The sequence below is a fragment of the Natrix helvetica genome, assembly GCF_964273705.1.
Source record: "Natrix helvetica genome assembly, chromosome: 6".
NCBI classification, from domain to species: Eukaryota; Metazoa; Chordata; class Lepidosauria; order Squamata; family Natricidae; genus Natrix; species Natrix helvetica.
This window is the reverse complement of record NC_138553.1, coordinates 19300245-19444423: the sequence shown is the minus strand read 5'-3', so window position 1 is coordinate 19444423 and position 144179 is coordinate 19300245. Positions and strand designations below refer to the sequence as shown.

The 144179-nt window shown below is 41.5% G+C and overlaps 1 protein-coding gene across 1 annotated transcript; it reads left to right on the top strand.

Moving 5' to 3' along the window:
* Positions 1-24496: 24496 nt before the first annotated feature.
* On the top strand, positions 24497-138331 carry PTN (pleiotrophin). The gene is made up of 5 exons (XM_081958294.1): positions 24497-24796; positions 93553-93662; positions 99712-99885; positions 110113-110274; positions 137482-138331. Exons 2-5 carry the CDS (start codon positions 93554-93556, stop codon positions 137532-137534), a joined length of 498 nt encoding a protein of 165 aa, XP_081814420.1. The 5' UTR covers positions 24497-24796; position 93553; the 3' UTR covers positions 137535-138331.
* The last annotated feature ends 5848 nt before the right edge of the window (positions 138332-144179 follow it).

Here is a 144179-nt window from a genome sequence, read left to right as displayed (position 1 = left end):
GATTCAGAGCCCATCGGTATGGTTAGGAGGGGGGAAGCCTTTTGAGCCTGCCTTATGTACATTTCCTGGCAAAATACATGGGAAAATCACATTGGGGAAAATTCCACTTAGGGTTTGGGTTAGGTCCCCACGAATTCAAAGAGCAAAACCGACACTGCCATTGGATTCAGAGCCGATCGGTATGGTTAGGAGGGGGGATGCCTTTTGAGGCGTCCTTATCTACATTACCTGGCAAAATACATGGGAAAATCACATTGGGGAAAATACCACTTAGGGTTAGTGTTAGCTCCCCATGAATTCATAGAGCAAAACCGACACTGCCATTGGATTCAGAGCCCATCGGTATGGTTAGGAGGGGGGAAGCCTTTTGCGCCGGCCTTATGTACATTTCCTGGCAAAATATATGGGAAAATCCCATTGGGGAAAATTCCGGTGAGGGTTAGCTCCCCATGAATTCACAGAGCAAAACCGACATTGCCATTAGATTCAGAGCCCATCGGTATGGTTAGGAGGGGGGACGCCTTTTGAGCCGTCCTTATGTACATTTCCTGGCAAAATACATGGAAAATCCCATTGGGGAAAATTCCACTTAGGGTTTGGCTTAGGTCCCCACGAATTCAAAGAGCAAAACCGACACTGCCATTGGATTCAGAGCCGATCGGTATGGTTAGGAAGGGGGACGCCTTTTGAGGCGGCCTTATGTAAATTTCCTGGCAAAATACATGGGAAAATCCCATTGGGGAAAATTCCACTTACGGTTAGGGTTAGCTCCCCATGAATTCGCAGAGCAAAACCGACACTGCCATTGGATTCAGAGCCCATCGGTATGGTTAGGAGGGGGGAGGCCTTTTGAGCCGGCCTTATGTACATTTCCTGGCAAAATACATGGAAAATCCCTTTGGGGAAAATTCCACTTAGGGTTAGGGTTAGCTCCCCATGAATTCGCAGAGCAAAACCGACACTGCCATTGGATTCAGAGCCCATCGGTATGGTTAGGAGGGGGGAGGCCTTTTGAGCCGGCCTTATGTACATTTCCTGGCAAAATACATGGAAAATCCCATTGGGGAAAATTCCGGTGAGGGTTAGCTCCCCATGAATTCACAGAGCAAAACCGACATTGCCATTGGATTCAGAGCCCATCGGTATGGTTAGGAGGGGGGACGCCCTTTGAGCCGGCCTTATGTACATTTCCTGGCAAAATACATGGAAAATCCCATTGGGGAAAATTCCACTTAGGGTTTGGGTTAGGTCCCCACGAATTCAAAGAGCAAAACCGACACTGCCATTGGATTCAGAGCCCATCGGTATGGTTAGGAGGGGGGACGTCTTTTGAGCCGGCCTTATGTACATTTCCTGGCAAAATACATGGGAAAATCCCATTGGGGAAAATTCCACTTAGGGTTAGGGTTAGCTCCCCATGAATTCGCAGAGCAAAACCGACACTGCCATTGGATTCAGAGCCCATCGGTATGGTTAGGAGGGGGGACGCCTTTTGAGGCGGCCTTATGTAAATTTCCTGGCAAAATTCATGGGAAAATCCTATTGGGGAAAATTCCACTTACGGTTAGGGTTAGCTCCCCATGAGTTCGCAGAGCAAAACCGACACTGCCATTGGATTCAGAGCCCATCGGTATGGTTAGGAGGGGTAGGCCTTTTGAGCCGGCCTTATGTACATTTCCTGGCAAAATACATGGAAAATCCCATTGGGGAAAATTCCACTTAGGGTTAGGGTTAGCTCCCCATGAGTTCGCAGAGCAAAACCGACACTGCCATTGGATTCAGAGCCCATCGGTATGGTTAGGAGGGGGGACGCCTTTTGAGCCTGCCTTATGTACATTTCCTGGCAAAATACATGGGAAAATCCCATTGGGGAAAATTCCACTTAGGGTTAGGGTTAGCTCCCCACGAATTCGTAGATGAAAACCGACACTGCCATTGGATTCAGAGCCCATCGGTATGGTTAGGAGGGGGGACGCCTTTTGAGGCGTCCTTATGTAAATTTCCTGGCAAAATACATGGGAAAATCCCATTGGGAAAATTCCACTTAGGGTTAGGTTTAGCTCCACATGAATTCGTAGAGCAAAACCGACACTGCCATTGGATTCAGAGCCCATCGGTATGGTTAGGAGGGGGGAAGCCTTTTGAGCCTGCCTTATGTACATTTCCTGGCAAAATACATGGGAAAATCACATTGGGGAAAATTCCACTTAGGGTTAGGGTTAGCTCCCCATGAATTCGTAGAGCAAAACCGACACTGCCATTGGATTCAGAGCCCATCGGTATGGTTAGGAGGGGGGAAGCCTTTTGAGTCGGCCTTATGTACATTTCCTGGCAAAATACATGGGAAAATCCCTTTGGGGAAAATTCCGGTGAGGGTTAGCTCCCCATGAATTCACAGAGCAAAACCGACATTGCCATTGGATTTAGAGCCCATCGGTATGGTTAGGAGGAGGGACGCCTTTTGAACCGGCCTTATGTACATTTCCTGGCAAAATACATGGAAAATCCCATTGGGGAAAATTCCACTTAGGGTTTGGGTTAGGTCCCCACGAATTCAAAGAGCAAAACATACACTGCCATTGGATTCAGAGCCGATCGGTATGGTTAGGAGGGGGGACGCCTTTTGAGGCGTCCTTATGTACATTTCCTGGCAAAATACATGGGAAAATCCCATTGGGGAAAATTCCACTTAGGGTTAGGGGTTAGCTCCCCATGAATTCAAAGAGCAAAACCGACACTGCCATTGGATTTAGAGCCCATCGGTATGGTTAGGAGGGGGGACGCCTTTTGAGCCTGCCTTATGTACATTTCCTGGCAAAATACATGGGAAAATCCCATTGGGGAAAATTCCACTTAGGGTTAGGGTTAGCTCCCCATGAATTCGTAGATGAAAACCGACACTGCCATTGGATTCAGAGCCCATCGGTATGGTTAGGAGGGGGAAGCCTTTTGAGCCGGCCTTATGTACATTTCATGGCAAAATATATGGGAAAATCCCATTGGGGAAAATTCCGGTGAGGGTTAGCTCCCCATGAATTCACAGAGCAAAACCGACATTGCCATTGGATTCAGAGCCCATCGGTATGGTTAGGAGGGGGGACGCCCTTTGAGCCGGCCTTATGTACATTTCCTGGCAAAATACATGGAAAATCCCATTGGGGAAAATTCCACTTAGGGTTTGGGTTAGGTCCCCACGAATTCAAAGAGCAAAACCGACACTGCCATTGGATTCAGAGCCCATCGGTATGGTTAGGAGGGGGGACGTCTTTTGAGCCGGCCTTATGTACATTTCCTGGCAAAATACATGGGAAAATCCCATTGGGGAAAATTCCACTTAGGGTTAGGGTTAGCTCCCCATGAATTCGCAGAGCAAAACCGACACTGCCATTGGATTCAGAGCCCATCGGTATGGTTAGGAGGGGGGACGCCTTTTGAGGCGGCCTTATGTAAATTTCCTGGCAAAATACATGGGAAAATCCTATTGGGGAAAATTCCACTTACGGTTAGGGTTAGCTCCCCATGAGTTCGCAGAGCAAAACCGACACTGCCATTGGATTCAGAGCCCATCGGTATGGTTAGGAGGGGTAGGCCTTTTGAGCCGGCCTTATGTACATTTCCTGGCAAAATACATGGGAAAATCGCATTGGGGAAAATTCCACTTAGGGTTAGGGTTAGCTCCCCATGAATTCATAGAGCAAAACTGACACTGACATTGGATTCAGAGCCCATCGGTATATTTAGGAGGGGGGACGCCTTTTGAGGCGTCCTTATCTACATTACCTGGCAAAATACATGGGAAAATCGCATTGGGGAAAATTCCACTTAGGTTTAGGGTTAGCTCCCCACGAATTCAAAGAGCAAAACCGACACTGCCTTTGGATTCAGAGCCCATCGGTATGGTTAGGAGGGGGGACGCCTTTTGAGCCTGCCTTATGTACATTTCCTGGCAAAATACATGGGAAAATCCCATTGGGGAAAATTCCACTTAGGGTTAGGGTTAGCTCCCCACGAATTCGTAGATGAAAACCGACACTGCCATTGGATTCAGAGCCCATCGGTATGGTTAGGAGGGGGGACGCCTTTTGAGGCGTCCTTATGTAAATTTCCTGGCAAAATACATGGGAAAATCCCATTGGGAAAATTCCACTTAGGGTTAGGTTTAGCTCCACATGAATTCGTAGAGCAAAACCGACACTGCCATTGGATTCAGAGCCCATCGGTATGGTTAGGAGGGGGGAAGCCTTTTGAGCCTGCCTTATGTACATTTCCTGGCAAAATACATGGGAAAATCACATTGGGGAAAATTCCACTTAGGGTTAGGGTTAGCTCCCCATGAATTCGTAGAGCAAAACCGACATTGCCATTGGATTCAGAGCCCATCGGTATGGTTAGGAGGGGGGAAGCCTTTTGAGTCGGCCTTATGTACATTTCCTGGCAAAATACATGTGAAAATCCCATTGGGGAAAATTCCGGTGAGGGTTAGCTCCCCATGAATTCACAGAGCAAAACTGACATTGCCATTGGATTTAGAGCCCATCGGTATGGTTAGGAGGAGGGACGCCTTTTGAACCGGCCTTATGTACATTTCCTGGCAAAATACATGGAAAATCCCATTGGGGAAAATTCCACTTAGGGTTAGGGTTAGCTCCCCATGAATTCATAGAGCAAAACTGACACTGACATTGGATTCAGAGCCCATCGGTATATTTAGGAGGGGGGACGCCTTTTGAGGCGTCCTTATCTACATTACCTGGCAAAATACATGGGAAAATCGCATTGGGGAAAATTCCACTTAGGTTTAGGGTTAGCTCCCCACGAATTCAAAGAGCAAAACCGACACTGCCATTGGATTCAGAGCCCATCGGTATGGTTAGGAGGGGGGACGTCTTTTGAGCCGGCCTTATGTACATTTCCTGGCAAAATACATGGGAAAATCCCATTGGGGAAAATTCCACTTAGGGTTAGGGTTAGCTCCCCATGAATTCAAAGAGCAAAACCGACACTGCCATTGGATTCAGAGCCCATCGGTATGGTTAGGAGGGGGGACGCCTTTTGAGCCTGCCTTATGTACATTTCCTGGCAAAATACATGGGAAAATCCCATTGGGGAAAATTCAACTTAGGGTTAGGGTTAGCTCCCCACGAATTCGTAGAGCAAAACCGACACTGCCATTGGATTCAGAGCCCATCGGTATGGTTAGGAGGGGGGACGCCTTTTGAGGCGTCCTTATGTAAATTTCCTGGCAAAATACATGGGAAAATCCCATTGGGAAAATTCCACTTAGGGTTAGGTTTAGCTCCACATGAATTCGTAGAGCAAAACCGACACTGCCATTGGATTCAGAGCCCATCGGTATGGTTAGGAGGGGGGAAGCCTTTTGAGCCTGCCTTATGTACATTTCCTGGCAAAATACATGGGAAAATCACATTGGGGAAAATTCCACTTAGGGTTAGGGTTAGCTCCCCATGAATTCGTAGAGCAAAACCGACATTGCCATTGGATTCAGAGCCCATCGGTATGGTTAGGAGGGGGGAAGCCTTTTGAGTCGGCCTTATGTACATTTCCTGGCAAAATACATGGGAAAATCCCATTGGGGAAAATTCCGGTGAGGGTTAGCTCCCCATGAATTCACAGAGCAAAACCGACATTGCCATTGGATTTAGAGCCCATCGGTATGGTTAGGAGGAGGGACGCCTTTTGAACCGGCCTTATGTACATTTCCTGGCAAAATACATGGAAAATCCCATTGGGGAAAATTCCACTTAGGGTTTGGGTTAGGTCCCCACGAATTCAAAGAGCAAAACCGACACTGCCATTGGATTCAGAGCCGATCGGTATGGTTAGGAGGGGGGACGCCTTTTGAGCCTGCCTTATGTACATTTCCTGGCAAAATACATGGGAAAATCCCATTGGGGAAAATTCCACTTAGGGTTAGGGTTAGCTCCCCATGAATTCGTAGATGAAAACCGACACTGCCATTGGATTCAGAGCCCATCGGTATGGTTAGGAGGGGGGACGCCTTTTGAGGCGTCCTTATGTAAATTTCCTGGCAAAATACATGGGAAAATCCCATTGGGGAAAATTCCACTTACGGTTAGGGTTAGCTCCCCATGAATTCGCAGAGCAAAACCGACACTGCCATTGGATTCAGAGCCCATCGGTATGGTTAGGAGGGGGGAGGCCTTTTGAGCCGGCGTTATGTACATTTCCTGGCAAAATACATGGAAAATCCCATTGGGGAAAATTCCACTTAGGGTTAGGGTTAGCTCCCCATGAATTCGCAGAGCAAAACCGACACTGCCATTGGATTCAGAGCCCATCGGTATGGTTAGGAGGGGGGAGGCCTTTTGAGCCGGCCTTATGTACATTTCCTGGCAAAATACATGGAAAATCCCTTTGGGGAAAATTCCACTTAGGGTTAGGGTTAGCTCCCCATGAATTCACAGAGCAAAACCGACATTGCCATTGGATTTAGAGCCCATCGGTATGGTTAGGAGGAGGGACGCCTTTTGAGCCGGCCTTATGTACATTTCCTGGCAAAATACATGGAAAATCCCATTGGGGAAAATTCCACTTAGGGTTTGGGTTAGGTCCCCACGAATTCAAAGAGCAAAACCGACACTGCCATTGGATTCATAGCCCATCGGTATGGTTAGGAGGGGGGACGCCTTTTGAGGCGTCCTTATCTACATCACCTGGCAAAATACATGGGAAAATCACATTGGGGAAAATACCACTTAGGGTTAAGGTTAGCTCCCCATGAATTCGTAGAGCAAAACCGACACTGCCATTGGATTCAGAGCCCATCGGTATGGTTAGGAGGGGGAAGCCTTTTGAGCCGGCCTTATGTACATTTCATGGCAAAATATATGGGAAAATCCCATTGGGGAAAATTCCGGTGAGGGTTAGCTCCCCATGAATTCACAGAGCAAAACCGACATTGCCATTGGATTCAGAGCCCATCGGTATGGTTAGGAGGGGGGACGCCCTTTGAGCCGGCCTTATGTACATTTCCTGGCAAAATACATGGAAAATCCCATTGGGGAAAATTCCACTTAGGGTTTGGGTTAGGTCCCCACGAATGCAAAGAGCAAAACCGACACTGCCATTGGATTCAGAGCCCATCGGTATGGTTAGGAGGGGGGACGTCTTTTGAGCCGGCCTTATGTACATTTCCTGGCAAAATACATGGGAAAATCCCATTGGGGAAAATTCCACTTAGGGTTAGGGTTAGCTCCCCATGAATTCGCAGAGCAAAACCGACACTGCCATTGGATTCAGAGCCCATCGGTATGGTTAGGAGGGTGGACGCCTTTTGAGGCGGCCTTATGTAAATTTCCTGGCAAAATACATGGGAAAATCCTATTGGGGAAAATTCCACTTACGGTTAGGGTTAGCTCCCCATGAGTTCGCAGAGCAAAACCGACACTGCCATTGGATTCATAGCCCATCGGTATGGTTAGGAGGGGTAGGCCTTTTGAGCCGGCCTTATGTACATTTCCTGGCAAAATACATGGAAAATCCCATTGGGGAAAATTCCACTTAGGGTTAGGGTTAGCTCCCCATGAATTCACAGAGCAAAACCGACACTGCCATTGGATTCAGAGCCCATCGGTATGGTTAGGAGGGGGGACGTCTTTTGAGCCGGCCTTATGTACATTTCCTGGGAAAATACATGGGAAAATCGCATTGGGGAAAATTCCACTTAGGGTTAGGGTTAGCTCCCCATTAATTCACAGAGCAAAGCAGACACTGCCATTGGATTCAGAGCCCATCGGTATGGTTAGGAGGGGGGACGCCTTTTGAGCCAGCCTTATGTACATTTCCTGGCAAAATACATGGGAAAATCCCATTGGGGAAAATTCCACTTAGGGTTAGGGTTAGCTCCCAATGAATTCACAGAGCAAAACCGACACTGCCATTGGATTCAGAGCCCATCGGTATGGTTAGGAGGGGGGACGCCTTTTGAGGCGGCCTTATGTAAATTTCCTGGCAAAATACATGGGAAAATCCCATTGGGGAAAATTCCACTTAGGGTTAGGGTTAGCTCCCCACGAATTCAAAGAGCAAAACCGACACTGCCATTGGATTCAGAGCCCATCGGTATGGTTAGGAGGGGGGACGTCTTTTGAGCCGGCCTTATGTACATTTCCTGGCAAAATACATAGGAAAATCCCATTGGGGAAAATTCCACTTACGGTTAGGGTTAGCTCCCCACGAATTCGTAGAGCAAAACCGACACTGCCATTGGATTCAGAGCCCATCGGTATGGTTAGGAGGGGGGACGCCTTTTGAGCCTGCCTTATGTACATTTCCTGGCAAAATACATGGGAAAATCCCATTGGGGAAAATTCCACTTAGGGTTCGGGTTAGCTCCCCATGAATTCACAGAGCAAAACCGACACTGCCATTGGATTCAGAGCCCATTGGTATGGTTAGGAGGGGGGACGCCTTTTGAGGCGGCCTTATGTAAATTTCCTTGCAAAATACATGGGAAAATCCCATTGGGGAAAATTCCACTTACGGTTAGGGTTAGCTCCCCATGAATTCGTAGAGAAAAACCGACACTGCCATTGGATTCAGAGCCCATCGGTGTGGTTAGGAGGGGGGACGCCTTTTGAGGCGGCCTTATGTAAATTTCCTTGCAAAATACATGGGAAAATCCCATTGGGGAAAATTCCACTTACGGTTAGGGTTAGCTCCCCATGAATTCGTAGAGAAAAACCGACACTGCCATTGGATTCAGAGCCCATCGGTGTGGTTAGGAGGGGGGACGCCTTTTGAACCGGCCTTATGTACATTTCCTGGCAAAATACATGGGAAAATCCCATTGGGGAAAATTCCACTTAGGGTTTGGGTTAGCTCCCCACGAATTCAAAGAGCAAAATCGACACTGCCATTGGATTCAGAGCCCATCGGTATGGTTAGGAGGGGAGACGCCTTTTGAGCCTGCCTTATGTACTTTTCCTGGCAAAATACATGGGAAAATCCCATTGGGAAAAATTCCACTTAGGGTTAGGGTTAGCTCCCCAAGAATTCGTAGAGGAAAACCGACACTGCCATTGGATTCAGAGCCCATCGGTATGGTTAGGAGGGGGGACGCCTTTTGAGGCGTCCTTATGTAAATTTCCTGGCAAAATACATGGGAAAATCCCATTGGGGAAAATGCCACTTAGGGTTAGGTTTAGCTCCACCTGAATTCGTAGAGCAAAAGCGACACTGCCATTGGATTCAGAGCCCATCGGTATGGTTAGGAGGGGGGAAGTCTTTTGAGCCTGCCTTATGTACATTTCCTGGCAAAATACATGGGAAAATCGCTTTGGGGAAAATTCCACTTAGGGTTAGGGTTAGCTCCCCATGAATTCGTAGAGCAAAACCGACACTGCCATTGGATTCAGAGCCCATCGGTATGGTTAGGAGGGGGGACGCCTTTTGAGGCGTCCTTATCTACATTTCCTAGCAAAATACATGGGATAATCCCATTGGGGAAAATTCCACTTAGGGTTAGGGTTAGCTCCCCATGAATTCACAGAGCAAAACCGACACTGCCATTGGATTCAGAGCCCATCGGTGTGGTTAGGAGGGGGGACGCCTTTTGAACCGGCCTTATGTACATTTCCTGGCAAAATACATGGGAAAATCCCATTGGGGAAAATTCCACTTAGGGTTTGGGTTAGCTCCCCACGAATTCAAAGAGCAAAATCGACACTGCCATTGGATTCAGAGCCCATCGGTATGGTTAGGAGGGGAGACGCCTTTTGAGCCTGCCTTATGTACTTTTCCTGGCAAAATACATGGGAAAATCCCATTGGGAAAAATTCCACTTAGGGTTAGGGTTAGCTCCCCACGAATTCGTAGAGGAAAACCGACACTGCCATTGGATTCAGAGCCCATCGGTATGGTTAGGAGGGGGGACGCCTTTTGAGGCGTCCTTATGTAAATTTCCTGGCAAAATACATGGGAAAATCCCATTGGGGAAAATTCCACTTAGGGTTAGGTTTAGCTCCACATGAATTCGTAGAGCAAAACTGACACTGCCATTGGATTCAGAGCCCATTGGTATGGTTAGGAGGGGTGAAGCCTTTTGAGCCGGCCTTATGTACATTTCCTGGCAAAATACATGGGAAAATCCTATTGGGGAAAATTCCACTTAGGGTTAGGTTTAGCTCCACCTGAATTCGTAGAGCAAAAGCGACACTGCCATTGGATTCAGAGCCCATCGGTATGGTTAGGAGGGGGGAAGTCTTTTGAGCCTGCCTTATGTACATTTCCTTGCAAAATACATGGGAAAATCCCTTTGGGGAAAATTCCACTTAGGGTTAGGGTTAGCTCCCCATGAATTCGTAGAGCAAAACCGACACTGCCATTGGATTCAGAGCCCATCGGTATGGTTAGGAGGGGGGACGCCTTTTGAGGCGTCCTTATCTACATTTCCTGGCAAAATACATGGGATAATCCCATTGGGTAAAATTCCACTTAGGGTTAGGGTTAGCTGCCCACGAATTCGTAGAGGAAAACCGACACTGCCATTGGATTCAGCGCCCATCGGTATGGTTAGGAGGGGGGACGCCTTTTGAGGCGTCCTTATGTAAATTTCCTGGCAAAATACATGGGAAAATCCCATTGGGGAAAATTCCACTTAGGGTTAGGTTTAGCTCCACATGAATTCGTAGAGCAAAACCGACACTGCCATTGGATTCAGAGCCCATCGGTATGGTTAGGAGGGAGGAAGCCTTTTGAGCCGGCCTTATGTACATTTCCTGGCAAAATACATGGGAAAATCCTATTGGGGAAAATTCCACTTAGGGTTAGGGTTAGCTCCCCATGAATTCGCAGAGCAAAACCGACACTGCCATTGGATTCAGAGCCCATCGGTATGGTTAGGAGGGGGGAGGCCTTTTGAGCCGGCCTTATGTACATTTCCTGGCAAAATACATGGGAAAATCCCATTGGGGAAAATTCCACTTAGGGTTAGGGTTAGCTCCCCATGAATTCACAGAGCAAAACCGACACTGCCATTGGATTCAGAGCCCATCGGTGTGGTTAGGAGGGGGGACGCCTTTTGAACCGGCCTTATGTACATTTCCTGGCAAAATACATGGGAAAATCCCATTGGGGAAAATTCCACTTAGGGTTAGGGTTAGCTCCCCATGAATTCACAGAGCAAAACCGACACTGCCATTGGATTCAGAGCCCATCGGTGTGGTTAGGAGGGGGGACGCCTTTTGAACCGGCCTTATGTACATTTCCTGGCAAAATACATGGGAAAATCCCATTGGGGAAAATCCCACTTAGGGTTTGGGTTAGCTCCCCACGAATTCAAAGAGCAAAACCGACACTGCCATTGGATTCAGAGCCCATGGGTATGGTTAGGAGGGGGGACGCCTTTTGAGCCTGCCTTATCTACATTTCCTGGCAAAATACATGGGAAAATCCCATTGGGGAAAATTCCACTTAGGGTTAGGGTTAGCTCCCCACGAATTCGTAGAGGAAAACCGACACTGCCATTGGATTCAGAGCCCATCGGTATGGTTAGGAGGGGGGACGCCTTTTGAGGCGTCCTTATGTAAATTTCCTGGCAAAATACATGGGAAAATCCCATTGGGGAAAATTCCACTTAGGGTTAGGTTTAGCTCCACATGAATTCGTAGAGCAAAACTGACACTGCCATTGGATTCAGAGCCCATTGGTATGGTTAGGAGGGGTGAAGCCTTTTGAGCCGGCCTTATGTACATTTCCTGGCAAAATACATGGGAAAATCCTATTGGGGAAAATTCCACTTAGGGTTAGGGTTAGCTCCCCATTAATTCGCAGAGCAAAACCGACACTGCCATTGGATTCAGAGCCCATCGGTATGGTTAGGAGGGTGGAGGCCTTTTGAGCCGGCCTTATGTACATTTCCTGGCAAAATAAATGGAAAATCCCATTGGGGAAAATTCCACTTAGGGTTAGGGTTAGCTCCCCATGAATTTGTACACGAAAACCGACACTGCCATTGGATTCAGACCCCATCGGTATGGTTAGGAGGGGGGACGCCTTTTGAGCCTGCCTTATGTACATTTCCTGGCAAAATACATGGGAAAATCCCATTGGGGAAAATTCCACTTAGGGTTCGGGTTAGCTCCCCATGAATTCGTAGAGCAAAACTGACACTGCCATTGGATATAGAGCCCATCGGTATGGTTACGAGGGGGGACGCCTTTTGAGCCTGCCTTATGTACATTTCCTGGCAAAATACATGGGAAAATCCCATTGGGGAAAATTCCACTTAGGGTTAGGGTTAGCTCCCTATCAATTCGTAGAGCAAAACCGACACTGCCATTGGATTCAGAGCCCATCGGTATGGTTAGGTGGGGGGACGCCTTTTGAGCCTGCCTTATGTACATTTCCTGGCAAAATACATGGGAAAATCCCATTGGGGAAAATTCCACTTAGGGTTAGCGTTAGCTCCCTATGAATTCGTAGAGCAAAACCGACACTGCCATTGGATTCAGAGCCCATCGGTATGGTTAGGAGGGGGGAGGCCTTTTGAGCCGGCCTTATGTACATTTCCTGGCAAAATACATGGGAAAATCCCATTGGGGAAAATTCCACTTAGGGTTAGGGTTAGCTCCCCATGAATTCACAGAGCAAAACCGACACTGCCATTGGATTCAGAGCCCATCGGTGTGGTTAGGAGGGGGGACGCCTTTTGAACCGGCCTTATGTACATTTCCTGGCAAAATACATGGGAAAATCCCATTGGGGAAAATTCCACTTAGGGTTAGGGTTAGCTCCCCATGAATTCACAGAGCAAAACCGACACTGCCATTGGATTCAGAGCCCATCGGTGTGGTTAGGAGGGGGCCGCCTTTTGAACCGGCCTTATGTACATTTCCTGGCAAAATACATGGGAAAATCCCATTGGGGAAAATCCCACTTAGGGTTTGGGTTAGCTCCCCACGAATTCAAAGAGCAAAACCGACACTGCCATTGGATTCAGAGCCCATGGGTATGGTTAGGAGGGGGGACGCCTTTTGAGCCTGCCTTATCTACATTTCCTGGCAAAATACATGGGAAAATCCCATTGGGGAAAATTCCACTTAGGGTTAGGGTTAGCTCCCCACGAATTCGTAGAGGAAAACCGACACTGCCATTGGATTCAGAGCCCATCGGTATGGTTAGGAGGGGGGACGCCTTTTGAGGCGTCCTTATGTAAATTTCCTGGCAAAATACATGGGAAAATCCCATTGGGGAAAATTCCACTTAGGGTTAGGTTTAGCTCCACATGAATTCGTAGAGGAAAACCGACACTGCCATTGGATTCAGAGCCCATCGGTATGGTTAGGAGGGGGGACGCCTTTTGAGCCGGCCTTATGTACATTTCCTGGCAAAATACATGGGAAAATCCCATTGGGGAAAATTCCACGTAGGGTTAGGGTTAGCTCCACATGAATTCGCAGAGCAAAACCGACACTGCCATTGGATTCAGTGCCCATTGGTATGGTTAGGAGGGGCTTTTGTGTTTTGTTTTTGAGTTTTGTCTTGGTGGTTTACTGCCACGGAACCTTCTGTTTGTTTGTTCAATAAACCTTGTTCCCTTGTACTGTTCCGGAGTGTGTTCTGTGTGGGCAAAGGTGGAAGGGGGGTCAGAACAGGTTACTAACTGATTTGACTTCAGTTTTTTAAAAATCCCCCTTTTAATTCCTTTGTTCCTTTGTTCCTTTGTTCCTTCCTTTGTTTGTTTGTTCGTTCCTTCCTTCCTTCTTTCCTTCCTCCCTTCCTGTCAGGATTCATTGCTTTGGTCTCTGGAGGGATAAAATACACATAGCAACGCCTTTCTCTCTGCTGGTTCTTTTCACATGATATGAGTGGAATCTGACAGCACACACACATTCCTCCGTGAGATGAAAGCAAGAGAAGAATTTGAAGGGTTGGGAGAAAAGACAACATTTTCCCACCCAGTTTAAAAAAATAGAGATAATTTTTCCAAGGTTTATGTTAGAATTTATTTGTCGCAAGCGTAGATGTAAATGTCTCACTATCGATATTTTCTGATGCAGAAGAGCTGTGTATTAGAATTCTTTAAAATTTGGCAGTGGTGGGAAATTTAATAATACATACGTTGGATTAAATTCAGAGTTTGGAAGTTCTGCAATTTCTGTAAATTGCCTTTTGCTGATAAAGCTACTGTTAATTGCAGAAGGCAAAAACATGCTTTTCCACTTCTAACCATTTGTCCTACTAATTTGAATGTCCTCTTTTAAAATATGCAAAAAGAAGAAACAAATGAACTGATTTTTTCCTCTTATGTATTCATCCTCATATTATTCTCTCCTTCATGAAAGGCATGAAATAAGAAAAACAAAAGAAAACAGCTGAATCTAGTTTATACAAACACCATTCTCTGTACCTCCTCAAACCATTTTGTTCTTAAAAACTATCCTTGCTCTTCTTCAACTTTATATTGCTTCTTACCATGTTGCTGTTGTTGTTTTAAATCTTCCTAGCACTGTTGATGTGTATCAGTTCACTACCTTCTGTACTACATTGGCTGGCAAAGTAATTTTTAATAGCATAATATAACATATGCACACTTGTAGTAAAACTGGGTGAGATTGCATTTAAGCATCTTGCCCCAAATATGGTCAAACTGACTGGTGATAGCCAGGAAGGCTGCATGTGGTTTGTGTTATGGGACAGGATTATGCTATATTTTTGTATTCGGGGACAATTCTGCAGTATTTTCAGAGAAATTGATGACACTGACATGATGAAAACAGTGCCCCCAACAGAAGTGAAAATGAGCACACAAGTGATTCACTATCATACACTGCAGGAAACATTACTCTGCTTTCTACTGTAGAAAGTCAGCACTTACCCCCCAGAAGAATGAAATATTTTGGGAAATATTGAAAAGGCAGAATATTATATTTCCCTAATGGAGAAACATGTTATATTTTAAAGACAGAAAGCAGACACAATCTTTCTTAATAGCCTCCAGCAGATATTTTATGCCCAGTAAGAAAGATTGGGTCAGCCTATTCAGAAAACAGCCCCAGTTTCCCTGCTCCAAGCAGAAACTAAGGAGGCCAGCTTTTAGAAATGCAGATTTGGTAATCCATTCAGAAAGAATGGATCAAGACCGAAACTCAGATAAGCAACAAACAAAAGGTTGGCAAAATTAGCTCAGACAAGCATCTAGGATTTGCATTTCTTATTTTGCCTATAGAGCAGTGATGGTGAACCTATGGCACGCGTGCCACAGGTGGCACGTGGAGCCATTTGTCAGGGCATGCGAGGCGCTGCCCTGTCAGCTGAGTTCACCCTTTTTAAAAGCGATTTTCACCCTCCCCAGGCTCAAGAGGCTTTTCCCCTTGGGGAGGGCGAAAAGAGCCTCCCCCACCCCCCCCGGAGGCCCTCCGGAGGCTTCAGGGACCATCCAGAGGCTTCGCTGAAGCCTTTGGAGCGCTCAAAACGACCCTCCGAGCAAACCAGAAGTGACTTCCGGTTTGCTCGGAAGGTCGTTTTGAGTGCTCCAAAGGCTTCAGGGACCGTCCGGAGGCTTCCCTGAAGCCTTCGGAGCGCTCAAAACTTCCGGTTTGCTCGGAGGGTCGTTTTGAGCACTCCGAAGGCTTCAGGGACCGTCCGGAGGCTTCCCTGAAGCCTTCGCAACGCTTAAAATGACCTTCCGAGCAAACCGGAAGTCACTTCCACCACTCTCAAGTCACTTCCGGTTTGCTCAGAGAGTCGTTTTAAGTGCTCCAAAAGCATCAGGGAAGCCTCCGGATGGTCCCTGAAGCCTTCGGAGTGGCGGGGAGGCTCTTTTTGCCCTCCTCAGGCTCCTATAAAGCCTCTGGAGCCTGGGGAGGGCAAAAAAAGCATGTAAAAATGGGCGGTCGCACCTGTAGTGCATGCATGCGCACTGGGGGGTCGCGCATTCCATTATGGGTGCGGCACGCCCGCACACACACACCTGCACTCCCCCCACTTGTGGCACGTGAGCCAAAAAAGGTTCGCCATTGCTGCTATACAGCCGGCTATGACCCCTACATAACCCCTACCTGACACCACAGGAATCTGACGACAGCCAATAGAATACATGTTCTTGCACAGGAACAGGAAGCTGAAGTGAAAAGTCCAAAATAATGTAAAAACCCACCACTCTCAACTTCATTTTGTCAGCTGCACCAGAACCAGAAATGCTGGTGGTCCTGTTAATCAATAAACCATCTTTCCAATCAGCCTCCATGTTTCCAGTGTCTTTCTCCCAGCTTGAAACTGAACCAGATGAATATTTCTTCCCACACTATCATTGTACAGACTTTATTTGCCTATGTTCTATTTTCACAAATTTACACTAGTGCTTCTTTTAAAAGTTACAAATATGTAGCAGGCCTGGAACCCATTTACAAGGGAGATGAAACCACAGTTAAGCATTCACCTGGCAGTCCTGGGAATCAGGACTATTAATTCTGCTAATACCATTTCACAAATGTCTTCCAATGACAAACTTTGCCTAGCAATTAGAAACAGGATATGACTGAACCACCTCAGGATCTTTCCTTGAAGCCTCCAGGAACAGTTCTGTCAGGTGCAGCTGAAGATTTATCCAACTAAAAGAACTGCAAAGCATCAAAGTGAACTTGAATTTTGCTAAAAACTTCTTTGTTGTTTTAAAAAAAGGCAACAAACCAGATAAATAGTTAGCTTATCGACTCTGAAAGAGATGAAACGGAAGACATGTTACTTATATTTCAGATGATAGTCGACGTTTTAACAACAGAAGAGGTAACACATTTTAGAAATCTTCCAGATTGTATGGTAAAAAGACACAAAACTCAGACTAGATGGAAAAACATTTAAATAGAATTCAGCATACAAAATTCACAGAACAACAAAAGAATTTTTTTTCAATATGCCTAATACTGAAGAGGAAGAAAATGAAGAAATACAAAACCTGAAAGTGAAAGGGCAGATTCTTTGCAATATTGGCAGAGTTTTTAGGAAAAAAAGAAATAACTTGTTTACATAGTCTATAGAAGCAATAGGACCGTGATGGCAAACCCATGGCAAGCGTGCCACAGGTGGCACATGAGGCCCTCTCTGTGGGCGTGCAAGCCATCACCCAGCTTAGCTCAGCACATGCGCATGCACCACCCACCAGCCAGCTGATTTTCAGGTCTCTACTGTGCATGCAAGAGATGCGTATGCATGCATGGAGGAGGTGGGGAGAATCATGTGCACATGCGTGGGGCGTAGCACAGGGGGTGCAAGGTGACTCCCCACGGCCTGTTTTTGGTTTCAGGAGGCTTCAGGGAGGCTTGCTAGGCTCAAAATGGGACATGGGGGGGAGGTTGCACGCATGCCTGGGGGGTGGGGGGAACACGCCCGCATGTGCAGGGGGTGGGGTACACTGCTTTATGAGTGTGGGCATGTGCATGCACGCCACTAAGCGGCACTAGGAGCAAGAGGACAAAAAGGATAACCATCACTGGAATAGGAATTCCAGAGAGGTTGTGCCAATATTTATTACAATCTATAAGGGTTCTATAAGGGTTCATTCAATAAAATATGAGATAATAAACATAGAAAAAGTATCAGTCCAGATCTCTTGCCTTGCTATTAAATATTTATTTTCATGAAAGGGAAATTTGATCAGTGGAAGGATAATTTGTATAGAGTGCAAGAGTGAATTATTAATAAGGCAAGAAGGAAATCCTTCTGTAAGGCCATAATCACTTCACTTGATTCAGTATCTGCAGATAATAATGTAGTCCAAAAGAAATTAGAAAAGCAAGGTAGAATACTAACAAACCTGGCTGAATTTGAAAAACTTCTTACACCAAAGTTAGATCACTGCTTGGAGCTTAATCTATAAATTGCTTGGTGAAGTGTAATTCAGAAATGGAACAAGTCAAAGACAATGTGATTGATTTCATGCAGAATTTAAGTAGAATAATCTGTATGAAACAATGAAAATGTCAATGAAAGAAAAATTATCAAATTTTCCCACTTAATATTACTTTCTGAGAAAATTGATCTATTTTACTGATCGGAAACTTCCATGTTGACTGCCAAAATGGGCAATTTTTTTAATTTACTTTTTTGAAATGTAATAATTAATTGGATTCTTTTTGTTTTATTGTTTTTATTTTTGCTGGCACTGTTGCAAAGCATACTAATTCTGGAAAAGAATTTATAATAAAATGAAATTAATTTTAAAGGTGTATTTTTTTTCTTCCAGTCCATTTATACTTATGCATTACAAAATCTTATATTCCCATAAAGTACACTGGATTGGTTTTTTATAAGTATTAGAATTCGCTAAGTTCTTACTGGATATTACAAACAAGAAGAATGACAAAGTAAGTTATAGGAGTACATTTTCACGTCAAAATTAACTTTATATCAATCAATCAATTTACCGATCTCTTCCCACTTATGACTATAACCATGTTGCTTGTATCTTTAAAATTTATATTGTTCTAGTTGTTTCCTAGTATAATTTGATTGCTTATTAGTAACCTATGATTTTCACTAAGTGTTGTATCTCATGATTCTTGATGAATGTATTCTATTTTATTTTTCTTTATGTAAATTGAGGGTATATGTACCAAAGACAAATTCCTTGTGTGTCCAATCACATTTGGCCAATAAAGAATTCTATTCTATTCCATTCTATACATGGTCTGACTATTGCAATTTAAACTACAGTTGCAATCTATAAACTGTGTGGCCTGTTGTAGGTTCAACGCTAAAAGGAAAAAGACAAAGCAGTGCAAAGGGTTTGCCACAATTGTTATATAACATCACTATGGTGGAACTTTATATCAAAAAGGAAACCTGATACAAAATGTAATGCAATGGGAAATCTTATTTTTGGATTATAATCTTGTAAATGGGTTTGTACCTCACCTGGGATTTGATTTCTTCTTAAGATAAGATTGTAATTTTGTTATCATTTGCTAAGTTTGCCAAGCTTTTTTGACAGAAATCAATGCAATTTCTTTGCTTACATTTATAATTTATAATTTCAACTATATGGCTGAAGTTGTTAATTACTGCATAGCAACCCAATATCAATATTTAATTAATTTTGAAAGGGACTAAGACACTGAGCTTGTCAATCAGAAAGCTTGGCAATTTGGCGGTTCGAATCCCTAGCGCCGTGTAATGGAGTGAACTCCCATTATGTGTCCCAGCTTTTGCCAACCTAGCAGTTCGAAAGCATGTAAAAATGCAAGTAGAAAAAATAGGTACCACCTTTGCTGGGAAAGTAACAGTGTTCTGTGCACCTTTGGCATTTAGTCATGCCGGCCACATGACACAGAAATGTTTTCAGACAGTGCTGGCTCTTCGGCTTTGAAATAGAGATGAGCACCTCCCCCTAGAGTCGGGAATGAGTAGAACATATGAGCGAGGGAAACCTTTACCTTAATAGTGACCTAAATTTTCAAGTTGATATATGAGGTTGGCCAGATCAGGAAACAGAATCTACAAAAATGAGTAGAACTCTATTGATATAAACTATAGTAACCCATTCTTGAAAGCTTGGCAGGGTTTTTCCTCTCTCCCTGTTACACCCAAAAGTTTGAGTTTCTTTCTAATGTTTTCTTCTTTTCCTGGACTTAAATCATGTTTTTTTCTAACTGCTATGATATAGTTTCTTCCAAGGTCAACTCTTTGGTTTTCTATAGATAAGATATGCTGCTTTTATATTTATGTGTTTTTTTAAAAAAAATTAACTGTTTATAAAACTCTCCATTTAATATTTTTTCTGGGCTTTCTTTATTCTGTTCTTTTTTTTTCATTATTCCTATTCCTATTATTTTTGTATTATTCTTTTCCCATTCTTATCTCGTTCCATGTAACTGTGTACCCAAGTACAAAATGTTGCTTTTGCAAAGGATGAATCCTTGCAAAATGTTGCTTTTGCAAAGGATGAATCCTTGCAGGAGAAGATGAATCCTTGTTAAAGAACAATGTAGGTCATGATAGGTATTGATTGAGAATAGATGTGGTCCATTATAGCAAGAAAGCTTGAATCATAATCAGAAACCTGAACAATGACGAGGAAAGCGCTACTAGATGGAGCAACAGCATTGCACTATGGCAGTTAGCTAAGTAATGCAGCAATTGATCCCAAACGGCAGTCCTCCAAACAAATGACACAAAAAGAAAATGGAATTACAGGGATATCAAGAGAATGAGTGCTTTGAAGACCCCCTTTATAATTGTGGCGCTCGAAAATGCCACTGAACAAATAAAAACCTGGCAAAGCTGTTTCAGCGAACACTTGAAGGAACAATGAAAATAGGGCATCGGGAAATGGCTTTTGAAACTATTCAACCAATGTATAAAGATGGTCAAACTTATAAGACATGGAGAGAAGAGATAGAGCATTGCTGACTTGGAGCAAAAATCTTAAGATCCAAAGAATCCTAGGCCAACCTCCCTCCAATGATTTTTGAGCATATTTTATAATGCATGAGCTGAATTTTAACCCTCCCAAAAGTCACATACTATATGAGTCAGATGTTGAACTCCAGCCCTGAATTTGATTAGAGAAGTAACCAAAACAAGGCACAGTGTTTGCTGAATTCTCAACAGCGCATGATATTGATTGGAAGGTATAATATCTATAATAGATTTCAAAATAATATAAATAATCAAGTCACTCAAAATGATGTCTAGCTTTAGCTTAGAGGCAAACATGGGTAAAGGTAAAGATTCCCCTCGCACATATGTGGTAGTCGTTCCCGACTCTAGGGGGCAGTGCTCATCTCTGTTTCAAAGCCGAAGAGCCAGCGCTGTCCAAAGAGGTCTCCATGGTCATGGGGCTGGCATGACTAAACACTGAAGGCACATAGAATGCTGTTACCTTCCCACCAGAAGTGGTTCCTATTTTTCTACTTGCATTTTTACATGCTTTTGAACTGCTAGGTTGGCAGGAACTGGGACAAGTAATGGAAGCTCACTCTGTTACATGGCGCTAGGGATTCGAACCGCCGAACTACCGACCATTCTGATTGACAAGCTCAGCATCTTAGCCACTGAGCCACCTCATCCCTGCAGAGGCAAACATAACTGATGGCATATTTAACTGAATATGTACAAGGAAATGTAGTGGCACCATTTATCTTTAACATTTAGGTATGCATGATTGGTCCACTCACACAAACAAAAGAAGCTTCATATGTTGATCATCTAGTACAAGGGTATCAAAGTGAAGGCCCGCAGGCTGGATCCAGGCCATGGGGTGTTTAGATCTCAATGAAATTAAGTTTGACACACCTGATCTAGTAGTAGAAAGATTACAAAGAAACCTAACTGCAGATTTTTTTTTAAAAAAAGCACACAGTCACATATCATGCTTTTACAAACCTTGATTAATACATGCAAAATTAAGGTCAATCTCTTTCACTGAACAATCAAGACATAAATGAAACTGGCAAGGGACATTGTTGAAACACAGTAAAATCCTAGGGGAATGACCCTGGATCATACGCCATACTTTAAAACAGGAAAATTAAGAAAAAGGATCAATGCTTCAAAAAGCATAATCCAAAAAACTAGGGACATCTATCAACCAGTGAGACACTATGCCTTGGTCTTCTATATATGCAATATCACAGGCCGTGTGGAACAATCCAGGGGAGAAATATTGACCCATTGTTGAACAACAGCTGCCAAAGCATGTTAGGGTTGTTTCTCAGTCCACTGTAACAAATAAATTACAGGTTATCTTTGACCACAATTGGAATGGGAACTTCTGCCATTAAATGATGCAGTTATTAAGTGAGTTATCATGTGATCACACCTGATATTACCTTTTTGGCTATTAAGCAAAAATGGTCATTTGCAAATTTCCCAACCAGCATCCAACAAGCAAAGTCAACGGGAAGCTATGGCTTCCCGTTAACTTTGCTTGTTGGATGCTGGTTGGGAAATTTGCAGATGAAAATCACATGACCTCATTGTAAATCATTTTTTTCAATTCTGTCATAACTTTTGAATGGTCACTAAATGAATGATAATAAGGTACAGTAGTTAAAGTGCAGTATTAGCAATAGCACTTAGACTTACATACCACTTCATACCACTTCAGAGTGCTTTACAGCCCTCTCTAAGCAGTTTACAGAGTCAGCATATTGTCCCAACAATCTGGGTCCTCATTTTCCCATGCTCGGAACGCTGGAAGGCTGAGTCAACCTTGTGCCAATCAGCATCAAATTCCTGGCTGTGTGCAGAGTTCATCTGCACTACTGCATTCTAACCATTACACCTCCATGACCTGGAGTTTGATACTGACGGGGACTCAAGATTGACTCAGCCTTTCATCTTTCCAAAGTCGGTAAAATGAGGACACAGATTATTGGGAGCAATATGTAAATAATGCTTCTACATTTTAAACAACCCAGAGTGTCCTGTACAGTGTTATGGGCCAGTATTAGCCAAAATGCCATTGCTATTGTTCTCTGTATATGTGCATATCTATATGTTGTCATAGTTTCTTGAGACCTCCAATCTGTAGTCAATAAAACGGAAGGAAAACTATAATTGAAAGGATGTTATATGTATCCATGGATGGGATCCAGCTGGTTCAGACTGGTTCGAGCGAATCAGATGTTAATTTTAATCTGGCTCACCGAACTGGTAATTAGAAGGACTGGCTGACCCCTCCCACCCCTCCCCTCCCCTCTTAGGAGTCTCCACGCAGCCTGTTCATTATGCCAGATAACAGCAGGGCCCATGTGGAGGCTCTGGGAGGGCAAAAAACAGACCTACTGGAAGTACCAGAAGTCTGGAAACAGGCCCATTTCTGGCCTCCAGGGGGCCTCAGGAGCCCAGGGGAGCCCATTTTTGCCCTCCCAGAGGCTCGGAGAAAGCCTCCGTAGCCTGGGGAGGGTGAAACTCCCCCCCCCCGGTGCAGGAAGCCATGCCCCCATGGCCACACCCATCCAGCAACTGGGCAGAGAACCGGTTGCCATTTTTTTTCAATCCCACCCCCAGATGGCTCACCAGGAACCAGACAAGCGAGTGAAGCCCCGTGCATGTGTGGGATCCATGCAGCATGAAAAACCATGCCCTTCCTGGTCCGCAGAGAAACCACCCTCCTTAGAACCAGTCAAAATGTTGGAGGCTGCTACTCTGTACTATGTTAGGAACAGGTGTGGAAGTCAAGGGGAAGGGTAATATTGAAAGATAAACATAGAAGGCATTCATCTAGCTTCTTTTTAGCAAACAATGCAGAAGTGACCAGCAGTGGGATTCACTTACCTTCCCTACCGGTTCGCAAATGTGAGTACACCTGTCACATCTGTGTACTGTCATACTCAGAAGGTCATGTATTATGTCTGGGGGGTGGGCAGAGCCTCCCGGAGCTGCCACTACCGGTTTGCCCGAGAGAGAACCGTCTGAATACCACCTCTGGAACTGACCAGGACTGTGCCAAAATCTGTCTTCAGAAAAACCACAATTTTCCTCTTCTTTTGTTTTTCTTTGTTCTCCTGTTCTATTTTTCTCAAAGTGCCCAATAGGGTCTTTCCACCTTCTGTTTTCAAGTTTCTTTATTTTTGGACTTGCCAGAAGTGATATTAGTTTTGATTACATGTACATATCCCCATCACTCTGAAATTGTCCGATTTCCTACATTTCCCAATCTAGGATAGGTGGAGGGTACCATGGGAAGAGTTTCCTACTGATGTCTCTCTTTGAGAGTTATGGGGAGCTGTTGGACGATTGTAGAAAGAATGTCCTTTGTGTTGCTTGGAAATAAAGACCAATAATCCACAAAGACAACATTTCCAAATCTTTCTTGTCGTTGACATGCTATTTCAGCCAAGATCATTTTTCTGAGCAATAGACTAAACAGATCTTTTTTTGTTAACAATTTGGGTTTACAGCTGACTTTGAGGGAGCTCACCCCTTCCTTAGTTTGTTAATACCGTACTCTAGTCAGCCTCTTGTAAAAATCAATCGTCCAATTGTAGGCTCCACTACAGTACTGTAGTATTTTTGTGAATGGACTCCTCCCGTCACTGTTACAGTGATCACATGAGTTGACCATTTGCTTAGGCACAATAGGACAAAAATATCTTAACGAGCTGTTTAAAGAAGATGGAGTAAGCTCCCTCCGCTTCTTGCTTCGTCTCCTGAGCTTGGGCTGAGATTCCCTGGTGGAGAAAAGCTTAGAAATTGATTGGATGCTGCTTATAGCCTCTGAAGTTTTTAAACCCTGAGGTGTTAACTCTTACATTTCCCTGCCTTAAACTCTAGGAAAACCAACTTAACCCCCCCCCCTCTCCAAAAGGGTGATACTCCTGACTAGGAAAGTTTTTGCCATTTCTCTCTTCTCATTTTTTGTCAGATTGTGATGGGAGAGTGAGTCTAACCCTTGAGTGACCTGCTTTTAATGAGCTTCTCAATCAGTACCCGTGAGTGAATTGTGCTTTCCCCCTCCCTTTCTCTCCTCCTTCCCTCCCTTCCTCCCTCCCTCCCTCTCTCTCACACACACTACACTTGTTCATTCACAGCCTGCTTTATCCATAGTCAAAGGAAAGATCAGTTTCTCTGCCTTGAGTAGCAGAGTCGTGGTGAGAACATTCAAAGAGAAGAAAGTGAACTGCGAGGAAGTGGGACAGAGGAACGGTCCAGAAACGCATGGAGTGCAGAGGAGTCTATAGTTTTTAGAGAGGGGAAAGGAGATTCACAAGACCCCTTGCTTTTCCTGAGCAAAGGTGAAGCCAGCTCTGACAACTCATCACTTGATCTGAAGACCGTGTAACAGAGGCAGGAGATTTTGCAACTCAAAGTAAGTTTTTTTTGGCTTAACTTGTTTCTGACTGTAGTGTGTAGTACAGTAAACCAGCCACCCACATATAATTTCACATAAAAATGCAACTTGGGAGAAAGGCAATGAGTCAAAGGAAGCTAAGTACTCCTAAGGTCGTATCTCCGTTCATCTGTTTCCAAAGCTGAAGAAAGTTGATGAAGCAGAGAAGACCTGAGGGACTTCAGAATGCACGTTTGTGTGTGTGTGTGGGGGGGGGGAGGATGAAAGGTCTTCTTTTGTGAGGATGGGTCCACTATCCCCTTCATAATTTCGAAGTGTTGAGTGCTTTATTTCAAATAATATGGGTAGAATTCATCACCTCAGGAGGCATCTTCCTGGTGACCCCTTCTTTCTGTTGTCCTAACTGAGGGAGTCATAAGGTGTAAAATATACGGACTTGTATCATTGTTTATCTCCTTCTTAAAGGATTCAAGGGACAATTTAAAAGTAGAAAAGAGGACTCAAACCCTCTCAGGATTGCCTCTTGGACCCCACTGGGAAAGGAAAGGGGAGTTGGGGATGATATGGAAGAGCCTGGTTTAAACCATCACTTCTTTCAAGAGTGAATGTCCTTGTGTCAGCATTAAACAGAGCTGTGCACACTTCCCCCACTCCCCCAAGTACCAGCTCGTGTTAGTCACCTTTGCTTCAGCTTCACTGGATATACTGACATTTATAAGATGACAGAGACATGGCTGCAGATTACTAGGGCCAAAATGGGTTTTTCTAGCATGAAAAGTCTGCAAATGCACATTGTTCTGCTTCTTTGACTTTACTTTTGTGAATTTAATTAAATCTAGTTTTTTTTTTCCTTACAAGGAGGTTTATTTGGTGTCATACTTTTACTTACGTGATAGTGGCCAACAATTTAATGTAACAGAAAATTATGCTTTCTAAACATTTTTCAAAAAAAAAGGAAAGGTGCCAAGTTTACTTGGAAGGACTTGGAAGTAGCCTGCATGATGCTTATATTGTGTTTAGATGGATGATCCTCTTCCCACAATCTTGCTTTTATTTTTGTTTTACTTTTTAACAGCTGTGATATTGCTGATTGTACGCTGTCCATAGTCATCATGTTCAGTGAGGCAGGTGACCATATTCATTTGTTAAACGAATAATATATGTGTATATATGTTTGCCATTTTTCTTTGGAACTGCTAATGGTGTAGAGGAACAATGGCAGACTATACAGAGTTTCAATATGGTTGCTGCATCATGTGCCTTCAGAAAATATCCTGGGATTTTGGGATATGGACAAGTCTTTAAAGTTCCATCTTTAATGGTTAACAAGACAGTAGGAAACTATATGTCACTCTATCTCTGGCCATCCTTTTCCTGTTTTGGGAAATGGAACTTTTGGGTTCCATAATTTCAGTACAAAACAGGATGAAAAGAGAGACTAGGGGACAGAAGTACAACACGGCCAACCAGTCAGTTTCCATTGTTTGCATCAAAGGCAAAGTTAAGTTCCATGGATTCCAATTTGTCAGTTCCAATTTGTGTGATGGAACTATCTCATGTCTTTTGAGAAAGTTGATGTCAGAAATGATGACTGATGAAGGCTAGGTCATGAGTTGAATGCTTAAATATAAAACCTGTGTTAAAATTAAAAATTAATTTCATGGAATTGATGATACAACTAAAATGAATTATTGCTCAAAATGATCAGACACCTGTGGGTTGAATAACAGATATGGGTTCAACATCCTGGCTGGAAATCCAGGCGCCTTAGGTAAAATAATCAAACTTCAGATCAGTTTGGAATCCATTTAAAATTGTATTTGTGGGACAGTTTGTTTACCATTCTTCATTCCTGGCCTGCAACCGCTTTAGAATTATACAGTTAGATTCCTTCCTTCCTTCCTTCCTTCCTTCCTTCCTTCCTTCCTTCCTTCCTTCCTTCCTTCCTTCCTTCCTTCCTTCCTTCCTTCCTTCCTCCCTCCCTCCCTCCCTCCCTCCCTCCCTCCCTCTCTTCCACAGCAAATTCATGAAGAAAATATAAATTAAGACTCTGATCTGTCTTTCAATCACAATTAGAGTTGATCTATCTTATAAATGTATGGCATTGGTATCTCTTCATTATTTTACTTAAAGATGCACCTCCATGTACCAGTATCTGCATTTAATATCCTTTTACAAGATATGGCCCCCTGGAAGTATGGGTGAAGGCTCATCACTACAAGGCTGGTGAACAGGGCCAGGGGCAGTGGTGGGTTGCTCCCAGTTTGGGCAAACTGGTAGTGGAGGTGGCAGGAGGCTCTGCTCACCTCCCTGGATGCTTCTGCGCATGCGCAGAAGCTTTCAGCGCGCTGATGAGCGTGAGTGCACAAGCGAACCGGTAGTAAACAAAGTTGAAACCACCACTGACCAGGCGACATATCTTTACGTTCTCTCCCCTGCTTTCTCTTATCCTGCCTTTTTGAGCTCAGTTCGTAAACAATAAAATAACATGCAATAAAAATTGTACCTTCTCATTTGCATGCTTCTATGAGTCTCATGGGATATAGTACTAAAAATCCAGAGATGTCATCTTGTGGCTTTTAATTAAATTTTAATCAAAGTTCCAGGGAATAAACATGGTTTCTCAGCTAGTTTATGGTTATAAAAGATGTAAATCAGGATTTCACTCCTTTGTCCTGTGCTAGGATAGCCTCAAATAGACATTTCCTTTTCTCCCCTTTCATCAAAAAGTGAAGCATGCTTAATAATAAAGACAGAGCCATCATCTGGCATGGTGTTTTTCAATGCAGTGAAAGTGTTTGAAAGTTTATGTACCACAAGTTCATTGTTTTTATTTAGATTGATTCAGTCAGCATCCAGGCCTGCGTATGGAATAGAAACAACACTTTAGATAATCTGATGTAGGAGTGGGATGATCTAACCTTGTTGGGTTTTTTTTTTTTGATCTCTCATCAGCTTTTGATACCCTTTACCATGGAATCATAGGAATGTGGTGGCTCAGTGGCTAAGACACTGAGCTTGTCGATCAGAAGGTCGGCAGTTTGAATCCCTAGAACCATGTAATGGAGTGAGCTCCCGTTACTTGTCCCAGCTTCTGCCAACTACTTACAAAAAATGCAAGTAGAAAAATAGGGACCACCTGTGGTGGGAAGGTAACAGCACTCCGTGCACCTTTGACATTTAGTCATGCCAGCCACATCACCATGGAGAAGTCTTTGGACAGCTCTGGCTCTTTGGCTTTGAAATGGAAATGAGCACCCCTCCCTAGAGTCAGAAACAACTGGCACACATGTGCGGGGGAAGCTTTACCTTACCATGGAATCCTTTTGGTCCAACTTAGAGAGCGGAGAATGGGAGTCACAGTTTTATGCTGGTTCATCTCCTTTGTCTGAGGCTGATTGGTGTTGATAGGAGTGAGAGGTCCAGCCCACAACCTCTTGGTCCCATAGAACTCAATGCTTGCTCCATTCTTTTTTAACATCTACAAGAAACCACTGGGTGAGATCATCCATCACTATGAGTTGAGGTATGATCAGTATGTCAACGATACACAGTTATACACTATGTCCTGGGTGAACTAAGTGATATTTTGAATCAGTGATAGGATTCAAATAATTTAACAACCAGTTCTCTGCTCTAATGACCAGCTGGGTAGGCATGGCTCAGTGGTCATGTGACTGGGAGGCATGGCCAACTCAACATCACTCACGTCGATGGGCGCTTTGCCTTAGCTTTTACAATGTAATATGGGTTAATTGGAGAGGCAGTTTCTGTAAGCATGGCAATAAAGATTAGGCTAGAAACAACACCAGAATGTTTCCTTCCTGCCTTCCTGACAGGATTAGCCTTGTAAAATGGAAAAAAACAAAAAACAAAAGGAGATTTCGTCCAACAACCGGTTCTCCTGAATAGGTGCATACTGGCTGAATCCCACCACTGCTTTGAATGTTATTTCATGGTGTCAGGAGGCTTTAGGAGTTTGGATGAAGAACAGCAACTGGCTTCAGCTGATCCTGGGTAAGACAGAATGGTTGTGAATGGGGGTGGGGGACTCATCTGTATCTGGATTTTTATCACCTTTGATGGAGTCGCACAGCCCCAGACAGAACTGATGAATCATCTGGAGGTCCTTCTGGGGTGACAGATGAGGTGGCAATCATGCCTAAGAGGGTCTTTGGTCAACTGTGTTGTATGTCAGTATAGCCCTCCCCAATTAGTTCTTCTCTTAGACACTCACATGCAATACAGCTGCTACTTGAACTATTGCAACATGTTTTATAGGGTAGTTAGCCAACTGTACCCATAGCTGCTCTGAGACTGAGATGGGCAGTCTCTAAAATCTGGAAGCTTCAGCTGGCACAGAAGGTGGCCACATGAGCAATTTTGGGCACCCCAAAGTTTGTGCATGTAAAACAAGGCCTGCTTATGAGTCAATTCAAGATGTTGATTATTACCTTTAAAGACTTACACGGCAAGAGCTCCAGGTAAGCTGTAGAATTGTCTTCTCCCCATTACATTGGCAAATCCCACCCAATCAGATAGAAATCGTGGACCCTGTCAGTTAAATAATTTTAACTGGTGGGGTGTAGGAAGAGAGCGTTCTCTGCCATTGCTCCTGCTGTTTGGAAAATCCTTCCTCCAAAGGTGAGCTGGGACTCACCTTTCTGGCCTTTCATAAGAATTTGAAGATCTGGCTCTACTGACTTGCTCGGGGCTACCAGAGCAGTGGTGGATTGCAGGCGGTAAGCCCCAGTACAGGAGTACCGGTGCCCGCCAGGAGCACTGGGTACCATTCTGGTACGGTGCCCCGGGGGGCCCACCCGCCCACCTGTCATCCTTACCTGTATTTGAGGTCTTTGGCACTTCCGTGCACGGCATGTACAGCACCTGCGTGCCGCTCCTCCAAGCAGCTAAAGCGTCACAGAGGCTCGCAGAGGCATCGTAGGAGGTAAGGATGCATGCGTGTGCTGCGCACATTCATGTGGTGGACGCCGGGCCCCATTGCACCATACCAGTTGCACCGGGATCCGGAACCCACCACTGTCCCAGAGGGGCATGCAACCTTGTTGCTGGTAACCCTGAAGACCCCATTCTCTGCTTTTAACTTATTCCATCCCTATTTTATCGGCCTCCTTTTGCTGACATATAGTAAATATAGGTATAGATTTTAACCTGGTTTTGATGTTTTAAACTGTTCGCTGCCAATAGCTGCTCTGCGAGTGAGATGGGCAGTCTTTAAATTGGACAAATAAATTAAAAAGATATGTTCGCACATGTAAACTAGGAAGACCATAGCAATGGAGATAAAGTCAGATGTCCTGAGGCTTTGTTTCAGTTAAGAATATCAGATAAAAGATTAAAACAGAATCTACGGTCTAAAAAGAAGTTTTGGGGGATGGAATATAACAAAAATTCAAGTCAACACAATGGAAATGTTTATAACAATGTTCCCCCACCCCCATTCCCATCAAATAATGTTCTGAATATTAGTGGGGAGATCAAAATCTAACTAGCATTTACAATTTCCCTAAGACATATCTGACTTATAGGTAGTCCTCGACATACAAATGTGTATTTAACAATGGTTCAAATTTACAATGGCTTTGGAAAAAGAGCTTTATGAGCTGTACTCAAATTTATGACCCCTGCATACTGCCGCTGTGATGTGATTGCAATTTGGGCACTTGGCAATTGTCTCAAATTTAACATTAGTTGCAGCATCCTATGGTCATGTGATTGTGATCTGCAACTTTTTTTTGCTATTTTCTGGCACACACACCCCAACAACACTGAGGAAGCTGGATTTGCTTAATGACCACATGATTCACTTTAAAAAACCATGCAATTCACTGACTCACAGTGATCCACTTCACAATGACTGGAAAAAACGGTAATGAAATCAGGTCCAATGACATGATGACTCCATTTACCATGGCGCTGAACTTAAAACCACAATTCTGATCCCAATTGAGGTATTAAGTCAAGATCTACTTATATTTTTGAAAATGAATGAAGTGGTTGGAACATTTCAAATCAGAATTTACGATTTTAAGAATAGTAGACGTCAGATCAGAGGTAGTATTCATTAGGTTCTGACCAGTTCTGGAGAACCGGTAGTGGAAATTTTGAGTAGTTTGGAGAACCAATAAACTCCACCTCTGGCTGGCCCCGCCCTATCTATTCTCTGCCTCCTGAGTCCCAGCTGATCAGGAGGAAATTGGAATTTTGCAGTATCCTTCCCCTAGAGTAGGGTGGGAATGGAGATTTTACAGTATCCTTCCCTTGCCACCCCCACCAAGCCATTCCCATAGCACTGGTAGTAAAAAAAATTGAATCCCACCACTGCGTCAGATAGACAATTGGATGATGGGGAAGACTCTTTGTACAGGTTATTCTTGATCTGCAGCACTTTATGGAATGACCTTGAGATCATGCATCTCACCCTCCATCTCCACAAATGTTACACACACACACACACACAATTTAAAATGTGGACATACATCTGCTAGAGTAGAATTCTTCCCTTCAAAGTGAGAAAGAAGAAGTGACCTGGAATTTAAGGAGAAATTTCCTGACAGTTAGGACAATTAATCAGTTGAACGACTTGCCCTCAGAAGTTGTGGATGCTTCTTCACTGGAGGTTTTAAATCAGACATTGGATAACCATTCATCTCTAAAGATATAGGGCTTCCTGCCTGAGCAGGGGGCTGGACTAGGAGACCTCCAAGGTCCCTTCCAACTCTGTTATTCTGTTATTTATTCAATAAAAATGTCTCCCCCTAAATTTACACATATATTTTATAAAGGAAAAATGGCACCAGTATTCTCAGGAATATCTGCCTATTGTGCCTTTCCCTCCCCAACATAGTCATGTAGTCTACATTTTTATAGTTCAAATGTCTGTGAGAAAATGCCTTTTGTTCCTGCTTTCATTTCTAGCTGGATCTGTGCAGTTTTCTTCCCTTTGCCAGTCATCGAAGGAGTGAAAAGCAGGCAGCGAATCTCACCCAGGAGATTACTTCTGAAAGGCTAATAGGATAATGGATCAGGTTCCATGATCTCAGCTGAGTGTGGATTTGATGAAACAGCAGAAGTACTCCATTTAGTTATTGGCTAATAGCATTACTTGGAAATTATGACAAATCAATATGGATAAATATTACAAAAGTTTAAGGAAGCCGGGTGAAATGGAAAGGAAGTATTGAGTTTCTGCCTGGATTGTTGTGTGGACGGAGGAGAGAAGGAAGGGCAAAAGAAGGCCAATCAGTTGCATTTCAAAGGCGCAGACTCCAGAAACAATGGCAGAGTTAAGAAATGCCCCAATCACCAGGACAAGTGATTAGCATCAAAATCCCCCATCTGCTAAGAATGTTAACCTTGAAATATCCTTTGCTTGAGCCAAGTAGAATTCTTTTTTTCTTCCTTCTATAAACTCAGTTATCAAGTAGTTAAGTAATTGTTTATAAATCAACTGCTTCAGAGCATTTTTTTAAAAAAATAAAATTAAATTAAAGAGGATTTTTATGTGTAGGGGTAAGAATACCGTAAGTAAGAAGTGTACTTTTGATATATTCATAGAAAACACAGGATACCGTTTTTATTACGGGTTTTCTGAATCACATACTTCTCCACAAATATTATTTCTGATCCTTAGCAAATCAGCCATGGGTTATTAATGTTGAGTGTATGAATTAAATACATTTTCCATGCATTAACAACCATCGCCTTTGCCGACGGTGCTAAAAGATGCAGAACGATGACAGGAGGTGCTGAATTCCTTATGGATCTGACCACAGATTTATTCTGTGTTATCCACACTATTTTACACTTTCTGTGTAGTGTTTTCCGAATCTTGGCTCAGAAAGATATCAAAATCCATCTTTGTGTGCAGTGAGCAAATGTAAAAATGAGGAATACCAGACATACAAATTCTGCTGGAAACTTAAGGAAGATGGTGTCTCAAAATTAGTTTGATTTCATGAATTTATTTGAGTTATGAGAGATGTGTTTGGCTAATGAAATTGTAATCTGTTTGGACTGGACTGTAAATCATAATTGCAAATATCATAGCTGTTCACAAATATTTGACCTGTTTTTGATGGAGCACTGTGGGGGAAGGCAAGGTTTGCACTGACAGCCCACAAATGCACAATTTCAGAATGTGCAAGGCTATCACGAGGTCATGAGTGAATGCGCCACAGCATCAAACATTTTTCACCAATGGCAATATAGGTTCCCTATAAATTAGCTTTATTCATGACATCGTTTTCTGTTCTTCTTAAAGAAAACAGTTGAGATCTCTGTTCTATTCTAAATGATTTGATACATAGGAGCAGAGGTGGTATTGAGCCAGTTCTTACCGGTTCGGGCGAACCAGTAGCGGTGGCTGCTGGAGGTTCCGCCCACCCACCCTGACGTAATGCGTGACCTTCTGCGCATGTGCAGAAGGCGGTGCGCATGCGCAGAAGATGGCACATACGAACTGGTAGCAAAGGTAAGTGAATCCCACCACAGCATAGGAGGCTATATTATTTGTCACAATCATTGTTGTCATTCTTAATAACTTTAGATGCATTCTTGTTTTGCTGTTCTACTGATTTGCAATTTAATTATTTTGATCTAGAGTTTAAATACTTTGTAAGAAAAAAAAGGAACATTTCTTACCAGTAATGTCAGATTTTTGCTCATGTTATCTATAAGGCTGAAATGAGCTCAGCAACTGGTGTTTTCACAGAGACAACAATGTCATTTTTCTTGGCAACACATTGTTTACTGTTTACCCTGGAATGTTGTTTTGATTTCCCACTCTAGCTTATAGCCCATTCATTCATTCATTCATTCATTCATTCATTCATTCATTCATTCATTCATTCATTCATTCATTTTTATTTATTAAATTTATAGGTCACCCATCTTCCCGATAAGGTGACTCTCAAATGTTACCCTTTCCTTGAATGTTATCCCATACAAGTCTTAACTCCATCCGACTCTGCTTAGCTTCTTTTGAGATTAGCGATGGATCAGCCAAGATTGTCTAGTTGTTGTTGTTTTATTTATAGGCAGGTGATTATCCAGGCTGGAATCTAATGTAACTTGTGAGTACTGTGTATCATTAGTTAATATTACAAAAGGCCGTGTACAATTGTCCTCCGCAAAAGTGCATAGTGAAATTGTGGAGATAATGTCACTAAATTTCCAAATTTCTCCTCCAGAGAGAAAAGAAAAGAAAAGTTCTCCGATTTCTAGTATAATGGCCACAGTATTTAACCTAGCATAGATTCTGTTTCATTGCAAGTGACTCTAGCAAGAATTGCTTGGCATCCCAGCTTTTGGTTTGATTTTGCTTTCTTCATAATGTTTGGAAATCAGCCCATTTTGAAGTTTTTGTGTATGTCAGTGTGTGTGTGTGTGTGTGTGTGTGTGTGTATGTGTATGTGTGTGTTTGTGTGTGTGTGTGTGTGAAAGAGAGAGAGAGAGAGACAGAGAGCGAGAGAAAGAGAAAGAGAGACAGAAAGAGAAACAGAGAGAGAGAGAAAGAAAAAAAGAAAGAAACACATACACACAGAGAGAGACACAGAGAGAGAGAGAGATAGAGAGAGACAGGGAGAGAAAGAGAGAAAGAAAGAGAGAGAGAAAGAAAAAAAGAAAGAAAGAAAGAAAGAAAGAGAGACAGAGAGAGAGAGACAGAGAAAGAAAGAGACAGAGAGACAGAGAGAGAAAAAGAGAGACAGAGAGAGAGAGAAAGAAAGAAAGAAAGAAAGAGAGACAGAGAAAGAGAGAGAGAGACAGAGGGAGAGAAAGAGAGAGAGAAAGAGAGAGAGAAAGAGAGAGAGAGAGAGAGAGAAAGAGAGAGAGAGAAAGAAAGAGAGCGAGAGAGAGAGAGAGGGAGAGAAAGAGAGAGAGAAAGAGAAAGAGAGAGAGGGAGAGAAAGAGAGAGAGAAAGAGAGAGAGAGAGAAAAAAGAGAGAGACAGAGACAGAGAGGCAGAAGCAGAGGCAGAGAAAGAGAAGGGGAGGTGGTTTAAGCAATACAGTAATATGGAAAGAAAATTCTACAAAGTGGACTTTTTTTTTAGAGGGCAGTGAAAAAGAAACCTATATTTTTTCCAGAAAAATATATTCTAAGAAATGTATATTCAGCTGTCAAAATAAGTTTCTTGGATGAGATTCAGTTTAAGCCTTTTTCTTACCTTTCAAGAAAAGTACACAGCCGTCAGTGTGGAGCTGAATATGAAACCAGGTCACACACTTTCTCTGGGGACTTCCCAGCCTCGCTTTGCTCGACCCAGATCTTTTGTGTAATTGCCTTTGATCATATCGTCCTTGCTCACAGGGAACAGAGGATTTAAAAGCAACCTCACAGCCATTCACCTTTCCAGCTTCCTCCGAGTCACCCTCCTATTAAAGCAGGGCATATTTCCCATTATTTTATCTCCTGTTCTGTAGGTGAATATTTCCTGTATTTAAAAAACAATATATTTTTTTGGTCAAGGGTTCATTTTACTTTTGGGGAGGATCATTAGTAGGCCACATATGCATTCAATACTTTCACACGGTCCTTTATCATTAGCATTTTCGGGACTCTTCGGTTCAGTACACAGAAAAGGACCCAGTTTAAATTAATGGAATTAAAAGGGCATGAGATAAAGGGATAACAGCTTAAACTAAAAATTTGGAAGCAGTTGAAGAGCAGCACTAAAACAACTAGTTTGAGAGTAAATGGTCCTTGGTTGTCCTTGTATGATATAAAATGTAGTCATCAAAGCTTCTGTGGCAGTGTTTTTTAAAAAACTTTTTAACGAATCTTAAATATGTGGACTCTTGACTCTCAAATGGGTGACCGAGTAATTCTGGGAATTGGGAGTCCACCCGTCTTAAAGTTGCTGAGGGTTGATGGACCACCCCAGAATTATTCACTACTCATTTCAGGTGGGTTCCAGATCCCATTCCAACCAGTACAGTTGGAAAGGGCCTGGTGGCGTCCACATGGATGCGTGCAGCGTACTTGCACATGCGCACAGCATACACATGCGTCTTAGCGCCTCCATGAGCTTCCACGATGCTCCAGCTGCTCCACGGAGCTTTGCGCAGGCACTGTACGCACCATGAGCGGAAGCGCAGAAGCCTTAAAAGACAGGTTAGGAGCTCGGGCAGGCGGGTGGGCCCTCTGGAGCACCGTATCGGAACGGTATCCAGTGCTCCGGGCTGGCTCCGGTACGCCCGTACCGGGGCGTACCACCTGCAAACCACAACTGGTTCCAACACTTGTACTCCCTCTGTGGGCACATGGTCAATTTTGGGTGCTTGTCAACCAGCTCCTACATATGGCCCTTTGCAGCATCCCACAGTCATGTGACTGTCATTGTCACCATTTTTATTTTGCTATTGGCCTGTATTTATTTCCAGTTTCCAGCAATCAACACCCATTGGGGAACAAACATTTATCAATTGCAGCGTTAGCATAATGATAGCCACGAAAGGGGTCATAACATTGGGCGCAGTCATGTGGTGATCTGCATAACAGCCACCATGATGTATAACTATAATTCTTGGGTTAGGTAAAGGTAAAGTTTCCCCTTGCAGATATGTGCTAGTCGTTCCTGACGCTAGGGGGCGATGTTCATTTCCGTTTCAAAGCCGAAGAGTCAGCATTGTCCAAAAACGTCTCTGTGGTCATGTGGCCGGCATAACTAAATGCCGAAGGCACACAGAACACTGTTACCTTCTCACCAAAGGTGGTTTCTATTTTTCTATTTGCATTTTTACAGGCTTTTGAACTGCTAGGTTGGCAGAAGCTGGGAAAAGTAATGGGAGCACACTCCGTTATGCACTGCTAGGGATTCGAACCGCCAAACTGCAACCTTTCTGATAGACAAGCTCAGCATCTTAGCCACTGAGCCACTGTAACCATAATTCCTGGGTTAATGGTGGCCATAAATTAAGGACTACTTGTATATACTACATTAGGATTACTGCCTTACATTCAAAGGCCAAGGGTGTGCAACTGGGATCCAGGGGTGAAATTCAACTGATTCTGGAGAACTGGTAGCGGAAATTTTGAGTAATTTGGAGAACCAGCAAATACCATCTCTGGCTGGCTCCAGAGTGGGATGGGAATGGAGATTTTGCAGTATCCTTCCCCTGCCACGCCCAAGCCACACCCACGGAATCGGTTGTAAAAAAAATTTGAATTTCACCACTGCTGGGATCGCTTGCCTGTCCTCTGTTACTGTGCTGAAGACATATGGAGAACCCAGCTAATTGCTGCTTTCTCAAGTGACCAATGAATGCCTGCAAAATATGTGGTTTGGTCTGCTATTACTGGCCCAACAAAAATGTCCTTCATTTTCATTGCCAATAAAATGCAATACAGGCAACTTCTCATTTAGTGGGCACAATTGGGAATGGCAACTTGGTTGTTATGCAAAGTGGTTGCTAAATGAGACCACAATTGTGCTTACGATCTTATGTTAATTTCCCTTTGCTTTACTGATCTGCAAAGATCATCAATGCCAGGAACGTTCAAGGAGTTACTTTTTCACCACTGTTGTAACTGCAAAGGGTCACTAAATGAGGACGGCTTGCAAATCCGGCCATCACTTTTCTCCATATTTTCAGCAGGTGCAGTATGGTTGTGAAAAAAAAAAAAGGAAAATCTGGATATTGGTAATGGATTGAAGCTGCTCTGCTGTCAAGCGCTCCTCCTTCCTCCTGTATTAAGAATCTCATTGGGAGTTCCACAAGTAGAATGACATCACAACATCCGTTTACAACCAGCTGCTTGCCTGATACTTTAATCGACATAGGCTGAAGCAGGGATGTGCGGTCAGGGGAGGCAGGGGAGGCAGAGCCTCACCTCTCATCATGAAATAATAATATATAATAATAATATCCACAAGGGAGTTTCATATATATAAGAGGAAGAGGAAGGAGGAGGAGGAGCGCGCGAGGGGCAGTGCCAGCTGGGCAACAGGCGGAGGCAGGAGGGTTCTTGGACGTGACTGCAATAGACGTCCAGAAGTGGCAGGCGCTTGATGACGTTGCTGCAGCTGCCATGCGCGGACGGACGGAGGTAGCCAGAGTGGCGCCGAGGCAGTCTGGCGGACGAGCGACCGAGGATCAGGCTGCCTGATCCTCCATCGCTCGCTCGCTCGCTCTTTCGTCCGCCCGGACCCCTCGGTGCCACTCTGGTTACCTCCGTCCGGCCATGCCCAGCAGCGACGTCGGCGACGTCATCAAGACGAAGTGGCTTGGAGGCGAAGTGCTTTTCAGTGCTTTTCTGTGCTTCTGGCGTTTAGGTAGATAGCCGGATATCCTAAACACCAGATGCACAGAAAAGCACTGAAAAGCAGCTGCTGTTGGGGATCGCGGAGCGCGAGCCGGCGGAGCGCGCTCAGGAAGGTGGGGAATGGGATCACATGTGCTGAAGGATGAGGCAGCCTCAGCCTCCAGCACACGTGGTCCCATTCCCCGCCTTCCTGATGGCGTCACCAGCCTCACCAGACATAAACCTCACCGCACGTCACTGGGCTGAAGTAGTCCTAAATAACTAAATAAAAATAGGTTTTAGGTTGCAGAAATTACAACTCACTGTGGTAGCTGTTCTGCAGTGACCCACTACTGAAAGAATTAAAATATTATTACTGGACCTTGCACAAATGGAGGAAAAAAAAAAACCAGAACCTTATAAATAGCTCGCCATTTTGCATACCTCTTTCTCCCTTGAACAAGAGAAGGGGAAATGGACAGAATTCTGATGACTTTCAGTCCCACAATTCAGCCTAAAGAACCTGGAAAATTCCCAAAGGTGCTTTTCAAAGGCAACTGGGCTTTGTTTTTGTTTTTTTTCCTTTAAAAGCATTTCACTTCTCACCCCTGAAGCTTCTTCAGTTCCTCTGGAATTGTGGGAGGTTTGGGAGAAGTGCTCCATTTAGTGCAGATATAGATTGAGCGAGTGGTGGGATTCAATTTTTTTTTACTACCGGTTCTGTAGGCGTGGCTTTGTGGGCATGGTGTAGTTTTGTGGGCCTGGCAGGGGAAGGTTACTGCAAAATCCTCATTCGCTCCCCACCCCACTAACCTGCTTTCCAGCTCCGTTTTCCTTTTCAAGGCAACAAAAGAAGATCAGCTGGGAGGCAGCAAGGGCAGCTTATTTGCCGGTACTCCGAACTACTCAAAATTTCTGCTACTGGTTCTCCAGAACCTGTCAGTACTGGCTGAATACCATCTCTGGATTTAGCACTCTGTCTGCAGAACTTCACTGTTGCAGTGCCTTCAGAAATTGTGGGCGCTCCATTACTGGAGCATTTTAAGAAGAAATTAAACAGTCACTTATCTGAAATAGTATAGGTTCTCCTGCTTGAGAAGGGGGCTGGACTAGAAGACCTCCAAGATTCCTTCCAACTCTATTCTAATTCTAACTGAATCAGCTCCGTGGCTGATCTCACCAATAACAGGACACATAGATCCAGAACCGCTTTTGAACTGACACAAAATCACCAAGTGCCCCAGAGAAAACAAAACAAAACTTTCCCACTCAATAGTACTTAGTTGTTAGTGATAAAACCTTAGGACATCCTATAAATGGAGGTGAGGAATTAGGAGCTACTTTTAAACCTGGTTTTATTGGGGCACCACTTGATAGTGGTGGGTGAGGGGTGGTATCCTTTAGTTTGGTAGATGGGACGGCTCTAAGCATCACTACAATTTTCAAAGTTCCCATTCACTTTCCAAACAAGGAAAACCAGTTGCAACTTTTAATGTTTGCCTGAATGATGGATGGAGAAGAGATTTACCATGGATTTCTACTGGAGTGGATTTACAGATTTTACTAATGAGGGGCCCTTCCTGGCACTGAATAGACTGCAAACATTCCTTTTGCCAAAATAGTGCACAAAATCCCATTTATTTGCTCAGATCCAGTTGAAAAGGAATGGGAAGGAAGGGTGGTTACATCTGGGGAAAAAAGAAAGAAAGCTTATGTTGAGAAAATTATTCATCTTCTCTATGACACTATGTGTGTTCTGTCTTCCTTCCACTATACAATACACAGTCTATTTCCCCAGGTTCTTCCCCCATGTCTTAGTGGGAAATTGCAAAGAAAATAGACCCAAATATTTTTAAAACATAGTTTTAAAGAAGTGATTAACTAACCTGCAAATGATTACAATAAAATGGAAATCTTATTATAAAATTTATTCATCTGTGAATCCCTAATCTGAACCAGAGCATTAAAAATGCCAATACTGTTGCCACAGCTAAGAATGAAAAATTCCATGACTTCATCCAACTAATGTTGAAAATGCACAGAAAATGGCATCATTTTAAACACATTCATTTCTCAGACTTTGCTCTGCTGTACACATTTAACCTAAGGGGCAAAGTTGTACGTGTCACAAAATGACTGTGCAATTGTTGAAATATCACAATATTCAGATAAGTGGAAAATGAGATTATTAAAGTTTCATGAAAATTTGAGAAAAAAATAGATAAGCCACGGTGTGGTAGATTCACTTGCCTCCATTTTGGATTGTGTCTGGAGATTGACTACACGTGGGATGCAGAGTTGCCATTTGTAATTGTGCAAAAGTGGCTTTGAGTTATTCTTTGTCAGACCAAACAAACAAGAATGAAAATTCTCCAGAACTGTGTATGCTGGTCATGTACACCATCTAATCATTGTCCTGTTATGATATTTGTTTCTATCTGGTGCTGCCAGACATTTCAACTGTCTTTGCTGCTTGTTGCAATCAGCATTTTAAATCTGCAATGGTGCTTTTGCAAAATAAAGAAATATGTACACGTCCTGAATGGGTTTTTTAAAAAATTTATTATGCAGCTTTATTTGTTCTGACTTGGTATTTATTTCAACAGTTGTCAAACTTTGTAGTACTAGGATTCCCTAAAATGATGAATAAATTTATGGACCCCCCTCCTCTCCCAAATAGGCTAATTATTTCACTGAGGTTAGGGCTGGATTAGAAATTAATGTATTCCCTTCAGGAATACATTTGAATGAAATGTTTACATTTCAATCAATATTATTGCAGAGAGTCTGTTAGGGATGTAACCCTAGGCTTGGCTTGGCAATGTATATAAGCTATGATTACTTTACTGTTACTTTAAATGCTTAAGAGATGTAATTGGTTTGTTACCTCAAGCAGCCATAAGAGGGAGCCAGAATGGCTGTTAGCTCTCTGTTTTGTTAGACGTTGATCGGTGTATTTTGAGGTATTGTGGTTTGCTACTTTTTAGCTATATTTTGTGTGTTAGACTGACTATTTTGATAACTGAATTACTGAACCGTGTATGACTTGGACTGTTAACCGGACTCTGAATACCTCTATATTTCTACATAGTAAACTACTATATTTTTATACTATTCAGTGTCTCTGTATGCTGGTTTGTGCGTGTTATTCCATATCACTCTCATTACGCTTCTCTGCATACTCGCTCTTCTAACGGGGAGCTTAATTACTTAACAGAGTCCACCAAAATTGTGGCACCAGCTGGTACAGGAAACGCAAAGAGAAAGTCCTGAACAGCTTTTTTTTTTTAAAAAAAGAATTGTGCCGCCCCCCCCCCCCCCCAAACATTATGACTTTCTGGTTGGTCTTGATCCAATTTGGGAACTCATTCATTACATTCATTACTTAACCTGGCAATGGAATTTTCTAGATCTGCACAATCTACAGTATTTAATCCATAGACATAAAATTAATCCAGTTTAGAATTTACCAAACTCAGCATACGATATAAAGGCAGCTGCTAGGTTGGTAACTACCGTGTATGCTATGTGAGTAAAACTAGCAAGTAATTCTTTAAGGAAGTGTGCGGCTTATATACATACAAGCAATACATTTGGCTGTAGACTCTATAGTCATGCTGGAATCCAGTTGCAGACACTGGATATATGGATGGGTCCAAGACCATGAAACGTCTTGAAAGTGAAATTCTTATGTGTGTTTCCTTTATAAACGTGAGACAGATGTTGTTGTATGCTGAAAAGTTCTTGAGATCCATCAGTGTACAATACATTAAAATTTAGGGATTTGATTCTATGGCCATAAATACTACAATAAATAAATACTGGCACTGATCGTATTCTTGGAGAAAAAGGAAAAATATGGGTTAGGATTAGATAAAGGCATTGCCATTTTCTGAATTAGAAACTACCTAGAACCACAATGGTGAACCTATGGCACACATGCCACAGGTGGCACACAGAGCCCTCTCTGCAGGTATGCAAGCTGACACCCAGCTCAGATCTCCCATGCATGCACATGCACCTCCCACCGGCCAGCTGATTTTTGGGTCTCTGGTGCGCTTAGGGAGGGGGCAGGGGGTATGTGGGAGATGTACGCTCATGCATGGGAGCGGGGATGGTGCGTGCATGCATGGGATGAATGTGAGGGGGTGCGACATGTCCCCCGTGGTTCATTTTTGCTCCCAGGAGGCTGCATGGAGACCTACTAGGGCACAGGGGTTGTGTGCGTGAATGTGCAAGGGGAGGGGAATGTGGCAAGGTCGTGCGTGAATACTCAGGGGGTGGAGCACGTGGGAGGGTCACACACACTTTGCATTATGGGTACGGGCGCACTTTCAGCACACAATGACAAAAAGGTTAGCCATCACTGCCCTAGAGTGTCCTAAGTACTTGGGGATAAAAAATGCATTTCTCTCTTATTTCATTTTATTTCTTTTTTATTGAAGCCAACATTACTGTACCTATTCTGTAATTTGGAGCCATAGAATGTAAGGGTTGAACAGAATCTCAGAATAATGATCTAAACTTTCTACTTCTACAGCATTCCCAACAGATGGTCATCATCCAGCTTCCTTTAAGCACCTTCAGAGAGCATCTCCTAAGGCAGTGATGTTCTATTGCTGAAAAATTGTTCTTTTGATGCCATCTTTCCTTTGTTGGGGAACAATGGCATATTTTGAAATATGAAAGACAAACCCTTGTACAAAACATTTCTATTTATCTGGCAACGTGATGGTAGAATGAGTAAGTTTCCCATCTGCTCAGCTCATAATCAATATTATCTTTTCCAATCTCTCAGCTTTCAAAAAAATCATCACGTTTCCAATATTCTCCTAAAATATTAGGGAAACTTTTGGCTTTCCTGTAAGTCTCTTTCAGTACAGAGAGAGCACTATAGAGAGTGATCAATTCGGCACAAGAAACCATTGGTTGCCCTCTGATACCACTGGATGACATCACCAGGTCTTGTTGCTTTAGCAGAGTAAGGAAGACACTCAGAGATGATTCACACCCTGGTCAGTGTCTCTTCGCACTTCTACCATCGGGCAGAAGACCATGGAAGCATAGCCAGGTGAACAAATAGGTGTAAAAATAGTTTCTATCCTTGGGCTGTTAGACTCTTAAGCACAACTACAATCACTCCATGTACACATGGAAATGTATGACTAGTTTTTCTTCTTTCTTTTCCTTTTCCTTTTCCTAATTACTTGCATGGGGATTATTCTTTATACTATTTGTGTTGTTTGTATTTTTTTTCCTGGATTGCACCATTGAGGTTAAAACCAATTTTGTTGTATACTTGATGTGCAATGACAATAAAGGCCATGCTATGCTATGCTATGCTATGCTATGCTATGCTATGCTATGCTATGCTATGCTATGCTATGCTATGCTATACAGAAAGAGAGCTGATGAGAGATGAAGGATGATAGGAGAACTTTAGATGACTACATTAATGAAGTTAGGTAGGGCCTATTGAAAATAGTTCCTATAATTCTCAGCAGTAAAGGAAGATATTTTCTTATTTTTTGAAAGTGTATGTTTGCTTGGGAAGGACAAAACTGAAAAAAAGACTAGACATGAACATTTCAGATTATATATTTATTTTTGATTTAATTTGCTTATCCTGTAATGAAGCTGTAATTTTTCAAATTACAGCACATTTATGAGCAAAAGAAGCCATAGCTCAGGGAGTAAATGTTTTGCATACTAAAAGCCCCAGGTTCAGTCCCTTTCTCTCCATAAAGAGGTAGAGAAATAATTGCCTGCATTCTAGAAAGAGCATTGGAGCAATGGTTAGTTGAGCCAAACAACTGATTCAGAATTTCAATGTTTCCTGTTTGTCCATATCAATGCATATAAACATGACAAGGAAAGAATCTTCTGGAAAGTGTTTTGGAAAAATAAGTTACAATGATTATATTTCTCACTTTCTATAATTACACACACATGAACAGGGGGAGAGAGGGGAGGGAGGGAGAGAGGGAGGGAGGGAGAAAGCAACCAGCATTTTCCTTCTTCTCTTATTGAGTGTTTCATGCCTCTCACTGTTTTCCCCTCTCTGGATGACTTTGGTAGACCAAAGAATCTTCCCATTCAGACAAACAAGCTAACATTTAACAGCAATCTAATCAAGGAACCACCAAGAACAATCCCACCAACTGCTTAAAAAAACGACCAAATTCCAGCACTGAGAATATTACCTAGCTGGGTAATGAAATGTCTGTAAAACAGCAACAACAACTAAGCTTCTCCTTATTTCACTGGGGTATAAGAGGGAGGGAGGTAAACTACAATTAGGCTATTACGATTCTGTTATTTAGCCTCTCTCAATGTACTGTAGTTCTAATCTTCCTATGGAGTCTTTTTCCTGATTTGCTCTATTTTTAAGTGCTGAAGCACAGGGCTATCAAGTTATTATTATGAAACTTTAGGTTTCACCTTGTATCAAAATTATTATTTTAGTTATATAGTATAGTGTATGTGTGTGTGTGTATTTGTGTATATATATTCTATTACTGATCTTTTGAAAACACACACACACACACGTCTATCTACCCCCCCTCTCTCCCTCCCTCCCTCCCTCTCTACTTACCTATCTATATATCTATCTCTAATCTACATCTATAGATTGACAACAATGCTGACTCAGCCTTTCATCCTTCTGAGGTGGGTAAAATGAGGGCCCAGATTGTTGGGGGCAATAGGCTGACTCTGTAAACCGCTTAGAAAGGGCTGTAAAGTTCTATGAAGCGGTATATAAGTCTAAGTGCTATTGCTATATCTATATATCATGCGTCTGTCTGTCTGTCTGTCTGTCTGTCTGTCTGTCTCTCATCACCAGTAATTAGAGGGTTGGTGGCTTTTTAAAACCGAAGAGATGTGTCAGCTGTTGAACAGAAAAATGCTATTACTGATCTTTTGAAAGCAGGAACCAAAATTGACTGGTAATTGGTAAAGGAATATGCAAGTGTTTAAAATTTCTGCTAGATTGGAATCATCATCTTCCTTGTGTGCACCTTTTTACACCTTGGGTTCAAAGTTCTACAACCACCACCACAATCTGCATTCCTTTCAGAGTAATAATTTCAATTTCAGAGTAATAATCCTGCCAAGCCCTGAAAGGGGCCCAGCGAGTATCAGTCTTCACCCAATTAAATTCTCTATTCATTAAACTCTATTCATTGCTGTTGTTGTTATTTGTGAAATTGTGTACGACCCATGGCAGCCCCATAGATAACATTCCTCCAGGCCTTCCTGCTTACCATCCCCCGGAGTCCATTTAAGATTACGCCTACTGCTTCGGTGACTTCATCCAGCCATCTCATTCTCTTTCGTCCCCTTCTTCTTTTGCCCTCAGTCTTTCCCAGCATGAGGCTCTTCTCCAGTGAGTCCTTCCTTCTCATTAGGTGGCCAAAGTATTTGAGTTTCCTTTTCAGGATCTGGCCTTCTAAAGAGCAGTCAGGGTTGAGCTCCTCTAGGACTGACCAGTTTGATCACCTTGCAGTCCAAAGGGACTTGCAGGAGTCTTCTTCAGCACCATAGTTCAAAGGCCTCCATTCTTTGGTGCTCAGCCTTTCAACTCTATTCATATTGTGTTTTAAACTTTGCCGTTTGTACATTAGGCCTCACAACCTGCCCTCATTTTTTTTTAAAGCTGTCAGGATGGGGGGGGGGGGGAAACCTTGGTGCAGTCATCTATTTTAGCATGAAGAACCCTTGCACTTACCATCGGAAAGCTTCAGAGGTGTCCTGATTCGCTCCCAATAGCCTGGGTTACCTGACTGAGTTGTTTGTTTTGGATAGCTGTTTTCCCAGAGGTCACAACCGTATTTTTATCTGGTGTCTGAGCTCTCTCATTGTCATTAACAGCTTGGCTGCGTGCATCTGAGTCTGCAGTGGGAATTGCATCAAGGTGAGCAAAGCGAAGCAGCCACAAAACAACAGCAACAAAAACATGGTTTATTTAGTCTTTCATCTCCAGAACACTAAATGTACATTAATCATTGTTCATGGGTTTTTTAAAAATTTAGTTCCCCTTTAGTTCTTCCTTGCTACTTTTCTTCCTTTGTCTCTAAGGGTAATTATGTTCTGACCTAGGCTTCCCCAAAAAGCATGAGGCAGAGTCCTGGTCCCCACAAAGCCTGTTTTTTAAAATGAATGTGAGTTCCTCTCATTCACATTCGGCAAGTCCTGGCAAACAGTCTTTCAAAGGAATATTTATGACTACAGACCTTATCTATCTTGGAAAGCTGCCATGTAAATATTTTCCAAATGAGATTCTGTGGAAGGAAAGACTGGCACAGAGTCTCTGAGATTCATAGACAGATCTTCACACTCCTGAAATGAATCTAATGACCGAATGAACGAATTGTTTCCTACAAAAGCCCACTCCCCTTCCTCTTTGATGGCCTATGGGGGGAGCCAATCACCTTCCACCTGTGACTCTACTCCCAAGTCTACCCTGATTTCTGAGTTGTTCTTTTCTTATGGCAGCTCTGCGCATGCGCACACTGGGAACAGGCTCCAGCTGTTCCTCTGCCTCACTGCTGTCTAGCTCCGTAGGCACCTTGTAACTGCCAGATGGCCTCAGCCCCCTCTCTGCCTCCGATGTAGAGCCCTTGTCCAAGCCTTCTCCAGCCTGTAGGAAGGCCTGGAGGAACGCTGTCCATGGCGTCCTGAGGGGTCAGACACGACTTCGCAACTAACAACAACAACAACATAGAACAGTGAGCTAAGTACTCGGTTCTATAGCATTTTACTTTCTCCATTGTCTATTACTTTTCCCCAAGGGAAGACTTCAGAATTCTTGACATAATTCCTTTCAGAGTTGATAGGCCTGTTTATGGGAATCACAATTCTATGTGGGCTAATCAGGACAGGAGTCAAATCCTGATAGCAAGGTTTCTTCTCTACTACTGATCTTTAGCTTATACAGATTGGCTCAATTTCCTTCTGATAAACTAGCTATACAGCTGAAGCTTTTCTGTTGCGGAGTTTATTTTGCCTACTAGCCTGACAAGTAGGAGTATTTTTCCAATGAGTGATGTGCCTGGAAACCATTGGCTTTAGAGCAAGCCTGCCCTTTGGCTGTCCCTGTGTGAGATCAATCGGAAATTAGAAATCAAGTATAAATAAGCATGTCATAGGGGCAGGAGTCAGGTTCAGCTCTGGCCATTGCCATGCACTCCGTCAGTTGGCTGGCAGCTGTGGGAGGATAAGGACAGTGACTGCAGAATGCTCACCCGTCACCTGGAGCAGCCCGAGGAGTTGATGTGATGGAGTTTGAGGGCATCAGATCAATAAAGGAAAATATTTGTAGTTCAGGGTTGAAATGAGAAGTCCTTGGCTCTCTCTGCCCTTGGTTGTTTTTTTCCAGATGTTTCATTACCCAAACTAGGTAACATTAACATCATCACTCCTAGGTAACATTAACATCATCACTCCTAGTAAGGAGTGAGGTATGTTCTCTGTTTATTTCATGGGTGGGCTTCAAAAATTTTAGCGAGGGGTTCTCTACACGGTTGCTGTTGGGTGTGGTCATGGTAGGCATGGCCTAGTTGGCCTCCTGCACCATGGCATGGGGGGAATTTTTGCCCTCCCTGGGCTCCTCGAGCCTCCAGGAGGGTGAAAGCAGTCTCCCCAGGCTCCAGAGGCCCTCTGGAGGCTGGAAATTGGCCCATTTCTGGTCTTCCTGAACTTCTGGTAGGCCACTTTTTCACCCTCCCTGAGCCTCCGCACATGCCCTGCACTTACCTGTATCCAAAATGGGCCGTGTGGGGACTCCTGGGAGGGGAGGGGCAGGGTAGGTGGGGCTATCCAGAAGTGGGATTGGGGGGTTCTCCAAACTGCACAGAATCTTAGCTAGAGGTTCTCCCAAACCCCTGCGAACCCCCAGCTGTCCACCCCTGGTTTATTTTCTAGAAGCTTGTCCTGTCAGTGTGGGTTCACTTCATCTTTGTTCTTGATGAAGTCAACAAAATCCCATCAAGGAATTGCCAAACGAGCTAATAGTAAAGGACACAAACGAAGAGCCTCCAAGACCGCTCCCAACAACTCTTTGTCACTTTTTCCAAGGTTGTTGTAACTTTAAACAATTGCTGAATGAACAATCATAAATCAAGATACCTGTATATGTATATGCGTGTGTGGTTTTTACACTTAAGCAGTGGTGGGATTCAGCCAGTTCGCCCCTATTCGGGAGAACTGATGGTTAACTTTCTCGGCAGGTCAGAGAACCGGTTGTTGGAAGAAATCTCCTTTTGTTTTTTTTCCACTTTACAGGGCAAATCCTATAAGGAAGGCAGGAAGGAAACATTCTGGTGTTGTTTCTAGGCTAATCTTTATTGCCCTGCTTACAGAAACTGCCTCTCCGGTTAACCCTTATGACATTGTAACAGTTAAAGCGAAGCGCCCATTTACGGGAGTGATACACAACCACCAAGCCACATGACCACTGAGCCACACCTACCCAGCTGGTCATTAGGGCAGAGAACCGGTTGTTAAATTATTTGAATCCCACCACTGCACTTAAGCAGTGTATAAGCAGTGTTTACAGGACAGTATCAAATGGTTTTATATTTTGTCACATGTCTCATCTTCAGGTTAAGCTTTTCCTCCTTTGCAAAAACAGTTGTAGCAAACAGATTTTTTTCTGTTTCTGGACAGTCTTTTCGTGCTCTGATTGTACCCTGTTAGTATAGCAGGTCTACCAATCCTGTCCTGAAAGTCCTTTTTTGGGGGGATGCTGTTAAATAATTCCTTATGGCTTGTCAGCTTTCATTTATATCTTTAGTCTTCACATTTGCTCTTAGGCCTCTTTTAAATCTCCAATTTACATTCTTCTTGCCAAAGTTGCTCCTTTTCATTAACATCACTTGAGTTGGCTATCCAATTTCATTTCATGAGGGGACTTTTTTTTCCCCTGCCTGCATAAGTTTTGATACTTCTTTATACCAAAGATTTGATTTCAGGAGGCTTTCTGGTTACAAGGAATGTGCCGGTTTCATGACTGAGTTGGGCAGCTGTTTGAAAATCTCCATGGAAAGTTTAATCAAGGGGTTCTTTATTGCGCTTTTAGACATAAAGCTAGGATTTGCTTCTTGAGAGTCTTCAGAAGGGCTGCAAGGAGGATTCCCAAACTATTCAAATCAAAGTAGATTTTAAACATAGAACATCTTAGAAAATCTTCATGACTGACAATATATAATAATAGATAATGCTAACTGCTGTAGTGGCTATGCACCAAAGTCAAGTTTCAGTCCTGTTTCTGACAGACAGATTCACAGAGTTGGAAGGGACCTTATAGGTCATCTCTTCCAATCCCCCCTGCTCAAGCAGGAGACCCTACCCCATTTCTGACAAATGGCAGTCCAATCCCTTCTTGAAAGTCTCAAGTGATGGAGCCCCCACAACTTCCGAAGGCAACTTCTGTTCCATTGGTTGATTGTTCTCACAGTCTGAAAGTTCCTCCTTATTTCTAGGTTGAATCTCTCCTTGGTCAGTTTCCATCCATTATTTCTTGTCTGGCCTTCAGGTGCTTTGGAGAATAGCTTTACCTTCTCCTCTCTGTGGCAGCCCCTCAAATATTGGAGACTGCTATCTTGTCTCCCCTGGGCCTTCTCTTCACTAGACTAGCCATGCCCAGTTCCTTTAACCGTTCTTCATATGTTTTAGCCTCCAGTCCCCTGATCATCTTGGTTGCTCTCCTCTGCACTTTTTCTAGAGTCTCAACATATTTTTTATAGTGTGGTGACCAAAACTGGATGCAGTACTCTAGGTGTGGTCTTACTAAGGCTTTATAGAGTGGTATTAGTACCTCACTTGATCTTGATTGTATCCCTGTTAATGCAATGTAGGATTGCATTGGCTTTTTTTGATTTTTTTTCTTTGCAAAGTGTAAACCACTTGCATGGAGGTGTTACTTTTAATGATCCATTTGTTTACAGCAGGGGTGTCAAACTCATGTCATCATGGCAGCGTCACATGTCATAACTTCCCCCCCCTCGCTAAATCAGGCATGGGCATGGGCATGGGCAGCGTGTGACACATTTGGTCCGTGGGCCAGGAGTTTGACAGCCCTGGTTTACAGCCTTGAAGTAGAAATCTACCTCTTTTCAAATATTGTTCATGATCTTGGTTGGTATAAGTTACGCATTTTTATGATAGTGGAAATTTCACCTGCACATCTTCACTTGGGTGAGTATATTGTGAATTAAATATTCAAAATTTACAGGCCAAATTAAAGAGAAAGAAGGATAATAGGAAAAAGAAATGAATATCATCTGAACAGAAAATACCGTCATTGGACAGCTGGTAATCCTAGATCAATAAATATGAAAAACAGGCACTAGAATATAAATAGTAGTGATCTAAATCCATTATGTGAATTTAAACAGATCTTTAGGAAGTGACAGTTGGATATAAATGAACAAAATGGCATATGTTCCAGAAGTTGAGAGTATCACATTACTGGTGTAACTCTGTTTCAGGAACTAATATGATGTGTGGCATATGCAATAACATACAAGAGATTTTTGATTGATTGATTGACTAAATGCCATCAAGTTGTTGACTCTTAACCACATAGATAGATTTGCTCCATAATGGTCAGTCCTTAACTTGGTCTTTTGAGTCTTTTAATGGCGCCCTGATTTAGTCTGATTTTTTTTACTGCTTATAGCACTATCAATGTCCAAGGTGAATAATCATTCTGTGGTGTTTATATGACATTCCACCCCCTACCCGTCTGACAATTAGGCCATGTAAAAGAAGCAGGAGATATTGGGGAGAGCTGTCAATCAGTGTGTTAACTATTTTAAGGGACAGAAAAGAACATTATCTTTGTCTACTTTGTCATGACATGTATTATTATCCAACACTGGAAGTTTTTAAGAAGACGTTGGATAACCATTTGTCTGAAGTAGTGTAGGGTTTCATGCCTAAGCAGGGGGTTGGACTAGAAGACCTCCAAGGTCCCTTCCAACACTCTTATTCCATTCCACTCCACTCCACTCCACTCTGTTCCGTTCCGTTCTGTTCTGTTCTGTTCTGTGTTTTTATGTACTTCCTTCATCTCCTTCAGTCACCTTTTCCCCTTCTAAAGAATCCTAAACATTTTAGCCTTGCTTTGTAAGGGAGGTGTATGAGACACATATTCTTTGGTACTTTTCCCTCCTAGATTTTATTTCATAGATAAAACCATAGGTAGAATTCTAGATATGTATATAGGATATATTGACAAATACTGTGGTCAGGGCTTTTTCGCCCCTTTCTTACTGATCCCTAGCAAAACTTTCCCTTTTCACAGCTGCTGTGTACTGAGTTGAAATCTTCACTGGACTATCCAGTCTGACCCAACCTCATCAGTATATATGGAGGTTGGGAATGTGTGCGGAAGAAATTTGGAAAGAGGCCAAATCTTCATTTCTGTTCAGTCTGTCCTGAAAAGTTTTGAGTGCTGCAAATGCTCATTTGGGTTTATTATAAAATAACCCCCTTATGCAAACATTCTGAGATATTGGAAAGCAAACTAAAACATCAGAGAAATTAAAGGAATGCTGTTGGCGTTCTTGGGGGGGAGAAAAGCTCTCAATTTCGACTGTGGACTATATTTTATCGTATTTCCTCATTACTGTGTTTTCTTCTCAGATCATATAACTTCCTGCATGAAGTAATCTTTTCAACCTTCCCTCTGTTTCTTTCTCCTTTCCTTTCTCTTATGGCTTGCTCTTCCAGCAGAATTTTTAAACTGGGTCTCTTACTCTGTGATGAATGAGTTTCATTCATCTTTCTCTCTGGGGTTTTGTGAAAAGCTTTAGACTTCATTTGCTCCCATTTTTTAAAAGCCCGCTATTCATTTCCATGGCAACAAGAAAAAAGGAGGGGGCGGCAGAGTGGGTGGCAATGTGGCCAGAGGTCAAGAGTGGCCACTTTATGAATTAAACTTTGAATTCCATTAGAGATGGCACAATGTAACCTAGAGTAACTCTCTTTTTAAAAAGTGGCTGTCCAAAGAATCAAACTAAGATGGAGTGAGGAGAGGAAGAGTGGAAGCAGATCAATGAGAAGGAACGCAAGTCCTCAACTCCCTTTGTCAAGATTACGTTTAGTGACTTAATAGAAGAGTGATTCATTGGTAGAATCATGTGCCATGTTTCAGCGATCTTCTCTCAAGTCTGTTCATACCAGCAATGAACAGTTCTTGTGACATTCCACAAACTAATCTTATCTCTGTGGTTGATGATCAGTAAAAAGCCTGGTGAATTGACTTAAGACCACAATTGAGCCCCACACATCTCTTGTTAAGCAAGGCAACTCTTGTGAGTTTTGTCCCATTTTGTGACTTTTTTTTGCTGTCGTTGTTGGATGAATCGCTTTGGTTGTGGTCAATCAATGAGTCTGGCTTCCCCCCCATTGACTTTCCTTGTTGGAAGGAGGCAAAGAGTGATCACATGACCCCAGGACTGTCATAAAATCACTTAAATATGAGCCAGCCGTTGTGCAGTGGCAGCCGAAAATGCTAATGCAATCCTTGGTTCAGAGGTAGGTTGCTCCTGGTTTGGCCCGGATAGGGCGAACCAGTAGTAGCAGTGGCAGGAGGCTCCACCCACCCACCCGGATGCTTCTGGGCATGCACAGAAGTGTCGTGGGCATGAACACGCGTATGCACACAAGCAAACCGATATTTTTTTTAAAAAATGGAAACCCCCCACTGCCTTGGTGGCAGAAACAGAGGCACAGAATCAAAATCAGGTGAAGTATTAGTACCGTTTTATACAAACCTAGTCAGGCCTAGTTACTTGCGGGATCACATCCTACCCCATACATCCCTGCGGCCAATTCGCTCTCATAGAGAGGGACTCCTCCGGGTGCCGTCCACTAAGCAATGCCAGCGGGCGGCGCCCAGGAGTAGCGCCTTCTCTGTGGTGGGCCCAGCCCTCTGGAATGACCTCCCCTCAGATATTAGGACCACCACCGACCTCCGCTCTTTCCGTACGAAACTCAAGACCCACCTGTTCCAACTAGCCGGCCTGGCTTAACTATAGTATTACCTTCTAATCCCCCTGGCAGTTATTTTAAACTATAGGGTAGTTTTTAATGTTGTATTATATTTTACCATTACTGGACTAATTTTATCATTATTGGATTAGTTTTAAAAGAATTGGTTTTATGAGTCCTAATGCCTCCTCTATATAAATGTAATTGTATATACTTTATGCAATGTCTATGTAATTATATATGCTTTTAACTTCCGATTGTACACCGCCCCGAGTCCCTTTGGGGAGAGGGAGCAGTTTAGAAATGCAATAAATCTAATCTAAATCTAAATCTAATCTAATCAGGCCACACCTGGAATACTGCATCCAGTTTCAGTCCCCACATTACAAACAAAGGTGGTGAGACTTTGGGGAAAAGTGCAGAGAAGAGCAACTAGGATGATTAAAGGCCTGGAGACAACAACATATGAAGGAATGGTTGCAGGATTTGGGTTTGGCCAGTCTAGAGAAAAGAAGGACTACGGGGGACCTGATAGCATCTTTCAGTGTTTGAGAGGTTGCATAAAGAAAAGGGAGTCAAATTAGTCCCCAAAGCATCTGAAGGCAGGACAAGAAGCAACGGGTGGAAACTAATCAAGGAGAGAAGCAACCTGGAATTAAGGAGAAACTTCCTAACAGTGATGGCCATTTACCAGTGGAACAGCTTACCACTGGAAGTTGTGGATGCTTCATCACTGCAGAAGAAACGGGACAGCCACTTGTCTGAAATAGTATAGGTTTTCCTGCTGAAGCAGGGGGCTGGACTAGAAGACCTCCAAGGTCCCTTTCAGCTCTTTTCTGATTGATTGATTGATTGATTGAATTTTGGAAGTTGTCTGTCTGTGCATCTGTAGTAGTCCTTGTCTATTTTTTCTTTCCTAAACTGACGTTGAGGAATGATGAGTAACCTAACAAAACCAAACTGGATAAATTTGTCTATCCTTGAATAGAAAAACTTGCTTTTCAGTTGTAGATTTAAAAAAGAAAAAAAAACCTGTGTCTTTCTCAAACACCAGCCCTTTTCACTGGCACAGTGACCTATTTTCCTCACTGCAAAAGAACTGTTCTCTCATTCACCAGCATCTGTCCCTCTCAGGGATAAAGAGGAAACTTCTTTAACTTAACGGTTCTCTTTCTTAATTTAAAAAGTGTCATAGTTGTTCAAGAGAGAGGCAGTGGCTCAGTGGCTAAGACGCTGAGCTTGTTGATCAGAAAGCTCGGCAGTTCGGTGGCTTGAATCCCTAGTGCCACGTAACGGAGTGAGCTCCCATTAATTTTCCCAGCTTCTGCCAACTTAGCAGTTCAAAAGCATGTAAAAATGCAAGTGGAAAAATAGGAACCACCTTTAGTGGGAAGGTAACAGTGTTCCATGCGCCTTCGGCATTTAGTCATGCCGGCCACATGACCAGGGAGACATCTTCGGATAGCGCTGGCTCTTCGGCTTTGAAACGGAGGTGAGCACCGTCTCCTAGAGTCGAGAACAACTAGCACATATGTGCGAGGGGAACCTTTACCTTTACTTTTATCTTTAATAGTTGTTCATGTGTCTCAGACTGCTTCTTGGCTTTATTTTAAAAAATTCGCTCATTCTAATGGAGAAAAGATAGCCTTCTAATTTACATTCCATCCCCATTTCAGGGCATGGTAGAATCGTATTTATAGAAGAGAATATGTGCAGTTCAGGGTTGAACGATTGTGTCCTCGGTGCTCTGTGACCTTGGTGGTTTTCTTGTAGATGTCTCCTTACCAACCTAGGTAACATCAGCAGATACTAGAAGGGAGTGGGAGTTTGCTTCTAATGAAATAGCTATCGTGCCATTCTTTCACTATGAGGTCCTTTGGAACAATATTCACCTTGATAAGCACTTGAAGCAGAAGTGGAAGATAGACAGCTGTATCCCTTCTTTAGAAAGAAGATTTTTTGCATTATGGCAACACAAAACAAATCTCTTTTTAAAAAAATATTTCTGGAATGTGGAATTATTCTCTCCAGCTTTTAGAAGATGATTACAAGTTTTTAATATTCCAAATTATGGTTTTATTCATGGGTGCTTTGATTAGCTGGCTCATCAATTATAATTCATATAGGTAATCAACTCATACTTTGTTTCATGCGTGCTTAGAATGATTCATTATGGAAAGACTGAGAATGGGGGATGATGCAAAGCCCCTAGCCCTTCATGCAATGGCTAAACTGAGCCTGTATAATGTCAGTATTTCTGTGTGGTTTTTATGAGCATAGAGCCGTACACGTTTGAAGTGAGGATTTTAAAAGGATCCAGAGTTCTTTAACTCTCCCATTTTTAGCCATGTGTTTTGACAGCACCTACCTCTTTTGCTTCGCACGACTGTTGACTACGTTTTTCCTTAATCCCATTATATAGTTAGAAGTCATGGCATCTTCTGGGTGGAGATAGTTCTTTATGATGAAATTCAAAGTACCCATTTGAATTTCAAAAGCAGAACATTGGATTGGAAAAAGAAACAAGGGGGAATGATGCATTGTGATGTGGATGTAACAAAAAATATTGATGTATGGTGCACGGTTCAAGTTTACAGAGCAAGCTGCAAAATATGGTTGCTTGTTGGATATATTTCATAGCTGAGAATTTCTCAGAAGCTCTTCTATATCAAACAACAACAATCAAATAAAATATTATTTTTTTCAGATAATCTTTCAAAGAATCTATAACTATTTTAAATGGTTTTAGAGAGAATATATAAAAGTGAATGGCTTGGGTTATGGAAATTATCCAATGAATATGAAGTTGGGAGTCTGTCTATTTGAATATGATAAGAACAATGTATGGTGGAAATAAAGCGCTGTGAAGATAAATGCCATATTTAACAAAAGGGAGTAAGACAAATTATTTAATGTATAGATGGATAAATGTATAAGGAACTTACAGTCACAATTGAAATGTATCATTTGTACATACATATTGAAGATATATGTGTTTAACCTTATTGGTAAATATATACATACTTCTTTATTGGTAAATATATACATACTTCTTTAGGCATATTGCTGGCCGAGAACTTGAATAATTTTCAGTGAATGTTATATTTAATGATGCCACAGGAAGAGTGCACATGAGGATTAATGTATCAAAGTCCAAGGTAATTGTGTTTGACAAGGCAAATGGAGTGAATGATTGCAAGTTATAAATAAATGGAGAAAAAAATGGAGCAGGTAGATGAATTTGTATATCTTGGTAGAATGTTTATTGAAATGGGAGAATGGATGGAGAAACCTTAAGATCTGCAAATGCTGATAGTAAAATAGTTGACGGCATGAGGTCTGTTGGAGAAATGAATGAATTTCAAAAGCTACGAAGAGCCTGCTTCTGCCCAATATGCTTTGCGAAACTCAGGGCTGGGTTGAGAAAACATAAAAGTAAATGAAAATGCATTGAGATTGGGTACTTAAGAAATGCATGTGGTTAAGAAAAAGGCCAAGGCCAAGAATGAATGGCTTTTAAGAAACAGGAATGAAATACAAATGTGAGTTTTTGAACAGGTATAATGTGGTAGTCAGGTATATGTAGAAAAAGGATATAAACTCAATTTCCTTAAGGGCTGTGGTTGATCTTGTGGCTGGGGCAGACGGACGTGGCTGACTGGGTGGGTGTGGTTGACTGGGTGGGCGTGGCCAGCTTGACACCACTTCCCAAACTGCTGGCATGTTTCCTCTTCGTGCTGGGTAGACAAGGCCGAAGCCATGCTGGCCTGATATTTCCTCTTCGCACTGGGTAGACAGGGCCGAAGTGACGTGGGCTGGCCCCTTACATTTTCCATGGCAGCCCTGGGAGCCAGATCCAACCACATCGTGGGCTTCCTTTAATATGTTATTAAGCCTAGCCATATAGACTATTACTCTTTCTTCTCAGTTTTAATTCAGCGTATTTCAGTACACTAATATTTATATAATAAACCTAAATTCTTAATATTCTGTTATTTCGAGGCTTTAGAATAATGACTATAGATAAGTGGATATTCTATCAATATTAATTACAATTTCAGATATTAATGTTACAAGCATTATGAATATTTAACCTTTCTTTAAAATTAAATATAACAGAGCAGGACCATTCTCCTCCCATGTTCCCACCTGCAATCATACAGCAAATGTTCCTTGGCTATAATTTTTGTGCCCATAATGTTGTTTCCAATTCATCCTGAAAGGAGGTCATCCTTAACTATTATTCATTTATGAACACCCACACAAAGACATATTATACATAATATACACAGTGGTATACATACACATAGTGTATATACGCAGATATATTACAAACATGTTCTGACCCCCCTCTTCGTACACCAAAGCACTCCAAGACAAGAATTACTGCTAGATGATTTATTCACAGTAAATTAACACACTGACTAGACCTTGGCAGCAATCCAGATTTCCAAGATAAGAAACAGGCGAGAGCTTCTCCAGAGTTGATAATTAAGTTGAATCCTGCAACCAGCCTCCAGGAAGTCTCTCCTTTTATACAATCTTGAGAGGAGCCTAATTACAACCACCTGGGTCCAATTATCTTCTGTATTTGCCTAGTTGTTCTCTACATCTATCAGCCCTTCGTTGCCGAGCATCCAGGACCAACTCCCTTGTCTCCTCCCCACTGCTCCAAGGCATGACATCAGCAGCACACTCCCTTTGGCTTTCACCACTGCTCCATGCCTCAGGCACCTCCTGGGGGCCAACCAACCTCTCTGATCCCTGCTCGGAGTCGGAACCCTGTCCAGGGTCCTCCACATCTTCCAGAGCCGACTCATCAGGGCCCTTGCTGTCGGAGTCTGGTTGCAGCTCCAACGGCTCCTGCTGGGTCACAACACAAACATAATCTAAAATTTGGCATTACATAAAGCAATATAACAAATAAAATAAATAGTTAAACAGTAAAACATTTTAACACTCAAACTACTTGATGTGCATTAAAAATCTTGGTTCAGCCTCTATATCACTTGCTTGCTATTGGCTGCCATAGTAACAGGGAGGGAGGGGGTTTACGGTATTTGGGTGGGGGAATCGTGCTGGACGAGACATCTTGAAAGAGGGATTTGTTCTCACCATCTTCTGCGCATGCTGAAGGCTCGTGTTTGGGTTTGGTCAAGGCCAACCATTTCTGCATACCAGCTGGATGAGGCCACCTGAAGATGCACTCCACATGACACCCTTGGGGGTTGGAGATTGGCCATTTAGGCTGGGGTAATTGGGGGGAGGGATTTGGGTAAACCTTTGATATGTACAAGTTCGTGCCATTTAGCCTCAGATCTTGCTTTACTTTCATTGTTTTCACTTCATATCCAGTAAAAGTACCTTGGAGTTGGGGGTTTCCTTTCTTGGATTTTGAAGCAGGCACGCTTGACATCTTGCTTGCATATCCATCATTGAATACTTGACTGTCACTGCTGTAATTTTATGATGTTTATCTGTGAGCAAAATTGTAACCTATACCAGTTGTCTTTCCCCTTACGTTGGTACCATCCAATGATTATCAGAAACTGAATAAAATCTGTTCTACTTTGCCATGGATTTTCAATTGAAGCAAAATCAGGTGACCAACAATTGGTTTAATGAATTGGCCTTTTGAGATTGGCCTTTTCAGATTGGTACAGACAGTCAATCCTTTCCCCTTTCTGATCATGCTTTTTTTTAATATTCAATTTGGCTGTTGTCTTTTTAAAGAACTGTTTATGATGGCAGTCTTAGGCTAGCGATCTTTCAAATTTGCACAAATGTGATGCAGTTTAAAATACATGTATCTTTGCTAACTCTGTTCCGGCCGCAAATAGCTTTGTGCCATAAATATATCTATCCATATGATGAGCACATATTGTCATTTTGCTAGAAATGGCACATGGCGGCAACTGATAAATTTAACCAGTGGCTTGGAAGAACTGCACAACAATATGCTAGACTGCTCAGCTGGCAGGGCCATTAAGTCCTTGTTTGGTTAGTCCAAGATTGAAGTAGTATAGCAGTAAAACCACTAGATCTCTAGACCCTGCTACCTGTGGTGGGATATGACTGGTACGCCCTGGTACAGGCGTACTCGTGCCTGCTGGGAGCACCAGGTACTATTCCTGTACAGTGCTCTGGAGGGCCCACCCGCCCGCCCACCTGTATTTGAGCCGATCGGGGCAATGGGATCCGGAACCCACTACTGCTGCTTCCTTATGAGGGAATCTGGTCTGCATTTATTGCCCGTATAAAAACCCCGCAGAAAACAAAATATTCAAGATTAACAGATTAAAGTGGGCTGAAATAACAAAATGAAATGTAGCAGACAAACATAAATAAATGTACAAGCATAATACACACGGTTTAGACATAATATAAGAAAATTGTCTTAGAATTATAGTCACCGTCAAGTTGAATAGGAACTAACAGTGCACTATGCTTGCCAAAAGCATGGAGCTATTTTAAGCACCTCAACAAGAGTCTAGTTTTCAAATCAGGGGAAGCAAATACTTTCTCTCTTACCTTGAGTCCTGTATTCAGTTTTTTACATCACATTTTAAAAAGTGTTGGAAGAGATTCTGAAAAGGGTAGTGAGTATGATCAAGGGATAAATAAGTAAGTCAATCAATAAAAAATGAAGAGAGATTGTAAGTTTTCTCCTTACTTTTCTGTTTTTCTCCTTGTTCTTATGTTCTGTTCCATTGATCTGGACAACCATTTCTTTGTCCTCGTTGGTCTCTATGTTTACCTCTCATCACTTCATTTGTGTCTTTACCTCTCATTTTCTTCCTTGCAGCTTTCCTTTGATCCATTTTTTATTCATCTCTCACTATCTTTCTGTGGTTCTTTTGTTGTATTTTCCTTGTGTCACTTTCTTCTCTTTCCCTCCATAGTCTGCCTTCCAACCTTCCCTCTGATCATAATTTCTGCTCACCTCTAGTGTTTCCTTCCACTTGAGTCTTGTTGCCAACTTGAAAGGAAACTTGTATCTCCTTTAATTCTTCTGTCTCTTCTCCCCCGCTTCACCTTTCCATTCCCCAAACTTTCTCTTTCTTTCTCTTCCATTATTTTCACTCTCCATTTGATCTTTCCCCCTTTTAAATTCTTTGTATGCCTTTTTATCTTTCTTCTGAGCGACTCCCTTCCTAAACTTAACTTCCTTCTTCTATTATCTTTCTAGTTACAATTCTTTTGCCACAATCCCACCTCTACCTCTCACCCTCTTAGCTTCTTGTAACTGTCCTTTTCTATAATCTCTTCCAACCTAATTTTTTTCTGGACAAACCCTCCTCCATTCCCCTTTTAGATAGAGACATATTTTGTAGGAAGTGGTGGGGAACACCACAGTTGAAAATGTCTGTAAACTATTTCAAATTCATGAAAAGGGAGGAAAGAAGGCAAAGAAAAAAAAACAAAAATGACTTTTTAAACATTACACTGATGGTACTTTTATAGCATGCTGCGTATAATGATGGCAGAATTTAATTAAATGAACATATGAGTGAAAAGTAATCATAACACCATTTATTTTTAGACAGCAGCAATCATCCACTGAGAGACATACAGACACCTTAATGTGTGAGGTACAGAAGATAATATAGCATTCAATGCAAAAGTGAAATATGTCTAGAAAGGGAGTAAATTTAATGTATGGGTTTAAACGGAGTTGGCTAATGTGAGTAAAAGAAAGAGAGACAGAAATAGAATATATAAAAAAGAAATAAGCTACAACTGAAAACTAACATGATTACGGTAAATAAATGTTAGAAACAAATAGAAGAAAAAGAATTTAGAAGTTAGAAAAAAATAGAAGAAAACATCTTATCTAAAGTTCAGTATTATAGTATTTCTTCTACTTAATTGTAACCAGAGGTGGGTTGTTCCTGGCTTGGCCCAGATCGGGCGAACCGATTGTAACGGTGGTGGGAGGCTCTGCCCACCTGCCTGGACGCTTCTGCACATGTGCATAAGTGTTGTGCACACAAAGCAAACCAGTAGTAAAAAAATGGAAATCCTCCACTGATTGTAACTAACCCCAAATGTACAATTTTAATCTGCATCTATGGTGACTAAATTGAGCAATTCTCCTTACATCGGGGGTGTCCAACTTTGGCAACTTTAAGACTTGTGGACTTCAACTCCCAGAATTCCACAGCCAGTATGGGGAATTCTGGATGTTGAGGTCCACAAGTCTTAAAGTTGCCACGGTTTGACACCCTTGCTTTTCATAGAAAAGGTGATTTCAACAGGGTACTTTTAAATAAAATACCATTTTACAGAAAACATCATTTTCTACATATATTTTCCTCTGGTCTAAAGTGCCAGGCCTTTGTGATAGCCCTAGGATGAATGACTTGCACTAAGCTACCTCAGATGATTTTGTGAGGATAATATGGAACAATATTTGTTCGTGGTTGGATCTGCTTTGTGGAAAGGTAAGATGGTACTTCAGTTGTTTGTAGATGTCCGCTTTAGTAAAAATAATGAGATGAGATTGATTTAGGCACTTACAACCTCAAAGAAAGTGTGTTCCCCTATGTGAGTTTCCCTAAATTCAAAAGGACTTGTTCTTTAGCCAATATAATTGTAAATATAGAATTTCAGCCTCAACTCATCCTTTCAACATTTTTTTCTTACATAAGCTATTGAAACTGCAGGGTGGGTGTCTCACAAGCCAATAAGCCACAACATAACAAGCTGAGGTTAAACTAACCAAGTTTAGTAATATTGTATGACTGAAACCACTCAAACGTTAATTGGTGGAGCAAATTTAGCTTGTTGCATGGATTACATCATTACGTTACGGTATAATCTGATTAATTTGGTAATGTGAAGACAGTTATTTAGGATTGATTAACTATGGTTTAATATTTAAAAGAGCTTTGGACACAACCATTAAGAATAGATGCCCTACTTCAAAAAATAACAATAAATTAAAGCATTGTTTGCTTTTTGGCATAGTATGAACATACCTTTATCTCTTAGGTTTGGGTAAAGATAAAGGTTTCTCTTGCACATATGTGCTAATTGTTCCTGACTCTAGGGGGCGGTGCTCATCTCCATTTCAAAGCCAAAGAGCCAGCGTTGTCTGAAAAACATCTCCATGGTCATGTGGCTGGCATGACTAAACACCAAAGGTGCATGGAACACTGTTACCTTCCCACCAAAGTGGTCCCTATTTTTCTACTTGCATTTTTACATGATTTCGAACTGCTGGGTTGGCAGAAGCTGGGACAAGTAAGGGAAGCTCACTCCATTATGTGGCACTAGGGATTTGAACTGCTGAACTGCCGACCTTTCTGATCGACAAACTTAGTGTCTTACCCTCTGAGTAACCGTGTCCCTTTATCTCTTAGAGTTATTTAAAAACTGAGCTACTGTGGCTCGGTTAAAGATACAGAAATGTTGTTACGCAAACTTAAATCTATAGAGGAGTGGGTTCTGAGCTGAAGACCTGCTTTCTTGATCTTATGCGTGCGTGAACAATAAAATCAGAATAATTTTATTGTTTATAAGTACAGATAATTGAACATGCCGAAAATTAAAATGCAGAGCTTTAAGAATAACCAAGAGAATGGCATTCTGAAGTTAGTTAAAGAATGTTAATAAGCACCCTTAGATACTGGACTTTCCACTGCAACTTAGCTAGCTTAAGCTTTCTGGTAGCCTTGAAAGGAAAAATGAAATATATACTCATCTGTGAGCTTCCTGGAACACAGTTGGAATAAAAATGAATTGAAACATGTGCTTCTTCTATGCCAGTGAAGGAACAATGACAATTCTTTAGTCTCAGTTAATAATATCTTCCTTCATAAAATATTTTACTACCTTACATTTTTATCTACGCACCATAATTTATTTCCACATCTCTACTATGGACTGCTAAATTTCACATTATTTTATGGTAGTTATTTTAATTTGTTCAACGCAATTCGTAGAACGGTATTAAAAGCAATTTAAAGTAATAAACACATAAAATGCTCCTTAAAACGTGTTTTTCAGGCCTTTTATTCTGCCAAGGAGGGGAACTTATTCCCAATTGTAGAAGACACTTGACCTGAAATTGCTGTTAGATTACCTTAGTGAGCAGGAAGTTTTCATTTAGAAGAAACTGGTGTTTTATTTTTTTAAAAAGCAATTTAAGCATTATAGGTAACGCAGCATAATGGAACAATGTTGGAGGAGGAGGAATTAAATGAGTCTCTTTCAGCAATGGTAATAATTGGTTAATGAAAAAATAAGGCTGTTCAAGTAATTAATTAACATTCACTCCCAATCTTAAAAGATTTCTAAGAGTGGCTGAATTACCAGATTCCTATTTCCTTGGCTTTAACCCATTATGCAACAGCAATAAAACTAACCCCAATAAAATGGCTGCAAATAAAGTTTATGAGGGATCCAACCATAATGTTGCTGTATCTACATATATAAAAGGCAAATACCACTCACTCATCATGAAATCTCCAGAACTGTAAAACCTACAAGCTTGAAATTTGGCACCTATGTTCCTCTTGGCTTCCAGGTGCTCGATAAGAAAAGATTTTTCGAAATGACCATCATATCATTAGTAATTCCTATACAGTAATTAACACGCTCTGATGCTAAGGAGTTCTACTTCCCCTCCCCACCTGAAAAGAACTCTGTTCCAATTGCTAGTTGCCTTATATTAACATGCTCTGATGCTAAGGAATTAGACATTCTACTCCCCCTCCCCACTTGAAAAGGACTCTGTTCCCACTGCCAGTTGCCTCACATTCCATTACCTCAGTTCAAACTGGCAGACATTCCACTCCTTCACTCAGGAGCGGTCTGGGGCTCCTTACAGTGCTAAACTTTGGTACGTCACCAAAATGTCTATGCTTTCCACTTATGGAACTGCTTCCGGACTCAAGGTGGTGAGAGTAATTTTCTCTTATGTGTTTCAATCACCGACCACCACTGAGCCAATGGACTGAACCAGAGTAAACTGGATTTCTCCAATCACATGGTTTCATCGCGAAGCATAGGTATCTAGCTAGTATACATATATAATCCAATCAGATGATAGAAGTTTAACCAAAGCCTTTCGATCGTTTTCAAATTTCCTGATCTTCATCATTCTATTCCATATACATGCTTCTTTAGCAGCAGGTAGCAACATTTGGTTGGCCTAGACCAGTGATGGATAACCTTTTTTGGCTTGGGTGCCGAAAGTGTGCATGCCCACACCCATAATTCAACCCTCCAGTGCATGTGTGCAAAACCGCCCCACTGCCCCGCCCCTCTATGCATGTGTGCATGACCGCCCTGCCCTCCTGAAACCTGGGGAGGGCAAAAGTGGCCTCCCCTGGCCCTTCGGAGGCCCTTTGAAGGCCGAAAATCAGCTGGGCAGTGCACACATGCGAGCTGCAGCTGACCTAGGGAAACTGCTCGTGTGCCCTCAGAGATGGCTCCGGGTGCCACCTGTGGCACTCATGCCATACATTCGCCATCATGGGCCTAGGCTGATCTTAAGTTAAACATTGCTGGCCCTAATTAGAACTTAGATGAGAGACTACCATAAAATCTCTGGGCTGTGGCTCAGAATATCCAAGAAGAAGGCAATGGCACACTACTTCTACACTGCTATCCAGAAAACTATATAAAGATGTTCATGTAATAAATAAGAATCAAACTTGAAGGAAACTTTACCCTATATGTTTATTATTAATCAGGAATGAAAGGTGGAAGCTAGTGATGTGAGGTTCCCTAATTATCAGATCAAAGCATTAAAGTTGTTTATTATCACAATAATACAAAATGATAAGATATATTGTGATCCATGCTCCACTATTTGTGTTGCCTACAAGTTCTGCTAGCGACCCCCAGGGGGAGAGCCTTGTCTGTGGGAGCGCCTTCCCTCTGGAATGAGCTGCCCCCGGAGCTTCGCATAATCCCTGACCTCCGGTCCTTCCGACGCGCCCTAAAAAGCTGGCTTTTCCAGCAAGCCGGCCTGGCCTGAACAAAATAAAATAAATGATTGATTTAATTGTTAATTTTGATCCAATTTTTTAAATGTTATTGTTCATATTAATTGGGTTTGTTTTTGGATACTCTATCTAATTTCTTTTTAACTTTTGTAATATGTTTTTTTTAAAAAAATGTTGAAACGCTGCCCTGAGTCCTTTGGGAGAAGGGCGGCATATAAATCCAACAAACAAACAAACAAACAAACAAACATTAGGGCTAAAGTTTCCACTGCATCTTTGTCTTCCCCTGTCTATGTGCCAAAGATACTGTAGTGATTGGCAAATAAGGAACAAGTATGGAACCTCAGGCCCAAGGAAAGAGTAGTCAAAACACCTGTGCCTTACAAAGGGATTCAGTATCTCAATTGTCCTCAAATTACATGTACATGCAGAATGAGAATCATACAGTGGGGTACCTCACGGTTCTGTTTTGGTCACAGTGCTCTTCAACATCTTCATAAATAATCTAGATGAGAGGATTGAAGGGACACTCATCAAATTTGCAGATGACAACAAGCTGATAGGTATTGCTAACACCTTGGAAGATAGACTCAAGATTCAGAAGTATCTTGACAGATTTGAGCATTGGGCCCTACCAACAAGATGCAATTCAGTGGTGGGAAAAGTAAGATTCTACGCTTAGGCAAGGAAAACACACAGATCTAGAGTACGCAAAACCTAGCTCAACAGTAGTATCAGAGGGATCTAAGTGTCTTTATGGACCATCATTTACGTATGAGCCAGCAGTATGCTATGACTGCCAAAAAAGCCAATGTAGTCCCAGGCTGCATCAAGAAAGAGATAGCATTAAGATCACAAGACATGATAGTACTGCTCTATACTGCACTAGTAAGGCCACATTTGGAATGCTTCATCCAGTTCTGGTCACCACAGTACAAAAAAAAGATGCTAAGGCCCTAGAAAGAGTGCAGAAAAGAGCAACAAAAATAAGGTTTTTGGAGGCTAATTTATACGTTGAAACTCTAAGGGAAGTAACAGCCTAAGAAAGAGAAAGGTTAGGGAATGATAGATGGAAGATGATAGCCAACTTCCAATACTTGAAGGGCTCTCACAGGGAAGAGGGGATTGCTTTATTTTCCAAAGTACTTGAGGGACAGATATGAAGCAATGGGTAGACATTAGTCAAATGGAGATCCAACCTGGAACTGGGTAGAATATTGCTGACAATGAGAGTAAGGAGGTTTTCAAGAAATAGTTTGGGCAACTATTTATCCAGTATGAAATACAGATTCCTGCCTTAGGTAAGAGGTTGGATGAGAAGACCTTCAAGCAGGGGTGGGCTTCAAAATTTTTAGCAATGGGTTTTCTGCCTAGTTGCTGGGTGGGCGTGGTCATGGTGGGTGTGGCCTAGTCGGCTTCCTGCACCATGGGGGGGGGGAGCGTTTTTCCTCCCCAGAGCTCCAGAGGCCTTCTTGAACTTGCAGTAGGCCTGTTTTTCACCCTCCCAGAGCCTCTGCAAGTGCCCTGCACTTACCTGCATTCAAAACGGGCTGCGTGGGGACTCCTGGGAGGGGAGGGAGGGGTGGGGCCAGCCAGTGGGATTTGGGGGTTCTCCAAACTGCACAGAATCTTAGCTAGAGGTTTTCCCAAACCCCTGTGAACCCCCAGCAGCCCACCCCTGCCTTCAAGGCCCCTTCCAGCCTTTTGATTTTATTACATACATACATGCATGCACCCATATTCACAGCTGAAATTTTCTGTGTCCTCCTATGCCCAGAACTGTTTTGTAAGCATGATTTTCTCAGTCTTCAAACTACTCATGTAACCTGCTTGTATCTGTTGGGAATAGGTAAAGAGAATGAGAGATAGGGACTGTTATCACACGCCTGACAGGAAGCCTTGATACAGAATGTGTGAAGAGCTACAAACATCTCCTTCGAGGAGAGGGAGCGGCTAACAAATCTAATAAAATGAAATAAGTACTTGTGAAAGAAAGTGGCTTTTGAGGCAGTGGGACAGCAAGATATGGGAAAGGAAAATAGAATTCCCCCCCCCACACACACACCAGCATGACTTTCCCCCCCCCCCCAAATAGCTTACCAGCTATAAATGCTCAAAGGAAACAAGGTTCTTTTATTCCTGTCAATCATCACTAGAACTTTTGAGAGGAAGAGTACACGATGGTATGAAAAGATGGAAACAAATTACAAACGTTTTCAGAATAATCAAACCCGTGTCTGCTCTCTGCAGACTTTGCTCAAAAGAATCAACATGGCAAAGGGGTCGGGCACATCATCCTTATGAAAGTGAAGGGTGAAAATATGAAAATATTATCAAATTCAAAGCCCAGAGTTATGGGTCCTTTTTCCTTTCTCTTAAAGGACCTTAATTCCAAACTCTCAGCATCCATTCTCTTCAATAGAATAGAATCTCTTCAATTCCTAATTCAATATTTATTATTTCTGCAAATGTCCTCCCGTACTGTTGAAACAGTTAAAATATAAGTCTGTTTGTAGTTCATCCATGTTAATCTTTGGGAGGGTCTCACTTTGAATCAAAGTTCAAAGCCTTCATTGTCATTGTATATCATGTATACAATGAAATTGGTTTAGCCTCTACTGGGGCAGTCCATACAAGAATACAAAACAACATGAATAATACAAAGAATAATCCTTATACAAGTAGTTAGGGGAAAAAACTAGTCATACGTTTCCATATGTATGTCATATTCTGTGCAACATGTATATTATTCTGGTGTATAATCTTATATCTTATATCATGGTATATACATATTACACACTATTCTGACACCAGTGAAATTCATTATATTAATCTGTTTGTGGTGCTATATTGTGTTTAAGAGTCTTACAGTCCATGGATAGAAGCTGTTTTAAACCTGTTTGTCTGACTGGCTATACTCCTGTGTCTTCTGTCCAATGGTAAAAGTGAAAAGAGACACTGGCCAGGGTGTGAATCATCCCTAAGTATCTTCTTTACTCTGCTAAAGCAGCGAGACCTGTCGATGTCATCCAGTGGTGTTAAGGGGCAACTAATGGTTTCTTGTGCTGAATTAATCACTCTCTATAGTGCCTTCCTGTCTGCGGCTGTTAAACCAGTGTACCATACTGTTATACAGTATGCGAGGACACTTTCTATCGTGGACCGATAGAATCAAGTCTAAAGTAGACAGATCTTCATTTGATTTGATGCATAGCATTTGCTTAATTGTTGAATCAAGTCATGAAATGGATTTTGCGCATATTTTGAGCAACATTTAGAACCAAAGTTCGATGACACATCCAATACAGCTTCCACTACTTTTGTAGCTCTTTCATAATAATATACGAATCCATAAACAATAATGAACTTATAGCAGCTGATCTAGAGATCATAAGACCTTTGAATAAAAACCATGATTGCATCGATCAAATCTATTACATTCCAGTAGAGGACTGTGATGCATTGGTGCAGGCATGGAGAAAGACCCTTACACAATTAATCCCAAATATTACTGATAAGAAGTGGCAGCTGCTAAACCACAACAGTACATTTTAATTACAATCAAACACATTCACTTTTGCAGATGGCATCCAGGAGCTAGAAATTTGTCACTGAACAAAGAACAACAAATACTCTGTGACTTATAATCCGAGCTTGCTGGGAAGACAGGACATTTCCCATCTGCTATTTACAATGACACTACTTATATATAAATTTAATAAAATATTGTCATAATACAAATAGTTTATTAAATTCATAGGCTGCCCACAGTTGCTGGGAGTGGAGTAGAATAAATTTTTTATTATGATGATTGGTCACACTGTCAGCAGATATTTAGACTGGATTTGGCAGTTTTATTGACCTATCAAGTTCTTCCGAAGGGCCTGGAATAGGTAGATGTTGTTTCATGGTGTTAAATTCAGGATGTGGGTTTTTCCAGGTAAAACATCTTTATTCACTCAATTTTCACTATTTTTCCTTGCTGATGGTAAAGGTGGCACATTTGTCTTGGCCAAACTTCATTGCAATATCTTGACTGTAAAAAGGGACAGTCCTGAACTTAGATGGTGGATAGGAGATGATGGAGGAGATAGGATAATCTGGCAGATGTTTTTGATATTTAATAGGGATGGCCTAACTTGTTCAATATTGTTTACAGAAAAATCAGTGACAATTAGGAGTGGAGGCTATGAGTCTCCTTGAAAGATTCCCCTCTTGATAATAACATAGTATAGTATAGTATAGTATAGTATAGTATAGTATAGTATAGTATAGTATAGTATAGATTAGTATAGTATAGTATAGTATAGTATAGTATAGTATAGTATAGTATGGTATAGTCTTTATTGTCATTGTACAAAATAAATACAACGAAATTGGTTTTAGCCTCACGGGTGCAAAATTATAGTGGAAACAAAAAAAGAAAGAAAAAGAAAAAACTAGTCATACGTTTCCGTATGTGTGTGGAGTGATTGTGATTGTATTTAAAAGTCTGACAGCCCAATGATAGAAACTATTTTAAAACATATTGTTCGGCTGGCTATACTTTGATGTCTTCTGCCCGATGGTAGAAGTGCAAAGAGACATTGACCAGAATGTGAATCATCTCTGAGTATCTTCCTTACTCTGCTAAAGCAGCGAGATGTGGTGATGTCATCCAGTGGTGTTAGAGGGCAACCAATGGTTTCTTGGGCCGAATTGATCACTCTCAGTAGTGCCTTCCTGTCTGCAGCTGTTAAACCAGCAAACCATACTGTAATGCAATATGTGAGGACACTTTCTATGGTGGACCAATAGAAAGAGGTCATCAGCTGTTGTTCCACCTGATTTTTCCGCAGGACTCTAAGGAAATGAAGTCTCTGTTCGGCCTTTCCAATCACCAGGGATGTGTTGTTTTTCCAGGTGAGATCTTGACTAATAAGCACTCCCAAGAATTTAAAAGAGGAAACCCTCTACCCCCTCGATATACAGTGGGGCAGGTTCCTCTCTGTGTATCCCCCAGTCTAACACCATTAACCAGCAACTGTGTCCTTCACTGTGCCATTGAACTTTGCACAACGCTTAGAGTCCTGGGCCAGAAAATCTGGGATACCAACATTGAGCCACAGGATTGGAAATGCTCAGTGTTCATTCCGCTGCTGCAAAATGGTGGGTGTAAAGCTTGCTCCAATTATCACACAATTGCTCTTATCAGATCAGCAAGGTTCTGCTTCAAATTATACAACCATATCTAGCAGCAATCATCCAAAAGGAATAACCAGATGTTCAAGGCAGTCTCCAAAGAGAACGTGGCACTTGTGCACTGGATCATGACAAAATAAAAAAACCAAAATATTGTTTACATGTGCTTCATCAACTACAAGAAAGCCTTTGATTGTGTTCATAGTGAGAAACTGTGGAGAACCAGAGGTGGTATTCAGCCGGTTTGGACCGGTTTGCCCAAACTGGTAGCTGAAATTCCGGGGGGCCTTGCCCATCTGCCCCGGCTCTATGCCATCCTATTTAGGCACGTTTTTGACGCCGGGCGCATGCATGGAAGGCACGCACATGGGCAAAGCTCATGCACAGAAGGCTGGACACCTGCGTGGAAGGGGTGAAGCAAACGGGCACGCGTGGGGCAAACTGATGGTAACCAAATGTGAAACCCACCACTGTGGAGAACCCGACAATACCTGCGGGTACCAGCAAATCTGCTCTGGTTGGTGCAATCACTGTACACAAATTAGGAAGCTGCTGTGCGAACATCATATGGAGACATCAATTGGATTAACACAGAGAAAGGAGTAGTAAAAGAACCAGTTTGCATGACCCAGACTGAATTGACTAGATCACCGTTTTTCAACCTTGCAACTTTAAGTTATGTGGAGTTCAACTCCCAGAATTTCCTAACCGGTCACTATTCCTCTCAGCACACACTTTGCCCAAATATCTTTTTGTTTAAAAAAAAACCCAAACCTTTTAATATTACTTTTATATGGATGTAAGTGCTAACATCTACTTACAAGATGTGCATTTTCGTTTCTTTGCAACCTGGCATGCTTTTTTTTGTTTTGATACTTTTTAATACATTGTTTCCAAGCTTATAAAATAGGGAAAAGCTATAAGAGATTATCAAACTGTGATCTTAACTATCAGTAGATTATTGGAGAGTTTGCAAAAATGCAAACTCTTTTTAGGTGGCACGAGGATGCTCTTAAGACTTGCTGGGAAGAAGAAACAAGGAAATAATACCGTAGTTGGTCCACCGTTTTTGGAAATATATAATTTAGCTGTTCAAGTCAAAGCCTTTTCTCTTCTTACCGATATACAAATCCCTGGGTGGGTGGAAAAAGAGAATAGAGGATGACTAGGCAGTCTTTATATTAACACAGCTGGAAATAATTTAAAATGTTTTACTAGGTTTAAAAAAAGTCAATCACAGCGAAAACGTTTCCACAAAACTTCTTTCCAATTCTCTGCTACTGAGCCTTTTAACTGCAAAAAAGAAAAGCTAAATTTTAAACCTCCAGGCAAGGAATTATTTCTTTGCTGCTTATTTATGGTTCTTCCCCATCTCTGTCATTTCTGATCTCATTCACCATTAAAAGACCCCAATCTAGATCTTAACTTCTGAATTATTTTAATTAGATCCAGTAAATTAATCCTGAAAATACTTTATAATAGCTTTGAGAGAAGAAGAAATGATGGATTTGAGTGCATCTTTAAAAAGTATCACATTTGTGTTTTGCAATTATGTTGACTATGTTTACTTCATCGGTTGTATCTGAAAAAAATGGATGCAATCCATGAAAGTGTGTGTAATAGTATGTGGGAATGATCTTGGAAGATTGGACAAAGAGATTGTTAGATACTTGCTACAACTATAGTGGTTTCCACCAAGGTCCTCTGTTCCGGCGGGAACAGAGGTTTAATTTCATTGGTCGAAGGGTCTGACAGCTCCCTGTAAAAGCACTGCTGTCAGACTAAACCTTCGCTGGATTGTTCTTACTTGTTGTACTTTAATAAAGAGCTGTTGTTGCCTTTAGCCTTGTGTGCCTTTCCGTTACCCGATCTAACAGAGATAATGCCTAGGAATGGTCAGATAAGAAGAAGCATAGACCACAGCTCCATAGTGGGCAGAGCAAGAGACTCAGGAGGGACCCTCCCTAAGTTACAGGGCCTTAAGGTTGATTGACAGTGGTGGGAATCAATATTTTTTTTACTACCGGTTATGTGGGAGTGGCTTTGTGGGCATGGTGTGGCTTTGTGGGGGTAGCTTTGTGGGGGTGACTTGTTGGGTGTGGCAAGGGAATGACACTGCAAAAACCCCATTCCCTCCCCACTTGTGGGGGAAGGTTACTGCCAAATCCGCATTCCCTCCGCACCCCACTAACCTGCTTTCCTGCTCCGTTCTCCTGTTCAGGGCAACAAAAGTAGATCAGTTGGGAGACTGGGAGGCAGCAGGGGTGGGGCCAGCCTATTTGCCAGTTCTCTGAACTACTCAAAATTTCCACTATCAGTTCTCCAGAACCTGTCAGAATTGGCTGAATCCCACCTCTGACGATGGGAGAGAATTATACTTCCAAATTTGCAAGATCCTGTTAATGTAGCTTTGTAAATTCTAATTAGTTTATTACTTTATTAGTTTATCTGGCCATGTTTTCTGCCTACCTAGTAAGGCTGACATTGTGTTAACCTTTAAGACTTGATTAAAGCACAGAAAGTGGAAGCCTTTACCAAACACATCAACTCTGTGGACAGATATATTAAGTTCACACGGGAAGAAGTTAAAGAAAATAATCTACGTAATATGTACAATGCAGTACAATCAGGGAAGACAGAAACAGTAACATTGAAGTTTACAGGACCCCCCCCCCCCCCCACAGACCAGAATTTACAATTTGATTCTCACCACACACTGGAGTACAAAATAGGAGTGATCAAAACCCTACACCACCACACTGAAGTTTTACTTACTAGCAAAGAGGGAAAAGACAATGAATTAAAACACATCAAGGAAGCCCTCAGAACTTGTATTATCCCAACTGGGCCTTCATGAAATTCAGAAAAAGGCCTACCAGGAGCTCTTCCATAATAGACAAAGAAGAGAATAATAAATGAAACAATGTGGTGATTCCATATGTTCACCAGAGGATTTTCAACCAACACTACATACATACAAACTTTAAGCACAAGGATACACTATGGCAGAGGCTTGTCCACGCCAAGACACAACCTGAGCAATGTGATGTATGCAGTATATTGTAGTGAGACATATACAGATCTGTACATTGGAGAAACAAAACAACCACTTCAGAAATTCATGGCACAACATAGGAGAACAAACCCATCAAGAAAAGATTCAGGAGTCCATCTGCATTTGAAAGACAAAGGTCACTCTTTTGAAGCAGCAAAAGTCCACATTCTGGACAGTGAAGATCACTGGTTTGAAAAAGGGATCAGAGGTCATCTCTGTTAAAATTGAACAGCTGTTTTTCAACAGAGGGGAAGGGATGAAACAGCACTTATCTTCTGTTTACAACAAAGTCCTTTCAGCAGTCCCAAAAAAGTTCCATATTCATTTGCACTCTAGTTTAGGAGGCCACCGATAAACCTCCTAGGGGCCTCAACAACTCACAGGGAACTAATAACCTACATTTAAAGTGCTAACAGCCAGATGATTGCAAGGGAATATAAATCCTTCTGTTCCCCAGTGTTCAATCAGAATTGAGGATGCTTCTTGGATGAGAAGCAAAACTTCTTCAAGAAAGTACTTCCGCATAATCCCTGACCTCCGGTCCTTCCGACGCGCCCTAAAAAGTTGGCTTTTCCAGCAAGCCGGCCTGGCCTGTTAATGTTAATTTTAATTTTAACTTATTTTAAATGTATTGTTTCTTTAAAAAAAATCGGTTTGGTCTTTTTGGAAATGGATTTAATCTTTTTTTAACTTTTGTGATGTGTGTTTTTAATGTTGTACGCCGCCCTGAGTCCTTTTGGAGAAGGGCGGCATATAAATCCAAATAAACCTAAACCTAAACCTAAAGATACAAAGAAAGTCCAGTTGCCTTTTTAAAAAGCGCCTTTGGGACAACCATGACTTGGATGACTGAGAATCTCCATAGACTTCATCTATAACTTTTCTCTTGTGCAAAGTTGCTTCAGATAGAAGATACCATATATGAGCTGATAGGCTGAAAAGCTGAAGCTTTCTGGTTTATATAATCTAATCATATATCCTCTTACCTTGGTATTTGGCTTTATAGTACTCATTGCCATCCCTTAAGGAGCTTCCTCATGCTTGGTATATGAGAAACATAGGACTACCCCACTCTGTTTTACTTTTTGGCAATTCAAAAGGGGTAAAAAAATAGAAATTAATTCTGTAGTGCCATCTTCTGGACATATAGTATTGAGATATGGGGCTAAGAGAATCAGCCCATATACCTCCTTGGCAGATCGATCAATATCATAAGAGATTAATAGCATCATACTTCATTAAAGGAAAATAAAAAATGAAAGGAGAGAATATAGCAATACATTTTAGGTTTAAACAATAAGCAAAATATTCACTTACAAAAGAGACAAAATATAGAGTTTTCTGCAACGGAAATCACAGCTTAAAGGGTTCTGCCAGAGAAAAATATAAAGGAAAACAAAAACAAAATATCTGGCAGACCACAAGATGATGCTAATCTGCTCTTACTTAGAGATAGCTTAATAATAAAAAGAACCATCTCTTAGCATGAAGAGAAGCTTCTTTAGAAAAAAGCTTGTTCCTCATTTTCCCTCATTCAACAGAGAAGATTGCTTAAGACAGTTTGGACACCCCTGGCTTAAGATTATAAGCTTAAATTTTGTTCAAAGACAAAGAAGATCACTGATTTCTTTGTGGCTGTCGTATCTTTTTCTAATGTGTAAAGCAGAGGTGGGATTCAGCCAGTTCTGACAGGTTCTGGAGAACCGGTAGTGGAAATTTTGAGTAGTTCAGAGAACCGGCAAATAGGCTGGCCCCGCCCCTGCTGCCTCCCAGTCTCCCAGCTGATCTTCTTTTGTTACCCTGAACAGGAGAACGGAGCTGGAAAGGAGGTTAGTGGGGTGGGGAGGGAATGGAGATTTTGCAGTATCCTTCCCCTGCCAAGCCCATAGAGCCACACCCACAGAACCTGTATTAAAAAAAATTGAAACCCACCACTGGTGTAAAGGAACACATACAGGAAAGGACGGTTTTATTCAAAACAGTTATAAAATACTGTTTATTAACAATATGATGCCTGTTTATCCTAAGAGCTAGTCATGATATAAAGCAAAATAATATCGGTGCTGAAAAATATTGTGCTGTATGATAATAATAATAACCAAAGCGAATCTAAAACGTATCAATGAAATAGAAATATAAAGCAGGAAATAACATTATCCTAAAAATTCTAGTCTTACTTAGGTAGGACAAAACTGGTTCTACTCACTGTGCAAGCAATAATGATAGCTCTATCACATCGCATTACATCATATTTATGATATCAGTTTCTGGACAGTTTTCCAGATATAATGTGCAAATATTTATACTGTAGACCCCCAAATTTATATTTTTCCATTGGAAACGTGTGAAAGCTAGTCTGCATATCCATATATGTACAAAATCCTCATGTCTATCAGTGTATTTAAATAGGAGCCGTGTATTGTAAATAGGTTTCTTGTTGCAATAGCAACAGCACCTGAACTTATATACTGCTTCACAGTGCTTTACAGCCTTCTCTAAGTAGTTTACAGAGTCAGCCTATTGCTCCCAACAATCTGGGTCCTCATTTTACCCACCTCGGAAGGATGGAAGGCTGAGTTAACCTTGAGCCTGGTGAGATTCGAACTCCTGGAGTCAGCAATGAGATAGCCCTGCTGTACTGCATTCTAACCACTGCGCCACCCCAGCTCTTACGATGCATTGTCATAGAGCAGGGTTGTCCAAACTTGGGAACTTTAAGACTTGTGGACTTCAACTCCCAGAATTCCCCAGCCAGCTGGCTGCATTCTGGGAGTTGAAGTCCACAAGTCTTAAAGTTCCCAAGTTTGGACACCCCTGTCATAGAGGTACAGCTCAAGAATAATGCAAGGGTCTGCAATAATTTTAGTTCACTGGGCATATTTAGAATTTTGCATTTGTATGTGTGTATCTTCCCAGCATGACCATTATGAGGATTAGGGACACAGATTTGGTCTACAACAAAGCAAGTTGGTAAGGCTGATCCTGCCAATTTTTTTCTGCATTGCGATGTTCTCCACCACCTCACGTTACCACTAGCCATTTTTCTAAGCAAGTAGTAAACATTCTTCCAAACAGTGGCGTAGCGTGGGGGGGTGCAGGGGGGGCTGGCCACACCGGGCGCAACATCTGGGGGGGGCGCGCTCGCACTCGCAGCTCTCTGCCCCTGCCTGGCTCACTCACTCTCTCTCACTGCAGTGCTGGCTGTGCGAATCCGATCCGAGCCGCCGGGTCGCCGCCCACTGTGGAGGGGGGGGGGTGCCAGCGTAGCGTGGGGGGTGCAGGGGGGGCCGGCCGCATTGAAAGGGGGCACACTGGTTACTTACCTTGCCCCGGGTGCTGACAACCCACGCTACGCCACTGCTTCCAAATAAAATACTGGACTGCAACCACCGGCATTTGGATTTTTGGGGAATGCCCCCAGAACCTATGTGAAGCCCAGTTAGGTTGTTATAAATACGGAAGATGTTAAAAATTGCTTTTCTCTTTATACGTTTCTGACTTCATAGTTAACTTATTTTAAACTTAAACAAATAAAAGAAAGGTAATTAGAGTATAGAACTGGATAGTTACCAAAGAGGGTGTTTACAGGAGCAAGATCTGATGGTTTGCTTTGAGGAAGATAAGATAAGCACCTGCATAATACTGTTTTACAAGGCAACATCTAGTCCCACTTTTAAAAGCAAAACCAAATAATCGTATGGCTTTGCTTCAAGGCCTGGTCCAGCATTTACAGCCTCAAAACAATGCAAAGCGCCCTACTGAAAAAGAATTGCATTGTCTCCATGGCTCAAAAAGTCTCATTAAATCAGGCCAGTCTGTATGGGACTAATGACCAGAACTGAATACGTTTTGAAAATAATTCAAAAAATATGCTTTAAAACAGGGGTCTCCAACCTTGGCACAACCTTTAAGACTTGTGGACTTCAACTCCCAGAGTTCCTCAGCTAATGAAGCTTTGCTGGTTGAGGAACTCTGGGAGCTGAAGTCCACAAGTCTTAAAGTTGCCAAGGTTGGAGACCCCTGCTTTAAAACATTTAGGTACAGGAATACAGCACCTGATCAAAGCGATGGAAGCTACAGTCTGAACAAAGATTCTGCTGCTTTAATGAGTTGATTTATTAAAGCAACTATGTTTTTCATATAATATGCAAAAGCAGCCGTGTGTGTGTGTTTTTAGGTTTACACAGATGCCTTCTCCCCCTCTCCCCAATTTATAACTGCTAAAACCTGTTGCTGTATTTCCCATGCACTTTGAAGCAACTCTTTTGAGTCAATTTTGAAGCATTCACAGGCGTACTAGTGAGCATAATCAGTTTTTTTAAAACCATAAAGGCACTTCTGTTTTTTGAATGAATGAAATGGAGATTGCTGTGGTATAATTTTAACAAGGCAGACTTGCAATTTTAAATGAGCAATTGAGCAATTTTTGAAACTAATTCAGTAGAAGATAATGTTAAAAAGCAACATTTAGAAAAGCTTTCTTAGGACTGTCATTGAGAGATATGATTGACATCTCTCCAGGGGTGAAGGACCATGTGATCATAAGCCTTCATTATTCCATGCTTGTAGTTTCCAAAACCCTGTAGGATTTTAGCAGTCAAAAAAATCTACCATATTTTTCAGAGTATAAGACACACCTTTTCCCTCCCTAAAAGTGGGTGAAGATTTAGGTGAGTCTTATAGACCTAATACGGGCATCTTTGATCTCCCAAACCCTCTGCGTGTCACGTTATCACCCTCCCAGGCTCCCAAAATCGCTATGCAGGCCAAAAATGGACACATTTTTTGTGAAAATGGGCCCATTTTTGGCAAAAACAGGATGTGTGGAGCACTGCAGAGTGCTTCTGGGGGCCTGGGAGGGTGAAAACGCGACATGTGGAGGACTTGGAAGCCCGAAAATGGGATGTGTGGAGCACTGCAGAGTGCTTCTGGGGGGCTGGCAATGGCAAAAACGCGATGCACAGAGGCCCAAAACTATTTTGTTCTTGTTTTCCTCCTGTAAATTTAAGTGTGTCTTGTAGACCAAAAAATATGGGTAGATTCTTTTTTCACCGTATTTTTTTTTTCCAGGTCCAGAATAGTTACGTAAAATCTTCGCTAGTCTTAAAGAATTTTGCATTTTTCTTTAAAACCCCCAATCCACCGGGAAGTCTGAAAATTTCAGGTTCCCCCCCCCCCTCTCTCTCTCTCTCTGTGTGTGTGTGTGTAAAATTCTGGAGCATAACTCTGGAACGCCTCGAGCAATTTCAACCAAATTTTGTACACAGATGACTTTCTCTCTGGAAAAAAAAACACTGTAGGGGTAAGACACCCCTAACACCCCTCAATGTGTGTGTTCTGTTAAGATACATCCTGTTGTGCCTTAAAATGTGCCTTAAAATGGCTTCTATCATACTCCCATAAAATGGCTTCTACTGTACAGCGCAATGGAGTTGCCATGGTAACAGCTTCACCGTACTCCACAAGGAGGCTCCCTCTGGTAAGGGGGAAAATCCAACATTAGATTTTACGTTTGGTCCAGACATTTTCCCTTTACAAATAAATACACGGGCAACGCTGGGTTATCAGCTAATGTTACTACATAATGTGATGTCACCTCTAGTCTTTAAGAGGCCCCCAAATGATCAAATCCTGGCTACAAAAAGATTGCTTCCCTCATCCGCACATATCGTAAATCATTCCTCTTGATGCTCCTTAATCTTGTACAAGGAACTTTCTTTTACAGATGCCTCTCCTCCCTGTTTTCTTTCAAAAGACCAAAAGTCAGGAAAAAAATAAATAAAACAATTACACCGGGAAACTGCTTTAAGAGCCAATTCCAGACCTCTGTCATTACAAAAGCATGGCTGAGGAAATCAGAAGCATTTGCAACACTGTGTTTGTTTTAGATGAATTAATTTTCTTTTTTCATTTATTTATCACACCAACCCTGTCCCGGTTCCCCCTACCTCACATACGCTGAGAAGTTTTCTGATACGTTATATGGAAAGAGAGGCAATTTCCAGGATGAATGTAAATAGTTTGCTTTGTTTGGAAAGATTAATAGAGAAGAGAGGTGAGAGGTCATTAGCAATCCGATTGAATAGCGTTCCAAAAATACGGTGCATTTCAAGAGCTGAAAGTACGTAAGAAGCATAATGAGCAAATCAAATCAAGAATAGGGTTCAGAGCCTCTGGGTATAAATCAGGAAATGTACAAGATGGAAATAATAGAAAATAAGCCTTTTTTTCATATCGTGCAAATTAAGCTTAATATGGAATGCTAAGATTTAATCATATACCTGCTTGCCATTGCAACTCACTGCAACTGGGACTGCCCTTGACAATTATCAGGAGATTTCAACTGGTACAGAAAAAGATGATGTTTTGATGTTTCAGGGTGCTGATCAAGCCACTGGCTTTATCCTGGGTTACGTATAGGGACATCTATAGATAAGTAGCATCTGCCCAGTCAAGATATGATCATCTCCTTTTAATGGCCCCATAATCCCTTGTGGGGTGGAGTCTGGGCAACTGAATGGAGCTGAGTTTTTACTGGCCAGATGCCCTTCCTGTCACCAATGCGGAGTTAAATCTCTGTCTCTACTTAGGATCAAACTCACAACCCCCTGATTGTGAGGTGTGACCTCTATCTCTAGGCCACCACACCACTCGTCTGCCCAATCAAGATATGCAGGCAGAGAATGTGTGCTGAAAGTCCTCATTCATATGAAGTGTGGCTGAATGGAGCTTTGGAAGCAAATGTTCTCTGCTGTGGTTCCCTCCTGTTCCCTTGCAATATAAGAGTAGTAATGATCTTAATTTTCAGGAAGCCAAATTAAGACCTTGTTTAGAAAAGCATTTGAGAACCAAGGAGTTGAAGAGAATGGGCCAGTGGTGGGATTCAATTTTTTTACTACTGTCTTGGTGGGCGTGGCATGGCTTGGTGGGTGTGGTTTTGTGGGCATGGCAGGGGAAGGCTACTGCAAAATCCCCATTTCCTCCCCACTCCTGGGGGAAGGATACTGCAAAATACAGCTTGCCTCCAGAAGTTGTGAATGCCCCAACACTGGAAGTCTTTAAGAAGATGTTGGATAGCCATCTGTCTGAAACGGTATAGGGTTTCCTTCCTAGACAGGGGGTTGGACTAGAAGACCTCCAAGGTCCCTTCAAACTCTACTATTGTATTGTATTGTAAATCTCCATTCTCATCCCACTCCAGGGGAAGGATACTGCAAAATCTCTATTCCCTCCCCACTCCACTAACCTGCTTTCCAGCTCCGTTCTCCTGTGCAGGGCAACAAAAGAAGACTAGGGAGGCAGCAAATAGATTGGGGGTGGGGCCAGCCAGAAGTGGTAATTGCTGGTTCTCTGTACCACTCAAAATTTCTGCTACTGGTTCACCAGAACCAGTCAGAACTGGCTGTATACCACCTCTGGAATTGGTGTTATTTAAGATGAGCGATTGGAGGTTGTTTAATTGCACTAATTATGTACTTCTTAATTTTAAGTCAATTTTTATTGTATTTATAATTTTAATAATTTTATCATGTTATTGTATTCATATAATTCCACTGTGTGTTAATGGATTTGTAAGCCAAGTTTAAATGATTGAGGCAGAATAGAAGTCCTAATATAAACAAACAAACAAACAAACAAATAAAATACATCGGTCTACTGGAGGATAGACTGAAGGATATCTTTAAAAAGATAATTAAAATTATCTTTTAAAAAAGATAATCACCCATCAAAATGTGTAATTTTCTTTATAAATATGATGGCAAAACCTTGAGGTTCTAAAAATCTGAAAGACAACTCTGGGAAACAAGCTGGTTTATTGGTTAATTGCTCTCACTGTCGGGAAAATTCTCCTTAGACCCACAATCTCTCTATCATGACCTTCCACTTGTTTTAATTTAATTTTTAATTTAATTTATTTTGTCAAGCATATATAAGACAACAGATATAAGTATAAACATGATTATTAATACAGGAAATGGATACGAATAAATGGGGACAGTAGGACAGGGATGGTAGGCATGTTGGTGCGCTTATGCACGCCCCTTACAGACCTCTTAGGAATGGGGTGAGGTCAACAGTAGACAGTCTCAGGTTAAAGTTGTTGGGGTTTGGGGAAGAAACCACAGAGTCAGGTAACGCATTCCAGGCATTGACCACTCTGTTGCTGAAGTTGTATTTTCTCCATGTTGAGTTTAGAGTGTTTTATGTTACGTTTGTATCTATTATGAGCTTGTGTATTGTTGCGTTTGAAGCTGAAGTAGTCATTGACAGGTAGGACAGTGTAACAGATAATTTTTTGTACTATGCTCAGGTCAGACTGAAGGCGGCATAATTCTCAGTTGTATAAGACCAAAACGTCAAGCTGGTGGTATAAGGTATTCTGTTATGAGCAGAGGAGTGGAATTTAATTCTTTGTTCAACTGTATTTAATATACTGAATTATAGAACTCAAACTTTTTTGTAGACTACTCACCTTTAATAGCCAACACTGTAGTGGTTACAGCATCATCGTCTCTCTTTTCCATGCCTTCCTTATCAATTGCAATGTCATTGTATGGTTTACAAATCCCATGATTTCCAACCAACATGCCCATTAGCCATGCAGGCAGGGAATTCTGGGGATTGTAGAACTAGAAGGTATCAGGTAGCTAAAGGTTGAATAGCTGTAAACTGACCACTTCATACCTTCTGATCAGTGACTATGGTCCTGACCCGCTTATATAGACAGTGAGTGTTTCATACAAGAAAGAGACTGGGCAGCCACTCTTTAATAAGGCAAGGGTTCTTGGTATAAAGAAGTGGCATCCTGAACCTATTGGTTTTTTTAGGGTTGTGTAGGATTGTACAGAGGAGGGTTCAGCCCTCACTTGTCACAAGCTTCCTGGGTCTGTCTAACCCAGCAGACATCAACTGGTGGTCCATGAGAAAATTCTGGTGGTCCACAGAAAGATTATTTCCATTTTTTATATTGTACTAAATCGGGAGTCCTCAAACTACAGCCCTTGGGCTGGATACGTGCAATGAATGTTTGTATTGCTGCAGAGAGCCTCCCCCTTTGGTGTCTTTTTGTGTGGGTTGGAGGGGGGCATAAATTCCAACTTGGGCTCTGCTTCAGCCTCCTGGTGTAGGGCTTTGGGTGAAGGTTGGAGGGAAGTGCTGCTGGTGACGAAGAACCGAAGGGCCTTGTTCCAGTAGGACTGCATCATGGCCTGGAACTGGCTGACCAACTCACCCTGCTGAGCCTCCAAGCACCGGTACCCGGCCTGGCACTCCTGCATGTCTTTTCTCTGCTTGGAAAGCCTATGCTCGTAGTCCTCAGTGAGATGCTTCTGCTCAGCCTCCTTCGCGGGTATATCCAATTTGAACTGAGGCAGCTGTTTTGCCAACTCTTTCTCATGGTGGCTGCTTAGCTCCAACAACTGCTTCTTGTTGAGGCCCTAAGGAGCTGAGTAGTGGCTGGGGAAGGGCGAGTAGAGGCTGGCCAGGCACCCCTCGATGTGAGTGACATGAAGTTGGCCATGCCCACCCAGTCACATGACCACCTAGCCACACCCACCCAGCCAGTCATTATGTAGATCATATTAGTGGTCCACAGGGTTTAAAATTATGAATTTAGTCGTCCCTGAGGTCTGAAAGGTTGGGGACCCCTGGTCTAACATGTTTGTTGCAAAGGCAAGATAAGGTTTATTTATTGCATTTCTTTAAAATATTTCTCACATCTACAGTATCAGCTATATAGTTCTACAAATCTAAGTGTATGAGTCTCTTCTGAGGTAAAATAAAACTCGTTTTAAAAAGAGGCCTATAGAAATGCTTTTGACTTTGCCTTCAAGCCAGCACATGAATTCAATTAAGTCAAAATATTGCTGCTTTTTACAACATGCTAATTTTTTCTCATTTAAAAAAAAAAAAAATCCTATGAGGAATCAACGGTGAAATGAACCATTTCTTCTCAGCAATGCTTCTCTTTCATGCTCCTCTGGAGAAGAAACTTGTTCCACCGCATTTGTCTGAAGCTTCCTCTCATTACATCTCACGCTTTTATGACTCCAGTTATCAAACTCCTATTAATGGTTGTTTTTTCCCATTTGTTTTATGAACTCCCCTTGTACTTTTGAGCAGTTTTGAATCCCTTCCCCTTTTTTTTCTGGATCAGTGTCTGAAAGAAATTGTACTGCTTTCCCTTTGAGGGTGGACAAAATTACCATAACTTTCCTCACAACTCCAAGCTGCCTTGAATTTATAATACAATACAATAGTAGAGTTGGAAGGGACCTTGGAGGTCTTCTAGTCCAACCCCCTGCCTAGGCAGGAAACCCTATACCGTTTCAGACAAATAGCGATCCAACATCTTCTTAAAGACTTCCAGTGTTGGGGCATTCACAACTTCTGGAGGCAAGCTGTTCCACTGATTAATTGTTCTCACTGTCAGGAAATTTCTCCTCAGTTCTAAGTTGCTTCTCTCCTTGATTAGTTTCCACCCATTGCTTCTTGTTCTACCCTCAGGTGCTTTGGAGAATAGTTTGACTCCCTCTTCTTTGTGGCAACCTCTGAGATATTGGAATAATGCTATCATGTCTCCCCTAGTCCTTCTTTCTCTTAAGCTAAACATACCCAGTTCCTGCAACCGTTCTTCATATGTTTTAGTCTCCAGTCCCCTAATCATCTTTGTTGCTCTTCTCTGCACTCTTTCTAGAGTCTCCACATCTTTTTTACATCGTGGCGACCAGAACTGAATGCAGTATTCCAAGTGTGGCCTTACCAAGGCATTATAAAGTGGTATTAACACTTCACGTGATCTTGATTCTATCCCTCTGTTGATGCAGCCTAGAACTGTGTTGGCTTTTTTGGCAGCTGCTGCACACTGCTGGCTCATATTTAAATGGTTGTCCACTAGGACTCCAAGATCCCTTTCACAGTTACTACTACTGAGTAAGGTATCACCTATAATTGAGTTAGGCTTCAAAAATTGCAGCAACGGGTTCTTTGCCCCATTGTTGGGTGGGTGTGGCCATGGTGGGTGTGGCCTAATTGGCCTTTTGCACCACTGTGGGGGGCATTTTTTACCCTCCCGAGGCTCTGGAGGGTTTCCTCGAGCCTCTGGGAGGGTGAAAACTGCTTCCCCCGAGTTTCAGAGGCCTTCTGGAGGCTAGAAACAGGCCTGTTTCTGGACTTCAGGAATTTCCAGTAGGCCTGTTCCCCCCCCCCCTCCGAGCTTCCATGCCAGCCCTGCACTTACCTGACATGATGAACGGGCCATGTGGAGACTCCTGGGAGGGGCAGGGTGGAGATGGAGGGGTGGGGTGGGTGTGGCCAGCCAGAGGTGGCATTTGGAGGTTCGCCAAACTGAGCAGAATCCTAGCTAGATGATTGGCTGAACCCATGTGAGCCCCCACCGGCCCACCCTTGTCTTTCCGGCAGAAAGCTTCCTACCAATTGAACCCGAGGTGAATCCAGTTGTAATTCCCAGAACTATGTGCCCACATGGAATGAATATAAAAGGTGGTGGATTGAAGATGAAACAGGAAGAGGATTTATAAAATAATAGACAAGAATGGTAGGAGTAAGTGGATTAAGGAGTAAAAAGAAGAGTACATTGGAGGAAAACCACAAGGAAGACAAGTGCCTGCATAACATGTCTAACACTTTATATATATTTTTATAACTTCATCATATACTTTATAATTTAGAATAACAGAGTGGAGCATGAAGAGCATTTGCCTATAAAATCACAAGGAGTCGGACACATATGAATGGTTAAAACTAACTGTTGCTTCTACTTGCAAATACACCGAAACGTACTTACATACCAGGGAACTCAAATGGCTGTAAGTTCCTGAATTGCCCCATTCTCATAGTCTTTCCTCGCATCCTGTATGTTTGATCATTTGATGAATGTACTTGGAGGGGGATTCTCATCTCACTTCGGGATATTTCATTCATCTTATCAAAATTATTTAGTCTAGTGGTTTCCCCCCCCCCCCATTTCTGCACATACTTTATTCTTTTTGTAAATTGCCTTAGGAGTAAGATTAAAGAGAAGCATTAAAATATGGATAAATGATTTTTGCCCCAGGGAATATGGAATAGTATATCCTCACCCACATAAAGTTCCTACATTCAGTATTCTCCCATGAATTTTTAATGTACTCCTGAAGTGCCAGAAAAATATAGATCACCAGGGCTGTCAGTTGATTAAAGAAATCTTAACTGGTAGTTCCTATTATTCTTAAATAAATTACCTCAAAAATGGCAGAAATGGATGGATGGATAAAATATTGCAAAGGCTCTGAGCAAACACGTTTTAGATATTCTGTTATTGTGAATGAGGAACGATGCTTTCTTTTCTTTTTAATATGAGGCCTGACATCTATGACTCACGGACATATTTCTACAGAGAGTAATCAATAGAATAATTCATCCAAACTATGAATCTGCTAAGCACTGCGGAATATAGATGAGATATGTGAAGATATGTGATCTACTTATTTTTCCTATGGCCTGATTCTCACCAGGGTGAGAATTACTGACTTAAAGCCTAGTTAAACTAAACTCACATCGGCATACAATTCCCAAGTCTCCACCTATTTTATTTGTTGAGTTCTCAAATGTAGAATCAAGAATGAATCTTCCTTCCTTCCCTCTCTCCCTCCCTCCATCCCCCCTTATAATGGTAGATGTTTTAATTTGTAACCTCATCTCCGGAGAAAAATGCATGGCATTTCTGAATCAATTACATGTACTTGATCTTCATAGAATATGTGTGTTTTTATGGCAGAATTTGGGAAATTGGTCAGAGTTCTCAGATCAATGAATTTTTCTTTCTTTCTTTCTTTCTTTCTTTCTTTCTTTCTTTCTTTCTTTCTTTCTTCCTTCCTTCCTTCCTTCCTTCCTTCCTTCCTTCCTTTTCTCTCTCTCTTTCTCTCTCCCTCCCTCCCTCCCTCCCTCCCTCCCTTCCTTCCTTAAATTGAAAACTCTACTATTATTGCTATCCTTGTTAGGTAACTTATTTATTCATTCATTTATTTATCAAACCTCTATCCAGTAAAACACTAGGTGGCAAACAAAAAAAATAACAATATTTTTTTTAAAAAAATAACCACACATATACAAACAGCTCAGGAGCCACACTACAAAATGCAAAGGACAGCCATGCTATACTTCCATGCCAGAGCTCCCAAAGCAATAGGCTAGGCCTAGGTCCACTGACTAGGGAAGAGCCTGATCTTCATAATCTTCCCAAAGACCAGTAGGATTGGGGTTCTCCATACCTCTGTAGAGAGGCTGTTCCACAGCAGTGGCAACATGATAGAGAAGACACATTTCTTGGGACCCCTCTTCTCCAATGACAGTGAAAATTTTGGGCTGAATTGTGGACCCAGAGCATGCCCACCTGTAAGGTCTGGCCTTTCCTCCTTATTCAAGAAAGTAAAGACTCTTGAAATTTAGCATTTCAAAAGGAACCTTTTATTGAATAGAAGTGATAGCGGGGCAGAAGTAAAACAGGCTCTGAGGGCCCTCAGGTCATCCAGTTAGAATAAAAGGATTTTGAAACCCCTCCCAACAGTCCAGTGTGGATTCAGCCAATCCACAGGTGTGAAGATGTTATTGTACTGGCCACTCTGAAAAAGTGATAAGGGAACTTTTGAATGATACAATCCACATAACCCTCCCTCCCCTTACATTCTCCAAATGGTGAGAAAATGCCAGAGTGCCTAGGTGCCAGTCTAAAGGTTATAAATCAATGGTTACAGGATGCAGGATATACAGGAAAGAGAGCAATAAAATATAATATATAAGTCTTCCCCTGCCTGAAGAATGGCAGATGCACAGATCTGACACCACTTTACCAGAACTGTAAAATGGCAGAAACTACTGGGGAAAGGTCACCCCAAAAGTATTTCCCCCCACTATTTTGAGTAGACATGTTTGAAAGGGCATTTGTGCCAGTGTAACCCTATGCTGTATGTTTGTCTATGGAGATTCTCAGTCATTCAGGTCAGGGTTGTGGAAAAGTTTTTTTTTTCAAGAGGCAACTGGAGTTTCTAGTTTTTTCCTTGAAGACATTTCATTGATCCAAGAGGCTTCTTTAGTTCTGCACCAAAGAAGCCTCTTGGATGAGAAGCAAAATATCTTCAAGGAAAAAACAAGAAAGCCCAGTTGTTTCTTGAAAAAAAGCACCTTTGGGACATGTTATATGTTTGGATGTCCTGTCATGTTATTTCTTTTAGGGTAGTCATTGTGGATAGGGATAATGTCTCTCTTGCTTTGCAGACGTATTTTATTTGTCATGCCATCCTTCTTGGCTTTCCAAAGTTGGAGGAATGAAAAAGAAAGACATCATGAAGGATCAACTTGAGGTCATCCATTAGAGTCAAATACAGCATACATTAGAAACAATTTGCACTAAAAATCATATATTTGGAAAACTGAGAAGACTACATATCAAAAGTTTATATTATTTGAGTTAGTCAATTTTTTAAAAGTTTACTCTAATTTTATTTAGAAAACATATTTTTGGGGGGGAAATACATGCAAATTTGTGTGTATTCGGCAGTTAAGAACGTGAAACGACTGAAATATGATCACAAAATAGTAATGGTAGACAAGTACTCAGTGACGTGCAGTCAGGTGAGGCAAGTGAGGCACAGCCTCACCACTCTCATCATGAAAAAAAAAGTAAAAGGAAAAAGCTGAGCTAGTTACTGCCTCACCGTGGATGACTCTGCTTAACTGTTAAAAAAAGCTGGAAAAGGTACGTGTGGGTTGGAGGGAGGGGGAGGAATTCAAACTTCATCCTCCTGGTGCTGTGCAGGGCTTTGGGCAAAGGCTGGAGGGAAGGACCCTGGCTCGCTTGTGCTCTCCCTCCCCAAGAGTAGTTTGATTGCAGGCAGAGCCACGTTGTGGGGCCAGTGTGTGTGCTACAGCATGGCTCTTTGCCTGGCTTCCTGCCTCCTCCTGTGGTCTCCTCACTGGTGCTCTCCCTCCCCAAGTGTAGTGACTTCCTCCCCAGGCCCCCATTCATTTCTCTCTCACACACACACAGCTGGATAAAACTATATAAAAATCTAGCCCAGCTTCACTGATTACAAGTTTGAAAAGGCAACGTGGCTCCGCCTGCAATCAAACTACACTTGGGGAGGGAGAGCACAAGTGAGCACTGAGGAGACCACAGGAGGAGGCAGGAAGCCAGGCAAAGAGCCAAGCTGTAGTACACACACTTCCCCCCAGCCTCTTTCTTTTGGAAGGCTCAGATCGGCTCCCCTCCAGCTTATCTGCCTCTCCTCTCACCCCAGCCTGCCAGCAGGAGGTGGTGGGTGGGCTTTATTGTGTTCCAGGCATTTCCCACCCAGACAGCAGGCTGCATTTGAAATGGTAGAGGTGTTTGGGAAAGGCAGCAGGGGAATGGGGGGGGATGGCAGAGGAGCTGCTTTCAAGCCACTGGAAAAGATATCCAATCCAACTTTTGTGTGTGGGGGGGTTGCTGTTTGAGAGTGAGTGAGAGAGGGAAGGGGTAGGAGAGATAGTCCAATCCAACTTCTGTTTGTGTGTGTGTCTGTGTCTGTGTGTGTTTGAGAGAGGGGGAGGAAGGGAGAGAGGGAGGAAGGAGGGGAAAGAGAAGAAAAAGAAAAAGAAAGAAGGAGCAAAGGAGAAAAACAAATGCTGTCGCTTTAAATTGGAACTGAGCATGCCTGGCTGTGGAATTCTGGGAGTTGAAGTCCACAAGTCTAAAAATATTTGAAACCCAGCACTGTGTCAGTGCCTCACCAGTCATAAACCTCACCGCACGTCACTCAAGTACTATATTAAATATGAGTCTCGGGGAGTCTAAACAGTGGTGTGTATAACCATCAGTTATGGACACAATACTAAAATATTAATATATTGAAGATTTTTGAGTCCATTTTAATCATCTAATAACTTTTATGTCAAGGATGCAGTGGCTCGGTGGCTAGCAGTTCAAAAGCATGTAAAAATGCAAGTAGAAAAATAGGAACCACCTTTGGTGGGAAGGTAACAGCATTCCGTGCGCCTTCGGCGTTTAATCATGCTTGCCACATGACCACGGAGACGTCTTCGGACAGCACTGGCTCTTTGCTTTGAAATGGAGATGAGCACCGCCCCCTAGAGTCAGGAACAACTAGCACATCTGTGTGAAGGGAACCTTTACCTTTACAAGCAGCTCTGTGCCATTTCCAAATATTAAAATACAGTCTTCACTGCGGAAGTTGATTGTGCTTTGCTCTCTGCAGTAGAGGGCTTCGCTTCTCAGTAGTATGCATCAATAGCAATTATGTGGCTTTTTCACAAGATGGCTACCAGCAGGAGTCTCTTAAGAGTGCCAAATGACATTTTCAAACACATTTCATGGTGAGAATTGCATCTTCCCTTGTCAGATGAGAGGCGGAATCTTTTAACTTTCTTTTCAACGTGAATTTAAAACCTGCCTTTCTGAAAACGGTGAGGGTTTGAAGATGGGATGTGAAAGACTTTCCCTCAAGATCAGTCTCACTAAAATGTAAGATCTAGGTTCACTTTTCCAGTAGCAGCAGGGCAAATACCCTAAAAGAGACAGTGAAGAGATATATTAGTGGTCTAAGATTGTCTTACTACACAAAATTGTCTGCTATAATGTTCTACCTGTCAACAATTACTTCAGCTTCAACCGCAATAATACACAAGCAAACAATAGATACAAACTCAAGGTATACTGTTCCAAAGAAAATAAGACTTCAGAAATAGAGTGGTCAATGCCTAGAATGCTCTACCTGACTCTGTTGTTACTTCCTCAAACCCCCATAGCTTCAAGCGTAACTGCCTATTGTGGACCTCACACCTTTCCTCTAGCTGTTCCTGTGCCTCACTGCTGTCTAGCTCCGTAGGTACCTCATCACTGCCAGATGGCCTTGGCCCCATCTCTACCTCCGACGCAGAGCCCTCATCCATGCCTTCCCCAGCCTCCAGAACTGGCCCATGCTACTCCAAACCTACTCACTGTCTGACTCTGCTGCCAGCTCTGCTGGCCGCTGGTGGACCACAACACACGTGGGACCCAAAGGTTAAGTACAGAACTATCTCGCCTACCTACAAGTATGAGGTTCAAAGTGTAGAGTGAGTCTCAACAATGATTCATTGAGCAGTTAAAGAGATATGGCAAATGATAGGATGGAACAATGTGTGTCTGTCAATTCATGGTCATGATACATTCTAATCTGAGGAAGCTTGCACAGCATAGCTTCATGCTCAATGCTTCAGGTAGTATCTGAGTCCTACCCAGTGGTGGGTTCCGGATTCCATTCCAACCTGCATGGTTGGAACGACCCCAGTGTCACCCATATGCACGTGTGCAGTGCACGCATGCGTCGTACTTGCCTGCGATGTTTACTCCATGTCATACTCCAGCTGCTCGCAGAGTGTCGCGCAGGCGCCGTACGTGCCATGCATGTGCTTGGAAGCGCCAAAAGCTTAAAGCACAGATAAGGAGTGAGGGCAGGCAGGTGGGCCCTCCGGAGCACCGTACCGGAATGGTATCTGGTGCTCCAGGCTGGCTCCGGTATGTCCGTACCGAGGCATATCGCCTGCAACCCACCACTGGTCCTACCACATGGGAATCATCATCTGTGCTTTTGCTAATCCTATCCCCAATGCTTGTGTGGCATTAGGCCAATTATGATTTGCTCCAAATGCAGATAATTTAGTTCTTGGCCACTCTCTGAAAAATCAGTTTGGTTTTTTCCCCCTGTATACTTCAGGGGAGAAAAAGTTCTTTTTATTCTTCTGTTATGCCTTTTGTACCAGTCCATGCTATTTCTTCACAAAGGAAAAAGTGGGGACATGTGGGGACATGTGGACCCATCAGCCCTCTGTACCAGATCTCTGATTCATACAGTTAAACCGAGGGATGAAATTCAAAAATTTCAACAATGGGTTCTCTGCTTGGTTGCTGAGTGGGCGTGGCCATGCTGGGCGTGGTCTAGTCGGCCTCCTCCACCACTGCCAGAGGGGGGCATTTTTGCCTTTCCCAGGCTCCAGACACTTTCCTTAAGCCTCTTGGAGGGCAAAAATTGCTTTCCTCAGGCTCTGGAGGCCCTCTGGGGGTCGGAAAGGGGCCAGTTTCTGGCCTTCCGGAACTTCCAGGAGGCCCATTTTTCCCTCTCCCCAAGCCTCTGTGCAGGCCCTGCACTTACCCTGCACCCTGCATCCAAAACGGGCTGCGTGGAGACTCCTGGGAGGGGAGGGGTGTGTGGGGCCAGCCAGGGGTGGAATTTGGAGGTTCTCCAAAACTGGCCATAACGTTAGCTACGGTGCTCCCAAACCCGGGCGAACCCATAGCAGCCCACCCCTGGTTAAACCCCAATCCTTCCAAAGACGAGATATTGCTGGCTTAGAAAGAGATTCTACTACTGTAATAACTGGTTTGCAGTCACATTTGGTAGGACAACATAAGGAAAAAGGCAGGTTGATTTTAAAGCAAGCTAGGTATATTTTGTAAATCTAGCAGATGCTGAGTTAGAAGATCAAATAATTTGCCCTAGTTAACTGACTGATGTGAATTTTGATTCGTTATTCTTGGAATGAGGGCCATGCACACATTCAAATTAAATCAGATAAATTTAGAAACTGAATCTAAAAAAGAAACCCCTTTGAATTCATTCAAATAACATTACGTTACGTTTCCCCCACCAAACCAGACCTTACTTTCCAATCACAAATATGCTGTTTGCTATCACTTCACTCTTAGGTTATTCTTAGTTTGTAAACTACTCAATTTTATTGACAACTGCTTTCATTTTCTTGTTAATGTTTTTGCTCAGGTCTCAGAGGAGTCCACTTAGCTTGCCAAATCGAATTTGTGACTGCCACACACACAAAAAAGCCTCCCTTCCTTCCTCTGGTGATCTTTAACTCTTCATAATGTTTGGATGCCACCATGAATATTTTATCTATATTATTTATTTGTATTCCACCTGTATCATTTTACAATAACATATCTAACACACCTTTCTTTTCCTCTTTTCCTCACAACAACAACCCTGTGAGGTAGTTTATGCTGAGTGACTGGCCCAAAGTCACACAGCCGTTTTGTGAATTACTTGCTAATTATTGTACTGGAAAAATCAGCATATGTGATGCAAATATAAAAGCATGCATTTATACAAATTTTACTGAATATTCAATCTTTTCTCATGCTTTGCTGCCCTTACTCTTCTCATCTTTTGTTGTTGACATCATTATTCTACATATTGTTGTTGTTGTTGTTAGTTGCAAAGTCATGTCCAACCCATCGTGACCCCATGGACAATGTTTCAACAGGCCTTTCTGTCCTCTACCATCCTCCGGAGTCCATTTAAGCTCACGCCTACTGCTTCGGTGACTCCATCCAGCCATCTCATTCTCTGTCACCCCTGTCTTCTTCTGTCCTCAATTGTTCCCAGCACTAGGCTCTTCTCCAGGGAGTCCTTCCTTCTCATTAGGTGGCCAAAGTATTTGAGTTTCATCTTCAGGATCTGGCCTTCTAAAGAGCAGTCAGAGTTGATCTCCTCTAGGGCTGACCGGTTTGATAGCCTTGCAGTGCAAGGGACTCGCAGTAGTACCCTACACATACTTGACATTAAATTCCACTGAATCCAATGGGATGACAACCTTCCATATGCATTGTATGCTTGATGTTTGAGATAACAGTGTGATTCCTCTGAGGGCCTCAGTTGCCATATTTGACAAGATGATGTCATAGACACCCCTAACAACAACTGTGTAGTTTCTATCAGATTGAAAACAAGGGCAGTGAAGACTAAACCAGAATAAACAGTGCAGAGAATTAATAGAGAGAGGAAAAGAAAAAATCTAGTATTAAATACTCTTAAGTTCGGTATTTAGGTTTGGGAGCAAGGGGAATTGGCTGATCAGCAAAGTGAGGGTGCTCATTTAGCACTTAAACCGATGTGAAAATATATTCTGTGTAATGTTTATTATGTTACTCACCCAGCAGAAACTAAAGTGATAGCACAACATTATTAACAAATAACATTGCAGGTGCAGACGAGTTCCATGCCATAAATTATGGTTGAATAGTAAGTTATCTGTTGAATATCATGATTGCTAATGAAGACAACCTTTGCCTTTCCATATGGCTGGGGGTTTCTTGTCTTTAGGAGCTGATTCTCTAATCTGTTACTAATGTGCATTAGACCCCTTTGATCCATTCTCGGTGCATTCTGGATGCCAAAGATTGTTCTTTTTATCACTTCAGAGCTGTCCTTACCTATTTACTGACATCTGATGTTAACTTTATTCCCCCCCCTCATTAATTTCCAGAATGCAGAAACAGCAAGAACAGTGTCAGATATTTGCAGTTCTCATCTTCACATTTATTTTCCTGCTGGCAGCGGTGAGCACTACCGAGGCTGGTAAAAAAGAAAAAATAGGTAAGTGCAAATAATTATAGACACCTAAGAGAGGTGGTGGTATGTTGTAATTTCTGCTCTGATCTCTGGTTTACTGAAGGTTGGTATTAAAGTGGTCTGTTTCAGCTAAGTGAAAAAAAATACTGCACAATGTTGTTCCTAAGTCTATTTCTTTAATGCATATCACTGGTTTCTGGTATCTTTAATAGAGATGAGTGGGGCTTCAAAGCAAGGAGCCAGGTCCTTAGTTTTTGTGGAAAGCATCAGAGGTGGTATTCAGCTAGTTCTGACCAGTTCTGGAGAACCGGTAGCAGAAATTGTGAGTAGTTTGGAGAACCGGCAAATACCACCTCTGGGTAGCTCCACCCCCATCTATTCCCTTTCTCCTGAATCCCTGCTGATTGCCTTGGTCTTTTTTTGTTGCCCTGCACAGGAGAACAGAGCTGGAAAGCAGGTTAGTGGGGTGAGGAGGGAATGGGGATTTTGCAGTATCCTTCCACTGTCATGCCCACCAGGTCATGTCCATCAAGTCATGCCATACCACCAAGCCACACTCACAGAACCGGTAGTAAAAAAAAAAATCAATCCCACCCCTGGAAAGCATCCTCTTGAAGCAAACCCACAAATTGGGTCCTTGTGACACATCACATCTATCAATTAAAATGTGGAATCTACTTTCACAGGATGAGAATGAACTGGCTTCACTTCCATGCTTTCCCAGCCAGGCCATGAAGCTACCATCCCATGAAACATAGCATGGGAGTGGAATCCACCAGCTGTGCTCCCTGTAGCCTTTAGCTGAACCAATCTAATCAGAGATAGCAAAATCCAAAAGATTTAATTCAGGAATTGGTACCAAGTCTTGTGAGATATCAGATGGTTGCCTGAATCTTACTAGATTTGGGGGTGGGGGGGGGTTCTTACAGAATACAGAATAACAAAGTTGGAAGGGATTTTGGAGCTCTTCTAGTCCAACTCTCTGCTCAAGCAGAAGATCCTATACGATTCCAGAAAAATGGCTGCAGAATCTCTTCTTAAAGCCTCCAGTAATGGATCATCCACAACTTCTGGAAGCAAGCAGTTCCACTGGTTAATTGTTCTCACTATGAGGAAATTTCTCCTTGGTTCTAGGCTGGATCTCTCCTTGATAGATTTCCATCTGTTACTTCTTGTCCTGTCCTCAGGTGCTTTGGAGAATAGGTTTACTCTCTCGTCTCTCTGACAGTCTCTCAAATATTGTAATCTTGCCCATAACAATGTTGAATCACAGTAGATGGCATACTTTCACATCCCTTGAGCCTCTGTTTTAATTTGGGAGTTTTTGTGGGTGACAAAGTGCCCGTAGAAGTCACACTGCCAACTCCAGTATAATTAATGGGGTGTGTAACCTCATACTATTCCTGCATTTGTAGGAGGAGTGGACATATTCAGTTTTTTGACATTCTGACTCACACTGATAGTTACATGATAGCTATTTTAGCTGCAACAATAGTAATACGGATAATTTAGAGAAAAAGACAAAGTTAAATAAATTTACATGCAGAGTTTATATATAACCAGAATAAGTAGGTGACTTTCAATGCTTTTAGCCATCCGGTTTACTGTTGCTCATAAGAACAGCCCAACTAGGTCTAAAGAGGGAAAGCAACACAATTAGATTCCATATCATGAACTCAGAAACATTAAAACAATTCATATGGAAGATATGTGCCAAACAGATTACAGTTTTTATCCACTATCGATATATGTCTGCTATGGGTTGCCCACTATGGGGTTGTCTACTCTTGTAACAGGACACTTAAAATTGGTCTTTTAATCAAAATGTCTCCCAAAAGATAGAATAGCTTCTATCTTTTGATTTAGTGCAGACGGCAAAGATGCCTCTAAGAATAGTTAAATGTTATATAGAATATGCTCCAAGATGAGAAGATGTATAATTTTCTCATCTGTGATATTAGTTGCTGACACTCTGGAATCCCTTTTAAAATACTTCTTTTATAAACGAAGACAGCTTCAGTGTAACAAAAGGATGTGATTACATGCTAACCATGAGATGAAACAGGCAAGGAGAAATATGACTGAAATCAGTAAAGGAAACCAGGATATGTATTATTTAAAGGTAAATGTTCCCCTCGCACATATGTGGCTCATCTCCGTTTCTAAGCCAAAGAGCCAGCGCTGTCTGAAGATGTCTCCATGGTCATGTGGCTGGCATGACTAAACACCGAAGGCGCATGGAACGCTGTTACCTTCCCACCAAAGGTGGTTCCTATGTTTCTACTTGCATTTTTACGTACTTTTGAACTGCTAGGTTGGCAGAAGCTGGGACAAGTAATGGGAGCTCACTCTGTTATGCGGCGCTGGGGATTCGAACCACTAAACTGCCAACCTTTCTGATCAACAAGCTTCTTTTCTTAAACACCATCCACATTTCTTTCTTTCTTAAAAAAAAAAGTTGATCACCCCATTCCATCCTTACATTATCTTACCTTAAAATAATGCGGCTGAATTTAAACTTGTTGAAAATTGGCAGCAGCGGAGTGGATCTACTGCATTGTATTAATTCATTCAGGTATGATCAATCAGTAGTCCCCAGATGCTGTTCAGGTGACTGGATATTGAAAATCAGCAATACATGAAGAAAGATACGTTCCTCACTTGTAATCAAGCAGGACATTTTAATCACCATCTAACAGTAGATCATAGAATATGTGAGGTTGGGAGAGACACTGAAGATCATCAAATCCAGTCCCCTGCCCAGTGCAGGGATCCACTTCTAGAACCTCTTTAACAAATGATAACTGAGGGCTATCATACCAATGTTTCCCAACCTTGGCAATTTTGAAATGTCTGGATTTCAACTCCCATAAATTCCCAGCTACCCTACCAGCATTTTTTATTTAAAGAGTTTTTTCTCATGACCAACCAAACCTACTTCCTTTTAATTGAAACCCATTGTATCTCGTGCTAGAATAACAATTCTGTTCCATCTCTTACAAGACAGCCTTTCAGATAGAGACAGCTATCATTTTCTCCCTGCACTTTGCTTTCCCAAAATAAATATACCCAACACTTCCCACAAGTTAAATGGCAATGTGCCATGTACAACAAACTAATGTATTATTAGGAAGAGGGGGAAAAAGACAGAGAAACTTTTCAGGTACTTTTTATTGTTATTTATTACTGCAAATTCTATGCTGCTTCATTTCCTGGGACCCTGACTGGCTTACAATATTAATACCAGAATAATAGCTTTTCTGACACTTGGATGGAGTGATGGGAGTGCCTTTTGGGTCATCCTAAAAGTTCATTGAAGAAACAGGTTTCAGGTTTGTTTTTAGGATTTTATGGCTTTATAGTTTGTGGTTTTATTATTGGCGTGAGCCTACCAAAGTTGTATTTTAAGATAGACAATCATGCAAATCTTTTAAATAAATGCATTCTGTCATTCTCCTGTAGTGGCCATCATATGATCTTGATTAGGCAATGAAATCTAATTGATTGGATTCTATCACTGTGTCTGGTCTGACTTCATGGCTGCTTGCCTATCCATCAATTCATGTTTTCCCCCTTGTTAAGTGCTGGATTGCAGACGGAAAGTATCTGCATTTACTTGTTATAGGATGCATTGGATAGTATATAAGGCTCTGATGAAAGATTATTTCTATTTTCCATTGGCTCCACAGGCATGTAACTCCAAAATAACCAAATGCAACCCCAGATTTGAGAAGGTCGCCTATCGTTCTAGGAATAGCCAAGAACTAGGCACCAGTATTTTCTAGGAAGAGCCAAAAACAGGTGCCAGTAAAACAGAGAGTCCGGATACACGGACATTTATTTTGTGCTTGCTTTGTTCACAGCTCTATTACAGATATTACCAGTTTTGTTGAGCAAGCTCATCCATGCTATTCCCCCCCCCTCCCATGGGACAGATTCAACAGACATAACATTGTCAAGTGCTTTGTGCTTTGTTTTAGAACATAGACAAGCCATTAACTTTTCCCTTTTTTTGATAAAGAATCTAGGGACTTGCCAAAGTGACAAGATGCTGATGGTGTGTTTTCACCGTAAGTGGCAATGGAGGAATTAAGTGCAGTAGAATTTGACAGCCTGGACTCATTGGTTTATGACAAGGAAGACATGTGCAGCACTGCACCTGGAATAAGTGTCTGACTCAGTAAAGGTCTTAGAAAGATCAAAACTTGACATGGTGGGAGGACCGGTTCAGTATAAAAGAAACACAGAGTTTTATAATAAGTTAATTGAAGCCATTTCAGGAACCCCCTGTGACATTAATAAATAATTTGACAGCAGTTACATTATGTCCCTATAGATCAGATGTGTCTCAGGCATATGAAAGATATACCATAGTAATTATCATAACATTTAACATTATATAAAGCAATTATATAAATTGTTTGCAAACCTGGCCAATTAAAGTTACAGATTGAGTGAAATAATTGTTTACCTGTTTTATGTTTCTCTTGGAGGTTGTCACGTTCTCTTTATAGAAGCACACATTTTTTTAATATTTAGAAAAGGTATAAAAGGGGCAAACAAGACTGATATATGGCCTTCTAGCATCCTGTTTTTCCTAAAAAGTGAAGGCAGAACTCTGAGCTCCCCAGTTTTGCATTTTTGGAGCGATGGGGATTAAATAGTCACAATGAAGGACTTACAGGAATAGCAATAGCACTTAGACTTATGTACTGCTTTACAGGGCTTCACAGACCTCTCTAAGCAGTTTACAGAGTCGGCCTATTGCACTCAACAATTTGGGTCCTCATTTTATCCACCTCAGAAGGATGGAAAGCTGAGTCAACCTTGAGCCTGGTGAGATTTGAAATGCCAAATTGCAGGTGGCTGGCAGTCAGCAGAGGTTGCTTGCAGTACTGCACTCCAACCACTGCACCACCGTGGCTCGTAAGCTTTGCATATGTTTAAGAAAATGTACTGCACAGAACAGGGGTGGGTTCCTGCCAGCTTTACTGCCGGTTCGGTAAACGTGCGATATGCACGCTCCGTGTGTGTGCGCAGTTGCCTGTAAATAGGTCTGTACATGCACAGAACATTGAAAATGTCAACAACAAAAAATGCCATGACAACCGGGGAACTGGTTCGGGGGTGTGGCGAGCCTGCCATCCCTACCGGTTTGGTGACCCAGTCACAATTTCCACTACCAGTTTGCCAAACCGGTATGAACAGGTAGCAACCCACCTCTGGCACAGCACCTCAATCTCCTGGAAGTTGTCCATTTTCAGGCAGAACATCTGTAAAAATGTGTCAGCCTTTTAAAGTAGCACATACAGGAAACCCAAATCATGAGCAAGGACACTATCTTTATTGTAAGGCTACAGTAGCAAAATCTTATAAGCAGAGGTCCTCTCCCTTGCCCTTACTTTCCAGAAAATTGGGGAAAGTCCTTTCTGAGATGCTTTCTCCATCCCCATTCTTTCTGGAGACTGAGATGTCATCACTTGTGTCTAGACTAGTGTCTAGTCTGCAGCTCTTTCTTCAGTCTCCCAAAGTTATTCTCAGAGCCGATTACAGAAAGAACTCTTGATTTTCATACCTGGGCATCAAAATGTATTTATTTATTTGGTTGGTTTTTTCATTCATTCATTCATTCATTCATTCATTCATTCATTCATTCATTCATTCATTCATATTTAATACATCCTAACCAGAGGTGGGCTCCTACTGGTTCGGACCAGTTCAGCCGAATTGGTAGTAACTCAGCTGGACACGCCCCTGAACTGGTTCTATCGGTGGCACCATAGGCACCGTCATCTTGCTTTTAACTACTTTTTTTAAACTACTGTGCTTGCGTGGATAGCACACATCAAGCACACGTGCTCCCCGCGCCCACAGCGCACCCCTGAGCGGACCGGCAGTAACATAAGCTGGAACTCACCCCTGATCCTAATTACCCATCTCTCTTGGAGAGGGATTCTGGGCAGGTGTATGGTTTAATAAAATTAAATATTAAAACCAGAATAAGATTTTTTTTTAAATTAAAATTATACAACATTGTCTCCTGCTTTTCCCCCCCATTTATGACTCTTTTCAGAGAAGAAAGTGAAAAAATCTGATTGTGGAGAATGGCAATGGAGTGTCTGTGTTGCTACAAGTGGAGATTGTGGCCTTGGGACCCGCGAGGGCACTCGGAGTGGAATTGATTGTAAGCAGACAATGAAGACCCAAAGATGTAAGATTCCCTGCAACTGGAAGAAGCAATTTGGAGGTAATATCCTTGGGATTTTGATTAATCATTCTTAGAGTCTAATCTATTATCATTTTTTTAAAACTTGCAAGTTGAAAAACCCTTTAATAAGCAAAACTTTAAAAATTAATACTTAATATAAGCATTAAAACACAACCAACATTAAGGCACCTATTTATTTAGATTATTTAAACTTGTCTTTTTCAATGTTGAAATATATTAGAACAGCTTCGTCCAGAATTTCAGTCAATGGCCTGGAAAGACAGAAAGGCAGGAAGACCAGAGGAAAAGGAGAGTAAGAGAGAGAAAGAGAGAAAAGCACGAAAACAGAGAAACAGAAAGAGAGGAAGATGGGTGGAGAGAAAGAGAGGAAGGCACATGGAGAGAAAGAGAGGAAAACAGGAGGAGGGAAAGAGACAGAGACAGAAAGAGAGAAAGACAAGAAGACAGAGAGGCAAGAAAGCAAGAAAGAAAAGAAAGCAAGAAAGAAAAGCCACCAAGAAAGAAATCAACAAGCAAACAAAAAGAAAAGAAAGTCCGAAAAACAGAAAGAAAGAAGGAAAGGCCGCCAGAAAGAAAGAAAATTCCAGCAGGCAGCTAGGTAGCTAATTCAGTCTCACATTCATATTAAAAACTTCGTATTCTGTTTAATGACATTTTTAGTAGTTAATGACTGATCCAAACATTAAGCGTATGGTATATTCCAGGGGTGTCCAAACTTGGCAACTTTAAGACTTGTGGACTTCAACTCCCAGAATTCCGGCTGGGGAATTCTGGGAGTTGAAGTCCACAAGTCTTAAAGTTGCCAAGTTTGGACACCCCTGGAATATTCAATCAGACAGGGAAATCTATTTGGCAAACTTTCATTCCTCTCTTCAAGTTACCAAGAAAGATGAATGAAAAGAAAGGAAAGGAAACCTTATTTTATTTTATGCACTTTATGGTGTGGGTGTTAGTCTCCGATATGACTACAAATGAGCCCAACATTTCTCTTGCTAAGCAAGACGTTGTTAAGTGAATTTTACCTTATTTAATGACTTTTCTTGCCACAGTTGTTAAGTGAAGCATCACAGTTGTTAAATTATTAGCATGGTTGTTAAATGAATCTGGCTTCCCCATTGACTTGGTTTGTCAGAAGGTCGCAAAAGGTGATCACATGACCCCGGGACACTGCAGCTGTCAGAAAAGTGAGTCAGTTGTCAAGCACCCAAATTTTGATCACTGGGATGCTGCAACAGTTACAGTGTTAAGTGTGAAAAATGGTTATAACCAGTGGTGAATTCCTACCTATTTGGTTCGGTTTGGCCAAACAGGTAGTAACTCCGGCGGACATATGACCGGACCAGTTCTATGATCGGTGGTGTCATCTTGATTTCCTGTTCTGCACATGCGCAGGGCAATCTTCATTTTAAAAAATGTAATTTTTATTCGTTTTTTAAATGTTGCGCGCATGCGCAGATCATTTTAAAATGAAAACGCGCATGTGCACGCATTATTATTATTTTTTACTACCGAACTGGTAGTAATGGTGGCCGGAACCCACCCCTGGTTATAACTCACTTTTTTCAGGGCCGTAATAACTTTGGTCACTAAACAAATGTTGCAAGTTAAGAACTACCTATAAAGGCATACACATAAACTCACTTCTGAACCTCAAGCACTCACGTATAACTCAAAATGGCTAATGACATGTTTATTAAAGCTGATATTTGAAAAATATCAGTTTTTGCAGTTTTCAATGCAAGAAGGAAAAAATGGATCCAGAATGTATTGGCATCAGCTGAATAATATTGCTCAGCTCAATTCCATGTCTCTTCCTCTTGCAGCCATCTGGGCTTGAAGAATTGCTGCTTTGCCTTTTGCAGCCCCAGCATTTTGATTTTTGTTCTTCATACTCCTTCATGTGGGAACATTCTTCAGCATATCTGCCAAAATGGGGAAGTGTATTTTGTTCCTCTGGATGTATACTTGTTTTAATTATGCCACACACCCATCTCTGTAAGTTACAGGGGCAGTTTGTGTGAGCTTCGTCCATAGTCTTGGTCTGAAGATCATAACATGACTTCTATTTTGTGCAGAATTTTAATTGGCATCCCGTGAAGATGGCTGAAAATGTGGGAATTGAAACTGTGATGCTACCCCATGGGATTTTTGCCTCAGACCTTTAGCTTACAGTGAATATATTTTTGCCTCACACCTTTAGCTTACAGTGAAATATATATATATATATATACATGCATACATGAAATATACACATACATACATACATATATACATACATACATACATACATACATACATACATACATACATGCGATCGGAGCTGCCGTCTTTCTGTAAATCTTGGTGGAAGGGGATGGGGTGCTGGCTTTGTTTCAGCCTAGCCGACAAAGACCACCTGAAAACTGAATTACACAAACTCACAAATGTATTAATTTCCAACGGATTCCCAAAAAAACAAAACAAAACAAAAAAACAATCACCAACCTAATCCAAAAGGAGACTCCCCCAAAAAACCAAGACACAGAACAGGACAATGGCATCGCCCTCCTCCCTTGCATCAAAGGCACCACAGATAAAATCAGCAAAATTCTCCACAAGCACAATATCAAGACAGCCTTCACCACTGACCAAAAAATAGCCAACATCTTAAGAAACCCCAAAGACAAAATCCATCTAGAAAACCAAGGAGTCTACGAAATACCATGCAAAATCTGCCCGGCAACATATATAGGACAAACAAACAGAAGAATAAATGCACGCATTACAGAACACAAGAACACAGTAAGAAAAAAAGAAAAAAACTTCCTCCCTTTTCCAACACCTTAAAGCTACAGGACATGAAATCAACTTTGAAGGAGCCAGGTTAATCTACAAAACAGAACACCTCAACACGAGAATAATTATGGAAGCCATCGAAATAGAGAAACACCCCCACAACATGAATAAACGTGATGATACCTCCCGCCTACCAAACATCTGGAAACCAGCCCTAGTCAACAAACGAACACCACCCACCACCCAGGGCGTTACAATACAAAACAACAATGCACACACAGCCAGCACCAATCAGCACCAATGTACCAATCATGATACAACCACAAAACCAATCATTCCACTTACTGAAACAAAGCCAGCACCCCATCCCCTCCCACCAAGATTTACAGAAAGACGGCAGCTCCGATCGCATTTTAAGCCAAAGACAGCAGCCTGAAGATGGCAAGTGAGATCTTGCCAAAACGTTGCCAAGACAATCTCAATCCTATACGGGAAAAGACCCGAATACAACAAAACCAGCATATATATATATATATGTCACACACACAAACACACGTGTGTGTGTGTGACATATATATATATATGCTGGTTTTGTGTATGTGTGTGAGATACCACTTATGCAGCATCACGAAATCTCCAGAACCGTAAAGCCTACAAACTTGAAATTTGGCAAATTTGTTCCTCTTGGCTTCTAGGTGATCGCTAAGAAAGGATTTTTCAAAATGACCATTAGATTATTAGTATTTCTTATATTATTATTAACACACTCTGATGCTAAGGAGTTAGACGTTCTACTCTCCCTCCCCACCTGAAAAGCACTCTGTTCCAACTGCTATTGGGCATGGGTGTGGCCAGCACATGATTCGGCCTGCGGGCTGGCAGTTTAGACATTCTACTCCTCCTCCCCACCTGAAAAATGCTCTGATGATAAGGCGTTAGACTGAGGGAGAGAAGGGGATAAGATAGGAGAGGCTTCTGTGGGGCAAGCCTGAGGGAGAGAAGGGGGATAGGAGAGGCTTTTGTGGAGCAAGCCTGGGGGAGAGAAGGGGAGAGGAGAGGCCTCTTTAGGGCAAGCCTGAGGAAGAGAAGGGGAGAAGAGAGGATCAATGGGGCCAGCCTGAGGAACAGAAGGGGATAAGATAGGAGAGGCCTCTGTGGGGCAAGTCTGAGGGAGAGGAGAGGGGAGGAGCCCGATCACATAGTTTCATAGCGGAGCACAGGTATCCAGCTAGTAAATTGATAAAGGTAAAAGTAAAGGTTTTCCCTGTCCAGTTATATCTGACTCTAAGGGGCGGTCATCTTCTTTTCTTAGCCCAGGGAGCCAGCATTGTCCAAAGATAGTTCCATGGTCATGTGGCTAGTATGACTATACGCTGAGGTGCACGGAACACTGTTACCTTCCTACCCAAGTGGGAACCTAGTTACCTACCTATTTATCTACTCACATTTGCATGCTTTCAAATTGCTAGGTGGGCAGGACCTGGGGCAGGTCATGGGTGCTCACACTGCTATGTGGCATTTAGGTCTTGAACGTGGGCTGTCAGCTTTCCAGCTGACAAGCTTATCATCTTTAACCCCTGATCCATTGTGCTCCCTAAAATAAATTGATACAAAGTATTATTCTAAAATAAATGAAGAGTAAAAACAAGCATACTTGCAGTTAAAGTAAAATACAAGATAAAATATCTCCGTAAAGAAGACCTCCAGAGAAGGTACCAAAGTAATCTCCCAAGTCAAGGAGTTCCACTGTTTAATGTGGCCACCGCAATTTTCTCACTTCGGAGCTGCCTTTTCTAAATGGCAAAATAACTCTTAAGAGTTTTGGTCTGGAAACTTGGTCTGGGAAAATCCTGAATCCTGAATAGAATAGAGTTGGGAGGGATCTTGGAGGTCTTCTAGTCCAGTCCCCTGCTTAAGCAGGAGAACCTATACCATCTCAGACAAGTGATTGTCCAGTCTCTTCTTAAAATTTTCCAGTGTTGGAGTGCCCACAATTTCTGGAGGCAAGCTGTTCCACTGGTTAATTGTCTTTACTGTTAGGAAGTTTCTCCTTAATTCCAGGTTCCTTCTCTCTTTGATTGGTTTCCAACCATTATTTCTTTCCCTGCCTTCTGGACAATTATCTGAAATTATTACACACTAGGGAAAAGATTCCACTGGACCTGTTAGCGTGGCTGAAGTTACAGCTACCAATCACAAGGGATCCTGAGGAAGATGGTGTCTTGTTCTGTAATGAATGGACAAATGGACAATGCACTGATGACAAATTATGTCATCAGTGCATTGTTAACTCATAGGGATCACATAAATAGACCTCCACATTTTCCAGTGGTGCATTCATTTTCTCTGTAACTGGATTCATCCACCTTGCTACTGGTCAACCTCTTCTTCTTTCTTCTACCATTTCCAGGCTTATATTTGTTCCTTACAACCTGAATAACAGCTGATCATCCATACATACATACATACATACATACATACATACATACATACATACGTGTGTGTGTGTGTGTGTGTGTGTTCCAGAATAACTCTATGCCTCAAGCAATTTCAACCAAACTTGGTACACAGATTACTTACTCTCTGAAAAAAAAATGTTGTGGTAAGACACCCCTAACACCTCTCGGTATGTGTGTATGTGTTGGTGGGTTCCAGCATAACTCTTGAATGCCTGGGCCACCGAAATGAAAAGAAATGAAGTGTCAAATCACAGTACTTTTGATAGTGATAGTGTGCATCTTGGATTCAAGTTCTGTTAAGATACAGCCTGTTGTGCTTTAAAATGGTGTCTATTGTACAGCACAGTGGAGTTGCCATGGTAGGTAACGGCTTCACAGTACTCTGGTAAGAGGGGTTGGTTCTTACAAAAAACAAGGTAGCTTCACCTGGTAAGGGGGATTGGTTCTTAAAAAAAAACACAAACACACACTCTAGGTCCTCAGTTTCAAGCAAAGAGGTTAAGTTGTCGGGGGAGGTGCCTGCACTCTGTAAATAAAATTACTTTGATCTGACACTATAGATACAATTCATTCCTTTTCCTGTCTGATACAGGATTAGGATAAATACCCGGGCAACACCAGGTTATCAGCTAGTGAAAGTTAGGGTTAAAGAGCTCCTCAGAATTCAATGGACTGCACAGGGGTCAGGCTGAATTCTAACCCAAGGGATTTTTCACATGTCTTGTATTGCAATGAAAACAGAAGAACTTTTTTGCAACAGAGGGCTTGTAGAGTATCCTTAACATCAAACATTTCAATGAAATTCAAAGGTGGAAGGATTATAGTGTCAAAGCGATAATAGATTCCATGTATTTTTAATACATGGAGGACAATTTGCATACTGATTTACAGCCACAGTCTTATTCTTATTATTCTATCATCTGCAATGGTGAACCTTGGATGTGGTTCTGTTGTAGAATATGTCCTTTCCACCTTCTTGTTCACCATTCTTGGAGCTTTCCCTTTTGATCTTTCCTCCCATTCATCTATCCATAGCACAAACATACCATGACAACATTTTCTCCGGCCTCATTCTCAAGGCATTGCTCATTTTCAACCCATGAATGAGTCAGATTGAAGTTGTCTTTAGATATATCAATGTTAAAGTAGTAATTTCCCCATTATTTGAACACCACCCAAGGTTAGCCTCAAGGCATGCAACATGTTAGATTTTTTTTTATCTATGACCTTGGAGGAAAGACAAATGACTAGTGATAGAGTGGCAGGATAAAGTTAGGAAATGGGAACAGCGAGTTTCTTGGTAGTAAAGTTCTCTATTGATTCAGGAATGAATGGATACCACTTCAATTCAGATATGGGGGAAAGCTTAGAATAAAAGTTACAACTTAAGCTCTCTTGCTTACCCTATATTTCATGGTAGCTTGTAGGGAAGATTTCAACTTCCCAGGATCTTCCCAGGATCTTCCATCACCAATCTCAAAGTAATAGTGATGGAACAGAGAAACTTTGCCACTGCAATATTATCACCAGAGACAATCCGATTATAGTGCAATAGAAATTTCTATAATAGAAAGCTTCAAGATGGGTGGTGGGTTTTTAGCTTCCCACCTTGTTTTCTCGACCCTACCCTATCCCAACTTGACTTTGTGGAGAAGAAGGGATTGGATCATTCATGTGGCAGGGGCATTTGGATGGGTTGGGTGGTGTTAATTCAATAAGGGTGAATTAATCTTTACATTTCCCCTTTTAATACTATTTTCCAGAAGATTTTTTGACTAGTATCAGACTTTGTTATCAGTTGAAGTGAACAAATGTAAGATGAGCTCTTTCCCAATTGTTTACCTGGATTTGATCATTTCTACAATCTTCATCGACAGTGTCTCCAGGTGGGGAAATTGTCAACAATCTCAAGACGGTGGCCAGAACTATGTAGCTGAAACCTTTTCCCATACATACACAAAGAAGGGCAAGGCTTTCAACACGTAGCTATGGCTACTGTCTTTTTTGACAACCCACTCCTACCACTGATCTTTATTTTAGTTAGTTTGTGTGTTTAAATAGTTCTGCAAACACCTCCCTGACTCTCTCTCTCTCATACACACTTTATTATTCACTTCTATTGCCTGGATTTTCTAGTTCTCACTATTTCTTTTTTCCTTTGACTTTGTTTTCCTCTATATTGCCTTTTTGCTCTTTACAATTGAAAACAAAGATTATTGTATTTTTTGGAGTATAAGGCACACCTTGTTCCCTCAAAAAAGAGGGTGAAAATCTGGGTGCATCTTATACATTGAATACAGCATTTTTTTGCCTCCCGAAACTCCGCCCCTTCGCCAAAATGGCCCTGCATAGCCTTTAGGAGGCTTCCAGATTGCTCCTGGGGGTTGGGGAGGGCAGAAATGGGCCGTTTTTGGCCCCCTAGCCCCCAGGAAAACTCTACAGGGGTCCTAAAGGCTATGCGTGCCTTTTTTTGACAAACAAATGGGCCAGTTTTCGTGAAAAACGGGCCATTTTTGGCAGGTCTGCAGAGTGCAAAAACTTTTTTTTAGTTTGCCTCTTCAAAATCTTGCTGTGTTTTATACTCTAGTGCATCTTATACTCCAAAAAATACAGTAGTTTTTTTATTTTACTTTGTTACTATATCATCATTTTTGTTGTTCCTATTATTTGTTTTATATATATTAGACTATTTTATCTGGATTCTATAATGGGATTGCGGTCCATTTCAACAGAATACAAAATAAGGAAGGGATCTTGGGGGTCTTCTAGTCCTTGTGCAACAGAAAACTCTACACCATTTGGAACAAGTGGCTGTCCAATATCTTCTGAAAAACCTCCAGCGATGGAGCACCCATAGCTTCTGGAGACAAGCTGTTCCACTGATTAATAGTTCTCACTGTCAGGAAATTTATCATTAGTTCTATGTTGGATTTCTCCTTGATACTCATCCATCTGTAACTTCTTGTCCTGCCCTCAAGTGTTTTGGAGAATTGGTTGATTCCCCTCTTCTCTGTGGCAAAACCTCAAATATTGGAAGACTATTGTGTCAGCCCTCACTTTGTTGGATAGAATTACTCAGTTCCCATAACCATTCATTATATGCTTTAGCCTCCAGTCCCCCTTATTGTTCTTCTCTGCACTCAGCATCTCTTTTGTATTGTGGTGACCAAAACTGGATGCAGACTTAGACTTAGATTTAGAAGAGTTAGAATAACTTTATTGTCATTTTAAATGTACACTAATTGACATACATTAAAATGAAATTTTGTTGCATACAATTTCAAAAGGTCTGCGCTCCGGCCCTAATCCAGTAGTAACAACTCCAGTCATATGGGTGAGTGATAACTGGGTTTGTTTATTAAGCCAGACTCGGGAACATAAATGAGATCCCAAAACCACTGGTCAAGAAATGGACACAATTTGGAATTAAAGTCAGTGCTGGGAGAATCCGCCTTCAAGCGCAGTTATATAGGCAAGCCACACCCTCCGCCAGACAGGCCTTGCTGGAAGTCAGCTGTGGCTCTGATCAGCTTCTTGAGGCTTCACAGCTGTTTGACACTTTCCCCCCAACATCTTATTGTTGGGCATTCCGGTAGCCTCACACTGGCCGCCTCCCAGCCACACAGCTGATTGGCGCTCCAATGGAGGTTTGTGCTGCCCCCAACACCAGGAGTTTCCCTCCCCCCACCTCACCGAGTAAGGCAAACCTCGAGGTTTGACATACAGTTCTCAAAGGGTCACCACCTCCAATATACACTACATAAACATGACAATAAAAATAAAATAATAAATAAATAAATAAAAACAAAATAAAATAAATAAAACAAATAATAAAATAAAATAAAAAACAAAATAAAATAAATAAAATAAATAAAACAAATAAAATAAATAAAACAAATAAAACAAATAAAACAAATAAAATAAATAAAACAAATAAAACAAATAAAATAAATAAAATAAAATAAATAAATAAAATAAATAAAATAAATAAAATAAATAAAATAAATAAAATAAATAAAATAAATAAAATAAATAAAATAAATAAAATAAATAAAATAAATAAAATAAATAAAATAAATAAATAAAATAAATAAATAAAAAATAAAATAAACAAAAAAACAATAAAAATAAAAATAAATAAATAAAATAAATAAAATAAATAAAATAAAAAACAAAATAAATAAAATAAATAAAATAAATAAAATAAATAAAATAATAAATAATAAAATAAATAAATAAATAAATAATAAAATAAATAATAAAATAAATAATAAAATAAATAAAATAAATAATAAAATAAATAAAATAAAATTCCATATACCCACAAATGTGTATAGAGGTACATGGCAAGAAAAACGTATCTTGCAAGTTTATCAGACGGATGGCATAGGGAACAAAGCTGTTAAAGAATCAGGAAGTCCTGCTAGAAATACTTCAAAGTATTCTAAGTGTGGTCTTAGCAGGGCAGTGTAAAATGGTGCTACCATTTTGTAATAAAATTAGGTAGGAGGCTTTTGAGGTAATTCTAGGATGACTAGCGGAATACAATAAGATTAACAGAACTTCACGGCAAAGGTATTTGTACATCATTCTCACATTATTTCCTCCTCCCCCTCCTTTCAAAAGGCATTCGCTCTGTGGTAAATTTTCCTTGCGATTCTGTTACCAGGCATTCAGAGAGCTGCGATTGTGACATCAGTATGCAATTTGCATCCTGGGTTTCTGAGCACTCCATTTCCATCTTGTTTATACCTCTGTTTCTAATGAGCTGGAGCCAATACCTTTCGGGAGTGTGTTTGAAAACCTGCTTAATTCATTTGTACAAATTCAATTTCGAGCCCATGATACAGTGACAGTGGAAGTGGTTTTATGGTCCCCGCCATGAAAATCTGCCTTATTGCCTGCATTATTCTGAATAAAGGCTGGTTAAAATATCTTTTTATTATACCGAGCCTTGCTTTTATCAGCTGCTGATAATAAAAAAAGTAACACGGTCATTTATTTTTCACAGCGGAATGTAAATATCAATTCCAGGCATGGGGAGAGTGTGATCTAAACACTGCTCTGAAGACTCGAACTGGAAATCTAAAACGAGCTTTGCACAATGCGGACTGCCAGAAGACGGTTACCATTTCAAAGCCTTGTGGGAAGCTTATCAAACCCAAACCTCAAGGTAATATCTTTTTTTTTAAAGAAGCGATTGGATTAGGGGCTTTCCCATCAATGCTCCTAAATGTAATCCTTTAAAATTTCCGGTTACCAAGGAAATAGAGTATCCAAGATTTCTGTTCAAAGGATAATACTATGGAGGAAGACCCTCACAGAAACTGTTGACAAAGCAGACGGTTCTGGTCTAAATGGATCCATGGTTTCATCCAGGATATCATGCTTTCACAGAGAAGTATTTGGATGGTCCAATGAATAAAGGAATTTAGAACGTGTCTGTGTGTGTTTGTGTGTGTGTGTGTGTGTGTGTGTGTGTGTGTGAGAGAGAGAGAGAGAGAGAGAGAGAGAGAGAGAGAGAGAGAGAGAGAGAGAGAGAGAGAGAGAGAGAGAGAGAGATATGTTTATACTACTGTAATGCTCTCTACATGGGGCTCCCCTTGAGGTGCACCCGGAGACTGCAGTTGGTCCAGAATGCAGCCGCGCGGGTAATTATGGGGAGATCGAGGTTCTCCCATATAACACCGCTCCTGCGCGAGCTGCACTGGCTTCCTGTGGCCTACCGGGTGCGCTTCAAGGTGTTAGTTACCATCTTCAAAGCGCTCCATGGCATAGGGCCTAGTTACCTGCGGGATCGTGTCCTGCCCCATACATCCCTGCGACCCATTCGCTCACACAGAGAGGGTCTCCTCCGGGTGCCGTCCTCTAGAGATTGTCAGAAGGTGGTGCCCAGGAGTAGGTCCTTCTCTGTGGCGGGCCCTACCCTTTGGAACGACCTCCCACCAGACATTAGAACAACAACCGATCTCCGCTCCTTCCGCAGTAAACTGAAGACCCACCTGTTTCGGCTAGCCGGCCTGGCATAATTCGACAACTTTTCCACCCCTAGGTCATTTTTAATTGTCAATTTTAGTTTTTAAACTATTAATGTTATTTATTGTAATTATTTATTTATTTTTTACCTCCTCTGACACTGTGCTAACTGTTGCTTGTGTACGTCGCCCCGAGTCCCTGTGGGGAGAGGGGGCGACTAATAAGTTTAAATAAATAAAATAAATAAATAAATAAATACTGTATTTTTCAGAGTATAAGACACATCTTTTTTCCTCAAAAAAGAGGCTGAAAATCTGAGTGCGTCTTATATACTGAATACAGCATTTTTGCCTCCCAAAACACAGCCCCCTTCACCAAAATGGCCATGCAGAACCTTTAGGAGGCTTCCAGAGAGCTCCTGGGGGCTGGGGAGGGCAGAAATGAGCAAAAACCGACCATTGTATGCTTAATTTTGCCCCCTCCCCCAGCTCCCAGGAAGCTATATAAGCTTCCTAAAGGCTATCCATGTCCTTTTTTTGACAAAAAATGGGCCCATTTTTGTGAAAAACATCCCGTTTTTTTGCTTGTTTTTGGCCCCCCAGCCCCCAGGAACACTCTACAAGCCTCCTAAGGGCTATTCATGCCCTCTTTTTTGGAAAAAAAAAACGGGCCCATTTTTGCAAAAAAACAGGCCATTTTTGCAGAGTGCAAAACCTTTTTTTTAAAATTTGCCTCTTCAAAACCTTGGTGCGTCTTATACTCCAGTGTGTCTTATACTCCAAAAAATACAGTATATCCATCCATCCATCCATCCATCCATCCATCCATCCATCCATCTATCTATCTGACATAGCACCCACATTTTTTGCAGTTTTCAGTTTAGTAAATAAAAACTGGTGATTATTCAAAAGGTGAGCTGTTATTCTGTAATTTCTTATAACGTTCAACAATAACAAAGTCCCAAACATTAACCAAATATACTTTTTATTCAACTGTCCTTGCTGATTTAACAATGTCCCACGATAATTCCCCACCAAAACCCTTCATTTAGTAACCTGTCCATTCCTCTTGATTAACATTTGAATCCAGATCTGTTTTACAAGGAAGAAATGTATTTAGATTGCTGTGCTATACCCAGTTTCTCTGGCATCTTGGTAATATACCTATTGGAATCCATTTGGACCTCTAATAAGATGCTCCCTACACAAGAGATATATTGTTGATAAATATGGAATGATTTGGTCTTGTGGAAGAGAAAAATATTTGAAAACGATATTCTAAACCAGGTCAACTGAGGAAAGGTAGCGGACATATGTTGCTCATAGACTGGAGATCCTCATAGTTGTTTTAGTGGGTTGGACTAGAAGACCCGCAAGGTCCCTTTCAACTCTGTTATTTTGTTATTATTTAGTCAAGTTGACAGTCTTCATGTGCTTATGTAGAAGGAATATAAGAAAGATTGATAATGGTGAGGGTATTTCCCATAGGATGGGCTGAAGCAGAAAATGAATAATCAACCTGATCCATTTGAGAGTTATATTGTTACAATCACAAGATATATTAACTTATAAGTTCATCTAATGAATGCTAAAAAAAAATATTTGGTGCAACATTACCCTCAGTTTTACAGTAAATGTGTATTCTCAATTCTTAGTGAAAGAAATCTTGAAAACAGTAGTCTTAGACAGATAGAAAAAGTATTGCCCTTATAATCTGTTATACTTGGAAAACCCTACAAAATTTGAACACATCTGGAAAACACTAAATGGGGAGGCTAAATGGCAAACAAAACATTTTTTAAACAATAAATACTTTATCATAATCTTGGGAACAACAATGTGTTCAAAATAGAAGGGAAAAAATAAATAGCTGATCAAGAATGCATTAACTGCAAGCAACTTAGCTGTGGCATTCCACCTTGAGAAAACATTGATCTATCTTGATCAATTAAACCATCTTGCCAGTATTGGCTTCTATATATGCACTATACATGCCCAGGTGTTTGATAACTGGTGTTATCAAAAAAGTGACTACTGTTTTGTTTCAAATAAGTACTTTCCTAAAATATCTGGGGATGGAAAATATGGAAAAGCCCAGGTGGCGCAGTGGTTAGAGTGCAGTACTGCAGGCTACTTCAGCTGACTGCTAGCTGCAGTTCAGCAGTTCAAATCCCATCAGGCTCAAGGTTGACTCAGCCTTCCCTCCTTCCGAGGTGGGTAAAATGAGGACTCAGATTGTTGGGGGCAATAGGATGACTCTGTAAACCACTTAGAGAGGGCTGTAAAAGCACTATGAAGCAGTATATAAGTCTAAGTGCTATTGCTATTTCCTTGCAAAGGTGCAGAGCTCTAAAGCTCATCAACCCATTTTCCACAGGATTCTATAGATCATGGATGGGGAAACCATGACTTTACTGATGTTATTAAACCATAGCTATTGGCATCCTTCAACACAAACCATGATGGCTAGTGCAACTGGTGGTTATAATACAGCAACAGCTAGAGAACCTCAGGTACCCCATCCCCATGGACTTTGTGTTTGGCAATAGAGGAAAAATAGCAATAGCACTTAGATTTATATACCACTTCACAGTGCTTTTACAGCTCTCTCTCTAAGTGGTTTACAGAGTCAGCCTATTGCCCCCAACAATCTGGGTCCTCATTTTACCCACCTCGGAAGGATGGAAGGATGAGTTAGCCTTGACCCTCTTGAGATTCGAACTGCCAAATTGCAGGCAGATGAAAATGATGGTCCATCAAGGGTACCAACTTCTCTTTGAAGGAATAAGCTGCCTTTTAATTCTTAGCACCGAGACAGATTTGTGCTTTAACATAGGCGTACTTCTGCCAGCCGAAGAAAAATAGGCCTTTCTCCCTTAATTAATTGAGAAGTGTAATGAGCTCTGCTGCGGCAGCAGGTGGTGTGTACAGAGTGATAGTGAGAGTGGAGGTGGAGAGAGATGTGCTACTGAGTCTAAGACAAGGTATTGTGCGTCCTTCACAAAGGTGTGCAGCTTGGTTGCTTATTTGCTTTATTATTGCTGATGTTAGCTAATGTGCCAAACAGAGTTTAGTCAAATACCAGAGGCTTCTTTTGGTTTACTTAGCTGGTTACTGAGATGAAGATTAGACGGAAGCTGGAGGAGGCAAGAGCTTTCCACCTTGGTATCTGCTCAAATTTTTGACCTTCAGGGAAGACATTCTTTATCCAATGGTGCAGATGAGTAATTTTGAACTTTAGATTTAATGTTGCTACATCTCACTCCTCTTTAGATGCCAAATGTCTTGTGTTTTACATATTTTCCAAAATTGGTGAGCTGGTCCTGCTGCATTCTCCCCATTCTTTTCATTCTGATCCGCTCTGCACAACTCCCCTCCTTGCCATGGTCTGTAATATATATATATTCCCCCCTGCTAAGATTCCCTTAAGTTGCAAATGTCTCTAGAAGGAAGAAATTGCCATTGTCCCATCTAAACTGAGAATAAATTACATGTAATGTTCCTCCATGTTCAGACCTCCAGCTGCAAATATCAGCTTGCCTCTGAAAAGTTCTAGACAAACTTTTTTTTAATGTTTTGGAAGAGGAATAAACTGTTCGTGTCTGGATGGGAAGGAGAACAGAGAGGCCTCGTACTCAGTTCATGTATGGGCATAAAGGTTTTTCTACTCTGGATAGATTTTGTTGTTTTTGGTTTGACTATACTTGCTTCTTAATAGTGCTCCCACACTATTTGCGTTTCCCACCATTCCAAACTATTGGCCTGTGTCTTGGATCCTATCTTACTTTAGCAAACACCATCTAGAATATAAGTCTAGCAAGATCCTTTGAATTTAAAACACTTTGCAGGACTGGTTGCCTGGTTTTAAAGTCTCCAAAGTGTATTTGTGTTAAGACATTTCAAATATTTCACTTGGTTGGGGTAATGCATGTTAGGAGGAGAAGGAGTTCTACTCCTGTTTCCTTTTTTGTGATTCTCAGGGAAGGTGCTCACACCTTTATATATTGTTATATATATTCCCAGTCCCTGGGAATGGATTATGATGACTAACGGGTGATCTCTACTGAGGACAACTATTTGAATTTTCAGGTACTTATTCAATACCTCCTTTCTGGAGCAGAGTGGAGAAAGGTGAAACCTACTGGTTCCTTCCCATGCACTGTATATTTTTAATTCATTCATGGGGAGAACATCTGAGTTGGTATAGAACCGTGATGGCAAACCTATGGCATGTGTGCCTGAAGTGACACGTGGAGCCATGTCGCCTGGCATGTGTGGCATCGCCCGTTCCTCTTCTGGGTTTCTGGTGCGCATGCAATGATCAGCTGGCCTTTGTGCATGCAGCAGTGCTGGAAAATGGAAGAGCTGGTCTTCCATTTTTTTGGCATGAGCATGCACACTGGCCAGCTGATCGGCGCATGCATGGCAATAACCAGAAGACTGGGCGCTGGTGCATATGCATGCACAAGAAACCAGAAGTTTGCTTTCCAGAAAGCGCATGCCCCCTGAGCAGCACCTCTTCCTGGTTGCAGCCCAGATTAAGTGCTCCCTTTTTTGGCACTGAGAGCTGCACCCGCGCGCACTTGGTGCCGAAAAGGTTTGCCATCACTGGTATAGAATCTCATAAGATATGTGTCATCATTTATCTGTTCTTCTTTGATTCACTTTTATATCACTTCCTCTGACCAAAAAAATGAGAGTGAATATAAGCCACACTTAATATTACATATAGCTCCCCCTCCCAGTGAACTCAATAGGTGCTTTAATACCTACTGTGTACTTTAAATGTTACATTGAAATTCTGCTAACGTGAATGAAAATAAAGAACGGTTAAGAGAATTCGTACATTTTATGGATGTCAAGACACAAGACTGAATTTCTCAGGTGAATTTTCCAGCCAGGCAGTGAGAAGGCTTTCTCTCAGTGAATTTTGACCTAATTGTTGTGTCATATATCTCCAGATGAGGCTCTGATAGTTCATGTTTTTGTGATTGATACTCTGACTCTTTCCTACTCTGCAGTTTCATGCCGGTGACTGATATATTCCACCTGATTTTCTGGTCTTAAGAATTAATTAACTTGCTTCTCTGTTTTTCCTGTAGAATATTATTAGGACAATTGGAAAGGCAGGCATCTCTGCCAACTTCCCGCATCACATTCCACCACTAGGTGTCCCTCTTGACAGTTGCTTTCCCCCATACCCTTGGGTATTAAGGATGCCAATGTATTATTGAGGTCTGTCACCAGGGGTTGCTGTTTGCTGTCAAGTCTTTTTCTAGGTCTAACAGCAAAACTCCAAATATACAGTAAAACAGCCCACAGCTACACATGGATGTGCCTCAAGCATTTCTCTTGTAGACATTTGCTCCAAAATTTGGCCATGTAAACCATCACAGTGCAATGTGTCAATTGTGTGTCAGCTAATAGGCATTCACTTTCAACCATGATGATAGTGGCCACATTCTAAAATGGAGAAGTTTTCTGTTCCCTTTGTGAGCCTCAGCTTATTTAATGGCCTTAAAGGGAGGAAGGTTTATGTAGATGGGTGTGTTCTGTATCTGTCTGTGAAAGTGTGTCAGGGAGAAGAGAGATAACATTTTCCTGGAGTAGTTCAACAGATGCAATAGCAATAGCACTTAAACTTATATACTGCTTCACAATGCTTTACAACGCTCTCTAAGCGGTTTATTGCCCCCAACCATCTGGGTCCTCATTTTACCCACCTCGGAAGGATGGAAGGCTGAGTCAACCTTGAGCCAGTGAGAACTGAACTGCCGAACTGCAGCCAGCAGTCAACCGGAGTAGCCTGCAATACTGCATTCTAATAGTGGAGAAATTCAATTTTTTTCTACTACCAGTTCTGTGGTATGGCTTGGTGGGTGTGGCAGGGGAAGGATACTGCAAAATCTCCATTCCCACCCCACTCCTGGGGGAAGGATACTGCAAAATCCTCATTCCCTCCCCACTCCTGAGGGAAGGCTATTGCAAAATCTCCATTCCCACCCCACTCTGCGGCCAGCCAGAGGTGGCATTTGCTGGTTCTCCAAACTACTCAAAATTTCTGCTACAGGTTCTCCAGAACCTGTTGAATTTCACCCCTGCATTCTAACCACTGCACCACCACAGCTCATTAGTACAATTAGTTCTTCTGAAATATAAGCTCTTGCTGGAGCAGGCTAAAGGCTGAGATAGTTCAGAATTTTGTTTACAACCAGATACCAATAGAAAGTCCATGAAAAGAGGGTAAAGGCAGTAACTTCCTGTCCCATATATGAATCAATAAGCATTCTCATTCTCTCTCCCTCCCTCCCTCTCCTTCTCAGTTATACAATTTTATTAAAGGAAACAGTATATGTATATGTTCTTGTTGACTATTCCATCATCGTCATTATCTTTGTTATATTGGGAAGAAGGAGAATTGGTTTTTTCCCAGAAAAGTTTTTTTATTTATTTTTTATTTTATTTATTTTATTTTATTTATTATTCATATTTATAGACCGCCCCTTCTCCCGAAAGGGACTCGGGGCGGTGTACAGTCACTAAAATACGTTATAAAATACATGCAAAACAGTTAAATAATTAAATAAGTAGGTAGGTGGAGGAGGTTGCAAGACTGTACATGGAATAATAAATATTAAATATGATATATAGTATAATAAAAACTTTTAAAACCCCAAACCCAATTAAAATGAATAAATCCCCGGGAGGTAAAACTAAGAAAGTGCCAGGCCAGCTGATTGAAATAGGTGAGTCTTTAACTTTTGCCGGAAGGAACGGAGGTCGGTGGTAGTTCGAATGTCAGGGGGGAGGTCATTCCAGAGGGTTGGGCCCATCACAGAGAAGGATCTACTCCTAGGTGTCGCCCGCTGGCATTGACCAGCAGACGGCACCAGGAGGAGCCCCTCTCTGTGTGAGCGGATAGGCCGCAGGGACGTGTGTGGTAGGATGCGTTCTCTTACATACAATTATAGGTATACATTAACATAGTTATTATACTTTTTAACATTTGTCATTCTTATGCATTTGTCGTTCCATTTATAGGGTTATAACATACCGTTTGGGTTGCTTTGTTTACCCTCACCTGTTTTGACACCACCTTATTTTCCCTTTCTTTTCTCCCTCCCTTCTCCACTTCCTTCCTTCCTCTTCTCCTTTCTCTTCCTTCTGACCTTACCTCTCCCCTACTCCTCTCTTCCTCTTCCCCTTCCTACCCTCTCTCGGGAAGAAGGAGAATTGTATCAAGACAATTCCGGGTTACCCAATTGACCAAGAGACACTGCACAAGAAGGGGGGTGGTGGCCAAAGTTGCCTCCCCCACCATGTGAAAAATTGCAAAGTGGCATGGCAAGGCTTTCTTGTTCCATCCTTCTTCTCTTCCCATATGGGATATGGACTCCAAAGATGGCTTCAGCTCAAGAAGCAAAGTAGTTTTTGAAAGGAAAAGAACCTTTCCATCTTATGGCATTTGTCTCTTGCTGCATCTATAGCAGTAGCTCAGATTTTTCCTGGAATCCCTTAATATGCAGCAAAGTCTTTCAGTGGTTACAGAACACAGCACAGAATAAGGGCAGGAACCATGGCGGACACCCATTCATTGCATGTCTTTAAGTGAAGATTAAATAACTATCAGAATGTAGTTTGAATTCCAGTTCTAAATGAGCATGGAATCCTTGACCCATCCTTATAAATCTCTTTTCTGAGCCTTGGATACAGAAATTGAATTTTATTCATGTAAACAGCTCAAGCATCAGTATTCCAGGCATTTAAATTGATCATACTATGATGGCATATCATACTGACACTAAGTAAATGGAAATAGCTTTTCTTTTTAAAAATCTGCATAAACATGTCTTAGACAGACAGACAGACAGACAGACAGACGTCTTTTCAGTATTCTTTTAAAAGCCCTGCAATAAAAATTGAACAATTTAAACAATGTAAAATTATTGAACTAAAATGCTGAAATGCTTAAAACCTATGCTTGTTTAAAGCTCTTCCATACAAAATCTATCATAGAATGCTGGGTTTTCCTCCCTTTGATTTTGTGCTCTCAGTTTCAGCTGCTTCTGTGATTATTGTACTGCTTAATCTATAATGTGGCTCATTAGATGGATGCATGAAAAAGGTTAATCTGTAGCATTACTGGAGGCAAAGGAATAAGCTGCTGCTTCAAATAATTTGGTACAAAAGTGAAGGATTTTTCTGATATTGGTGAGGGTTGCAAACAAATCAGACTTAACTAAAATGGGATTAAGTAATGTGGGGTTCTGCATTTTGGGTGAACCCAAACCAACCAATGACTTGACATGTTGAGTGAGCCTTATGCTTATATTATGCCTCATGGTTATTGTTTATGTGCAATAATAACGTGATCTGAACTCTTGTTAATTTTCATGAGTTATATCAGGGGTGTCAAAGTTGATTTCATTGAGGGCCACATCAGGGTTGTGTTTGACCTCAGGGGGATGAGTGGGTGTAGCTGGAGTGGGTGTGGCCAGAGTGGGCATGGCCAATTCGACGTCCTGCAGAGGGCTGTAGGAGGACATCAACCTGAAAATGGAGCCTCTGAAAGCTCCGTTTTCGCTGGCAGAGGCACGGTGGCTGATCCTTCACTGTTTCCAGGGCAGCCCCGTTGGCCAGATCTAAGCACCCCATAGGCTGGATCCGGCCCACGGGCCTTGAGTTTTACACCCCTTATATCAGGGGTGTCCAAACTTGGCAACTTTAAGACTTGTGGACTTCAACTTCCAGAATTCCCAAGCCAGCTTTGCCCTGCTGGCTGGGGAATTCTGGGAGTTGAAGTCCACAAGTCTTAAAGTTGCCAAGTTTGGACACCCCTGCCTTATATGAACACACTCATTATACTATATGGGAAATGTCTGCTTCACTCCCCTCTTTCTACCTTACTTCAGCCTTCCAGATATCCTTGAATGTACTTTTCTCCCCTCCCTATATGATTTTTGCCTAGGTGTGATAGGAATTTGGTTTTCTAAACAAATGTGATAGGAGTGTCAGCATTCCAAATATCATCCAGAAATAAATCAGAGTCCAAGTCAGAGCTATCCTTAAACTTCCAATTTAATAAGACAGACATGTTGGCACAACTGTGGAAATCCCGAATCTGAAAGCTTCCTCAGATTCCCATCCAGTTGAAAGTTCAAAACCTTGCCCCACACCCACATCACTTGGTGCAATCTTCCTCTGCCATGCTGGCATTTCCACCGATCTAGTTCCGGTCAGGTGCAGAGGTACGGAGACAAAAGATGACCTTGGGCTTCTAGAAAGGAATGTTCTATTATGACAACAACACATTCTACAATTCTACTTCTTACTATTCCCCCTCCCAATTACTACACTAATGAAACAGCATAGTAAAATAATAGAGAGAGTGGCAGGCCAAAGATCCTAAAAGGGATATAACTGCAGGCCTGACAAGGAGTTGTAGGGCAGCATATCTGGAAAATCCTAGTTTGAAGACAGGTGTTTTCATACGTACGTACTTACATTAAATGCTTAACAATGGGACCTTTCCCAAGTGTAGGAAATGGGAGCTTAAGGAATGTGTTACTTTCTCAATTCTTATCTGAGCTGACCTGATCTGTAAAATATTTCTTTCAGAAATTGGTTATCATTATATTTATATTTTTCCAAAGAATGGTGTGGTGGCCTAGAGGTGGAGCTCTTGCCTAACAATCAGGAAGCTGTGAGTTCGATCCTAGGTAGAGGCAGATATTTCTCTCTCTGGGCACAATGAGAATATATCTGCTGAGCAAAACTCCTCCTTGGCGATAGGAAGGGCATCTGGCCATTGAGCACTTAGCTCCATTCAGTCGGCCAAACTCCACCCCGCAAGGGATTATGGGGTCATTAAAAGAAGATGATATTTATATTTTCCAAACCTTCTAACTTTCTATTTGGTCCCAAAAATAGATTTTTGGGGCAGCCCAGTCACTGGGTTGGACTTAATGGGCTCTTGTAAGCAGTGCATGCTGGGGCTGAAAGTGGCATGAATAATGGCTTTCACGAAATAGTGGATAATATTGGCTGAATTTTTTTTCATGATGATGCTATTTTTCTTGGGTGAAAAGGAGAGAAAGAAGAAAAATGAATCAGAACATTGGTGTACATTTGGCAGTCAGCAGTGTTTCTCCACAGTGGGAGCACTGCTTGAAGCTGTTATGCTTATTGAGATATATTTTAAAAAAAGAGATAGAGGCAGAATAAGTTAATATTTATTCTAATTATTATTCCAAGTGAGTAAGAAAACCTTTACATTCTGGATCTGAAGCCCCTTTCTTTGCTGTTTCATCCCTTTCATTCCATTTTTTTTGCCCTATACAGGTAATCCTCGATTTACAACAGTTCATTGACTGTCCAAAGTTACAATAACACTGGAAAAAGTGACTTATGACCCAGTGGTGGGTTGCAGGCGGTACGCCCCGGTACGGGCATACCGGAGCCTGCCCGGAGCACTGGGTACCGTTCCGTTCCAGTGCCCCGGAGGGCCCATCTGTCTGCTCCCGCTCCTTACCGTGTTTTAAAGCTGTCGGCGCTTCCGCGCACGCGCATGGCACATACAACGTCTGCGCGATGCTCCGCTGAGCAGCTGGAGCATCGCGGAGGCTTGCGGAAGCATAGTTTGCGTGCATGTGGGTGACGCCGGGGCCATTCTAACCATACCAGTTGGAACGGAATCCGGAACCCACCACTGTTGTGACCATTCTTGACACTTACGATCTTTGCAGTATCCCCAGGATCACATGATTGCAATTCAGATGCTTGGCCAGTGGTTCATATTTATTTATTTATTTAAAAAATTATTAGATAAACATTAAAAACATTGGACATAGTGCGACATTCCTGGCATAAACATTTCCATATAGTGATTAGATCTTACAACAATTACATTTTATATCCATTACATAGGTATGTGCAGTCAGTTAGATTACCTGTCCGTCGATCCTTTCTTTTATATAATTACTAATCGTACAAATACCGTATTTTTCACCCTATAAGACGCACTTTTTTACTCCCAAAAAGAGGGTGAAAATCTGGGTGCGTCTTATATGCCGAATGTAGCCACCTGGGTCATCTAAAAATGGGGCAGGCAAACACCAGTGAGGAAGAAAGTGATGACAATGACTGCGTGGATCTGTCCTTCCTCATTTCTGATAGCAGCGAAGAAGAGGAATTCTTGGGGTTCAAATAAAAACATTACAGCCTTATTTTTGTTACTTTCACTGTTTACTGACTTTACTGACTGTTAATGAGAGTAAAGATAGTTCTTAATATGTTACATGATTGACATAAAATTGTTCTTAAACTGCTGTTAACTTCATACAGTTGATATAAAATATTTTACTACAGTATTTGGTTCAGAATCTTTTTTTTCTAGATTTTCCTCCTTTAAAATTGGGTGCGTCTTATATTCCGGAGCGTCTTATAGGGCGAAAAATACGGTACATATCCAATTCCTATCTATCACACATTCTTAATACTGTATTTTCCAATTCTTAACTTTTCTGTGTTTTTCTGTCCCAGCCTTTTCCCCTCATTTCTAACCATCGGAACCATTTGTCTCAGATTTCATGATATTCCATCTCACCCTTGTCGTTGAGCTCTAGAGTCAGTCTGTCCATTTCTGTGCACGTCAGTATCTTATTTATTATTTCTTGTTCTGAGAGAGTCTCCTTATTTTTACATTTTTGTGCAAAAACCAGTCTTGCCGCCGCTAAAATATGCAGCATTAAATATAGTCCACTTTTGCCATGTTTTTCTTTCGTGATCCCTAGTAGAAATAATTCTGGCCTCAACTCCATCCTTTGATTTAGCATCTCTTCCTAATGCTTTCGTATATGGTGCCACTGGTTCATATTTATGACGGTTACAGTATCCTGGGGTCATGTCATCACCATGTGCAATCTTCTGACAAGCAAAGTCAAAGAGGAAGCCAGATTCACTTAACAACCATGTTACTTAGCCTAGCAGCAGAAGTGATTCACTTAAGAACAGTGGCAAGAAAAGTTGTAAAATGTTTCACTTAGCAATAGAGATTTGGGGCTCAATGGTGGTCGTAAGTCGAGGACTACCTCTATAGGAGCCTCACATGAAGAGGAAAGTGTCTCACTTTGTCAAGTTTTGTGGGGCTGGCAAATGCAGGAAACCAGAACCATTTAGTTTTCTGGAAAGATCTTTGTTGTGAGTAAGATACATGGAACCAAATCTTGAAAGCCTGTCAAAATAATGTTCAGATCAATTTATAGCTGGTGTAATTAAAACAAGGTTACTCTGCATCTACTTCCCACATTTCCCCCTCCAAAGGTAAATATTATTTTTTCAGTAATCATCCAAGTCTCTCCTGTTACACTTTTCTTTCCTTCTTCATGTCCTGAGGGTCTGTTAGGCACATCATTATATGCTTATACAGGATTGTTGTAAAGTTGCAACCTTATTTGAGAATGCTAATGCTCTTTTGGGTTACGCAATGTGGCTTACAATAATACAATAGTAGGAAGGCGGCGGAGGGGGCGGGAGCAGGGGGAAAAAGGCCTTATGGCTTCTCAAAAGCACGGCGGAGGAGGAGGGGGCAGCAGGGGTAACGCGGTGCCCAGCTCAGGTGCTCCGAGTGGAGGGGGACGCACCGCCGCCGCGGCCACGGGCGGGGGGCGCCAGTGGGAGCTTTGCCGGTTTCACCTCAGCCGCAGCGCCAGGCAGCAAATGTGGTGGTGCTGTTGGAGGAGGAGGAGGAGGAGGAGGAGGAGGAGGAGGAGGAGGAGGAGGAGGAGGAGGAGGCGGCAGCTGCTATTCTGGTGGTGGCAGGGGCTCGTCGGCATCTTCAGCAGCAGCCCTGCCCCCAGTGAAAAAAACTGAAGATGGAGCAGATCCACGTAGATGATGTCGCCGCAATATGACTGGAGATGGAATTCTGGGAGTTGAAGTCCACAAGTCTTCAAGCTGTCAGGTTTGAAGACCAGTGCGTTTTTTTTCTAAAGGGTTAGTGGTGCCAGGATCTTGCAACTTGACAGCTTTAAGACTTGCATGCTTCAATGCCAGAGTTCCTGAGCCAACATGACTGGAGGAGGAATTCTGGGAGTTGAAGTCCACAAGTCTTCAAGCTGTCAGCTGCCAACTTGACAGCTTTAAGACTTGCATGCTTCAGTGCCAGAGTTCCTGAGCCAACATGACTGGAGGAGGAATTCTGGGAGTTGAAGTCCACAAGTCTTCAAGCTGTCAGCTGCCAACTTGACAGCTTTAAGACTTGCATGCTTCAGTGCCAGAGTTCCTGAGCCAACATGACTGGAAGAGGAATTCTGGGAGTTGAAGTCCACAAGTCTTCAAGCTGTGGGTTTTTTTCCCAAAAGGGTTAGGGATGCAAGGATCTTGTAACTTGACAGCTTTAAGACTTTAAGCTTTAACCCTTCCCTAAAGTGTTAGGGATGCAAGGATCTTGTAACTTGACAGCTTTAAGACAATGCCAGAGTTTCTGACCCAACATTTTGGTTGCTAAGCAAGAGCGTTGTTAAGTGATACTATATAACACTTTTAATTAAGTGGGTACCTTGAAGAAACATAACTTTGAGTTTCAAATAATACTGATTTCGTTGTTGTCTTAGGTGACACCTGTGAAAAAAATTCAGGTGCTGCTCAGGCATGAAAATGTGCTGCTCAAACACTATACTTTTCTGCTCACACTGGAAAAAAATTAGAGGGAACATTGCCTGACACTCAGTATCTTTAACCACTGAGACATCATGTCCCCTTCCCATCTCTTAATTATAAGCAAATCCATATAACAACATTTTTTTAATCCTAGTATCAGCAAAAAATCTGTAGATTAGCACAAAAAAGTTTTATTTTACTTTTGATCAAATAAACCAATTATATATCATTGCATAATAGTTTTCATCTTTAATTCAATCATATATTATCAAAGAATTTGATTTTTCTTCCATTTTTCTTTGTCCCTTAACACAGACTTCTTCAAGGATTTAACAAGCCTCTTTAATAAACCCATTAAGAAATCTTTCAAGGTCATTCTCTTGGTTTGTCACTGATATTTCCCCTTTAATTTTTAAAATTTGAGACAGCTTCTTTTGTATAACCAATAAAGCATCATTTTCCAAACCATTCTCTTACTCTGTCATTTGTAGTTCTGCTTTCAGTACGTTCTCTGTTTTGTCAAACAAAATTTGCTCCATATCAATCATTCTCTCCTTAACATCTTTTGGATTTCATTTATCCTTAGAGGTAGACATCATTGCTAACAATGTTGATATTGTAGCTGCTAAATTTGGCTCAGTTCTTGAAACATCTTTGATATTTTTCTAATGTTATGATGTTTGTTTCATTTTGTAAGACCCAGTACACTAAAAGGAAACTTGTATTTTTCCCTTGTCATCTGCCTACTTCTACTTAGAATCTTTAGTCCCCCCTCGTGTCCAATTTCTACAATCATAAAGTTGCTTTTCTTTTATGTGACTTACAATAGCCAAGGTAGTCAAACTAAATCTGGTTCCCATGAGAAAGTATTGATTTTTAAAAATAGCCAATTCCAAAATCTTATAGCAAAAGTGAATATTTCAAATTTATTTGGATCCTTCATCCATTTACAACTTTCTTAGATCAAAATCTTATTTAGTTGTTTGCTGTTTATTGCAAATTGTTTAAGTTCTTAACCTTATAATTATTCTTTTGTTCAGAGTTGAAGCTAAACTAACCTGGTGACTTTTCAAACTTGTCGTTCTGAAGGTCTCTAATTGCTTTAGGATAGTTACGGTAATAGGCAATTTCCAAAAATGATTAGAAAGTGAACTTAGTGCCCTTTCAAAGGCTCTGCTGTGGCTGCAAGCCAAACAGTTAGTCCCTTAATCCCCAGATGCACAGACCTGCAGAAAAACTGTTGTCCTATGGTCTCCTTGTAAAAAGCAGCTATCAAGAGCACATGATCTCACATTCTTTCCTTATCTATTCACTGGTTACAATAGCAGAGTTGGAAGGGACCTTGGAGGTCTTCTAGTCCAACCCCCTGCCTGGTTCTTTGATTGATGACTGGCTTTCACAGAGAAATCTTCAATTTTCCATACCTTCCCTAGAAGTCCACAGAACGTTTCAAGATTTCAAAGATGTACTAACTTTTGTGTTCAAGTAGGTCTTCTCTTTTAACTTCCCCAAACAAAATATTTGTATCCAATCTGTTGTACAATTTAAACAAGGATTCTTTTGCTCCTCAAAACTGGTAGGGCTATTTTTTTTGAAAAAGTATTGTGAAGATGCTAGGATGGTTATCAAATAAAGGAATAAAGAAAAGGAAATATAACAATATAAAAACAAATGCTTCTCAGAATCAATCATTGAAAGATTTATAAGTTGTTGTTACTTGAAAGGAATGAAGAAGCAAGAAAAAGAATTGTGGTATGAGTGACCTGTAGTTTGATCACTAGTAATGATGTTTTGAATCCTTGCAGGTATTTTAGAGACAAAAAACCTTTATTTTTGAATTGGTTCCACTATGAATCATATTTGAGCATAACCATGATAGAGGTCCCATCACAGACATTAGTCATCAGATGCAAGGCCAGTGATCAAATAAAGGAATATAGAAAAGAAAATATAGCAATATAAAAAGAAATTTTTCAGAACCAACTAGCAAAGAATTCACATTTCTCTATTATTATAAAGAATGAAGGAGGCAAGAAAAAGAATTGCTTCCTTCCTTCAAGATATTTTTGTTTGAAGAATTATTTTTTTTAAAATGGTTTCATCTTATTGCTTAAAGAATTAGTTAAACCATAAGCAAAAATATCAATTCTTAGTAGCAGATATATTTTGATTTTTCAGCAATGACTCAGAAGTTCCATTGATTTTTTTTTAAGTGAAGGGGGTTCCATAAAAGAACAATGCCCTCCACCATAATATATAGTAAAAGGGGGATTCATTGATAGGCATTGTCAACTTTGAAACAGATCAGCCACCTGCCGTAGCCATCTTTCCATTTCTCAGATTGCCTCACAGTGTGGGAGGGGGGAAGTCTGGAATGTCAGACCAGACAACAACAACAACAACAACAACAACAGACCATCCCATGGGAACCAAAGGTGCTGGCTAGAGACTGGGGGGAGTGGCCAAGGAGATGACCAAACAATTAATTGGACAATTTGACCTGTGACCATCAGGGAAGGAATTATTTATTCCTTAATTATACTGAAAGCACAGGAAATATCTAGAGCTGGCTTTGTTTTCATTCATGCCGAAATGATGTACTCAGTAAAACAGCTCTTTCAGAAAGCTGAAAGTCTTGGAATACTGAATTGCTTGGGTTCATTATTTGGAACTATGACAGGCATTTTTCCAGGTTCCTGCAAATGTTGAGTCAACTTCCCTCTGTTGCTTGGCCTGGCGAGACATGGCTGTCCAAGGCATAGTGGAGGATATATACGGTGCAAAAGATCAGGACACTACATTAAGTTGCAGTTCCAAAAATGTATTGCTGAAGGCTGTACATAAACATATAGTCAACTGAAGTTCAACACTAAATTGTCACCAGATAACGGTCAACAGAATTCTAGAGAGGGTAGGACTTGGATCATTTATGGGAATATAACGCCTCTAAGCTGATGACATACTTAACGCTGCCGCTCAGCCTCCTACCTGGTCTTCTCCTACATGATAAGGATAGGCAATCCATGATAACTGTATTACAGAAACCTTACCTATCTTACCCAACCCTTAGATCTCAAAAAAGTAATATGCATTAAATTAACGTATCACAATTGTGATTAAATTGAACCAAGTACAAAACTTATGAAAATTTTCATTGTTTGGCTGTTTGCATCTGTTGGTGAAAATGCATATGGTACTGCCAAACTATCTAAAACTTTCTACTTTGGGAAACTGGAAAAACCGTGAACTCTAAAAGGGAGGCGCATCTTTCAAGAAACACCAACTGTTGTTGAAAATGACAAACGTGCCACAGTCTCCCCCCCCCCCTTCTCTGATGTCAGGTCATTATATTGAGAACTTTTCTATTTGTGCATCAGGAAGAGAGTAAGATCACTTGCAGATGTAGTCACCCCAGTGGTGGGTTCCGAATCCCGTTCCAACTGGTACAGTTGGAACGGGCCCTGCATCATCCACATGGACGCATGCAGTGCACGCATGTATCTTACCACTTCTGCGAGCCTCCGAGATGCTCCAGCTGCTCAGTTGAGTGTTGCGCAAGCACTGTACACACCGTGAGCCGAAGACTTAAAAGACCGGTAAGGAGCTTGGGCCCTCCGGAGCACCATACTGGAATGGTATCCGGTGCTCCGGGCAGGCTCCAGTACGCCCGTACTGGGGCATACCACCTGCAACCCACCACTGAATCACCCCATAATATAATGGTATTTTACTAGAGAAAAGAGAAACTGGATGTACGGATCTAGTTTGTATGGACTGTACACCGCCCCGAGTCCCTTTTGGGAGAGGGGGCAGTCTAGAAGTGCTAATTAAATTAAAAATTAAATTAAAATATGTTTGGATAGGTTGCATGAATATGCAAGTGGATTTCAATCCACTAATAGTTATTGGATAAGTAATTTGTAAAAAAAGATGGATAATTAAGAGTAGATGGTATGAAAAGCCCTTGGATTGCTCTCTGACCAATTAGAAGAGAACTGCAACAAGATCCAGGATGACCAATTGCAGTTTATTCAATAAACAATTCATAACGAAACACACAATGGATCAGGTTCTTCTTGATTTATATCTTTAACACTTATCAATGAAACTTGGGGTTTTGATTAATTGTGCCTCGGGAAATTTAGTCATGTCTGATAATGACACAAGCAATCTATATCCTACCAAAATTCCTACTCCTATAACTTTCACCTGGCAGAAAAGATGCATCATAAGGCAATAGGTTTTGAAACATAGTATCTCAAATGGGCTAACTTACAGAATCTGCCCAAAATCTTGAACCCATGAACACCTCCACAGATTTGAAATTTGGCAAATTTGGTAAACTATGTTATGACATAAATCATAAAACATTTCATGACATAATGCAAAAATGATACAAAAATTTCTTGCGCTAAAGTTTGTATCCCAGCAGTACAATTTTTTAAAGATTAAAAATCTTAATTTTAAAGATTTTTAAAACAACATTTTCAGGTAATCTTAGAAGCTTTGTCAAGGAATTGAGGAATCTAGTAAGGAAGTACCTTGAAATAATAACTCAAGAGATCATAGCTTGCCTAGTCTATATACTACTAAAACTCCCATTCCCATAACTTTTAACTGGATGAAATGGTGCACCATAAGGGTAACAATTTTTTAACCAATAAACCCCCAATGGGTTAACTTACAGAATGTTTCCAAAATTTGGAATCCACAAGCACCATGGATTTGAAATTTGGCAAATTTTCTATAACATTTATTACATAAATTTATCATAAAGTTTTTATGACATAATACCAAATGTTATAAAACACCTTGTATGGACAATTAATATTTGATTGCACTATACACTTTAACACAGGCTAGTTTCAAGGCAGAGGCAACTCTGAATATCCCCTTGAATTTTTAAGAACTGTTCCAATGATGGCAGTTCATTAAAAAATCTTCCATTTGTTGAAGGTATTGGGGTATCTTGTAACAAAATATCTCTGAAACGATAACCCAATGACGGATTGTCTAGTGGTGGTTAATGTTCTGGGCTTGAACCCAGTGGTGGGATTCATTTTTTTTTACTATTGGTTCTATGGGCGTGGCTTGGTGGGTGTGGCTTGGTGGGTGTGGCAGGGGAAGGAGACTGTAAAATCTCCATTCCAACCCTACTCCAGGGAACGGTTACTGCAAAATCCCTATTTCCTCCCAATCAACTGGGACTCGGGAGGCAGAGAATAGATGGGGGTGGCTCCAGTCAGAGGCGGTATTTACCGGTTCTCCGAACTACTCAAAATTTCCGCTACCAGTTCTCCAGAACTGGTCAGAACCTGCTGTATACCACCTCTGCTTGGACCAGTGACAAGAAGATGCAAGTCCTTTTCCTCAACCATTTCTCTCTCAGCCTAATCTATCACATAGGATTGTTACAGTGGAAATAAAACAAAGGGAAAGGAGACCTCCAAGAGAGGGGGGCGGATGAAAGATATGCAACTAATAAGCCAAAAACAACCTCCAGTTCTTCTGGAGCCTGCTTCTTCATCAGTCTAACAGGGCTTCCATATCTGGGCTACAAAGATAGGGCAAACCACTGTACTGGCAGCAAAGAGATATTAACAATTTAACTCTTCTCTGCCATTGATTGATTGTTTGGTTCTTTACATGCTATTGACCAACGTGACTGCCATCTTCGCGGCCTTAAGTATATTGTTCAAGCTTTGCAGTTCCAGTAAGAATCAGCATTTCTTACATATTGTCTGTGTCAGCATCATTCGGAATGCTGAGCCATTTATTGCTCCTAATGGAAAATAACAAAATCTGATTAATCCAATGAATCAAGTTGTGTGGCACATTGTTGAGAATTCTCCATTCCTTTTGCCAGGACATACAATACTACAATGGTCTAGTTGCATCAGCAGGTTGGATCCAAGAACGGACATATTTTACAAGAAGTGTGTGGTGTTTTTCTAGACTCTGATACAATTCACAATTGTGTTCAAGCCAACCCCAGTCCCCTTGCCTACTGAAAAAGAATAAATTGTAATGTATTTATGATTTGATTTCCACAAAATGATAGTTATTATGTTTCTCTACTTTAGCTTTCAACTTTGTCTACATTCTGGGGGACAAGCTTTCAACTGGCTTCTTCCTAAAAAAATTCATATATCATTTAAAGGGGGTGACATTAAAAAAATGTCTACCTGTATCAATACAGAACTATCTAATATTGCTACCACACTATTAAGGAAAAATGCTGAATGTTCAGATGTGGTACCCAACTGCACTGAATTTGGTTAGCTGAAAAAAGACCTCTGCGTTAACAATGGCACAACTTTATCATCATTTTGAACTTTTCAATATTTACCAACAAAATTGGATTGGTCCTGAGTGTTCCGGTACTGCAGATGGGTAAAGATAATATTTGGACTTCTTCAAGACATCTGTGGTTATTTTTTTAAAAGAGAAATAACACTAAAATACTAAAAATTCTGAACTAGTTTTTGCTTCATTATAAATGTCCCATATGCTTAATTTATGTAGTTTCTTAAAAGATTTCTTCTCCTACCAAAAGAAGCTTCTGCTTTATTCTCAGGATACTTGACATATCCCTTTTAATCTCTTTTGGTGCTTTTTAAAAAGTGTTACTACTACTGCTGACATTCTCTTTAGTTACATAGCTTTCACTCACCTTGAAGTCTGTCTAATGTCCGCATTTCCCAATTTGAACAGAGACATGGGATGAGTTTCCATGGATGAATTTCACAATGAAAGAAGGGACATTCATATATTCTGACCACTTCATTATTAAAATAGAATATTAGAATAGAATAGAATAGAATAGAATAGAATAGAATAGAATAGAATAGAGCTGGAAGGGACCTTGGAGGTTTTCTAGTCCAGCCCCCTGCTTAAGCAGGAGAACCTATACCACTTCACACAAGTGACTGCCTAGTCTCTTCTTAAAAACCTTCAGTGATGGAGCACTCATGATTTCTGGAGGCAAGCTGTTCCACTGGTTAATTGTCCTCACTGTTAGGAAGTTTCTCCTTAATTCCAGATTGTTTCTCTCTTTGGTTAATTTCCAACCACTGTTTCTTGCCCTGCTCTCCGGTGGTTTTTCAGAATAATTTGACTCCCTCTTCCTTGTGGCAGCTTCTCAAATCCTGGAATATTGCTATCATGTCACCCATAATCCTTCTTTTCTTTACACTAGAAATAGAGCATTTGTGGAAAAAGTGCAGAATGGGCTGCTCACCTGCATAGTGAGCACATTCCAAAGATTTCCCGGTAAAAAAAGAGAAAGAAACAGAGGCATTTATGGATGCTGTGTGTGTTTTCAGAGCCATGCAGCATCTCCTCATTTGCCTTCCACTGTTGGATTCAGCCAGTTCGTACCACTTCGGGAGAACCATTGTTAACTTTTTGAGCAGTTTGGCAAACTGGTTGTTGGAAGTAATCATTAGGGCAGAGAACCCACTGTTAAATTACTTGAATCCCACCACTGACTACAACCATCTTTCTCCAAGAGCTAACTGATCTGCTTTGCGTCCCCCACTAGCTAATCCTTGAGAAAAACACTTGCATGCCCAGTATAACTGGCCGCTGAGATAAGAAAAGCTGGGTCTGGATCATAGTTGAGTTTTTTCTCTCCCCTCCCTCCATTACTTCCCACGCTATTAATATCCTTTAAAAAAACTGATGGGGGGGGGAGGAGGAAGTATATCTGGAAAATAATATTAAATATCTACATAGGTGATGAAAGATATACGTCACCCATTTTTAAATCACACATTTGTTTTTAACATTTCTTTGGCAGAGGGAGAAGGCAGGTGTGGACAAAATCCTCTTCCTGCAGAAAGCAATACCCGCTAACTTATTCTTTTCCTATGGCTGCAAGACGAATGGTGGTTTTGGCTGCACCTTCTTGTTCAGTGTTCATGGGGTGGCTCAGTGGCTAAGATGCTGAGCTTGTCAATCAGAAAGGTTGGCAGTTTGGCGGTTCGAATCCCCAGTGAGCTCCCGTTACTTATCCCAGCTTCTGCCAACCAAGCAGTTCGAAAACATGTAAAAATACAAGTAGAAAAATAGGAACCACCTTTGATGGGATGGTTGCAGTGCTCCGTGTGCCTTCAGTGTTTAGTCATGCTGGCCACATGCCCTTGGAGACATCTTCGGACAGCGCTGATTACAATATTCGGCTTTGAAACAGAGATGAGCGCTGCCCCCTAGAGTCAGGAACAACTACCACATATGTGCGAGGGGAACCTTTACCTTTTACCACTTGTTCCCATCCCAACCAATTCATCGGTTTTGAGTAGACAAGTGAACAGACCAGAAGTGACAGCAAGGTCAGGGATTTCCTGAAGGTCAATAGCAAATCTCATAAAACATATGGAGGCAGATGGATATGCTTCTCCAGACTGAATACCTGGTTCTTTTACCTTGGCAATACTTCTCCTGCAATCTTGGGGAACAAATGTTCTAATAATAGGCTCTTCCACAGTTTAGAAAAATATAAGAGGCTCTTCCAAAGTTTAGGTTCAGAACATAAATCCAAAGCACTCCTACCTACTCACGTAATGTCACTGTGACACACCATTCTTGTTGCCCACTTTATATTCATGCTTCAGTACTGCTGAAAGAACCCATCCATCATTTCCTACAGAAGACTGCAGCAGAGAATGACAGAGTTGAAAAGGACTATTTATTTCCTCAGGTCCTAGCCTGTAAAAAGTGCAGAAACCACATTAAAGGATGCCTGAGAGAAGGTTCTTCAGCCATCCTTGAACACAGTCAGTGAATGGGAGATCACTAAACAATTGTTATTGTTGAATTGGTCTAGCTACTGCAACACTCCTAACACTCAATGACCAGAATGTGTCTCCTTGTAATTTAAATCTATTATTCTACCACCACCATCTCCGCACTCTAGAAATACTTTCACCTTTCAAGACTCTTACCTCTTCTTTCAATGAGTCAAACCTAACCATAATTTTTTCTGTTATGTTCTTGGTGCTCTCTAAGTCTCGTTGCTTCATTGCAAATGCTCCATTATTTAAATAGGTAACCTGATCACCAACACTGATGATATTAGCTAGTTGGATAATTAAATCAACCAATCAATCAACCAATGGAACAGCTTGCCTTCAGAAGTTGTGGGAGCTTCATCACTGGAAGCTTTCAGGAAGAGATAGGACTGCCATTTGTCAGAAATGGTTTGGGTCTTCTGCTTGGGTAGGGAGTTGGACTAGATAACCAAGAAGGTCCCTTCCAACTAGGAGTGAAATTCAGCAGGTTCTGACAGGTTCTGGAGAACCGGTAGTGGAAATTTTGAGTAGTTCGGAGAACCAGTAAATACCACCTCTGACTGGGCCCAGAGTGGGGTAGGAATGGAGATTTTGCAGTATCCTTCCCTTGCTATGCCCACCAAGCCATGCACACAGAACTGGTAGTAAAAAAAAAATTGAATTTCACTACTGCTTCTAACTCCGTTAATTTATCAATCTGGTAATAATTAAATGTCTGTAAGCAAAAAACCATGCTCAACCCTGAGCTACAGATATTCTCATCTATTGGATATGCAGCTCCTTTAATCTCTTCTCATAGGACTTAGTTTCCAGCCCCTTTTATCAACCTTGTTGATTTTCTTTAAACCTTTCTCAGTTTTTCTGAATCCTTCTGAAAGATAGCTGGAATTGGGCATAGTACATAAGGTAGAGTCTGGCAGAATATAGCAGAATTATTTTTTTCAGTTATTTGGACATTCATAAAATTGCTATTGCTTTCTTGCCAGCCATGTCACATAGCGGAATCATACTTGATCAACTATGTTTCCAAGATCTTTTCCACACGTATTGTAACAAAGGTGCCTCCTGCTTCAGAATTGTACATTTTTTTCTGTAAGAAGGAAGCTATTTTTATCACCGTTACATTTCATTTTGTAATTTTCAGACCACTTCTTTAACATGTCAAGATCAATTAGAAATGTGTTTTCATCCTTTACGATTATTAGGTATCCCACTTAATGTTATGCTGTTTACAAACAAACATTCCTTTCACTTCTTTGCTCAATTCATGAATGTATTTGTTTTTTTCTTTGTTGACTGTTTTATTTATATAGTCACATGCTTGATGTACAACTCAGGAAGGTATAAGTTGAAGAAGATGCATTGCAGAAGAAATGTCTTAATAGAAAGTATCTGGGTGAGATGCTGATTGATCTTTTTCCAATGGAGGCATATATCTGGAAGAAGCACCATTTAAGCAAATTGAAATTTACCAATTGTTCTTCCGGGCAAAATTGCTATTTCAGTAACTGAAGGAAGATGGTATGAATTCCAGGGCTACCTCATTTCGCTAGCTGCTATTATTAAAAAAAAGCCCTGGGGATATGGGTCCATTTTCTTCCAAATGTTTTTGGAACTGGGCATTCTACAAAAATCTAAAATGTGTCAGGATTCCAAATAGCATCCAAAAGTAAGTCAGAGTCCAAGGCAAAGTACTGCTCAAAGTTCCAATTTATTAAGAGAGCCATAATGGCACATCTGGGAAAATGTGAATCTGAAAGCTTCCCCGCTTTCCCCACCTAGTTGAAAGTTCAAGATCTTGCCCCCACATCCACCAGTCCATCACATGGTTCAATCTTCCACTGCCATGCTGGCAGTTCCACCCATCCAGTTCCGGTCAAAGGTGCAAAGACAAAGGCTTGACCTTGGCTTTCTAGAAAGAATTTTGTTATGGCTACATCACATCTCACTCCTACAATCCCCCCTCCCATTTTCCCACCATAGAAAATGCATAGCAGAATAATAGAAAGTGTGGCAGGCCAATGATCCAAAAGAAAAGATGGCTGCAGGCCTGACAAAATGGTTGCCAATACAATTTGTCAGAGTATATTCATAGATTGGAATAGGCAACAAGGTCAGCCAATGAATAGACATGGCAACAGGTCAGCCAATGGGGACTCTTTGAAAACTGAAACAGTATTTGCTGGAGACAGCTAGGAGTCTGGCTGTGGCTTACTTCTGTACTATAGCTCTAAGTCTGTGCTGAGCTCAAAACTAGTCTGGTGTCTGCAGCTCTGAAACAGGGGTGGGTTCCGGATCCCATTTCAACTGGTACAGTACAACGGGGTCGGGTGTCCACCACATGCACGTGCACAGCAAATGCGCAGCGCATGCATGCATACTTACTGTCCGCGATGCTCTGCAACGCTCCAGCTGCTCGGCGGAGCATCTTGCAGGTGCCATATGCTCCGTGTGCATAAGCCCCGATCAGCTCAAATACAGGTAAGGAGGTGGGCGGGCGGGTGGGTCCCCCAGAGCATCATACCGGAACGGTACCTGGTGCTCCCAGCAGGCACTGATATGCCTGTACTGGGGTGTACCAGTCATATCCCACCACTGCTCTGGACTGAACTAAAACTGTTCTCTCTCTGTTTGTACTTTCTACAACATTGGAAGAACCACTTTTGGTATTGTATATACTGTTAGCCTCATGTGTTATTATGTATATAAAGAGAAGTTAATGAATCCTGCTGCATCAGTTACCTGTGTGTGGTTTCTGGATTTGATTGCTGCAACAAACTCTGACACAATTTTGTTGTCACCTCTTCCTGTGTCATCCCTTTCCTATGGAATTGCTAGCTATGAGACTTTGTTCTCTTATTTGCCAAACAATAAATTCAGGTCTCCCAGGTTGTTTTTAAAGCAGTAAGAATTTAATTGCATGTAGAGTATCAGTATGAAGTATGCACTCAGTTTTAATGCAGATAAATATATTTCAGTAATCAGACATTTGAAAAATTCAAGTTACGGTACTTTTTCTCTGGCTTATATTTGCAGGATCTTGATGCTAAATTGGAAGAGATGAAATGTGCAAATAGAGATTTTTCTTGGACTACACATGATAGTCTTTTTTAATTTATATTTTATTTGTTTTCTGTTTACATACCATATGTGCTTAAAGAACCGCATAGTGTCTGATCAATTCACTTGCATAGTAATACTTAATAAGTTCCTAATTTTGACCTCTTCTGTTCAGCCATTGATAAAACAAGTCCCAATTTCAAAAATATTCTATGTCTTCTTTTTCTTTTATCCTCAGTGTTAACCTGTCCATTTTGGCACAGTCCAATATTTTTTTAATTATATCTTCTTCTGTAGATGTTTCCTCACTTTTCCAACATTGTGCAAATACAATTCTTGCTGCTGTTAAAACGTGCAATATCAAATATACATTCCCTTTATGATATTTTTCTGGTATAATGCCTAACAAAAATAATTCTGGCTTACAATCTATATGCTGTCCATACAAGATAGTCTTGAGTAAAGTAAATGTAAAGGTTCCTCTTGCACATTTGTACTAGTCGTTCCCGACTCTAGGAGGCAGTGCTCATCTCTGTTTCAAAGCCGAAGAGCCAGCGCTGTCTGAAGATATCTCCATGGTCATGTGGCCGGCATGACTAAACTCCAAAGGCACACAGAACTCTTGTTACCTTCCCACCAAAGGTGGTCCCTATTTTTATACTTGCATTTTTTACATGCTTTCGAACTGCTAGGTTGGCAGAAGCTGGGATAAGTAACGGGAGCTCAGTCTGTTACGTGGCGCTAGGGATTCAAACAAAATAGTATTGTGAGGATGGTGAGTGTATATCTCTTGTTCCTCGTATTTAATAAATGCTTGTTCTTTCCCTGCCACCCTATGGAATCAGCTTTCTTTTTGATGATGTTTTGATCCTGTTCTTCTTCTTGTGTCAACAGAACCCAAGAAAAAGAAAAAAGAAGGCAAGAAACAAGAGAAGCCACTGGAATAGGGAAGCTATGCTGGCCATGAGAATGGGACTTCCTTGAATGTAATTGGTTAACAAGTTTCATTGACACCTAGTCCTTTTATCCAGAAGTTATTTATAGCTTAATTGTACAATAGGGAAAAATAAGCATACAAAGGCACCCTCCTTTCTCTCTCTCTCTCTCTTTTTTACTCCACTGTTAAAAGTTCTCCAACTTGTTGATCTTCCAATGAGTCAGACTACAACTTTTCACCCATCGTCTTTCTAGCTGGGCATGATGGGAATTGTAATGCAACACATCTGGAATGATCCAAGTTGGGGAACGTGGATATTCTAGTATTTTAAATGTATAATCTTAGTGGCATGTGTAGAAAACTTCAGTAAAGGCAGCAATATCATTTAGTACATGAGTGCCGTTATGTATGAGAAAGTATAGATTCATTTTAAATTCCTCTTTTACTCTGCCAAGTCCACTTTGGTTCTGCATGTTTGTGACTTACGTGGGGCTCCCAACGTGTAGCCTATAAAGGGTTCTATGACAGGGGTGTCCAAACTTGGGAACTTTAAGACTTGTGGACTTCAACTCCCAGAATTCCCCAGGGGAATTCTGGGAGTTGAAGTTCACAAGTCTTAAAGTTCCCAAGTTTGGACACCCCTGTTCTATGATGACAGGCCTTTTTATGTATAAAATAGACAGAACTTCATCCACCAAGTTTTTATGTTTCCAAATAGGAAGAGTAGATTTCTAGATGCAGATTGTACCAGCACTGAAATAGCTAACTTGGTTGTAACTTACAGCTTTTAATAAAACATTTTAAAACTATAGTCCACAATGATTTTTTTTTAAATCTCCTTCCTGAATACATTTCCCATCACAGGACAGAACTCATTCATGGTAAGCATGAAAATTCATTTCCACTACTTCTGGTTACTGTTCTGCTATCAAATATTGAAGCAAAGGCTGCAGATCCAAAATATATTTTTTTTCATCCCACTAAGATGGATTGAAGCATCGTGATTCAACACTGTAACTCCATGATATTATTCATTAGAGGTAGTCCTCAATATATAACAGTTCTTATATCCTTTTGATACCCCTCCCCCCCAAAAAGAAGCACTTGGCCTTATTTTTGGGGAGGTCTTATAATTTTTGAGCTGCAGCAGGCAGTGAGCATGGTCACCTCATGGCTGCTGCTGGGTTGCAATAATTTTGGGGAGGGCTTATTTTCAGGGGAGGGCTTATTTTAGCGCATGCACTAAAAAGCCCGATTGGGCTTATTATCTTATTATCTGGACAATCATTTAAGTATGAGCCAGCAGTGTGCAGCAGTTGCCAAAAAAACCAAAACAGTTCTAGGCTGCATCAACAGAGGGATAGAATCAAGATCACATGAAGTGTTAATACCACTTTATAATGCCGTGGTAAGGCCACACTTGGAATACCTCATTCTGTTTTGGTCACCACGATGTAGAAAAGATGTGGAGACTCTAGAAAGAGTGCAGAGAAGAGCAACAAGGATGATTAGGGGACTGGAGACTAAAACATATGAAGAACGGTTGCAGGAACTGGGTATGTCTAGCTTAAGAGAAAGAAGGACTAGGGGAGACATGATAGCAGTGTTCCAATATCTCAGGGGTTGCCACAAAGAAGAGGAAGTCAAGCTATTTTCCAAGGCACCTGAGGGTAGAACAAGAAGCAATGGGTGGAAACTAATGAAGGAGAGAAGCAACTTAAAACTGAGGAGAAACTTCTTGACAGTTAGAACAATTAATCAGTGGAACAGAAGTTGCCTCCAGAAGTTGTGAATGCCCCAACACTGGAAGTCTTTAAGAAGATGTTGGATAGCTACTGTATTTGTCTGAAACGGTATAGGGTTTCCTGCCTAGGCAGGGGGTTGGACTAGAAGACCTCCAAGGTCCCTTCCAATTCTACTATTGTATTGTATTGTATTGTATTGACCTCCAAGGTCCCTTCCAACTCTGCTATTGTATTGTATTGTATTGTATCTGGGGTGGTCTTATTTTCAGGAAAACAGGGTAATGACTGTTCAAAGTTACAACAGCACTGAAAACAGTGACCTTTGATGGTTTTTCACATGACTATTGCAACTTCCCTATGGTCACATGATTGAAATTCTATTTGCTTGGCACCTGGTTCATATTTAGGATGGTTGCAGTGTCCTGGAGTCATGTGATCAATTACCTTTTGCAGCCTTGTGACGAGCAAAGTGAATGGGGAAGTCAGATTCACTTAACAACCATACTGCTAATTTAACCACTGCAATGATTCACTTAACAACTGTGCAAGAAAGGTCATAAAAAGGGGCCAAACTCAACAACTCTTACTGAGGAACAGAAATTTTGGGCTCAGTTGTGGTGCTAAGTTGTGAACTACCTGTAGTAGATGGTATAATAGCTGACAATGATGAATTTAACAAAACGTTTGGCCAACTGAAAAGCAACCTTTATTTCCCACATGAACTTGCAAATAATTGTTAGTATTTGAAAGTATGCATTTGATTAATTCCCTCACCCTATAATGCCCTGCCCAAAAATTTTCAAATTTGAAGGTCTCCTTATCACCTCATTTCATGAGGTAGTCATTTCTTTAAAAAATGAGATAATATTAAAGAGACTGCTTTGGGGAAAAAAGGCTAAGCTTAACCCTTTCTTGGAAATAAATTTTATGTGTTGACACATAACACATAACTACAGACTACTCCCTATCAAGAAGGACACAGAAAAACTGCAATGGTTTGTAGACACCATAATCAGTCAAAAAGAAAGGGACCCTGGATAGGAAAGGAAATATACCCTTCACATATTTGACTGGAGGAAGACATGCAAAGCAAACAGAGAGAATTCTTAAAAGTTATGAATTTTTTCCAGAAACAAGAGGTCAAAGATTGCTCGATTGTCCTAGTAGATAAAATTAGATTTAATGGGGTTATGTTAATAGAAAAGCCGGCGATGATGGAATATTGTGATAAGTCTCTTAATGCTCAAACCATGGACACAAACACTTAGAAAAGTGAACAAAAAGACATATTTGCAATTTAAATCATAGATAGCACTCATGTCAGAAGCGCTGAGACACTTGCGGGTTGAAAGGATTAGCTGGTGAGAACCCCATTGCGTGGGAGACACAGAGTTGGTGGCTTCTTTTATGTCCCTGACAGGCGCTGGAGCGAAGGATGGGAGCTCAACTCCTCCCCATGGCAGCATTCCGGCTTGCTAAGCTCCACCTCAGCGTCCTAATCATGTGAGTCAACATGTTCCTATAAATTGTTGATAGAAGACAAAGATTCCAACCACACAGTTTAAAGTGCAGATAAAGAGTACATAAGTAATAAGCAACAGAAATTAGAGGGAGAAGATAAGGAGTATAAATAACTTAAGATTACAGCAACAGCACATTATGCCTCCTCATGTCTTTCGATCCTTGCAAAAACATTCTTGTTTCCATCGCATTCATACAGTGCTTTGTGTGTGTGTGTGTGTGTGTGTGTGTTCCAGCATAACTCTGGAACACCTCAAGCAATTTCAACCAAACTTGGTACACAGATGACTTACTCTCTGGAAACAAATATTGTTGGGATAAGACACCCCTAAAACCCCTCGGGATGTGTGTCCTGTTAAGATACAGCCTTAAAATGGCTTCTACTGTACTGCCATAAAATGGCTTCTATTGTACAGCAAAGTGGAGTTGCCATGGTAATGGCTTCACAGCACTCCACAAGGAGGCTCCCTCTGGCAAGGGGGAAAATCCAACATTATAAATTAGGTTTGGTCTGGACATTTCCCCCCCCACCCGCCTTATAAATAATACCCGAGAACACTGGGTTATTGGGTAGTAATAAATATAAATGAACAAACAGTTCTGGTAATAAGTCAGGCAACAATTTTGTCCAAAATGCCCCTTCCAACTGCCTTATTATTTATTTATTTATTTATCTATCTATCTATCTATTTATTTATTTATTTATTTATTATGATTTATTTATTTATTTATTTATTTATTTATTTATTTATTTATTTATTTATTTATTTATTTATTTATTTATTTATTTATTATTAAAATGATATGGCCACCCAACTCACACACATGATGATTCTGTGGGGCTTAGAAACTTTAAAATCCACCACATAAAAGCCCATAACCAACCCTCCCTGGAACATCAACAACATAAGAAAATCAGTGGTGAGTTGCAGGCGGTACATCCCAGTACGGGTGTAGCGGAGCCTACCCGGAGCACCAGATACCGTTCCGGTACAGTGGTCCGGAGGGCCCACTCGCCTGCCTGAGCTCCTTACCTTTTAAGGCTTCCGCACTTCAGTGCACATGCATGGCGCGTACAGCACCTGCGCGATGCTCCTCGGAGCAGCTGGAGCATCGCGGAGGGGCTAAGATGCATGCACGCACTGCATGTGTATGCCACTGGGCCCGTTCCAACCGTACCGGTTGGAACAGTATCCAAAACCCATTACTGAAGCAAATCAACCATTTGAATTAACTCCATCTCCTTTTGTGGTCTCCTGGCCTGACAAAACTAAATTTTCAGGGTCTTGCAGAAAAATATAAAGGTGAGGGCCAGTTATACTTCAGGGGTGAGGGGGAGATGGTGTTCCACTTCTTAAACACATGCACACACACACATACATACACACACACACACACACACGGAGCCTATCTTATATGAAGTTGCACTATTCTTCTCTTCTATTAGAATATTGCTGATATTTCAGCCAAAAAGATGTCCACTAATGATAGACTAGGATAGAGATACATACTAAATGGTGTTATAGAGATTGAAAAATATGACTTTTTCCACCTGAATAGAATAGAATAATAGAGTTGGAAAGGACCTTGGAGATCTTCTAGTTCAATCCCCTGCTTAGGCAGGAAACCCTAAACCACGTCAGACAAATGGTTATCCAACATTTTCTTAAAATCTTCCAGTATTGGAGCCTTCAGAACTTCTGGATGCAAGTTGTTCCACTGTTTAATTGTTCTAACTGTCAGGAAATTTCTCATCAGTTCTAAGTTGCTTCTCTCCTTGATTAGTTTCCACCTGTTGCTTCTTGTCCTACCCTCGGGTGGTTTGGAAAATAGCTTGAATCCCTCTTCTTTGTGGCAACCCCTCAAAAATTTGAACACTGCTATCATGTCTCCCCTAGTCGTTCTTTTCATTACACTAGACATAGCCAGTTCCTGCAACCTTTCTTCATATGTTTTAGCCTCCAGTCCCCTAATCATCTTTGTTGCTCTTCTCTGCACTCTTTCTAGAGTCTCCACATCTTTTATAATCCTGTCTGGTTTCAGATTGGCCCATGGCAACTTCAAGGCTGAAACCAGCCTGGATTATTATTCAAGTTGGTACAAGTAACTTCCATATCTAAGATGGAAAAAGTCCTGTTTGGAATCTGTAAGCAAGTAGATATCTATATAAAGCATGTATTTGAATTTACAGAAAGATATTGTGTTTAATTTTTTGCTTTATGGAGGCTGTGTTGGCCTTAGTTCACTTAGAGATTCACCCACAGATATGATTTGACCTGAAGACCAAAATCCATGCAAGTAATTGCTTATTTCTTTTTCCATTTCTTCTCTCACACCTTAATTATTTTGAATTACTCATTTTCTGTGTTTTGCACAGTGTTGCCTCTCCTAAAAATATAAATAGATAGATAGTTACACAGCAGAGGTAGTATTCAGCTGATTCGCACTGGTTCAACTGAACCGGTGGAGGAAGTTTTGCCCCAGTAGTGATGGCTGGCTGGCTACACCCCGAACCTGTCCCCCTGTCGCTGGTTGATCACCCCTTCTACCCGCTCGCCGCGCACGCACCCCAATGCTTTGTCTACCAGCTCAAAGAGGTGGCAGCTGGCCCAGGCTGCTGAAAAATCCTCTGGTCAGCAAAAAAGCTGCCATTGCTGCAATTTTCTTCGCACATGCACATCCCATTGCTTTGCAAATTCACTCAGTCACATGCCCCCCTAGCCACGCCCACTGAACTGGTAGCATAAATTGTTGAATCCCACCATTGTATAGGTACATACTGTACATGTGTTTGGAAGATTCATCACATGTATGTTTAGAAAAAACAAGCATACATCTCCTATGTTGTAAAAAAAAAAAAAAACACCTTCACAGCATAGATCTATCTGGAATAAAAGAACATCATAGTTATAATTCTGTACACATTTACAGTAAGGGAAGTCCTACTGAGCAAAATGACTTGAAACATCAAATGCTTGAATGTTTCCTAACAACACCCACAATCTTTCTCTCTCTCACATCCCTATTATTCCACCTTCTCTGACTTTTATTTTTTCCCCAGGAAGTATTTCTTTTTTTTAAAAAAAGAGCACACTGAAACCTTGAAACAGTTATAAGGTTGATTTAACAAAGGTTTGCCTTTTGTGGATTGTTTATTTTTATATCTAAGCAAAGAACATGACGAGATAGCTACTTCAAAAACCCATCAGGAGGGAAAAACCTGTTTGTAGCCAGTGACCGCATTTCTATTTAATATTTCTTCTTTAGCTGCTTAAGAGCACAGTGGGCAGTATGGTAATATTATAAAATCTAAGAAGGAGCTGTAGGAAGTTAGCACCCACCCCTCTCCTGGGAAAACGAGATATTTTAGGAAATATTAAAAGGGCAAA

Bases quoted from the DNA above. Each gene is read 5' to 3' on its own strand.
- PTN (XM_081958294.1), top strand. From the start codon at position 93,554: ATGCAGAAACAGCAAGAACAGTGTCAGATATTTGCAGTTCTCATCTTC. The intron at 93,663-99,711 runs GTAAGTGCAAAT...GACTCTTTTCAG, and splicing joins TGGTAAAAAAGAAAAAATAG to AGAAGAAAGTGAAAAAATCT. The intron at 99,886-110,112 runs GTAATATCCTTG...TATTTTTCACAG, and splicing joins CTGGAAGAAGCAATTTGGAG to CGGAATGTAAATATCAATTC.